A 144179-nucleotide genomic window follows, 5' to 3' on the forward strand; every position below is an offset into this window, starting at 1 on the left:
TGAATGAAACCGCCTGCATCCCAGTCCCTTGGGGAACTTGTTAAAATGCAGATTCCTGGGTCCTTACCCAGATCTACTGACCTGTAAACTTTGAGAGCAGGGCCCTGGGATCTGCATCATTGAGAAGCCCCTTAGGATGCACTGTCCTTGGAGCTCTGCTGAGAGTGGGAAAACCAAGAGCTAAATTGAAGGAAGAGAGCTGGAAAGCCAGGCTGTGCTCCAGGTGGGTAGCTTGTTGAGGGTTTTTGGTCTGAGGCCAAGAGGAGCATTAGCAGGGTGCAGGTGGGGTCCAGAAGAAAGGGGTCAGCCTCAGCCTGGCTGGAGGACAACCAAATCAGTAAGAAGGGAATGGGGCCTTGAAGAAATGGTTCCAAGCTAAGAGCACGTACCAGCTCCCCGAGTGAGGGCGAGGTGAGGTCAGAGCTGCCAGCTAGATGTGCAGGACTCATGGCCCCCCACCCCCTGACTCTGTGACCACACAGCCATGTCCTGTGTGTCTGAGTGGGGCCTGAGCGTCCACAGGGGAGATCAAAGGGCCCATACAGGAAGCATTTCTAAGTGGAATCGATTGGGCGTGGAGACTGATTGGATAATTTATAATGTAAAGGAGGGAACAGCGTGTGTGTATGCGTGTGTGTGTGCGCGCGTGTGCCCCTGGTAGGCTTTTGGACAGCCTGTCAAAACCTGCCTCTCACCCCAGCCCAGTCAGTTATGTGCTTGTGACCTTGGGCATGTCACTTGACTTCTCTGAGCCTCAGTTTCCTTGTCTGTAAACTCAGGATGCTAATACCCACTTCTCAGGGTTTGATGTGAGAATGAAATGAGATAATACATACAAATACCTGGCATGTAGCAGTTCTCAAAATGGAGGAAGAGTTCAGGATGATTCTGTGGTTTGAACCTCGGACTGTGGGGTCATTCACAGAGAAAAGCAGGGGTGGTCTGAAGGGGGAAGGAGATGAAGGTGGTCTGAGAGGAAGTTGATGGGAGTGGTGCCAGCGCTTCTGAACAGAAATGTGGGTGGTGGGAAGTGAGCTGGAGATGGGGGAGAGGAGGTTTCGAGAGTGACTGCTGCTGGATTTATCTGAAATAAAGAGATGGAAGGTTTGCTGGGAGGGAGAAGTGTGAGGGAGAAGGTCAGAGACCCGAGGTGTGAACCTTGGCAAAACCCCAGCACAGCTGCTGCAGGCCCGGCCCTGTGCTGGGCGCAGGGTTCCTGAGAGACTGTGCTACACTGTCTCCAACCTCAAGGACCTCACAGCCCAGTGAAAGTGACGGTAATTCAGGAAGCAGCCGCGGCTCTGATGCGGGAAAGGCAGGATGCTGAGGAGGGGCCCTACACCCACACCTGTGGGGAAGGGCGCAGGCTGCCAGGTAGGTGGCCAGGACGAGGGGGAGGGCCCAGGACGGAGTGTTCCCGACAGCGGGATCAGCTGGTTGAAATCAAGGAGAGAGAGAGAGAGTGAGTGTGTGTGGAGCATGGGGACAGGCGGCTCAGATTTCACATTGTTCTGAAACACCGCGAAGAGGGAACTGGGAAGAGGGCCTCTGGAGGGGGAACAGGATGGAAGGAGGTGATACTGATGCGCACAAGTGCAGTTTTCAGGGGAGGTGGGCACTGAGGAGGGAGGCGAGGGGGAGACCTGAGGGGCCCTGCTGGGTAAATGAAGCCCCTTAGATGGAGACAGTCGGGGCGCAGCTTGCAGGGGTGCCAGGGTCAGAGAAAGGTGATTTAAGAATGGGGGAGTCCATGCAGAGACTGGGAACTATGAAGGGGATGGTCTGAGTTCCAAAGAGGAAACCCTAGCTTCCGTAGCCTGAGGTCTCGCAGCCAAGGTCTCAGTTTCCCTTGGAGGAAACATCCCGTTCCTGGAAGCACAGAGAGGAAAAATATCTTATGCCTTTTATATGCACGATGCCTTTTGTTTGCTGGAGGGTGGGGAGAGTAGAAACAAACCGAAATGAAAATGTCCAGAGTTGCGTCTGGGAATGCCAAGATCTCATTTAACCACGCAGGTTTGTAAAGGCGCACACCTTCGCCTCGCTGAGTGCTGCTTGAGACACCTCTTGACGGTGTCTGGCCAAGGTCTGGATGCCTTTGACCTCCACTGGACTCTGAGGAAAGGTTGAAGGACCTGAGTTCATTGGATTTTCCATGAAGATTTATTTCTGGGGTTAATAACTTTCTCCTCTCTCTCTAACCCACTCCCACCCCCTGCCATGAGATAACTTTCATTCAGGAAGAGGACCTGCTGCATACATGGCACTATGTCATGTTCTCAGGGGGCTCAGAGTCTAGATGGGGGAAAAGCTCATTGGCATAAAAAAAGATAAATTAATTCATTAAATAACACAAGTGCCACAGAGCAGTATATGATGCAGTGTCCTAGAAACAGAGTAGACAACAGGGGCTCTGAGTTAATTTGGGAGAATTCAGGTAGATGAGGATGGGTAGGGAGGCTCCTTGGAGAAGGTAGGGCCTGCGTAGCGGAGGGACAGGAGGGCCAGGAAGCAGAGGTGGGCATGGGGATGGGGTGAGGGATAATATTGCCGGCCCAAATGTATTGGGTTGGGCAAAAGGTTCATTTGTGAGCCGCTTACGGGAAAACCCGAATGAACGTTTTGGCCAACCCAACAGAATCAGCAGAACCAATTTTTTTAACTCTGTTTCAAAGCTGACACATTCTCTTGCTTTTAGTATTTATCCGATCGCAGAAGGACACACAATCTTTGAGTTATGTAAAGCCATCACATTGATAATAGGCTTTATAACGGATAGGGTCAAGAATTCAGGAAGTACGTACTGTAATGTAGCTGATCCATCCGCTCTTACCGAGTTCCTGCTGTGTGTGCAGAAAGAACCCAGTGGGGGGAGTCGGAGATAAAGTGGAAGTGTCCAAGCCCTCTAGGAATTTTAATCCCTTGAGCAATGGCGTATTTAGGGAGGAGTGACCAGGGAGCCTGCAGCGGAGGGGTGAGGTGGGATAAGGAGAAAAGATCGGGGTGGGGAGCAGCCCAGCAGTTACTGAGTGGCCCTTCAAGGCCCTTCGGGCAGGAAGCCACCCCAGATTAAAGTAACTTGTCTCTGTTCTGTCCTGACCATTCAGGGACTGTGGGTAACATTTTTGGAAACACACAGGGAGTGGCTGGCTGGGCTGCTCTTCCTGGGAAAGGCTGCTGGAGCTGGCTGCCTTAGAAGATGGGCAGGACCAGCTGTGCAATTCATGGGCCTCAGTGCAAAATGGAAATGCAAGGCTCCCTGTTCAAAAATTATTAAAGATTTCAAGACGGCAACAGCAGAGCCTTAAACCAAGCCCGAGGCCCTTCTCAAGGTACCCAGCTCGCATACCCAAGAGGCTGATCCGGAAGATGGGATAGCCTGGATCTTTCTGTGACTCCGTGTGCGGTAAGATGATGGGGTTGGATTGCTGTCTGCGGCTGGGGTACAGGGCTTCTCTGTACTAGTGCTGAGTTCTTCCCTGAGAGGTAGTTGGGATGGGTGATGGGGAAGGGATGGAGAGGCTTCCATGGCTGGGGGGGTGGGGAGCAACCGTTTACCGTGATGCTGCCATTTCTGTGCCATGGGGAGGCTGTGTCTGAGTTTTGGAATCAATTAGACTGAGGTTCACATGTTTTATGAACCCTGCTAACTGGGGCAAGTTGCTTACCTTCACTAAGCTTTGATTTCCCTGTATGTAAGAATGCACAATATCATCTTTGTAGGATGTTGGAATCAATTAAGTGAAATAATAAATGTGAAAGTTTGAGCCTAGCCTCGCTCTTAGTAAATGTTAGTATCCTTCTTTCTAAAAATGCGCTGAATATCTGTCTTGTAAAATATGGAGCATGGAATAGATTGGGTGTACATTATTGTCAGCGGTTTGTTTTGTTCCACCTCAGGCTTATTGGGGAAGTGGCTAAAATATAACAACAAAATTTCACATGGCAGAGGGAGTGTACACCCCATTATAATATACACCAAAGGAAACACAGTTGCATCTGCTGGACACACACAGAGGAATGTGCACACGTGCATGTGTACATACACGCTCCGGAACTGAATTGAAACTGGGTTGGAATGAGATGGTGTATTACAGGAGAGAGCCCTAGTGTGGGTGTCATCTCCTGGTTTTGAGCCTCAGTGCCCTTATCAGTCAAAAATATTGACCTTGCTGGGTTGTCTTGGGATTAAATGAGATGATGAATGTGAACACCTGGTCTTTGGTCCATGGCAGGTACAAGAATCTTTTGGTGGATCTCTGCTCCCAGACCATAGTGTGGTTCAAGGGAAACTGAAGACAAGACATTGCCTTCCCCACAGTAACACTTCCTGAATATTATGCTTGGGCAGCTCCTTATAAACTAAATATGGGCTGATTATCAGTGATATTACTGTTTCCTCTGCTCATATACTTCAGGAAGCTAGCTGGGTCTTCTCTCTTCAGAGACTTGAAAGTCAGTAGAACCTTGTGTGTTTGTTTCCTGGGGATGAATACACATGTACGCACACCATCCATACACACACCACCTACACGTCCATACTATACCACATACACACATAAACACACACACTACACATATCCCGCTATAAACATACACCTACACACCACCCCATACATATACCTCTGCACCATAGCATCAAACCCTCTCACATGCCAACATGCATTAATATCTTCCCTCCCTCCCTTTCTTCTTTGGTCATTTCTGAATATCTCCTATACTTGCTTGTCCAGTGTGCATGGGTTGGGTATCCCCGCACCCCAAACCCACATCCCTCCTGACGTCTTGCCCTAGAAACTCCAAGTCATGGCCACCTTTCTCACTCCCCTTTGCCATCTCATCTGCCTCTCACAAATTCCCAGGCTGAAAGTACCTTATTTTTAACCCACCCAGAAGCCTGGGGCTGCTGTCAATTCAGGTCTACCCCGCAGAGACCTCCAGGTAAAACCGGGCTTGTGCTTCACTAGGCTCCCGGGGGCCCCTCAGCTTCTCTCATGCTTCCGGGGGCAGAGCCCTGAACCTTAGCCACCACTGGGGAGGAGGCTGGGGCCGGGACAGGGGAAGGGAACCCGGTTGGAGGGCCTGTGATGTGCCCAGTGCTGTGCCGGCTTCTTGATATGTGATCTTTGTTTGATGCTCACAGTAGCCCTACAGCCCTACAGGGCTACTGGGAGGAGGGCTTTGTCATCCATGTGCCCATGAAGGCAGTGAAGCTCACAGGCCCTAAGTAACTTAGCCACAGGCTTAATATGAAAGCATACACTCCTCACAGTAAACCGCCCGTCTCCTGGAAGACCAGACCAGACCACATCAGCTGAGGCCCGGGCCTGGAGGGAGCTCCTTGTTCCCCTTCCCCCAACCTCTCGGCTGTGAGGTCTTTCCTAGAACCTGTAGAGCAGCTTATGATACTAGCAATATTCTAGAGGGTTGCCAGCTGCAGTGGCCAGAGCCCTTGGCAGTTGGAGATGGTGAGGCTAGGAACAGACCTGTTTTGTTTGTTTTTAACAACTCTATTGAGGTATAATTGGCATACCATAAACTTGACATAATTAAAGTACATAATTTGATACATTTTAGCATATGTATGTACCTTTGAATCCATCACTACCATCAAGATCATGTTTGATCATCATCCCCCAAAGTTCCCTTGTGCCTTTTTATAATCCACCCCCTCCCTGCCCGCCCTCCACCCTCTCCATAGGCAATAACCCACCCGGTTTTATTCACTATAGATTAGTTTGCATTTTGTCAAATTTTAGACAAGTGGACTCATATAGTATGTACCCTTTTATGCTCTGGTTCCTTGTACTTAGTGTAATTATTATTATTTTATTATTATTATTATTTTTTTTACGGTATGCAGACCTCTCACTGTTGTGGCCTCTCCCATTGCGGCGCACAGGCTCCGGACGCGCAGGCTCAGCGGCCGTGGCTCACGGGCCTAGCCGCTCCGCGGCATGTGGGACCCTCCCAGACCGGGGCATGAACCCGTGTCCCCTGCATCGGCAGGCGGACTCTCAACCACCGTGCCACCAGGGAAGCCCAGTGTAATTATTTTGAGCTCCATCCACGTGTGGCGTATATCAATAGTTCATTCCTTTTTATTGTTGAGTAATATTCTATTTTATGGATACACTATACAATATTTTTTTATTGATTCGCCTGTTGATGGACATTTGGGTTGTTTCCAGTTTGGAGCTATTACAAATAAAGCTGCTCTGAACATTCATGAATAAGACATGGTATGTGCATATGCTTCCTTTGTTTTGGGAAAACACCTTGGCATGAGATGACTGGATCATATGGAGGTGTAAGTTTAACTTTTGAAGAAACAGCCCAACCGTTTTCCATAATGGCTGTGCCATTCTGCACTCTCACCAGCAGTAAGCGCTCCAGTCCTCCCTGACACATGGATAGAAATCTGATTTCAAAGCTGGTTTAGTATGAAATTTGTGAGCCCCACCAAATGGCTAATCCTAAAAATGGAAGCGGTTGGCTTTCAGTTTGGATTGGGAACCCTGAGGGATGCTGAACCTAGGAATGTAGAATCAGGTGCTCCTAGAAATGTTATTCAAAGGGCTGTTTGCAGAATGCTGGGAGAGGGAAAAAATGAGAGTTTGGCCCTGGTGCCAGCCTGAGATCCTGTGGGGCTGGACCAGGTCTGGAGCTTGGTGTTTGAGAATGAAACAGATGCACCTGAGGCATTTTGGAAAAAAGGTAAAAAATGCATTAAAAGGATGGGGTGTTAGGGCGGGAAGAAAAAGAACACTGGAAGGGGACTTGGAGCTTGGGAGACTATAGTTTTGTGAGGGCAGGAGCTATATCTGCGTAGTTTGCCCTTAAATCCCCAGCACCAGGAGCAGTGCTGGGCATAGAGTAACTGCTGAAAACAGTGGAGGTGGAATGAATGAACAATTGAATGAAGGATGAACTAATGGAGCTCAGGGGATAGGATTCCATTCAACCAGCGTCATTTAGCACCTCGTGTGTTCTGTGGCACAGAGCCTAGCGTCTGGTGTGGAAGGAACTCTGGAAAGCGTGTGGGTTGACCTCCTCATTCACAGACAAGCCTCAGAGAAATGAGGCTCTTAGCCAAGGTCATTCCTGTCTTGCGCAGGTAACCTGCTGGGGCAGAGTTGGGACTCGAACCTGAGTCTCTTCATTTTTAGCCTAGTGTTTATCTTCTTCTTTTAAAAATAATATTAGCTTTTCTGATGAAAAGAATAAATGCTCATTGTAGGGAATTTGAAAAAATCCAGAAAAGGATAAGAAAAATAACCCTAAACTCCAGCAACCCAAAGATAATTACTTCAAGCTGTCATACGTGTGTGTGTGTGTGTCTGTCTGTCTGCCTATCTGTCATCTATCTAACCAATCCTTATGTTTTAACATTTTGGCTGTTTTCAGTCATTTATAGCATTAATAAGCCTGGGATGCATGTCTGGTCCTGAACCCTTGCTGGTTTCTCTGATGATCTCCCGGTGCCCTTTCCACTACACGATGCCCCCTCTAAACCCTTTGTATGAACAGGGAGCTCAGAGTAGAATGGAGCCCCCGACGGGGAGAGAGCTCTGCAGACATTCCCAGACCCACACACCTGTACTACCCCTATCATAACCATATCCACACTTTATGATGTTCATTTGATCGTCACCCTTCCCCGCCACATTGAACTCATTCACCCTTGTATTTTTCCAGCTCTTATTAGCAAGGTACTTAGGTGCTCAACAAATATTTGTCAGAGTGAATGAATGGATGGATGAAATCGTATGAACAAGAGTGAGGGGCAGGTGAGGGGTCCCCCTGGGTCTGCCTTTTCAGTCACTTGCACCCAGGAGTTAGCTCAGCTCCCCACCCCTGCCCTCCCCTACTCTTCCCACCCTGGAGAGGTGGAAAGTGCCTGCGGTCCAGGATTTATGTCCAGCCAGGCTCCGACACACACGCAGGGCCTTTTCTGGTGTGAGTGCAGGACGCAGAGTGGGACTAACAGGACTGTAACGATGGCACTGCACCTGGGGAAGACACAGCCCAGGGTCCAGAGTGTGACCAGGTGCACAGGCTCAGCGGGGGTCCCAGGGCCGGCTTGCCTTGACGGGACCTCGAGGTCCCACCTTCATGAGTGACAGAATGCCTTTGTCTGGGACCCCAGGAGGAGTGGGCAGTAGGGAGCTTCTCCCAGGCCCCGGGTTGCCTAGAATGGTGTGAGTTCTCGGCACGCTGGGCTCTCTGGTGGGAGACCTGGCAGGATGGCCCAGGAGGAAGCTGCGGGTAGTTTTCCCTGCAGCCCTTCAATAAAGCAGCCCCATTGGTGTGGCCCAGGGGAGGGGCTTGGCTTCCCGGAAGCAGAAGGGGGTGAGGATGGGTTGTCACGTGTTGCGTGGTTTCCCTTTGGCAGGGAGCCCCGGGCCTCTGGCTCTAATGGGTAGCAGAGACTTGGGTGTTGAAATTCCTTCTTCCCTTTTACTTCACAGCTGTTTCCCAAAGAGCTCCCCACAGCTCCCTCCCCTTCTCAGCCCAAGTCCTTGCTTTCTGTGCCCAGTCTGTGTGTTGCCAAAGCCCCCTCATGCAGTCACACACGTGCGGGCACGCACGCCCCTCCGTGACATCCCCGGCATCTGTTCCCTCCTCTCCTCTTTGGCAGCTCGGGGCCTCATTAACTCTGAGTCAAACAGAACTGCTTCCAGACTCTTCCCCCTCTCCCGTCTCTCCTGTAATCCATGCTGATACGGTGCCACCAGAATTGTTAGTCCAAATCCCAGCTCGGATCACGCCTCACGGGCTCTCCTTTACTATAAGCCAATCAACTAATCAGCCAATAAACCAGCCGTCCTTGAGCTGCTTCCTCCTCCCCCTCCTCCTCTGGCCCGCCATTCAAAGCCTGCCTTTATCTGGTCCCCATCTTGTGTTCCACTGCACCTCTTTGAGCCCTGCGTCCCAGCCTGGTAAAGCGACTTCCTTTGGCCCCTCACTCACCTGGATGCCAGGTCCTCACACTGGCACGCCTTTGTCGTGAATGGGTTTCTTGGACCCTCCCACTGGCACGTGTTGACCTCTTTCCTCTGAGACCTAGCTTCAATGCCACTTCCTCTGGTGAATGTTCCGGACCACCCCAGCCAGAAGCCACTCTCCCCTCTTTGCAGTCCCAGAGCCTGGAACTCCCTCCCTCCTTCTCTCCCTTTTCATCCTGGTGGTTTATACACGTGCCTTCCCAATAACACTGTAAACCCGGTTGAGGATGGGATTTGATGTTTGGCTCATCTAAAGCACCCAGAAAATTGCTTTGTGAATGGCAGTCACTCAGGGAATGAATGGATGGATGAATGAGTGAGTGAATGAATGAATGAACGAATGCATGCTTGACCATGGCCTTGGAGAGCTACTCTCTGCTTGTTTTCTGTCCTGGTGAGACAAAGAAACCTATGTTCTCTTTATCGTTTCTCAAAATGAGAAAACCAATTGGAAAATCCACAACTTCCACACTCACCCCCAAGTCAGAGAAATGTCACTTTGGGGACTTTTGCAGTTTCACTTTCCCAGCAAGACGCCCCTCTCTCTCCTTCTTCTCCCACCCTGCAGCGGGGACCCTGGGGCTACAAGAGTTTACTTTTACTTTCTTGCCTTTCCCAGAGCAGAGGGGAAACCATAATTTAGGCGGCTGCTAAAAATAGCTCCCCAGTCCTGGAAAGAGAGCTTGCTTAGTTTTGAAAGTGCTCCCTGCCCCCTCCCCAGCCCTGCCTGAGGCTCACAATACAAGTCAGATTGTTCTGAGTTCTGTCCTGAGGCCGACGGGGAAGTCACGACTGGGCCCTGTCCACCACGTGGCCGAGCGCTGTCTAGGAGTGCTCACAATCTCCATTTTTTGTCCTAGTAAGAGGTGGATCTCATCCCCAGCAGCCTCTTAGACAGCGCCCAGTGGGGACAATAGGGTAGACGTGGGGTCTGGAGACCTGGTTTGAGTCCTAAGCTCACACTTTGCATCTTTCTGAGATAAACCTTGAACATGGTAGATGTTCAAAAACTGATCGTTATAACTTTAGTATGATCAGAGTCACTGGATTTAAAGCGGGCACTCCTGTTTTAATGGGTAAGACAGGATTCGTGGTGAGCTCGTATGCTATACTAAGTTGAACCATACGAAATTGTTGGTTTTGTAGATTGAAAAGAATTGAACACTGTCAAATACATCTGATTCAACCTAATAACATAGGGATCAGTAAACTTTCTGTAAAGGGCCAGGGGGGAAATATTTTTGGCTTTGTGGGTCCTAGGGTCTCTGTTGCATGAAGCAGTCATAGACGATGAATAGGTGGTGTAGCTGTGTTTTAATCAGACTGTATTTACAAACACAGGCTGTGGGCTGGATTTGACCCCTGTGATATTTGCCAACCCCTGTAATAATGTGTAAGACTCATTCACATAGAGAACCTTTCTGTAATACATACAGCCAACATTTTCAGGTTTCTTCATAATTATAACAGTAGCTTATCTATATAGCTATTAATAGTATTTACTATTACTAGGCACTGTTCTAGGTACTTTACAAATATTAACTAATTTAATGCTTATGACAACCCTATGAAGTATGTGCTATTATTATTTCCCCATTTTACAGATGAGGAAACCGAGGTTCAGAGAGGCTAACTAACTTATCTGAAGTCACATAGAGCTCATGGCAGTTGGACAGAACCCCACCAAGTCTGTGGGGTAGAGTTGGATGTTGGCAATTCAGGCAGCTTCAGGGTGGAAGCAGGGGTAAGCTTGTGAGGGGTCCCAAGCCTGTTTGCTATCCACAGAGCATGAGGGGGAGGGTCTTCAGAGGCTTGAAGTGGGAGCAGGCGTGGTGTCGCTGGGTGGTGGAGGGATGGGTGGGCAGAAGTTTCCGGAAGTATGGCGTGGGATGGAAAAAATAGACGCTTGGGAAACCGGGTCCCAGATAAGGTGGGCCTGGGGCCATTTCCCAGGTGACGCCCAGTGGCACATGAAGGGTCAGTATGTAGGGAGGAATCTCCTGCCTGGGGAACTGGACGTGGTTTACATTTCTTATGTTTCGTGCAGCATCTCTGGGGAGCTCTGGGCCCCATTCCCAGACCTGGACCCTGGGGACCTGGTCAGGAGAAGAGGGCAAAGGAGCAGGCTTCCCAGGGTGCCTGAGCTCTGCCGTCAAGTCAGGGTACTTGGATACCCTGTTGATTCCCTTTGCATACTAGTGTAGCCACAGATGCTGGCCTCATGCACTCTGTGCTGTTTCTCTCTCCGTGCCTTTGCTTATGCTGTTGCCTTGCCTGGAATGCCTTTTCCCACCTCTTGCACCCTTCCTTAATTCTCTTATCTCTTTTCAAGACTAGGGGGCATGGGTTCGGTCCCTGGTCAGGGAACTAAGTTCCCACAAGCTGTGGCCAAAAGAAGAAAAAAAAAAAAAAAAAAGAATTCCCTGGCAGTCCAGTGGTTAGGACTCCGTGCTCTCACTGCCAAGGGCCTGGGTTCAATTCCTGGTCAGGGAACTGAGATCCCACGAGCCGTGTGGCGCAGCCAAAAAAACCAAAAACGAAAACAAAAAAATCCCCTTTTCAATATCACCTTCTCCTGGAAGCTTTCCCTGACTTCTTCTTCACCCCCCAGGCTGGTCCAGGTCCCCTTTCTCAGTCTCTCTCACCCCATCCTTCTGGATTGTCACTGCCTTGACTCCCTCGGCTCCCCTGCTAGAAGGGGACCTGCTCGAGGAAAGGGACCAGGCCTTGTTTACTCCTGTGTCCTCACCGCCCAGGTCAGTGTCCAGCACACAGTCTAGAAACTGGTTAAAAGCCTGTGTGTTCAAGGGTGACACTGCTGCCCTCAGAACCCAGCCCCTCACCCACAGGATGTGGTTGTTAGGCAAGCTGCCTGATCTTTGGGAGGCTTAAGGATCAGTAAGAAGGGATAGTCATGCTGTTGGAGGGTTGGGGGCAATAAATGAGATAAAGCACAAAATTGTCAGCTCAGGGCCTGGCTCCTTAGTTGGCACTTGAGAAGTGGCCAAGGAGAGATGCAGCAGCAGATCCTTGCCCTGTTACCCCCACATATGTAGCTCAGGAGAGGGGATAGGAAAAGGCAACTTGAACATCCCAAAGTCACAGCATCAATCCCAAGAGCTAAAGGAAGGGTTTATGAGTCAGCTTTGGTTCTGTGCCAAAAGCACTGAACTTGGAGTCAGACTGTTTCGTTGCAGTTCCAGCTGTGTCCCTTAGCTGCTGGGTGTCATTGATAAGCCATGTAACAGCTGCTGAAGCCTCAATCTCAACATCTGTAAGGGGGGATAATAGTAATAACCACCTCACAGGGTCACTGTGAAGCTGAAATGAGATTGTGGAACCATGAAAACACCTGGCCCAGCCCATAGGAAATGCTCAATCATGAATTATTGAGTCTGGATCTAAAGAACACTTGAGAAAGCTCTGAGCAGGTCTCAGATCAGGTATTCCTTGGACACATGCCCTATGGCTTAGGGTTTTGTAGCTCTAGAGTCAAACAGTCATGTGTTTGAATCCTAGCTATGCCATCACTAGCTGTGTGTCTTTAGGCAAGTTACTTAACTTCTCTGAACCACAGGTTTTTGTTTTTGTTTTCTTCTTTAAATAACTTCTTTAAAACGGTGCCATCCATCTCACAGAATGAGAGGTAGCTATAGCCCAGTGTCTGGCAAATACCAAAGCCTCAAGTACTAATATTGTTCTGCTTTAACTTAAGACTTAGGAGTAAGCACTAATGATATGGGGATTTTGAAGCTTTAATTAATGTAAATAAAAACTGATCTGTCGAGGAGCTGGGGCCAGGGTTTGGGGTTAAGGGTTAAGATTCTCATCTTTGCAAACCAAATGGGAGTTCTGGACTCAAGTAATAGGAAGTGCTTCCTGGCTTGGGGTGGAATGTGGGAGGAGGAGTGCCCAGTGTAGGCTGAGGACAGCCCCTGAGGGGATCTTTGGGAAGGAGATGAGCCAGGCAATGTGGACGGTTAGACCTGAAGGGACCCTTGAAGGTCTTCAGTTGAACCCTGACATAGCATAGAGAGGTAACGGAGACCCAGAGAGGATGACACTGTGGCCCCCGACCCACAGCTGCCTCGTGACTAGCCCTGTCCCCTGAGTTAAGGAGCTATGTTTTCTCCACAGTGTGGAAGGATGAGACCATGATGAGGTGAAGTCTGGCTGGACCCAGAGGACTGGAGACCCCGAGAGAGTTACAGGAGGGCTTATTGGTTGTGACCGGATGGTTTGGCGTCATGGGTCACTTGGTCTGGGTTTAGGGACTGATAGTCCTGGGAAGACCTTGTCCCCATGCGGAGAAGGGGAGGGGGCAGGCAGACAGGAAATGGAGGGCTTGGAGCTGATGGTGTTGGGGAAGTTTCCATGGAGAGGAAGGTGGGTGGTGGTGGGGTGGTGGGATCAATTTCTCAGGCCCAAGTTCAAGCCCACTGGCTTTTGTTTTGTTGTTGCTTCCTGTTTTTCCATGTTGTTCCTCAATTCTCCTTTGATGGGGAGACCCTCCATGGCTCCTCTTTGTAAAAGGATTTTGCAGAAATGAATCGCTCTGGCCACCTCCACAGTTCCACTCCCTGCCCAGGGTCAGTGACAAGGGTTTACTTTTCCAACTAGAGGTAGCTCAGAGCCTGAGGAAAAGCCTTGATCCTCTGGTTCAGACGTCCCAGTTACCAAAGACAAAGATGGGTGGCTTCTTAAATCTGGCAGAGCAAGTTCTTACAATGCCAGGCCTTGGTGGCCCCGTCTGTGCCCGGAGAAGGGCTCACGGTTCAGGCTCTGGGCAGGGCAAGTCTCACTTTGCCGGTGATCGTGATAATGAAGCCACAGCAGCAGTGTTGGCTTTCTTTATTGAATGCCTGTGGTGCTCCTGGCATTTTACTTACATTATATCGTTTATTCTTCACCAAAACCCAATGAGGAAAATGCCATTGTTACCTTGGTGTCACAGATGAGGAACCTGGGGTTCTCAGAGGTTAAGACCTCCTGCTCAGGGTTACCCAGATGGGAAGGCAAAGCCAGGAGTCAGATCCTGGTCCGTCTGACTTCAAAGCTTCTGCTGGAGTGAAGTAGGGTTAGAGCAGGGGTGGGAGAGAAATCAGGGTGGTGGGAGATGGAGATAGTTCCTCCCAGTGGAGAAGCAGGCGGCCTTTGGGATCTCCATACCCTCTCCTGGTCTACAGGGAACCTTGTTTATTGGAGCTATTTCTTTTTTTTTTTTTTAAATACTATTTTGTTTTTTATTTTTTGGCCGTACCACATGGCTTGTGGGATCTTAGTTCCCCAACCAGGGATCGAACCTGGGGCCTGGCAGTGAAAGTGCTGAGTCCTAACCACTGGACCACCAAGGAATTTCCTGGAGCTGTTTCTAAACTGAGCTGTAGAGTCTGGTCTTCTCTGGTGGGGGAAGGCTGCAGGGGGGCTGGGGCAAGATGGGGACAAGGGGCATTAACATGGGAGGAGGAGCTCTGGTGAAGGTAGTGACCAGACCACAGCCTGAACGCTGGAGTCCTGGGTTTCAACCCCAGCTCTGACCCCCATAGCTGTGTGACCTCAGATAGACGTTTCCTCCTTGGACCTCAATTTTCAGATCTCTCCTGTGAAGCTAGATGCTTTCCAGCTGAGGGCCTGGGGTTTTAGCCTTGGATCTTCAGAAGGGCCCCCAAGAAAGGGAGGAAGGGACAGGCTTAAGAGGGGTTCCTGGGGAGGAGGGCATCCTCAGGAACATAAACACACCGAGGAGCTGTGAGCAGGCCGCCCTTAAAAGGGCAAGTATGCGGCGCTCCCGGGTGGGGTGCAGTTAGGGCCCTTCTCTGTGGGGATGGCACTTCCTGTTTGGAGGGTCTGTGTCTACTTCTTCCTTCTTCCCTCCTCCTCAGGCCACTCCACCTCATTTCTTGTACTCAGGGGAGCCTTAAAAATATTTAAAGACAGTTATGGCCTGGCACCAACCAATCAGAGCAGTCATCAGAGCTGTGAACAGCTAGTGTAAGACTAACGGAGTAGGCCAGCTGTATGCCAGCCCCCGGCCCCCGCCCTGACTGCCCTTGGTAAAGCCTGGCTCAGGGGCTGAAGGCAAAGAAGGGCAAGGAGGGAGAGTGAGGGAGCGAGAAGTCGAGGAAGTGAAGGCAGAAGAGAGTTCGCAGGTCCTCCCAGACGTCAGCCCATCCCCCCACAGAGCCCCGTCATGCCGTCCACCCAGCCTCACCACGCCTCTAGGACCTGCCCTCCCATGCTTGTGCCCTCGACAAAGCAGTCTTGCCCACCAGCTGCAGCTGCATTTTGGAGGCTGATGAAACCAAGGGGACCTGGTCTGGACTCTGCATCATCATTCTAAACGGACGATGGGCAGAGGACCCAGGGGAGTCCACCCCTACCTACCTACAGAATTAGTGCTTTACTGAGCCTGACAGTGGGATGCCAGGGTTTCGTCCCACCCACTTTTTTTTTTTTTTTTTTTTTTTTTTTTTGCCCATTGGCTATCAAGTCCCCTGGAGAGCTTTGTTGGGGGTAGGAGTTTATTTATTTATTTATTTATTTATTTATTTATTTATTTTTGCTGTGTTGGGTCTTCATTTCTGTGCGAGGGCTTTCTCTAGTTGTGGCAAGCGGGGGCCACTCTTCATCGCAGTGCGTGGGCCTCTCACTGTTGTGGCCTCTCTTGTTGCGGAGCACAGGCTCCAGACGCGCAGGCTCAGTGGCCATGGCTCACGGGCCTAGTTGCTCCGCGGCATGTGGGATCCTCCCAGACCAGGGCTCGAACCCGTGTCCTCTGCATTGGCAGATTCTCAACCACTGAGCCACTAGGGAAGCCCCCCTGGAGAGCTGTAACATCTCCCTTCCTCCCTGATTCCTCAGCAGCCAGCCTATTGCAGGCCTTTGTCAACACAAACCAGGATTCTGCACTTGTCTGCCGGCTGCTTCCTCTAAGACTGTCCCCTTGTTCCATTCAAGGGTTCCTGATAGCTTAACTACTAGGAATCAGAGATTTCAATCAATATTTCTTGACTGATTGATAAAGACCCCCCTTCTCCTTTTCCATGAGCACAGGTTGTTTGCCAATTGACCAAAAAATATTTACTGAGCACCCACTAAGCACAAGGCATTTTATTAGCCATAAAGCGGGGGAGATGTCAAAGAAGCAGGAGGCATGGCCCCTGCCCTCAAGGAGCCTTCACTGTAGCTGTGGAGAGGCAATACGTAAACCCAGAAAAGATGACCAATAATACAAGGCAACCTTGGATAGTGTGTTATGTTAGGTATTCCTGGGTCTATTAAAAAAGTCTTTTTTTTATTGAAGTACAGTTGATTTACAATGTGCTGTTAGTTTCAGGTGTACAGCAAAGGGATTCAGTTACACATACATATATAGCTATTTTTTTTCAGATTCTTTTCCCTTATAGGTTATTACAAAATGTTGTGTATAGTTCCCTGTGCTCTACAGTCTGTCCTTGTTGGTTATCTATTTTATATATAGTAGTGTGTATACGTTAATCCCAAACTCCTAATTTAATAGATAGATAGATAGGTAAAGGGAAGGAAGGATCAAATCCCTTTGCATGAATAACCTGAGGTTTGTATATATTGTAGAAAAGATGCATAATTCTTGGATTGTATAGGGCAATATTTCTTAAAATATCTTTGGTAGAAAATAATTCTGTAGAAAATGGTTTGAAAGTTCTGTGTTCAGATACATTTAATAAATGCTAGCAAACATTTTTTTTAAAGTGTCACAAAGTTCATAAAGAAAGAAAAAGTGGAGCCAGTAAAAAACTCTTGAGTGATGATTAAAATGCATCATGTCTTATATGAGAGGCCAGCTCAGATGGCTGATTTATTAGCTAGATCGTTAGGGCTTAGGAAATAAAGAAGTGTTCTCCTTGGGTAACCTTGGCTTCACTAGGAACAAGTTACGCCACATTTATCTTTTTTTTGTTAAGGTTCTAGAACTTGATTCAAGGGAATGCCTTGGATTGGGCGTATTTGGGGGTCCACAAGGACTTAGGAAACAATCTCTTGGGGTGTCTTTAAGAAATGAGGGCTAGGGCTTCCCTGGTGGTGCAGTGGTTGAGAGTCCGCCTGCCGATGCAGGGGACACGGGTTCGTGCCCCAGTCCGGGAAGATCCCACATGCCGCGGAGCAGCTGGGCCCGTGAGCCATGGCCGCTGAGCCTGCGCGTCCAGAGCCTGTGCTCCGCAACAGGAGAGGCCACAACAGTGAGAGGCCCGCGTACCGCAAAAAAAAAAAGAAAAAAAGAAATGAGGGCTAGATAAGCACATGGGTTCATGGGTTCAGAGCTGGTTGAAGGACTGTCCCCTGAGACTGTTAATGACGACTTCTTTGGCATTCCCAGACAAAGTAGGTACGTCATCTGGGCCTGTTGCTATCCTCGCTGTGGTCAACATTTTTAGCAATGGTGTAAGTACAGACCATGGAGACATTTTGATCATTCTGTTAATGACCCAGATCTAGGAGAAACAGCTAAGAATCATGACTCAAAAATACCTTGACCCCTTTGGGTGTATTACCCCAAAGCACTGAAAGCAGGGACACAAAAAGATAGTTATACACATTCATAGCAGCAGCATTCACAATAGCCAAAAGGAGATAGCAACCCAAGTGCCTGTCAAGAGATGAATGGATAATCCAAGTGTGGTATATGCATACAGTGGAATATTATTCAGCCTTAAAAAGACAGGATATTCTGCTACAACAAGTATGAACCTTGAGGACATGATGCCAAGTGAAATAAGCCAGGATAAATGCTGTAGGATTCTACTCACAGGAGGTACTTAGAGTAGACAAATTCACAGGGACGGAAAGTAGAATGGTGGTTGCCAGGGGCTGGGGGGAGAGGGAAATGGGAAATTATTGTTTAGTGAGTACAGAGTTTCTGTTTTACAAGATGGAAAAAAATTCGGGAAATGGGTGGTGGTGATGGTTGCACAACAATGTGAATGTATTTAGTGCCACTGAACTATACACATAAAAATGGTAAAATGGTAAATTTTGTGTTCTATGTATTTTGCCACAATTAAAAAAAAATCTTGACCCTAAACCTGTGATGTAATATTCAATAAGGATAAAGGCAGAATCTTATTTATATTCAAAAAATTAGGATATATTAATATGAGGAGAATACGGCTGGGCAGCAGGGTGGTGGATAAGCAATGGTCTCTCTAGTGAACCCGCCCAGATCTGAAACCATGTTTAGGAACCATTGGTCCAGGATCATTTGGCCCTTTCAGGAAGCCCATGTGCAGATAATTGGGCTTAACCTACCTGGTAGCTGTGTGACATCAATGACTAGGGCCAGTGTTCAGCCTCATGCTGGCCACCATAGAACTAGGCTCTCCCAGTGGCAAAGACTTAACCCTTTCTGTTCCAACAACCACCCAGCTGTTGGGTGGCCCTCAGTTCTGATCTCTGGCCATAGTGGTGTCCTCTGTTCTTGGTCGGTATGGAAAGCAGATTTGACCAGATTCCCTTCACTCTTGGCTGAACACCATTCCAATGATCAGCCCCATTTCCTTACTGAGGGTTCACTCTAATGGCTCCCCCAGCTCACCCCTCCTTCTGGATGGGTGGGTGAACCCACGCCCTGTTGATATTTCACATTCATCCAAACATTCCTGGCTGCAACAGACTGGGCAGAAAGCTGTGCAAGCCTTCCATCCTCTGTTCCCATGGAGGCCCCCACTCCAGGAGCCATGCCATGTGATTAGCTCGGTGTCTCCCCTGCCAGCTGACTTCAGCTCTTCCCTCCCCACTGGATGACACCTTTAAAGCAGGTATCCCCAGACCCTGGAGTGAATCAAGTGAGCAAGGGATCCCTGCTGGAAACTGGTCTGCAGGGAACCAGAGGACAGGGAACAGGATTCCCATCTGTACAGTCAGAGAGAGGGTAGGCTGAGTGCCAGCTCTGACCTCCTGGAAGTCACGTTCTGTGACGACAGCCCTCCTGTCTTCTCTAGGGGCACAGAGGGAGAATCTGAAAGTGTTCATGGCTGTGGGAGAAGGAAGGGGCTTGGCTATTGGGCTGAAGGCTCCTGACAGTTGGGCAACGAAGCCATGGTGGCAGAGTGGCCACATCCCTGTCCACCTGGCTGCCGTGCCTGACCACTCTGTGCTTTCTGTTCTACCCAGGTCACCATGAGGACCTAGGGCATCTGCCTGCGGACTGTCCCCCCAGCTGGCAGTGACCATGGCCCCCCGCAAGAGGAGCCGCCATGGCCTGGGCTTCCTGTGCTGCTTTGGGGGCAGCGACCTCCCTGAGATCAACCTCCGGGACAACCACCCCCTGCAGTACATGGAGTTCTCCAGTCCTATCCCCAACCCAGAGGAGCTGAACGTCCGCTTTGCAGAGCTGGTGGTGAGTGAGGGGGTGGGAAGGGAGGGGGGTTGGCAATGGGGAGGGCCACGGCTAGAGCAGGCAGAGCCAGACAGAGGGCAGGGGCCCATGTGCTGGCATCTTCACCTGCTGAAACTCTGCTTGGGGCTGAGGTGAGCCCTGAGGACATTTCAGCTATGGGGGAGAAACAGAGTCACTCACTGGGGTGGGCACCATGAAAGGTGGACCTCCGTCATATCTCCACTGGATTTTAGACCTCACGGGGTAGCAGCAGGCTCCCATGAGAGCAGCAGGTCCACGCCTTTGTGAAATCAGGCAGTGAGGGGCCTCAGAGAACATCAGAGCACGTGGCACCTTTTTCTCTTCTGCTCACCGGAATTTCCCTGGGATCCTTTTATCTCAAGCACAGAAAGAAGAGACAGGGTGGAATTCTGTAGACGGACACTGGGTACCTCAGAACAGGGGATGATTTTCTTCTTTTCATTGAAGTATAGTTGATTTACAATGTTGTGTTAATTTCTGCTATACAGCTAAGTGATTCAGTCATACATATATATACATTTTTTATATTCTTTTCCATTATGGTTTGTCGTAGGATATTGAATATGGTTCTCTGTGCTATACAGTAGGACCTTGTTGTTTATCCATTCTATACATAATAGCTTACATCTGTTCATCTCAACCTCCCACTCCATCCCTCCCCCAGCCCCCTCCCCCTCGGCAACCACAAGTCTCAGAACAGGGGATGATTAACTAGAAACAGGAAGGTAGAGATGCCTGTATCACACCTGGAATGTGGGTAGGGTCTGGGATGATGACATCCCATGTCTAGCCTGGGGAAGACAGAAGCTCTATCGTTTATACTGGTAGCAGCTCTTCCTGACCCTCTGTGATACCCATTCAGGCCACAGCAGCACCCTGTGTGTGACATGTCATACTCTGACCACAGGAGACAGAACAGGAAAGAAGCATGATTCCTCCCTTGGGAGGTCTGATGGTGAGACAAAGCCTGCACACCAAAGAAAGTCCCGGATTGGGGAGGAGGACCCCTGCCCAGGACTCGGGCCTGAACCCTGGCAGAGAGCAATAAGCACAAGGTCACCTACCATTAGTTCTTGGTCACTCATTCTCATGGCTGGCCTGTAGAGAAACAAGGCAGTGTGATTGGGAACGGGGTTTCATACTTGGATTCGGTCATGGATGTATCTGATTAAGGCGATCCAGCTCTTCACATCACAGGACCACTATAAGATGGACCCACGCACGTGATGAGAAACAGTGATCCACCTTCCTCATCACATCAGCTTCAGGAAAACTCATTGTCGTGATTCATACCTTTCCTCAGGGTGGGGCCGGAGGTGGGAGAGAACAAAGCCTTTGCTGGCGTAGAATAGCGTTCGTAGCCTGATCCGTGTTAGTCCTGCAAGATCCGTTTTTTATGCAGAATACTACTGATGCCAAATATGTGGGTTTTCCCACACCAAGCAGTTCTCCAATTTTATACAGACATCAACTGGGCGTCCTACGATTTAACTCAATTCTGACATTTACTACCCAGGGTTAGCGCAGACCCCTCAGGTTAAGGGCTCAGATCCACGAGACAGCCCCCAACTTGAGACGCCAACCACAGGGGGTGGGTCCCAGCTTCCCGACACTTCTGTCCAATGTGGCTGCAAATCGGAGGTTCCCACCATCCCCTCGTCAGGTTTGATAATTTGCTGGAACTGCTCACTCACAGAACTCAGGGAAACACTTTATTTACTATTACCAGTTTATTATAAAGGATATTCTAAAGAATACATGTGAACAGCCAGATGAAGGTGTACATAGGGTTGGACCCAGAAGGGTAAGGCTCCTGTCCTGAGCACAGGAGTCTGCCCATGTGGAGTTTGGGCTTCCCCACCCTCGCAGCCCGTGGATGCATCCACCCAGCCGGAAGCTCTCTGAGCCTTGCCATTTACGGGCTTTTATGGCAGTTTCAACATGAAAGATTTTTTAACTTGATCTGTAGCCCTTCTCTCCCCAGAGTTTGGGAAGTGAGGCTGAATGTTCTAGGCTTCTAATCAAGGCCTGATCCTTCTGGCGACCAACCTCCACCTCGAAGCTATCTAGGGTCCACCAAGAGTCACTTCCTATCACCCAGGAAATTCCAAGGGATTTAGGAGCTCTGTGTCAGGAACAAAAGATATTCCTATCACTTCTATCATTCATGAAATTCCAAGGGATTTAAGAGCTCTAGGATAGGAGCTGGGAATGAAGATGAAAAATATATTTCTTGCATTATCCTGGGCAGGGACATCGTCTTGAGCAGAGCATGTGAGTTTTGAAAGAAGGACATGTCAAGGGGTGTTCCTTCCTTTGGCCCTTTTAGTCACCAAGTGTTTATTGAGCATTTTAAGTGGCAGGGTTTTTTGGTTTTTTTTTACAAGGTACTTTGGCAAAAAAGGATGAGTCAGACCCGTCTTGTCTGCAGGAAGACTAGCGTGAGGTATTGATCAAACAAATGAAAAATAGTTCTTGAGAGACTGCTGTGTGCTGGGCCCCGTGGGGCTGCCAGGGATTTAGTGACGAACCAACAGGAGCAGTTCCTGCCCCCAAGAACATGAAGCCGAACGGGAAGGCCAATCTTGAACAGTAGTGATAACGTGGTGGGTGTTTTGAAAGGAAATGTTTAGGGAGCTGTGGGAGTGTCTAGCAGGGAGCCTTCTTCTAGACTGGGGGTCATGGTGGCTCCCCTGAAAGCAGTGACACTTCCATTGAGATCTGAAAGCACAGCAATGGTTAGATAAGTGAATGGAGGTGCAGAATAGGGCCACAGAGTCCCCCGCAGAAGCAGCAGCAGATGTGAGAGTCTCAAGTCAGGAAAGAGCTGGGTCCTTTTGCGGGGAACACCATCACGATGAGAATAACCAAGGATTTTGGATTCGATCCTAAGGGTGATAGAAAGCCACCAAAGAGGTTAAGCAGGGGTTTGAGGTGATCCAATCTACTTTCCTCAAAAAAAAAGTAGGGTCCCTCCATCCAGGGTACCCTGTTGAAGAAGTGTTCTCTGTAGACCACTGGGAGGCTCTTGGTGCACTCCGAGCTGGGGAGGATGGTGGCTTGGACTAAAGTGTTAGCAGTGAGGATGGGGAGAAGTGGACAGATTCCAGAGCTACTGAGAAGGAAGCATAGTAGGATTTGTTGGGCTTGGTGAGTGAGCAGGAACCGGGGAACACCAGGTTTCTTATGTGAGGTTGTGGGTGGATGATGGGACCCTGTACAGGACAGGGTGTGCCAGTGGAGACCCAGACTTAGGGGACTGGGATGATGAATGCAGTTTGCATATGTTCTCTGTGCATCAGTTTCCTCACCTGTAAAATGGGCTGTTGCAAGTTTAATGAGTAAACCTTAAGCACTTAGGACAGTGCCTGGCACATCCTGACACTACATGAGTGTGGGAGGTACCTGAGGGTCACCAAAGTTGATCAGTATAGGAGGCACCTGGGTGCCAGGATTGGGAGCTCAGGACACTGGTGAGCTGGAGGTACAGGTTTGAGAGAGTTTAGGATCGTCACTGAGTCCTTGGGAATGGCTGTGAAGGCTTCACCCCGGGGAAGCATAGAGGAGGAGGGGAGGAGAGGACCCAGGACGGTGCCCTTTGGGACTTCAACGTTGGATGGTAGGAGAGAGGAGAAGTCGGGGGTCCCAGGAGGAACATAGAGTGAAGCAGGAGGGACTGCCCAAGACTGTGCTTGTCCAGGAAACCAGGGAAGAGAGACTCAGTAAGGAGTGGATGGTCCGCAGAGTCATGGGCTACCTGGGCCGAGCCAAATCGCCAAGAAAGGTCCTTTGATTTAGTGACAGAGACCACGGGTGAGAAAAGACCAGTGTGTCCATAGCCAGAATACAAGGTTGAACAGAACTGCTCTGGAGTTCAGGAAGGGAGAGGTGTTCTTACCTGGAAGGGGCTGTGGAAGGCTTACGGGAGGATGCTAACTTTGAGCTTGGGAATTAGACCAGGGTCCACAGGATGGGTGGGCCAGGAGGGCAGGCCGGGTGGAACTAACTGCATAAGCAAAAGTAGAAGAGATGCAGTTTGTTCTGGGCAGTGTCAGGTGCCCAGAACTCTATCTCTTTCTTTTATTTCTGATTCTGACCGTGGAAAGGAAATGCTTCAGAAACCCTGAGCAGGGTCTGGGGACATTCCTGGGATCTGAAGAGAGTGGTTCTAGGGAAGAACCTTCCTTTAGCATTAGATCTGCTGGAGTCTTTAGTTCGAAAGGCAGGTGACCCGATGGGCATGGTTTCAAGTTCTCTTTGAATGTGCCGTTGAGGATGGCAGCCACTGGTCACGTGGGACTGCTGACACTTGAAACGTGGCTGGTCTGAACCAGCATGAGCTGTAATGGGAAATCCACACCAGATTCTGATGACTTAGTTTGAAAAAAAGAATGTAAAATACCTCATTGATCTTTTTTTTTTTTTACATTGATTATATTTTGAAATGACCATATTTTAGATATTTTGGGTTAAATACAGTGTATTATTAAAATTAAGTTCAACTATTCCTTCTTAATTTTTTTAATGTGACCAGAACAATTTTTTAAATACATGTGTCTCACATTCTACTCCTATTGGACAGTTCTGATCTATGTGAAGGAAAGTCTAAAATGTTCTCGTTGAATAAAAGTAAAGGACAAACAGTGTAGATATTGATATTTAAGACCCTTGTACCTTCTTAGATATTACTTTCGCTATCACTTTAGAAAATGTAAAGATTAGTAATACTATGCTTTGTTTTGTCTTAATGTAAGTTTTGCTTTTATTTTATTTTTTTTTAAAAACCTTACAAGAATTGAACTGAAAAGCACATTATGTTCCCATGGCCCATTAACTATTTTTTTTGATGAGCCCCTGCATAACTCATGAATCACAGGAGAAGAATTTTCAGTAAGAGAACTTTTTTAGGGGCCATTCAGCACAGCCAAACCTATAAAATCATCCCAAACTACCGATAGAGTTACCCTAAATTTGATGATGTCAGAAACTGCTCAGTCCTGCTCCTGGGGAAGCGTGGGCCAGCTGCTGGAGCCCAGCCTGCGTGTGCACAGCCTTGTCTTGGTGGTGGTGCAGCTGGAGGGCTGTCCCTGGCAGGCACACCTCCATGGGAAGCAGACCTCCCGCGGCATGGCGTGCCCTTGTTGCCAGGAGAGTTGCTCAGCTCATCACCTTTACCAGGTCTCCTCAGTTGTGCTGGGACCCATGCTGAGGTTGGGGGAACCAGAGAATTTCTGGGGGAGACACTCGAAGGGCACAGAGACTTGAAGGGTGAGGGCAAAAACTGGATCAGTAGACTGATTTCCTTCTTTGTCAAGCCTTGATTTATGGTGTTGACAAGCTTAAGAAGGACAAGGAAGGAAGACAGGAAACTCCAGGCAAGAGGACTAGGGGCTAGCAAAGCAATGTGGGAGATGGGCAGGGAACAGGGGGCCTGGACAGGAGGAGCCAGGGACGGGGACAGGAAGTGAAAGATGCTTGGATAGAAGCTCAAGGGCTTGCTGCAAGGAGATGGGAGGATGGGGCTGAACTTCTAGAAAAAGAATTGCCCTGTCATATCTTTGATGCTCTTTGGAGGAAGACAGCAGGCTGAGGGCTTTAAGGGGATTTGAGGGAACTGTAATTTCCTGTAGGGCTGAATATTCGAAGGTCAACCATGTCTGGGTTTCAGACGTATTTCTTGTTGTCTTTGCAGGATGAATTGGATCTCACCGACAAAAACCGGGAGGCTGTGTTTGCACTGCCACCTGAGAAGAAATGGCAGATCTACTGCAGCAAGAAGAAGGTACCCTCTCTGATTCCCTTCTGCTGTCCCTCAGGGTCCACAGCACGGGCAGCCCTTGCCTCCATGCTTGCTCATTCATTTAACCAGTATTTATTGTACACCTGTCCTGTTCTAGGTGTTGGAGGAGTGACAGTGAATAAATCAGGACAAAAATAATCCCTGCTGTCACGGAGCTTACACTCAGGGACATAGGATTCTGGTTTTCAGAAATCCTGTAAGCAGGTGCCCACTGGGTTCCAGGAGTTGGTGCTGGGTAAGGGAGCTCTACGATAACAGGTCTAGGGAATTCCCTGGTGGTCCAGTGGTTAGGACTCTGTGCTTTCACTGCCGTGGGCCCGGGTTCGATCCTTGGTCAGGGAACTAAGATCCCACAAGCTGCGCGGCCAAAAAAACCTCTAGATTCCTTTCTTGTGCCTGTGCGTATGCGGGGAGGGTGTGCGCCCTGGGCCATACCTGGGGGTAGCTCTGTTGGAAGAACTCCATTTGGGGGAAGTGAGTGGTCTCTTCTGGACCTTTAGTGCCCCCCCTGCCCCGTCCCAGGCTGTGGCCCTGTCCCAGGGCAGCATGCACATCAGGGACACACACTGGTCTCCACTCTCCCCACCCTTTCCTCCCTTTCCTTCATTAAAAGATGTCAGCCCCCTGGGGTTCCCTGGTGGTGCAGTGGTTGAGAGTCCTCCTGCCGATGCCCCGGTCCGGGAAGATCCCACATGCCGTGGAGCGGCTAGGCCCGTGAGCCATGGCCGCTGAGCCTGCGCGTCCAGAGCCTGTGCTCCGCAACGGGAGAAGCCACAACAGTGAGAGGCCCGCGTATCGCAAAAAAAAAAAAAAAAAAGATGTCAGTGCCCTGATTGTGATCCTCCCTAGAAGGATGTGCCGGGCCGCAGCCAGGTCTTAATTGGGTTTTATCTCCTCCCCTCTGCTTTCCCAGTGGCTGTGCTTTCTGCTGTCTTCCTCCATCTCTATGTCTCTTTCCTTCATCTCTTTCTCTCTACGTCTCTCTTGCCTCCTTTGTATTTGAGCCTGTTTCTTTCACTCTATTTTTCTTTCCTTGGCCCACCTTCCTCCCCACCCCTCCACCCTCTCGTTTCTCAGGCTTGCAGCTTGTTCGCTTGACCTCAAGAGTGTATAGGTGTTTGGGAGCTAGGACCTGGCTCTTCCTGCACCTGAGGCTCAGAAGTCTCCCTCCTGGGAGAAGACGGGCAGGTCTGGGATGGTTTGGGGCTGTTTCTCCTTCGTGCTCCTTAAAGCCCATTCCTGGCTCTTTTATAACTCTTCTCACTCAGGATATTTGTTCCATCCCGGGCTCCATACTGGGCCAGACCGAGCTCATAAAATTGGTCACTATTCTAGAGTTGGAAGGAACCCAGGAGCAACCCAATCTAGTCTTTCATTCTACACAGGAGGCCAGGAAGGCCTAGAGAGGCCTTCACGCGAAGTCACCAGCCAGTCATGGCAAGTGCTGCAACAATGCTGGAATGCAGGCCTGCCAGAGTCTGAGGACCTGCATGCACTGCAAGCCACTGTCTAGTAAACTCCATGTGTATTAAGCACCTGCAGAATACTGTGCTCTGTGTTTAGGAATCTCATTGTGAGGAAAGCAGGTCTTTCAAAAGCTCAAGTCATGGAAGGGAGGGAGGGAGGGAGGGAGGAGAAAATTAATGTCAGGAGTAACTCATCCTATCTCATGGTTCTCCACTTTCCAAACTGATTTACTCTGGAGGTCCCTGACGTTGATCCCTTGTGCAGCTAAAGTAAAAAATGCACTAAAATGTAAGGACGTCTCTCGCCACCTTCCAAACCAAGTTGTGTGTCATCTCCCCACACACTTTCATACCCGCCTCTCTTTCCACATGGGACTTCCTCTTGTCTCTAACACCCTCCCCCTTTCTTAGCTTCAGTAATCTTGAGTAACTCAGCCCAGTCCTCTCAGACCCCCTACCCCAGCCCCTGCATGAGCCTTCTGTGTTAGATGTCCCCCACCCTGGGTTTCCATGGCCCACAAATGGACGTAGAGCACCGGTCACCCTGCCTCTGGCACAAGACAGACTACTACGTGGATGACTTTTTGTTCAGTACTTTCAGGGTTCAGTGCAATGATTGGCACGTAGTAGGTGCTCATTAAAGGCATATGAAGTGGCTAAATGGGGAGCCAGTGAAGGCAGGAAAGGATGTGTTTCATGATACGTTCGTTTATGTTCTGTGATCTCCTCTCTAAGGCGGAAGCTAGAATTTGGGGACTTCGGTCATATATATCCACGTGAAGTCACAAAGACCCGATCAAGGCAGGTTTCTCACTGATCTAAAATTTGGATTTTAAGAAACAAAATCATGAAGCCAGAGTGGATGAGGCTGAGGGATGCAGGGCAAAGTCCAGGCCGGCTGGCAGGCAGGTGATTCAACAGGAAGGTTCTGGAGGAGGTAAATGTTCATGCTAATTTGAAAGCAGGAAATTGGCAGAAAGCAGATGAGGGGGAACATCCAAATGAAACAGGGACAGGGACAGGAAGGAGGAGGGTATGTGTAATGCCCAGAAGCAGACCCACTGGCCGGAGGAGAGGACTGGATTTTCAGTCAGCATCAATTCTTGTCCAGTTCCCCTCATTCCTGCCCACACTTGGGGAGGACTTGAGGCTCTTGGGGCCTGAGGGCCAGGTCTCATCTGGGCTCTACCTCCCAGCTGCACAGACCCTTCCTCTTTCCAAACCCAGGGCCTTGGGAGTGTCTCTTTCCCTCCTTTTTTAAAGTTACAGTTTACTGAGTACCTACTATGTGCCAGGCGCTGCACCAAATGCTCTATGTCAATCAGTGCTTCCCAAACTGTCTGAGAGAAAGACCAAGTTTTTAAAGGTCCAAACTGTCACCGACAAGTACTTTTGTAAAATACAATGAGAATGATATTATCAGAAAAAAATAAAATTTGAAAAAGGAGATGTACAAAATATAAGCACACATTTTCATTAGATTCAACAGACTTAAAATTGTATTTTATTAAATAGAGTCAGAACAAATATAACAGGGAAAAAAAGAATTTATTTTTAATTGTATATATTGTTTGAAAGTGTATACACCTGCATGGTTTCTGCTCATGTCACTGGCTGGTCCTGAGGTTTGATGTCCACGATCTGCCTTTTGCCAAGGAAGAAATGGAAGCCTGGGGAGATTTTGTAACTTCCTCAAAGTCACCCCGTCTAGGCTGGGCTAGGAGATGAATCTGAATGCTGGCCTGGGACAAAGCTCAGGATCTCAGACTGTGGGCCTGTCTTGCTGGGGTGTCCATCCAGTCCTTCATCTTGTTCCAGGAGCAGGAGGATCCCAACAAGCTGGCGACCAGCTGGCCTGACTATTACATCGACCGCATCAACTCCATGGCCGCGGTGAGCCTCGCCCCTGTCCTGCCCCGGCCCTGCCTGGAAAGGCTCTGGGGAGAGTGGTCATCATCTTCCCCTGCACCCCACAGCCCACCCTCTCTGGGGATCAGCAGCTTTTCAGTTATTCTCAAGATTTTATCCTGATCCCTCCCGCCCCTGTGTGACTTTAGAGCCCCCCAAACCATTGAAACATTTATTATGTATATATCACACAGCCTTGGGAAATACTCTGAACTGATCATTCTCCCCATTTTACAGATGAGGAAAGTGAAGCCTGGGAATGGCTCTTCTCAGAGTCTGTCACTCTGTCTTAGTAAACCGTTCCCTGAGGCCTCAGCATTCCTGAGGCGAGGGCAGCCCCTGGGTCACCCTCGGGCTGGGAGTGGCAGGGAGCTGGGAGACAGGCAGCCCAGCGTGACCTCTGCCCCCTTCTCCGACCTCAGATGCAGAGTCTGTACGCGTTTGATGAGGAGGAGACGGAGATGAGGAACCAAGTCGTGGAAGACCTGAAGACGGCCCTCCGGACACAGCCCATGAGGTGATGTCGCCTTCCCTCACTTCCTTCCACGGCCCCTCACCCAGCGGTCCCCTCAGCTTCCCGAAGCTTCACGCAGACCTCGGCTCCCATCCCAGTCCCCTTGGCCAACTCCACTCTCCAGCATCCCCTAGAGCTCACTTTACCTCCTTTCACATCCTGGCTCCCACTCCCCCTCTGGCTGGGATGCTGCCAGAGATTGGGCATGTTGGGGAGGGGAGATGAACAGGGGAAGATGAGATCAACCTCAGATCCTGAAGAGAAACTGAAGGCAGGTGCTTGTTTTATTGGGAAAACAGAACAGGATGGGGGTGGGGGGTGGGCATACGGACAGGTACATAAGAAAGAGCTGTGCACGTGAGGGGCCCCCGCGCCAGAGGGGTGAGTGTGGGTGAGAAATACTCCAGCCACTAGGGGGCGATGTGGTGTCTCTGGATGACATTTCTCCATCTAGCGTGGGAGCAGGCAAGGAAGCGGGGGATGGGTGTCTCAAGGGCTGAAAAGAGCCTCTCCCCACGTCCCAGGCCACATTGTGAAAGGGCCCAAGAGAGCCACAGGCTCCTCTTGTGTCTGGCAACTCATTCTGGCTTGTGGGAGCCAGCTCTCAAAATTTTCAGCAGTTTTGCAAGCTGGTTGTTAAACATAGCTATGATGAAAATGTAAATTACATCAACTCATGATTAAATAAATGCTATCAAAAACAAAGGTAATTAAGTACTTGAAACTTATCACTCCTTAATTACCTGATGATTTGACTACATTTTACTGTTATGTATGCTCTTTACTGTTACATGTGCTCAGTGAGTTTACACCCACTGTGTGTGCCTGGTGGGAATACGTAAATGGTGCATCTCTTCCCAGCTCCATGTTCAATGACACACACTGATACTTTGAAATCAGCTATGCTGGCGGTATTTATACCATAGAAATTGGCAAACACCACAATCAGGCCTTCTTCTTTTTTGGGGGGGTTCACGGGCCTCTCACTGTTGTGGCCTCTCCCCTCGCGGAGCACAGGCTCCAGACGCGCAGGCTCAGCGGCCATGGCTCACGGGCCCAGCCGCTCTGCGGCATGTGGGATCCTCCCGGACCAGGGATAGAACCCGTGTCCCCTGCATCGGCAGGCGGACTCTCAACCACTGCGCCACCAGGGAAGCCCCAGGCCTTTTTCTTTTCTTTCTCTAGAGCTCCAGTTGTTACTAGCACAATGATCTTCGTGTGTGTGTGTGCGTGTGCACGCATGCACGTGTGTGGTCTAGGTTGACCCAGGAGCCTGGAAATAGCCTCAAGAAGAACGGGAGCCCCCTAATCCCTGCTTGTTGCTCAGGCGGGGTGGGGTGGGGGCCTGGTATGGGCAGGGGATGCAGGAAGGATGAGGAAGTCAGGAAGTAGAAGGGCTGAGGGGAGGTTGCCGGGTTCATCTCCCACTTCCATTTATTTTTTTTTTCCCATAATAAAATTCTGATTACAAAAGTCACACACAGTCATGGTGGAAATTTTGTGGAATATATAAAAGTGTAAAATAGAAAATAAATAATACCTATTTTTAACAATTTAAGAGTACATTCTATTTTTCTAGGCGTATTTCTTTAATCATGTAGAAATACAAATGCACTGGGGATCAAATGTACTAATTATATGTAGTGCTTTCCTCACCTTCATTTATGACATTTCCTCAGATCATTAATTATTGTTCTACTGAATCAAGGGTTTTAAGCCTCTGTGTGTGTGTGTGTGTATATGTATGTGTGTGTGTGTATGTATGTGTGTGTGTGTGCCATGATGACTTTGCCACCCAGATGAAACCTATTGACTGCTTATCAGAGTGATGTTGTTAAATAGTAAAATAGATAAAGTTAAAAATGAACCAATTAAATTGAAATAGTTACCAAGTTTTAAACATTTGTGAGATAGCAATAAATGTACTTCTTTATGCCTTAAATAATAAGAACTAGCAACCACCATAATTTTGAAGCCCTGATGAGTGGAAATGATATTTTGAGATACCTATAACAACTGTAATTAGAGATGAAAAAAGCTGTGATTTCTTTGTGTGACAAAGTCACAGATTCTGCTAATGCCACTATAGTTTATTGCCTACATTCATCACTGAAGGAAATGCTAAATTTCAGGTAGAGGTTACCAAAAATAAAAGTGTAATTTTCTTTTCCCATCCGAGTTCATGGACCCCTGAATGTTAGCCATAGACCCCTTAGGGGAACACAGATTCCAGGTTAAGAACCCCTGAACTAAAGGGTTTTTAATGTTTTTTGCTAACATTCAAGATAACTCAGATGTTTTCTTAGGGATCCCTTGAAGAGTGCCTTCCCCAGCCTTGATCCCTTGTTGCAGTGACTCTGATGGCTCCCATGTCTGCAAGTCCTCCTTGTTGTCTGACTGTAATTCTCTTAATTCCCATCGTGGTTGGTGATGAGTCTTCAGGTTTAACAGCCGCGATAATTATCCTAATAATTATCATGATCATCTGTTTCACATATACGCCTTCATAGCTGTGTAACCCACAGCCAACAACGTGCAAATGCATGGTATTTAAAATGCAAATAAGATCTGAGTCTTGTGAGGTGATAGGTTTTTAGCGCTTTAGATAAACTTTACAAGTGAACCAAGTGGCTACTGTCCGTGGGACACAGCGGTACCCAGGTAAGGGGGTAGCTGTTTGCAAAATGCATACAGAATAATATGCAACTGCGGGATGCCTGTTTTGCTGATGGCTCTGGTCTGGGCAGGTTTGTGACCCGCTTCATCGAGCTGGAGGGCTTGACCTGTCTGCTGAACTTCCTCCGGAGCATGGACCACGCCACCTGTGAAAGCCGCATCCACACCTCCCTCATCGGCTGCATCAAAGCTCTGATGAACAACTCCCAGGGGCGGGCACACGTGCTGGCACAGCCCGAGGCCATCAGCACCATCGCACAGAGCCTGCGCACGGAGAACAGCAAGACCAAGGTGGCCGTGCTGGAGATCCTGGGCGCCGTGTGCCTGGTGCCTGGCGGCCACAAGAAGGTGCTGCAGGCGATGCTACACTACCAGGTGTACGCAGCCGAGCGGACGCGCTTCCAGGTGCGGGGCTGGGGGAGGGCTTATATAAAAAGAGCTGAGGAGCCTTAAGAGAGGGGCGGTTTGGCTGGGAAAATTGACTCCTCACTAGACCGTGGGTTCCTTGAGACATGGAATATTGGTCTGCTTCATTTTTGTGGCTCAGTATCTCTGAGCCCAGCACCTGGCTCATAAAGGGGCTCAGTCAAGAAATATTGAATCGAATGCCATTGCTGGAATGGAGATTTTAAGCCCAATGCCTGGGCCAGTGCCTACTATAGGGACACTGGGACAAGTCCTGGGAACTCAGGCCATGCTATTCTCTTTTCTTCTCCCTGACCTGCTCCAGGTAAAGAGATAGACAGTAAGTATAGTGTCTTGGTACTAAGTCTTAATAGATGTGAACTGTTATCACAAACATTATGGTTTATCCACCACTATAGACTATATGTTTATTCTGTCATCAAACATTTTAAAGCACCTACTCTTCAGAAAGTGACCCCTGACCCTTTGCAGAAGATGCAAAGGAGGTAAAAGGTAATGCCCATGCTATCAAGGAGCTGGGCAGGGAATACAGTTACTCTCGGTATCCTCGGGGGATTGGTCCCAGGACCCTCGTGGATACCAAAATCTGTGGATACTTAAATGTCTTATATAAAATAGTGTAGTATTTGCGTATAACCTATGCACATCCTTCTGTATACTTTAAATCATCTGTGGATTACTTATAGGACCTAATATAATGTAAATGCTCTGTAAATAACTGTAAGTACCATATAAATGCTATGTAAACAGTTACTGGTGTTCAGCAAATTCAAATTTTGCTTTTTGGAACTTTCTGAAACTTAAAAAACACATTATTTTCAACCTGGCATTGGTTGAATCTGCACATATGGGACCCACAGATATGGAGGGCTGAGGAGCTGTAAACAGCTGTAAAGTGCTAAAGCATCTTTTCAGCATCACCCAGCAAAATAAAGCAAGTTCCCAAGGCTGAGTGGACAGGAGAATAAGGTAGGACTGGGGCTGAGATGTAGACAGGTAAAGGATGCTTCCTGGAAAAGGTGAGCTTTAGGGAAGGTCCAAGATGAGTTGGATACACTGGGGAGAGAGAACAGATGGGGCATTCTGGGCGATTGGAATGGCAGGAGCAAAGGTACAGAGGCTGGACTCATAGGATCCTGAGCCCTCCTCTCTTTTTCCATCCTGCCTTTCCATCCAGACACTGCTGAATGAGCTGGACCGAAGTCTGGGCCGGTACCGAGATGAAGTGAATCTGAAAACAGCCATCATGTCCTTTATCAATGCTGTCCTCAATGCCGGCGCTGGAGAGGTGAGACATCTTCTCTGTGCCCTTGCTGGGCCCTGACTTTCCGGACCCGGGGAGGAGGGCGTGAGTGCTACCTGGGGAATGGCAGAGGGTCAGTGTGGCTGACACTACCATCATTGTCCTCAGATTATCTGTATCACCTCTTGCCTCCTTCACTTGGGGCCAAGAAAGAGCAGCTTGTCATAAACCTCTCTGTCATGAGCGGTTCCTGGGGAGCTTCCTGCCTAGGTCGCCTCATGCATTATGTGTGTCATGGACAAACCCCAAGCTTGTCTGGCTGATGATTGTTTAGGATGGTGAGGGGGGGTCATTTATGGGAGGAGGGCAAGTGTTGGCCCTTCTTTCTAGAGCTTTCTAAAGACCTGCTTCTGGACTGATTTCTGGGGTGGCTGATCATGCTCTTCTAGCACCTTCTGTTAGGAGGTGTGACTTTTGATTTTCCTTCTTTTGGGGTCAGAGTGGGATTCCCAGACCTTAAAAATAGCAACAGTCGAAGAAGAACTTGAAGAGCAGGTGAACTCCCCAAATTCTAAGGCAATCAGATGCCCCAGTCAAGGTCAGCTTGTTGAAGGTCCAAAGGGGCAATTGAATGATCTCTGCTTTTCCCTCTTTTCTGCCAGCGTACTTTTTTTTGGCGTCCCGTCCTGATGACCTGAGTTAGGTGGGGTGGATTGGGGGAATTACCTGTCCCTAAGATGCTGATGTCACCTGAGTCAGTACTAGCTATTTATGCTGCCATCTGTTCTGGTTAGTTGCTAACCATACCTCATCAAGCAGTTCTTATGAATATTATTCCTGTAGGTAAGTAATATCATGCCCATTTAACTGATGAGGAAACTAAGACTTTTGCAAAAGTCACAAAACCAGTAAGTGACAGAGCAGGGATTGGAACCAAGAAATGTCTGGTTCCAAAGTGTGTGCTCTGTATCACTCTTCAACACTGCTCTTTGAGGCCACAAACTTAGAGAAAACGGGTGAAGGACTTAAAGGAAGTGAGGCAGGAGAGCTAAAGGGAGTAAATAACAAGGTCAGAGGATGTCTCCTCCCACCCTTTCTTGCAACTCTGGGACTCGAAGCAGTTCTGATGAGTTTGCTGCAGGGGATGTGGTGGGACTGGAGTGGCAGTGAGGGGGCCACTGGGGACTCCTGTGGAAATCGAGACCAGCCCGTGAGTCTGGTCCTCCCTTGGTGACCCCCAGGATAATCTGGAGTTCCGTCTACATCTACGGTACGAGTTCCTGATGCTGGGGATACAGCCTGTGATTGACAAACTCCGGCAGCACGAGAATGCCATCCTGGACAAGTAAGGCCCAAGTCACCCATCCCCATGCAAACCTACGGCGACAACGCCTCGGTGGGGGATGGTCAGGACTCCTGTAGAGGTTTCTGTTCCCCTGGAGACCACCTGCCGCACCCAGCATCGACTCAGAAGCAGCTCTGGGGGGCGGGAGGTGGACAGCTCCCCCGCCTTCTTGCCCCACATCACCTATGCCCCTGCCTGTCCTCTTTGCTGACCTCCTGTCTGATCTCTGATGTTATAGGCAGGTGGACCCAGTAGTCTTCCACTGTGGCAGTACTGCCCACTGGGGGGAATTTGGAACCATGTAGGGGTGTTCTTTGGTTTTCAAACTGGCCGGTGGGGGGCACTACTGGCATTGGTTGTAGTGAGCCAGGAATGTTAAACGTCCCGCAGCACCCCGCTGCTCAGCCAAGAAATGCTCCCCGCCAAGGTGCAAGCAAGCCATCAAGGCCTTTGCTGACCAAAGGGCACAATGAAGCTCCTGTGCATCACTAGTGAGCCTCTCTGGTTCCACCCCACTTGCACAGGCTATTTTATTACGTTAGGTCTTAAGGGTGAGAGAATGGGTCCTTTTGTGGTGGCGTGGAGGACTGGATGGGGTAGAGGATGAGAGATTGGCCTTGAGTGGGGACACGGGACAGTACTGTTTGCAGGGCAGGAATAGAGATGCCAGACATAGAGAACGGAGACATGCGGGCACAGGGGAGGAAGGGGAGGGTGAGACAAATTGGGAGATTGGGATTTGACATATATGCACTATCATGTGTAAAATAGAGAGCTAGTGGGAACCTGCTGTATAGCACAGGGAGCTCAGCTCGGTGCTCTGTGGTGACCTAGATGGGTGGGATGGGGGGCGGGGTGGGAGGGAGGTCCAGGAGGGTGGGAGGTCCAAGTGGGAGGGGGTATATATATATATAGCTGATTCACTTTGTTGTACAGCAGAAATGAACACAACATCGTAAAGCATTTATACTCCAATAAAAAAAAAAAGAACACTGGGGAAGGTAGATGTGGGGCAGTGGTCCCTGACTGCAGGTGCCCGGGGACATCTGGCAGCTCCTGGAGACATTTTGTGGTCGTCACAAAGTGGGGGATTGTGCTGGCATCTGGTGGGTAGAGGTCAGGGATGCTGGTACGCATCTTGGAACTCACACACCCACCTCCCAAAGCCAGGGATGACCCAGCCCCAAATGTCAGGAGTTCCGAACTTGTGAAAGCCCGATGGAAGGTGATAGGACCCTCGGTTGGCCTCCCCGAGGGATGGGCATGGGATTCTGTAAAGGAGGAGAGTGTTGACATACAGGCAGCTGGCTTCTTTCTGGCTTTGCCTTGGCCTCACCTGAATGAAGCCTTCAGATTGAGTCAGTGGGGGGCTTGGAAGGGCTGTAACCCTCACCCAGGGCTGGCCTGGCAGTGATGTCTACTCCCTCTATCCCCCCGTCCTGTCTAGGCATTTGGACTTCTTCGAGATGGTCCGGAACGAGGATGACCTGGAGCTAGCCAGGAGGTTTGACATGGTGAGGTGCCTGCAAGGATGGGGCGACTGCAGGGGGTCCCAGATGCCGTGCTGTGGTAGGTCCAGTGTTGGCCGGGTTCCCTGGTGGGTGCCTGCACGGCCAGGTCCTGCTTCTGGAGCCCTGGCAGTATGGTGGCTCTGCCAGGCCTCACCAGCAGACCCTAACCGGGGAGAGCATCTCCCACCGCAACCCCCAAAGGAAAGAGAGACCATTCTTACACATGGTTATTCTCAAATGCCTCCCCTGGGATGACTTTCTCCGTGTCTTCCAATAATTTCCCTAGATACCTTTCCCCATCACTAACCTGATCATGCTTAGCAAACGACATCATTCCCATTTTAGCCTTGGTAACCCTAAAAATCCACACGTCTGCTCCTTAAATATTGTGCTATAAAATCCCTATCCACATGGAGACCTCCTTTGGGGTGGTGCTTCAGTAGCCAAGCACCATCTCTTTATATTCTAAAAAAAAGCCCTGAATTTAAAGAGAAGGAAACTGATGGTAGCAAAGGGCAAGCAGCTTGCTGTTGTCACACAACGACAGAGTCGGTCTGGAATTTGCACCCGTGAACCTATGCCATGTGCTCCTTGAATCCTCCAAGCCCCTGCTTCCTTCCCTTAGTTTGAATCAGTAGTTCTCAACCAGGGGAGATTTTACTTCCCTTGGGGACACCTGCAATGTTTAGAGACATGCTTAGCTGTCACAACAGGTGTGAGGAGGATGCCCCCGACGTCTGGTAGATATAGGGCCAGGATGCTGCTGAGCAGCCCACAATGAACAGGACAGTCTCCCACAACAAAGCATCATCCAGTCCAAGATGCCAGTGGTGCCGAGGTTGGGAAACCCTGGTTGGTATTATTAGCCCAGCTCTCTCCTCCTTTTCTCTGCCCGTCTCTTTTTTAAGCCTGGACCAGAGGCAGGAAAGGAATGCTGCTGTGGGACGGGGCTCAGTGGATGACAGCAGGGTCCTCTTCCTCCCCATTCTCTTCCTCTGCTGCCTTCCCCTCCCCCCTCCCCACTCACTGTGCCCTCCAACCCTCAGGTCCACATCGACACCAAGAGTGCTTCCCAGATGTTTGAGCTGATCCACAAGAAGCTGAAGCACACAGAGGCCTACCCCTGCCTGCTGTCTGTCCTGCACCACTGCCTGCAGATGCCCTGTGAGTAGCTCCCCCAGCCGGCCTGAGCCCCTGGCCCGGGGAAGCTGGAGGCAAGGTGTCAGAAGCTCCCGGGGTTGGGAAGTCTCCCCATGTCTCCCCCTGCACCCAAGTTCCCAGGAGGCCAGGCCATAGGTCTCAGGCCCATGCTCTTCCCTTCCTCCCGGGGGTCAGGACTTGCACTGTCCCCCAGCAGAGGAGCGGGGGACTCAGCCCTGAGCAATGCCAACATCCTGGTCCAGCACGCGGGAGCCTGATCCCTGAAGGATCCAACAGCTCTGACTGCCAGCTCGTGGCAGGGTTGTGATCATTCTTCTCAGGACGTTCCAAAAAGGAGTTCTGTGCTTGCCGGGAGCAGCACAGCTGTGGGAGGAGCATGGCTTTTCTTTTTTTTTTTTTTTAAAGATTTTATCAACTCCTCTATCTAGCCCTTGCTGGCTCCCTTCCTACCACCCTTGTTCCGGACTCACTTTACAAATACCAAATGTCAGTATCTATAGAAGCAGATGCTAAGCTCTTACGATCCAGGTGTGCCCAGTGACTGAATAAATTATACATAATGACTAATAGCCATGCCAGCATGCAATTTGAAATGAGCTATAACTGCACCATTTGGTATTTAAACTCTTCATAAAATAGAATATTTGGAAACTGGCATGGCCCACCATAATGGTCGGCCTAGACAGACTCTCTTTAGTGGTGATATTGGTGTTGGTAATTGAGGTGGTGGTGACAACTACGATTTATTGTCGCCAACTCTGGGCTGGGTGTGATGGGAGGTCTATTAAGATAGTGTCTCTATACCTCAGAATGGCTTAAGGGAGTGTGTGTTATTATCTCCAATTTACAGTGAATGAACCTGAGGCTCAGTGAGTCTGTACCTATGAAGGCATTTTGTTTCTTTGGGGTCAGGGCTTTAGATGAAACACATTCTACTTCTGTGAACACGGGCTTTACCCTGTGTTCCTGGTTGAAAGGTAAATGGAAAACGAAGACCACTTTGCAGTGCATGTGTCAGTGGAGTGATGGAAAGAGGAGAGACACAGTGACCTGGACCAGGAAGCTGCCAGCTCTCCAAAACTCAGTCTAGAAAGTCTTCATGGAAGACGTGGGGAATCGGACTTCTGCTCGCATGACTTCCTGTGTTTAGTGCTCCAGGGGCATTGTGAATGGGTCCCTCTGTTCTGCCTCAAAATGGGGCTGTGCAGATGTGACCTTCCACTTTGTGGGCATTATGGTTTGCCTTGAGGCCAGGATCGTGCTGCTTGACCTCCCCTTGGTGGTCAGTAGAAACAGAGTACTTGGATCAAGAACCAAGGAAGAGGAGCTTGTGGCCATCCCATGAAAAGAAAGTCCATGTCCAGCCAGACTACGATTAGAGGGGATGCCCGTGGGGCCCTGTGCAGGCGCAACACACGATGCCTTTGCCTTCACAGTTCAGGGTCACCTTCACCACGAAATCTGCCAGGATTCCACAGCCACTTCTTCAGCCCATTCTGACCCCCTCTCAGTGTGCACCTGTAATGAGTTTCCATTCATCTTCCTCTGTAGGACAATAGCATTGATAATCCTAAAACCTTTTCTTTCAAAAACATTTTCCCTGGAGACTTCATTATTCAGCGTGTAATGTTTGGAGCAGATTTACTTTCTTAAATGTGCCTTTTTAAGATAATTGTAAAAAAGCAATTTGCATTCCCCAGGCATAGGATACTCAGGGTACCAGCAGGGAAGAAGACGGCCAGAAAGCATTTCAGGGAATAGAGAAATATATCTAGAGGGTTGACACATTCATAAAAGGTCAGTTGCAGATCAGCAAGAAATGATAGGATTTATGAGTCTTCATTATCAGCAGTTGTGTTGCCTCCCCAGTCAGATGGGTAGCTTGTCAAGGGAGGGGAGGGACTCACCTCCCCAGCCTGGCCCCAGGGAGTGACTCTAGGGCAGGGCCCTAGGGGGTCCCAGGGCTCGGTAAAGATCGTACAATGCCTGTCATCCCTCAGACAAGCGGAACTTCCAGCAGTGGCAGCTCCTGGACCGCATCCTCCAGCAGATTGTCCTCCAGGATGAGAGGGGTATGGATCCTGACCTGGCTCCTTTGGAGAACTTCAACGTCAAGAACATCGTCAACATGTGAGCAGTGGCCATCCCTCACCTGTCTTCCTCTTCCTTCCCCATCCCTCTCCTACTTGGGGCCTCACCAGCGAAACCTCGGCTCCCTCTCTCCAGCCCAGACACCTCCAATGGGCCTTGAGCAAGATCATCCAACAGAACTCCCCGAGATAATGGAAATGTTCCATACGTGCACTGCCAAATGTGGCTGCTGAGCCCTTGAGGTGTGGCTAGTGTGACTGAGGAACTGAGTTTTACACTTTATTTAATTTTCATTAAATTCAAGTAGTGTCATGGCTGGCGACCACCGTATTGGATAGCACAGGTTTAAAGGGGGTGTACGCAACTCGCTATGATCCACTGCATTCAGTGGATTGAGGGGGGGATTACACGTATTAACACGGAGGAAGAGTCAGCAAACTATGGCTACAGGCTAACCCCCGCCCTCCAGCTTGTTTGGTATGGTCCACGAGCCAAGAATAGTTTTACATTTTAAAAGAGTTGTTAAAAACAAACACAAGAATATATGACAGAGACTGTACATAGTATATAAAACCTAAAATAGTTACTCTGGCTCTTTAGAGAAGGTCTGCCAACCACTGAAAATAGAGCATGACAATTTAATTATGAGGCTGTTGGAAAACGATGTCAGAGCCTAAGGTCTCTGACTTACCATCTTTGACTGACCCTGGGTGTAGAGAAACACCAAGAAATGAGTTTAAAGTCATGTCAGCTAATGATCAGGCCTCATGTTAGCACACTGATTTTTAATTTTAAACTTTTACTTTCAGTATAAGCCTAAATCAGTTGCCCTTAAGGAGGTGAACTGGCTCTCAAGGATTCATTGTGCTGCATTGCAAAGCCAAGGAGAAAATGATTTCTGAACTATTCATGCTACTGTTTTCATTTGCACAAATAGCTGGGTGTTGGTGTAGTCAAAATCCTAACTGGTATGTTGGACAAGTACAACTAGGAAAGTAATCAAAAGCCTTATTTATTTTTTGAAGTTTTTTAAATTTAATTTTTATTTTATATTGGAGTATAGTTGATTTACAATGGTGTGTTAGTTTCAGGTGTACAGCAAAGTGATTCAGTTATACATATACATATATCCATTCTTTTTCAGATTCATATTTCCCATATAGATTATTACAGAATATTGAGTTCCTTGTGCTACATAGTAGGTCCTTGCTGATTATTTTATATATAGTAGTGTGTACGTTCATCCCAAACTCCTAACTTATCTCGCCCCCGCCTTTCCCTTTTGGTAACCGTAAGTTTGTTTTTGAAGTCTTCGAGTCTGTTTCTGTTTTGTAAGTAAGTTCATTTGTATCATTTTTTTAGATTCCACATATAAGTGAAATCATATGATATTCGTCTCTGTCTGACTTCACTTAGTATGATAATCTCTAGGTCCATGCATGTTGCTGCAAATGCCATTATTTCACTCTTTTCTATGGCAGAGTAATAGTCCATTGTATATGTGCCACATCTTCTTTATCCATTCCTCTGTCGATGGACATTTAGGTTGCTTTCATGTCTTGGCTATTGTAAATAGTGAAGGCAGCTTTATTTTTATCTTTTACTAATTCTTTACATTACTTAGTGGGGAAGCTTTTCCTCTGCCAGAGCATGACAACTCCTCAGGTGCAATGAAGTTTTTGCTGCTTCTTGGACAATGGGAGTCCTCAGCTCACTTTCAGCTGCCAACATAGCCTCAAATCTGCAAGTAGAAGGGCTAGTCTCAGACGTGAATCAGTATTCTAGATTGGATTTAGCCTTGAATCTCTCTCCTCCCTGGACTGGGGCTGGAAGCTGTAGTGGGAAGAGAGTGTAAGAGTGAGTGAGTGAGTGAGTGAGTGAGTGAGTGAGTGAGTGAGTGTGTGTGTGTGTGTGTGTGTGTGATGGTTGGCTTCTTTTTCTGTGTTCTGTTTCTCTTCTAGCCCCTTCTACCCCACCCCCCTTTCCTCTAGCTAACCATTTTCTGACCCCCACCAGAGGCAACATGGGGGCAGGAAGGAGAAAGGGAAAAGGCCCTACTTGATCAGGTAACTTAATAAATAGACTTCCTGCTCTCTGGGCTTGGCACATGGATAAAGATATGACATGTATTCAGAAGTTCCTTGCTGGGTGCCTTTCGCTACAAAACCCTGGTCACTGGAGACACATGTTTTTCTTTTTTTCCTCCAGGCCTGCTTGGCACCATCCCTTCCATCAGGTCCTGATTCACTGGCAATACAATACACGTAGATGTACACTGTTGAAGTGTCCAGATGGACTTTTTGGATGAGACTTAAAATAGCTTCAGCCTAATTCCTCCACGATGCTCTCTGGCTCATGAGAAACCCTCATGCAATCTCTCATACTAACAAATTCTTGGAGTGTCACGGGTCTCCGCCTACCCTCTGGACCTGCCTAGCCCCAGTCCACCATGCCTCCCTCCCAGTGTCAGGGAACATGGGTCAGACCCTCTGGGTGGGCACAAAGAAGTCACTTCACTAGATGGTGCTGAAGGAGGACCCCCCCACCACCGCCCCCCGCCAGAGAGGATGACAATGGCTCTCTCCAAAGAAATCTATTCACGGGCTTCCCTGGTGGCGCAGTGGTTGAGAGTCCGCCTGCCGATGCAGGGGACACAGGTTCGTGCCCCGGTCCGGGAAGATCCCACATGCCGCGGAGCGGCTGGGCCCGTGAGCCATGGCTGCTGAGCCTGCGTGTCCGGAGCCTGTGCTCTGCAACGGGAGAGGCCACAACAGTGAGAGGCCTGCGTACCGCAAAAAAAAAAAAAAAAAAAAAAAAAACTATTTGCAAATTATTTCCCCCATCATACTTCACTCCCTCTTTATATCCTTGACCTGGTTGAGGAGGCCAAGAGTCATGGATCTAACTTCTCTGTGTTTTCAGATTTACAAAAGAAATGATTATTGAGATCTCACCTTGGAATTTCACCTCTCTTATACCTTGATGTCTGGGTAAAAGCTTCATTTTCACCGCTTGTAATGAGAGTTTGACAAGAATGAAGGGGCTCCTATGATTTAGACACATCCCCTCTTTACCCTCTACCCACTTAACTCTGTGTTACTGGGGTGGGTGATTTCTCTTGCCCTCACATATTGGTCATTGGAAGTCTGGACCATGGTAAGGCCAATGTTTTGATCTCTCTCAGATGCGAGAACCTATTTTTACAAAGGGGTACAAATCATTGTACAACTAAGGGAAGCCTGGGATTTAGTCCTGGCTTTACCACAAGTTAGTGGTCATCTCCTTTTCTGGTCTTAGGAGCTTCAACTCTGTCCCAGAGGGGTTGGACTCTAAGGGTCCTTTCAGCTTTCTCAGACCATGGAGAGACAGGTCATGAGAACTTGTCAGGGATGGGACCTGGAGAGACATCTGGGGAGTCAAAATCCTAGCCTCCTTGATGTGGCTGGACAGATTGGAGATCAGGGTACCAATGTGGGGAACTGGAAGATGCCATGTCTTCTGGGAAGCTGTGAGCAAACAGTCAAGAGGGCCTTCACTCCCCACCAGGCTCATCAACGAGAATGAAGTGAAACAGTGGCGAGACCAAGCGGAGAAGTTCCGGAAAGGTGAGGGGCTCTGCCCAAACCCGCTCCCTGCTCCCCACCCCTCCCCTGCCGGGGACCCCATTTCCTCCTTTGGAGAAGGACACACATGCATTCACATCCTCTCTTCCCATTTCCCCTCCTGTCCTTCCTCCATCCCTCCTCCAGAACACGCGGAGCTGGTGAGCAGGCTGGAGAGGAAGGAGCGGGAATGCGAGACCAAGACGTTGGAGAGGGAAGAGATGATGCGGACACTGAACAAGATGAAGGACAAGCTGGCCCGAGAGTCCCAGGAGCTGCGCCAGGCTCGGGGACAAGTGGCAGAGCTGGTGGCCCAACTCAGTGAAATCTCAGTACGTGGCCCCTCCTCTGCTTTGACATAGTTGAGCTGAGGGGAAGAGTGGGGGGAAGATCAGGCGTGGGGAGGAGGTGAGGACCCCAGCATGGAGGAGACCTCAGACCAGGATAGAGGGGACCCTTGAGGCTGCAAGGTTGACACCTGTGTTAGACAAAAACAGCGTTCCTTCCTCCGGGTGACACTGTCCCAGGAAGCACACCGTGGAAAGCAGAGTGCGGGTGGGGTTTGGGCTCCCCTCCCCCTCTCAGCTGGGTGCCCTTGTGCAGGCCTGGCTGTATCAGTCCCACTGTTGCACGTGATGACTGTGACTTTGTCCACTATGTCTGTGTTTGCCTTGTGTGTGTATCTGTGTGTTGGATGTTCAGGATGCAGAGGGAGAAAACAGGGCTTAATGGTGTGTGGGAGGTGAGAGCAGGCTTCGGGGTCTAGTCTAGGTGGAGAATAAGAGTAAAGGAAGGCACAGTGATGGGGGACTCGAAAGGCACCCTTGTTGATGCTTTGTCTTTTTGATGTCTCTGTCTCCCCACAGACAGGACCTGTATCTTCTCCCCCTCACCCTGGGGGCCCACTTACCTTGTCTTCCTCGCTGACAACCAGTGACCTGCCTCCACCCCCGCCCCCTCTACCGTTCGCCTGCTGTCCCCCACCGCCACCACCCCCCCTGCCCCCCGGTGGGCCTCCCACTCCCCCTGGTGCCCCACCTTGCTTCAGCATGGGCCTGCCCCTCCCCCCAGACCCCTTCCCCAGCAGTGATGTCCCGCTCAGGAAGAAGTGTGTCCCCCAGCCTTCACACCCACTGAAGTCCTTCAACTGGGTCAAGCTGAATGAGGTGAGTCGCAAGGAAGAGGTCAGTGGATCCATTCTCCTACAGCCTGGGACAGTTAGCCCTATGGATTGATAGCCCGCTATTTGCAGATCTCCACCTTGGGTGCTTTCTTTGATGGGGGTAAAGGTAGGCACAGTGGATGCAGAAGATGGGGTTGCTGATGCCCGGCTGTCTATTGGGAAGAGCACAGGGGGGAGGTGGCTTGGCATGCGGTGATGCTCACATCGGCAGAGCCACCTACAAATGGAATATGAGTGCGCTGAGGGTTACTGGAGTAATATAGGGCCAAGCGGGGGTGCTTTCTAGATGAGACAGGGCTTGGCTAGAATGTTAAGGATTGGGTTGATTTGAGGAAAAGGGTGCAACATATAGGTGAAGATCTTGGGCCCGGGTCTAGAGATGGTAAAGAGCAGGGCAGTGTGTACAGAGGACTGAAATGATGAGGCCATGACAGGGTAGCAGGGCAGGGGCAATGAAGAGTTTGATATCAAGGTGTAGCCATTTTGGCATCCTCCCAGGGGAAGATGCAAACACTGGCTACTTTTCTAGACTGCTCAGCAGTGAGAGGCCCGCCCTCCTGAATATTATCCACTAAGAACCACCCATCCCAGGCCCACGTGTGGGAGTTGATTCCTCTATTGGATTCTCATGAGTGTAGAGTAGAGATGCCCTGGATCACGTTGGACCCCTGGTAATTGAAGGCCAGTTCCAGCCTGGGCCAAGCACTGCTCTGGTTCTGTACTGTGTCCTCTTAAGAGGACCAGTGGCTTCATCCTTGAGGTAAATAGATACAAGAGAACTGGCCTCAGTTAGCCTGACTCACGTTCACCCTCCAAAAACAGTTTGGAGCTGGGACTGATGGATGCCCTCTGACCTTGTTGTATGGGGCCAGGGGACTAATTCTTGGAGAATTCATTACCATACCACTCTGTGAGCTTAAATTAGCTCCAGTGGAGACTTAGAGTGGGAGGAGACACAGATTGCTTAGTAGATGGTCAGCTAGTTTGCTAGGTGCCTTCTCCTGGTGGTAGACCAGTTAGCCCGTCAGTCTGAGGCCTGCTTTCTGAAAAGCTTTCTGCTGGGGGCTGTGATGGATAATAATAAAAGGTGATGAGACATAACGTTGCCCTGAAAGAGCTTTGGATCTGGCAAATTAGGAAGTGTGTCCAAGGAAACATCCTGAGGTCCTGGGGATGGGTTGCAGGAGAGGTTCTAACCTCTAACCAAATCAGGTTTGGCTCTAACTAACGGTGTGATCTGCAGAAATCATTTGTTTCATACCTGTTTCCTTGTCTGCGAGATGATCTCTGATTCCTTCTACCTCTGGTTTTGTTATCTAAGTGGAAAGACGAAGCATGAATATAGCCCATTCATTGCCTCCTGGGCTTCTGATAACATCTCCAGTCTGAGTTATTCAAATTGTAGAGCCACCTGTTAGCAGCATTTTGAAGGGACATTGTTAAAGTTCGTAACAACTGCATCACACAGTTCTGCCCTGTGGATACTTCTCCGTGGTCACAAGGCCAGCCAGAAAGGCCAGCTGCATACGGGCAGGCAAGCAGCTCCGCAGAACCAAAGGTCGTAGGCGGTGTGGAAACATTCATTTTTCATGATCAGAAATAATATTTTTTTAATTGTGGTTTAAAAAAAAAAGAAAGAAATTTGTTTTTGCTTCCTGTGCTTACAACTTATAATTTAAGGTTTTAAACATGTAATGAAGGGTTGATTAGGCATCTCAACAATTAAGGAAGGCAAACAAGGCACCTAATGTTTTTGTAAGATTTTCATCTTAAAGAGCTTTGTGCTTAGGATTTTCTCTGGGGTCCAGTAATAATAAAGCCTATATCAATTCCTCAGGGGCCCAGAGCAGGCCAGAGTCTCATTCCTAGACTGGAAAGTCCAGGTTTGATGGAGCACATGATGAGGAGCCCTTGTGGGAGATGTAGCAGCAGGGGTGGGGGTGGGGCTTCGAGTCATATTAGTGAACTTATCATCCCATTCCCAGTCTTTTAGTTGCATGACTAAATTCAGGTTATTTCATCATTTGGGCTGTAGTTTCCCAATCTGTAAAATGGGGGTAATTACGATAACCAGATCAAAGTGTTCTTGTGAGAATTGACTTAATACATACAAATTACTTGGAGCAGTGACTGACACATAGAAAACCTTTAAAATAAGGATATTAGATGAGTTATTATTAGTGGGACTACCATGTGTGCTTTAAGTGTGTTCTCTCACTTAATCCTCACTCCAATGCAGTCAGGTAAACGTGATTGAGACTCAGTTTCCTTTCATGGGACATGGGAAGAGAAGAGAACCCCTCCGTTTGCCAACAGCTTCACTTAGGGGCTGTCTGACCCCAAACGCTCGAGGAGGGAAATGTAATGAGATGTGTTTTTGAGAAAGAGTTCCCTGGCTTGGAAAGGATGTCTCTAGAGGGGCAGAAGTCCCAGGAATCTAGCCTGGGGGTGGTGAGGTCTTGGCCAGAGGGGTATAAAAATTCAAGAATAATTGTATGAGGTGGGCGCATCTTTAGGATGTAGAGGATGTTAGGAGAGGATGTACATCTCTCTGGCCTCAGACCTCAGCTGCACCTTCAAGAAGGGTCGCAGGTCCTTCTGGTGACCGTGGGGAAGGGAGGGTGTTTGGGAGACAGTGGGGTGGGGGGATCCTGGGTTGTCTGTTGTCTCAGGGGAAACTCTTCCGGATGTTGAACATCCAGCTCTGTCATTCCAGCCCTTTCCTTCTCATCCTGGCCTCACTGAGAATAAGAGCAGTGGGAAGCTTTACCTCTACAGGCCTTCCCTCTCCACCCACCTCCACCCTGGGTCTAGATTTAGATGGAGAACGAGTTAGAAGTTCCCCCTCCCCGCCTTCCCTGATCCAATTCCCCTTCCCATCTTCTCTCTGTCCAGGAGTCTGGCTCCTCATCCCAGCCCCCTTCCCCTGACCCACGCATGCTCATGTACACACACACACATACACACACGTACACACACACGCGCGCGCGCGCGCGCGTTGTTTCTGCCATGAGAAGAATGCGTCTGTGTTGGGTTTGGCCGGTTGCCTGCATCCCTTGCTGCTCCGAGCTTCCCAGCCCAGCATTCCACGAGAGGGTCCCTGGCCTTAGGAAGGCCACAGGAATGTCCCCACCCGCCCTGCTCTGGCCTTGCCTCCCCTTTCCAGAGTTTAAGAAAATAAAAGTGAGTGAAGGATACGTTTCTCTCTCGGAGCCTTGCTGAGGGTGATGGAGGGAGGAGGCATCAGCATTAGGAAGGTCCCCGGCTGCCCCCAGGCAGAGCGGGGTGGGGAGGTTCTAATTTAAAGGACAGCGAAGCTCTGGACGAGGTGAGGGGTCCTGGGAGGGGGACTCTCATCTTGGCCCTCGAAGCCATTACTGGGATGTTACAAGACCACTAGGGCATTCCTGGCGTGGCCAACAGCTCTTCCCCAGATCCCCGGAGTGGGGTTCAGTGCAAGGGTCCTACACAGAAGTGGGCAGTGCCTGAGCTGAGAGACCTTGGAATGTAACCCCTGGGTCCATTCCAGTTATGAGGGATGGGACACCCTCTGACCAATGGGAACTTGTGGCAGAGCCTTGCTGGCCTGAGCAGTCACTAAAAAGGGGCCAGGATGTCCCAGCCTTTGGCATTCGTCCACTTTCTGGGAATCTGGGAAAGTGGGAGGAAGGCCACTGGGAGAGAAAATGACCACCTCAGATACAGGAAATACAGTCAGCCCTGAAGATTTGAGGATCCCAAGTATGTGTGGGCACTCTTCCTGCCATGATTCCAGCCAACCCTGACTTTGGGGGAGGGTGCTCTGAGAACACTGGTTTGGTTTGGTTTTTCTGGAAGGAGTTTCATACCCTCCTCTTATGCTTGCCCACCCATCACTCCAGCGCTCCCTTGATTTCTGGAACGTGCTTACATGTAGCCCCAGGTGAAAAGGAGGAGAAGGTTGTCTGTGGCCTCTCCCCTGGAGCGGAGTAGTGAAGAGGAGGGGAGGGGGAGGAATCGACCCCCTTCTGAGGTCTGAGAGCCTGGCTATGGAACTGTGTGCACCTGGAGGACAGGTGGGGTTAGGGGGGCATCGTGCATCTCCATCATGAAGGAGCTGAGTCAGCCACGGGGTCTCCTCCCTTCCCTGAATCTTAGGAACGTGTCCCTGGCACCATATGGAATGAGATTGATGACATGCAGGTGTTTCGGATTCTGGACCTCGCGGACTTTGAAAAAATGTTTTCAGCTTATCAGAGGCATCAGGTAACGCCCTGCCCCCTCTAGCGTCTTGAGTCTTGACTTCTGGTCTTGACTTCACACACACCCTTTGAACTCAACCCTCAGCCCCTCCCTTCCTATCTTCCTCCCTCCCTCTCCCTTCCACATACACTGAATTGATTTTATTCTTTATCAGGTACCATGTTCTTTCTGGGGACATAGATATGAGTTAGGGGGGTGCAGTGCATAGGGGGAAAACATCCCATTGTATTAGTTTGTATTTGCACATCAAGTGGGGAAATAATACGTTGTCGATTTCTCTCTTTGGTCTTGGAGCACTGGAGGTGGAGTAGTGGGGCCAGGCCACTGCTGACCTTGCTCTTTTTCTGGCCCTGGGACCTAGGAACTATACCTACAAGGCATTATAACTTTTCCACCACATTTTCCGCTATACTTTCATCTCCCGACACTCCCAGGAGTGGAGCAGAGGATGCTAATGTTTCAAGGAAGGTAGAGCTGCTTCAGGTCACACTGCGGGGCTGAGGCTGGGGCTGGCCAAGAGAGGCCCTGGCTTTGCTCTGCAGACACTGTGTACAGAGGCTGACCAGCAAGCCTGCTCTTCCCGAGGCAGGACAGGGAGTGGGCTTGGTGTCAGGCCGCGGGCGCTCCTGAGGCAGTACCTAATGGGTTGGCCAAAAATGCCAATTCTCCGACCTCACCCTCCCATGAATGTGAGGGCCCAGGAATCTGCATTGCAGAGCTGGGGGCCATCCTCCGAGGTCCAACCTGGGCATTATCAGCCTAGAGGCCTCGGAGCATTTGCTTTGTCTCTGGCCCGCCTCCCAGGAGTTGTTTTCTCTCCAGGCTGTGCTGTCTTCTTCCATGTTTTCTCCACTGACTTCAGGTTCCAGCCCTGAGGACTTCCCCAGGTGCCTGTGAGTGGGGTCCGGGCCCTCTTGGCTCCTGGGCAGAGGCAGCATGTCGTGGCCTGTCTCCCCACTGCTTTCTGCCAAGGCCAGAGCTGTGGATGACCCTTCCTGAGGGCGGGCAGGACCGAGAGCACGTGTGACTGCTCCTGGGGGACTAGCCAAAAGGGAGCGGGGGCGGGGCAGGGCTCTGGCCCTGCCTTAGGGGTCTAGGAAAACCGGATGGTTGTTTGTTTAACTTAAATGTAGGTGCTCTAGGCATCTGATTCTTTACCCCTAATTCCAGGAAGCACTTTTAGCCCTGTGCCCATGTCCAGCTGGCATGGTACAGGCAGCAGCTGTGGCCCGGCTGGGGCAGGAAGAAGTTCTTTGGAGCATTTGTTGCTCCTGTGATCAGTGCTTCCGAGCCAGGGATGGAGGGAGTGTGTGCCGGGGGCATATCAGTCCTGGGCGAGCACACGCCTCCCCCTATTTTGAGAGCCTTCCTCCGGGCCAGGGTTCCAGCCTGGCCCACCCAGTCTCCAGGGCCCTGAGGTAGGGCTACGGTGGGGGCTGGGGGGAAAGAGGGACTCCGGGGTTTAGGACAGGCTGGGCCTGGGGCCTCCCAGTTTGGGGAGTGGAGGGGAGTGAAGACGGACAGCGCCCTCCTCTGTCTCCCCTCGTCTCTCTGAGCCTGCTCAGTCCAGCACCCTGTTTCAGGGCTGTGCTCACCTGGACTACTGTCACTCTGCAGGTCGCCTGGGCTCTGGGGTGTTGAATTCAGAGCAGCAAGGCTGGAGACCCAGAGGCTGTGCTGCCCTGGTCGCCTCCTCTTTCTGTCTTGGGGTCCGGGGTGCGTGGGACAGGGACGGTCCTATGAGCGTGGTCTTCCCTCTGTGCCCTCTGCGTGTCCTGAGTCAGTGAATTCAACCTCCCCCCGGGTCAGGAAGGGAGGACCAGGGGTGGGCTCTGCCCTCTCTGCTCCCTTGGAGATCAAAAGACAGACAAGGGGGAAAGGGTAAGGAGCAAAGTTCAGGGACGCCTGCTTTTCTCTGTCTCAGTGAATGCAACTTTCACGTGCTTTCAGCTCAAGTTCGGTTGTGGTTTGTCTCCTCCCCTATTTTGAAAGATGCAGGGGTGCAGGAATGCCCTCTGCCCTCTGGGCAGATTCCCAGCAGAGGAGCAGGAAGAGCTGCAGCCAAGGCCTGGGGTGGGGCAGCTCGGGGGCCTGGTCCGACTGGGGAGTGGTGGTCCCCCTGGGCGCAGGGCACTCAGGAGAGGCTGCCTGTCCTCTGCTTGGTCTGGCTTCTCTGTGAGTGCATGTCTGCAGCTCCTGTTCAGCGCTACTTGCAGGTCTCCATCTCCAACCATGGGGGTCTCACTGGGATGGGGGGCAGGCAGTAGATGCTGAGGGGTCCCCATGTCTTTCCTACTGTTCTTGGGTCCCCAAACCTCTTGGCTAACGTTGTGCATGTTTAATTCTCTATTGGCTGTGGCTGCTACCTGCCTAGGAGCTGATAACTAATCCTTGCCAACAGGTGAGTCACTCCTGGGGCTCTGGACACTCCAACTTTTAACCACTGTGCTGGGCTGCTACCCTGTACTGGGCCCAAAAGAGAGGGCTTGTCAGTTCTGCCTTCTGCCTTTTTACCCATCTTAACAGGGTGGCGTCAGGGAGCGTCCCCAAAGAAAAAGCAGAAATGTAGGGAAGGGAGCTAATGCAAGCAGACCCCTACCAGCAGTGGAGGTGAATGTCTACTGGGGTGAAGAGAAAGCTTCTAGGTCTCTTGTCTTACCCACTAGGCCCAAGGCAAGGCTGTCCTGTAAGACTGCACAGGCTGGGCACTGCACAATTCTGGGGGCGCAATTCACAAAGACAGTGATGTGAGTGGCAGCCCCTGGAGTCGTCCAACCTGGAGCATGTGCTTGGAAGGACCTCCCAAAGGAAGAAACAGTCTCCTGTCTATCTCACCAGGGGCCAAGAGAAGGCCAGGGGATCTTCGATTTCTTGGGAATTGCCCGCTGGAACCCCAGAGGAGAGAACTTTGCAGGGAGTTGTGCCTCAGTTTCCCCACCTCTGAACTTGTGGACGCCCTCCACCCTGGGCACACTGAGCTGTGCCTGAAGTCCCCAGGGAGGGGTCCAGGAACTGTGACCTTACGGGGACTTGGAACCAGCTTCTCGTCATAAGATTGGGGAGGCTCTCTGGGTGGGCTGGTGGGTGGGTAGGGGTTGATTGTCTGGGACGCAGTGTAGATCACACTACACAGCCCCAGGAGTCAGTCACTCCCCGCCTAGTTTGCCCACAGAGGGCAGTCTCTGATAAAGGGGCTTCTCATTGCCCCTGACACATTCTAGCCCAGGGTAGAGCCCCAGAGCCTCCTACGGGAGTCAGATATTAACCACCCTCCTCTCTCTCTCCTGTCTTTTTTTTTCCCCTCTCTTTCTTCCGCTCACACCAGGAGCGTTCGCTGCTTGGCACGGGGGTGGCTCCTGGGTGGGGGGTAGGCAGGAAGAGGACTGGGGAAAACACACACTTGACCCTTTCTACTTGGCTTGTTGGTTGCAGAAGGAGTTGGGCTCCACGGAGGACATCTACCTGGCCTCGCGCAAGGTCAAAGAGCTGTCGGTCATCGACGGCCGGAGGGCGCAGAACTGCATCATCCTTCTCTCCAAGTAGGTGCTCGCCCTGCCTCTACGGCCCCTGCTCCACAGTAGGTTGCAGGTGGGAGGAACTGGGTCCCCAGGAAGCAGAGGCCTGAGCTGGGCCTAGAGAGAAATATGATGGAGCTGAGTGCCTGGGGGAGAGAGGCGCCTGGCAGAGGAATGGGGTGATAGTAGCCTCTGGCCTCCCCCCATCTCCTGGCTGTCCCCTGGGGTGGCAGGGGGCCCCTGATCTCGAGCCCTCTCCCGGAGCCCCTGTTGAGCAGCAGTGAGGGGCTCTGCAGACAGGAAACTGCCCCATCACGAGGCCCCTGACCAGCCTGGTCAGCGTCTGGCAGCGGAGTTGCTCTAAGCCCACGGAGGGCCCCGCTCGGCTCAGGCCACAGAGCAGCATGATCTCAGCCCCCAAGCATTTCCCGCGGCTGCAGAACAAACAGGGCAGTATCTGCACTAACAGCATAGCTTCTGTGCGGGGCCTCCCGCCAGAGCCGGGGTCAGAGGTCACCGCCTCCCATACTATTCTTAGCACTGCCCCAGCTGCCCTGGGCCGTCCATCCCCGCTTTCCTCCTCATAAGGTCCTAAGCCTCAGTTTCTCCCCCTTAATGCTTCCCCAGGGCCTCCCAATGGGTGTGCATCTGGAGGGGCTGTGTGTGTGTGTGTGTGTGTGTGTGTGTGTATGCACGTGTGTGTAGGGGGTTGCTTCTCCCTCTCCCAGACAGCAAGACGTGTTGGAACAGCTGTGCGGGACCCGAGGCGCTGTCGGAAGACTGAGACCTGTTCTGTCTTGAAGGAAACAGGAAACTTCCCCCTTAGTGACCTGCCCATATTCCCATCCTCCTGTGGAGATGCCGTGGGTATTTTTGGCATGAGGAGAAGGATCAGAAACTCTTCGCCCTGTCTCAGTCTACACTGAAGATGGCCCTTTTCCTCCCAAATGTCCCCATCCATTAGGATGGAGACTCAAGCAAGAAACCAGAGACTCAACGTCTCTAGAGACTAAAATATCTCAGGATTGAGTTATAGAGTGAACCATGTGAGTTTAGTCTGAGAAGGCTTTGCAGAGGAGAAAGTGCTATCAAATGTAAGCGAGAGAGAGAAGGCCCGGGCTCTGGCTTCTGAAGGAGAAGGTCTGGGGTCTGTCCTGAGCAGAAGGGCCAGGCCAGGCTGCTCAAGGTGGGGTTTTGGCCTTAGGTTGAAGCTGTCTAATGAGGAGATCCGGCAGGCCATCTTGAAGATGGACGAGCAGGAGGACCTCGCTAAGGACATGCTGGAGCAGGTGAGGCCCCTGAAACTAGGGGGCAGCCGGACCCCTTCCTGACAGCCCCCAGGGAGGCCGAGTCTCTTAGGTCAAGGAATAATCGGGCTGGGGGCTGGAGGAGTGAGGGAGAGGTTTATAGAAACTTCCCTGGGCCAACCTTTCTGAGGAGAGACCAGAAGGCTGCATCTTTTCAGGGGATTGAAGCCCCCAGAAAGGAGATATGAGGAGTGAACCCCCCCCCGCCATGGGCCTCAGGGCAAAGACAGTGACCCATAACCATATCTCCCCCAAATCTCTTCCACATCAGTCTGTTGTGTCCTTCAAGAGAAACCCAGAAAACACCAAGCAAAACCACCATCAATTGGACATTAAAATTAAGAACTCTGTTGATCAAAAGGCACTATTACTAGAGTGAAAAGGCAAGCCAAGCTTTAGGAGACCTTTGCTTTATGTATAGATCACAAAGATCTCATATTCAGAACAAAGAACTTTATAAATCAGTGAGAAAATGGCAAACAACTTAAAAATGAGCAAAAGACTTGAATAGGTACTTCATGAAAGAGAATTTCCAAATGGTTCAATACTGTTAGTCATCAGAGAAATATGGTAAATCACAGTGAGGTAGTGCCATCCACCCACCTAAATGACTAAAATTGAAAAGGCCAACAATGCTAGGTGTTGGCAAGGATGTGAAGCAACTGGAACTCTCATTGGGTGGAACCATTTTGGAAAACGATTTGGCAGTACACATACCTACCTTAGTGCCCAACAATCCCACTGGGTACAAACACTAACTATAGGAATATTTATAACAATTTTATTTATAAACCACCCCCAAACTGTGAACAACTCAGCTGTCCATCAGTAGGAAAGTGAATAGACTGTGGTATATTCCTACAATAGTGCTCAGCAGTGAATAAAAAATGGATTACCAATACCTACATGGAGGAGCCTCAGATGTTATGTTGAGTGAAAGAAGCCAGACCCCAGAGAGAACACACTGCATGAGTCCATTTGTATGAAGTTCAAGAATAGCCAAATTTTATCTAAGGTGATAGAGTTCAGTTGAGAGGCTACACTGGGGGATGGGGGCGGCTTGGCTTACTGAAGTAGCACAAGGGAACTTTCTATGGGGGTGGAAATCTTCTTATTTTAATCTGGATGGTGGTTCAGTGGGTCGATAGTTTTGTCAAAATTCATTGAATTGCACATTTAAAATGGATGCATTTTATTTTATGTAAATTATACCTTAATAAAGTTGGTTTAAAAAGAAAAAAATCAGGCTTCCCTGGTGGCGCAGTGGTTGAGAGTCCGCCTGCCGATGCAAGGGATACGGGTTCATGCCCCGGTCCGGGAAGATCCCACATGCCGGAGAGCGGCTGGGCCCGTGAGCCATGGCCGCTGAGCCTGCGCTCCGCAACGGGAGAGGCCACAACAGTGAGAGGCCCGCGTACCACAAAAAAATAAAAAAGAAAAAAAGAAAAAAAAAATCATTGAGCTGTACACTTAAGAACAGTACACTTTACTGTAGGTAAGTTATATCTCAATTTTAAAAAGTAAAAAAAATAAAAGGAAGGAAGTCTAGAGCTGGGTGTCCTGTGTCCCCTTGGGGCAGGTGAAACAAACCACCCCCATGAGGACGCACCTCTCTTTTATGGGGGGCCCTCCCCATCTTGAGCCTGGTCAGTGTGTGGGCTTCCATGGGCTGCCCACCCCCCATGTCAGCTTCTCACCTGTTTCCTGTCTGACCTTCACCTGCTCTTTGCAGCTCCTCAAGTTCATCCCAGAGAAGAGTGACATTGACCTCCTGGAGGAGCACAAGCATGAGATAGAGCGGATGGCCCGTGCGGACCGCTTCCTCTATGAGATGAGCAGGTCCGGGGGCAGCAGGCGCGGCCAGGAGGGGGCGGCGGTGGGCGGGCCAAGGAGGGGGCTGGAGCTGCTCTGGGGCTGGGGCTGGTGGGGGGGGGGGCGGGGGTGCTGCCTCACGATGCAGCCCACCCTGTCTACAGGATCGACCACTACCAGCAGCGGCTGCAGGCCCTCTTCTTCAAAAAGAAGTTCCAGGAGCGGCTGGCCGAGGCCAAGCCCAAAGTGGAAGGTATGGCTGAGGGCTGGGGAGGAGACCTGGGGGTGGGAGGCAATGGACAGGCACAGAGGAAACCTCCTTCCTTATTCTTGATTTCCCCCAGAAAATCAAAGTCAAGGACAAGATGTAAATCTATGAGTTTTGTAGATGTATGCACTTGTGTATATGCACACACGTGCCGGCCATGCACCCCATTCCCTGTGCGTCAGCACGCAGGCTCTCCAAGGCGGGGAATCTGTTGACATCTGCCCCAGCCTGGAACAGAAATGCTGAAAAAATGATGATGGCAGTAAGCACCTAGAACACTTCTTGGCACAGATCGTTCTGCTTGAGAGGTCCTAGGTGCAGAGAATACCTCTGGACACGTTATTTTAAGTGTGAGCTACTAAGAAAGTAGGAAATTGGGCAACGGGATCCCCAGAGGTATCCGACTTGCTGGGGGTGGGGAACCCCTCCCCCCCTTTTCAGGTGAGAACTTTGTAATTAAACGAGAACCACATGCCAAGTACTGTGTGAAACACTTCACGTGGATGGTCTCATGTGGTCCTCGCAACGCTATGGGAGCCATTCTCTCATCTCTAAGATGAGGCTATGTTAGTGGCCCAAGGCTGTGTTACTGGTAGGTGGTGGAGCCAGGATAGGAACGCAGATGTCGTTCTTCAAAATCCATCCCTTCCCTCTTGTCCCGTAGTACTTCCCAGAGGGCATGTTCCTGGAACTGCCTGGGGATGGCAGAGGACGGAGGCACAGGGAGCTGGGGGGAAAGGCAGGTGGTCAGGAGGGTGGGCAGCCGTGAGGACCCCAGAGGGAAGAAGCAGGAGAGGCTGTGAGGCTCATCTGTGGTAAGAAGAGGATCAGCAGATTGGAATGAGAGAGCCAGTGTCCAGGATGCTGCGGGGCAGGCTGGGGGCAGAGCAGAGCATGGGCCCCCTCTGCTGGACACCAAGCTGCCTGCACTCCCTGGGAGGCCCAGGCCAGAGAATGGTCCTTCCTGGAGTTTTGATGAGCTGCTTCAGGAGGATTCCTGGGGTAAGGTGGAGCGTGGCAGGGTTAGAGGCAGACGTTTTCTGTAATCTGGACGGACACACACACACGTGCATGCACGCAACAAGGGGTCCGCAGGCTGTGTGATCATAGATAACGTGTCTGAGGGGGAAGGAAAGGGTTCAACAGTGACTCTGCAGGTCTGAAGGCACCTCCTTCTCGGGTGATGGGTAAGTCCTTACTTTCACACAGCTTTCTTTGTCCTGCTGCTGACTGCCTTTGGGGCATGGGGCATGGGGCACAGATAAAGGGGTTCAGCCCAAGGCATGTGTTCAACTATTTGTGTATCTTGGGTCAGTGGAGCAAATGTGAGCAATCGCCTGTCATTTGGATCTGTGGAACTAGAGCAGTTTAGCCACCAGGTAGCTTTATTCTCAGATAATTTCCTGCTCCTAGGAGCTCACTCCTAAATTCTCCCTAAGGGGTCATCAGTGTACGCTCAGGAAAGAGCTTCCCTTTAATATCGAGCTAAGCAGAGTGAGACGTGTTTGGGGTGGCAAAGCCTGCTGAGGAAAGTAACAGTCGCTCTGCTATGGCCATGGCTACTGTTCTAGAATGGTCTGGAGGTCTCTTCTGTCCCAGACTTGGGAGCAGGTGGCTGAAGTGGTATTTGACAGAATCAGGTCAGTGGGCTTGACTGGGGGCAGAGAGGTGAGGATCATGCAGGGGTTGGGGTCCATGCTTCTCCCTCCAGTTCTCCTAGGAAATATTCCTGGAAGAGCTAAGATTTGGCCTATCCCAGCTGGTTGATGAGCTGTTGGCCCCTGTCCCCAGCATCCCTCCCTCCCCAGGCAGGGCCTCTGGGTCAATTTGCCAAAAGCCAATTCATCAAATCTGACAAATTTACCAATTCTTCTATGAATATATTCATGAGCATATTCTTGAATATATTCTTCTTATGAATATGTTCATTGCTGAATATACCAAACTTACCCATGCTCATTATGAACAAATGCACTGAGTATAGTCAAGATGAATATGGCTTCACATGTAAACATTCTTATGAATATATTCATGAATATATTATTATGACTATATCTAAAATGTCTGCATTGCATATGGGAATTTTCCCATTTACACTGATTCCCTTTGAACTCTTGTCAGTTTCTGTTTTGCCAACATTTTAGCATTTTTAGGATTGCTCTGCAGATTTTTCAAATAGCAGCATATCAACCTTAGAAAAACTATCCCAACCAATATGCGTTGCCGGAAACTCTGAAGTAGTTTACTTAAAAACAAAACAAAACAAAACCTTGTTATTGAAATATGCACATAGAAAAGTACACAAATCCTAAGAGTCCTAATTGATGAATCATCCAAAAGTGAATGCACCTGTGTGATCAACATGCAGGTCAAGAAATGGCACGTTTCCAGTCCCCCAGAGCCCTTCTTCATGTCCCCCTCTCAAACATTACTTCCTCCAAATCCTCTGAAGGTTTGTCTATCTTGAACTTTCTATAAATGGAATAACATAGTATAAATAATTTTATGCTGGTCTTCTGTTCAGCATTATGTTGTAAGTTATCCCTATTATTATTACAGGGAGCGGTGGGTTATTTATTTTCAGTGCTGCGTTTTATTCCATTGTATGAATATACCATAATTTACTTAACCAATCTCGATGGAATTTTTTAAAATCACAAACTAGAAACCATTCAATTATTCATCAAGAGTATTGCCACGGTTAGGTCACAGAATAGGCAGATGTTTGAGTTTAGCAGCCACTGACCAACCTTACCTCTTACTCATTTTTTTACAGCTTTTTTTTTTTTTTTTTTTACAGTTACTTACTTTAACTGCTTTTGAAGAGTTTTGCAAACTTTTAGTCAAATGGTTTGCATTTAATCTTCATAGCAGCATCTTAAGGAATGTTCAATTTGGCAGAAGCCAAAGATCATAATACAATGGTTTGATCTTCTCACCACATTTAATAATCCAAAATCATATTCTATAACTGGCAGCCAAATTTTCAGTGTAGGATTTGTATCCTAATTCTGCACATCCACCATTAAATACAGAATAACTGAGGAAGGGCCAGGGTACCCACATCAGAATGAAACACTGAAGTTTTGGTTACTGTTAGCCTTAGTTTGTATTTCCAAGAAAGGTATCATTTAAGGAATTGGAGGGAAATTTTTAAGTGCCTAAAGGTTGGAAAATTCTTTTAAATGATATTCAATAGGCTGTCTAGTAACCTATTTAATCAAATCTAAGACACCATCAACTGCAAAGCACACCATTATCTTATAAAACAAAAATATGAAAATACTGCAATTGATGATGTTATAATTTAATTGACAGGGATTTTTTTCTTTCCAAAATAATCAACAAAATTCAGCACTTCAAAAAAGGCAGAAACAGTCCCATAGTATGTAAAATGCTGAAATTAAAAATTTTAATCACTAGGTTTAGAAAAGTAAAAGTATTCTTTTTTTTTTAATTTATTTATTTATTTTTGGCTGCGTGGGTCTTCGTTGCTGTGTGCGGGCTTTCTCTAGTTGCAGCGAGCGAGGGCTTCTCACTGCAGTGGCTTCTCTTGTTGCGGAACATGGGCTCTAGGCTCCAGTAGTTGTGGCACACAGGCTCAGTAGGTGTGGCTCGCGGGCTCTAGAGTGCAGGCTCAGTCGTTGCGGTGCATGGGCTTAGTTGCTCTACAGCATGTGGGATCTTCCCAAACCAGGGCTCGAACCCGTATCCCCTGTATTGGCAGGTGGATTCTCAACCGCTGCGCCACCAGGGAAGCCCAAAGTATTATATTCTTGCATATATCCACAGAAAGAATATGTTAAGAGTCTTTAAATATATGCAAGGGAAGATGATACATTCTCTAATATAGTCTTAGGAAGAGTTGGCACATTTTGAGAGAGGGTTATTTGGTGAATTGGCTTTTGGCAAGTTTGCTTCCCCTGGAGGCGGGTAGATGTGGAGAAGATCGTCTGCTGGGCTGTGGGCATAGCCTCTGCCCCTCTGAAGCTGACACTTAACGGCGCCTTTTCTGGACTTTGTGGTGGCATCATCCTAGGGTTCAAGGGCCTGGTGTATGTGGGGCTCTCACCTGTCCCTCCTCCCCCAGCCATCCTGCTGGCCTCCCGGGAGCTGATCCGCAGCAAGCGTCTAGCTCAGATGCTAGAGGTCGTCCTGGCCATCGGCAACTTCATGAACAAAGGGCAGCGTGGGAGCGCCTACGGGTTCCGGGTGGCCAGCCTCAACAAGATTGCCGACACCAAGTCCAGCATCGACAGGTGGGACCTGCCGGCTTCTGGAGCCTCCGTCTCGCCCCACCCTGGCCTCTCCCCTCCTCCCTGTTACCCTCCCAAAATATGCCACAACTTCCCCCTAACACCTCACCCTAGTTTCCGCCGGACCCTCGTTCCCAATTCCCTTGGCCCCGTACCCCTGACCCGACTTTCACCCACAGAAACATCTCTCTGCTCCATTATCTGATCATGATCCTGGAGAAGCATTTCCCTGACATCCTGAACATGCCCTCTGAGCTGCAGCACCTTCCAGAAGCCGCCAAAGTCAAGTAAGGGGTCCTCTTGAGGCTTCCTTCTCCCCGTGATCCCGCCCTCTCTCATCTAAACTTTCTCCTTCGGGGCTACTCTGAGCTGGCCCAGAATGAACAGCATCTCAGGGTTTGCTCTGGGAGAACCCAACGAAAGACACTCGCGGGCCTCTCACTGCTGTGGCCCCTCCCGTTGCGGAGCACAGGCTCCGGACGCGCAGGCTCAGCGGCCATGGCTCACGGGCCCAGCCGCTCCGCGGCATGTGGCATCTTCCCGGACCGGGGCATGAACCCGTGTCCCCTGCATTGGCAGGCAGACTCTCAACCACTGCGCCACCAGGGAAACCCGACACTCTTGGCTCTCAAATCCTCATTTCAGAGATTCTCTCAGGAAACAAAGTGGGGAGTGGGGAATTGCGACAGGGATGGGGAGAATGCCGGCAATGGGGTTGTTGTTAAGCCACTTACCACTGCAGGCAATCAGAGCTTAATCCTACCTGCAGAGTGTGGGAGACAGTGTAGGACACTCGCTCCATTATCCCCACAAGGGGTAAGATGGGCATCATCTACCATCTCCTGTCACTCACTGGTTGGAGGCGGGCAGTAGTGTTCTGGCCCTGCAGAAAAAGTGCTCAGTGGTTGGAAGTCAGGGCTGTCCACTACAACGGATGGTCCAAGGAGATGGCAGGGGTGGGGTGGCAGGCCCCAGGGGCATCTGCTACAGGCGAGAAGTCAGACCTGAACATATATAGGCTGATAGAAGCATCTCCAATAGAAGCAGAAACGCAGAGGTAAATACCTAATACACATCAAAGGCATACTGCATGCAAGATACCATGTTAAGAGCTTATGAGCATTACCTGATGGTAATAAAAATAAATCCAAGCCAGAGGCCATGTGTTGGAAACCTCCCAATATGCAGCATGACATTTCCGATCTGGAAGGGTCTATAGGACATAAGTTTCACCCGTTATTTTATAGAAGCATAGACAGAGCACAGAGGGGAGGTGATTTCCCAGGGCAACATGTTAATAGCCAAAGCAGGGCTGGAACCTGGGTGCACTGACTCCCAAAGCCATTGGGGTTTGCTCTGGCCTGTACTAACCCCAGCTCCTCTCCCTCGCTCTGTGTCCCCCCACCCCCCATAGCCTGGCAGAGCTGGAGAAGGAGGTGGGCAACCTCAGGAGGGGCCTCAGAGCAGTCGAGGTGGTGAGTACATCATCTATGCCTGCCTGGGTTTGAGGGGATGCTGCCCATGCTGTGTTTGCTGCCTGTCACTGGGCGGACTCCCCCGCCCCCCCAGACGCAGACGCTGTCTGATGCATCTCTGTGACCCAAAGCTTCTGGCTGGGGTGACAGAAGAGCTGGCACAGCAGGTACAACCTGTAGCATAGAGTGAGTGCTCAGGAAAGGATAACTGAATTACCCAAGGCTTAAATTTAGACTCCTGAAGAGGGGACATCCATCTGAGCCTGTAGCCTATCACTGCACAGTGGAGTGGAGTGAATGGGAAATCTGCCACATGTTTAAGATTGATTCAAATCGATGCGAGAGGATCTGCATGCCTTGGAAGCTGACTTAGGGCAGGTAACACCTAGTGTGACACTGGGAACCACTGTCCCCAGAAGTTCTTTCCTCAGTCTCTTCACCTCCTCCCTGGGCCAGTAGAGGACCCAGGGGCTATACTTTTTTTTTTTTTGCTGGAGACCCAGATCTCTACTATTCCTGATCTAAGGGCTTCTCAGATGATACTGTCTCTAGCCCAGTGTGGACGTGGCCCGCTCCTTTGTTTCCCTCTAGGAACTAGAGAGCCTTCTCATCTTCACTGGGCGTATGTGGGGAGGCGGCTAAGGGGATAATGGGCTTAGAGAAAGAAGTATGAGAAGGAACCTTTTGTTGCCATTATGGTGGTGTGGGGACGGGGCAGGGGGCTGCTTTCTAATTTATAGCCCTTTGACGTGCTACCCAAAATGTGGTCTGTGGTCCATGGACCAGCAGCATCGCATCAACTGGGAGATTTGGAAATGCATCTCACACTTTAATCGGCACACAGATCACCCAAGGGTCTTGTTAAAATGCAGATTCTAATTCTGAGTGGGGCCTGAGAGCCTGTTTCTTAAAATTTCACGCTGCTGTTCCCAGACCACGCTCTGGGTAGCAGGATCTAGAGAAAGGAATACGGCAGTGGGGGCCAGGGAAGGATAGAGGCAGGGGGGACTGGTTGATAACTCACAATCTTTGCCACCCTTAGAATTTGAGACTCAGGGTGTTCCCTCTTCCAAAGGCAGGCCCAGTGTCCTGCGATTGGCAAGGATGGTGGAGGATGGGGTGAGTCCCAGCATTCCTGACTCTTGTCCTGGCACTGGTCTGACCAGCACTTGGCTTTCCCTCCTCAGGAGCTGGAATATCAGAAACGCCAGGCGTGGGATCCGAATGACAGGTTTGTCCCAGTCATGAGCGACTTCATCACAGTCTCCAGCTTCAGCTTCTCAGAGCTGGAGGACCAGCTCAATGAAGCCAGGGCCAAGGTAAGGGCGCCCCAAGCCCCCAGGCTGACCCCACCCCCACCCCCACCCCTCTCTGTCTTCACCGGTCCTACCACAGGTGGCCCAGAAGGGACACACCCAGAGGCACAGAGCTTTGAGGAGAAAGGGTTTCCTCACTCCTACGAGAAAAGCGACAGCAACGCTGTTGCAAAGTGCATAGCCCATTGACCAGATGTCAGGCGCCCCATTAAGTGTTTTCCATCCTCTGTCTCACCATCTACCTTCTGGGTTTGTTGAAAGGCTATTATCCCATTCCACAGATACGGGCACTGAGATCCACAGACGTTAAGTAACTTGCCCAGGGTTGCCCAGCTGTGACAGACAGAGCTGGGTTAGGAGCCTGACTCCGGACCCTATAGCTTTGCTCTCGGTTGCTGTGCCTCTTCCTGCTTTGCGCTCTGACACGCCTCTGGACCCCAACTGTGGGAGTCTTATTGAGATGTGGGTCCTCATTCAGGAGGTCGGCGGTGGAGCCTGAGATTCAGCCTTTCTAACCAGCTCCCGGGAAACACCCATGCCGCTGGTCCAGGGAGCACACTTGGAGTAGTGAGGGCTTTCTTAGAGTGTTTCCAGTAGGTTGAATTAGAGATGGTGGCTCTCAGTAATAGTGCCAGGCATGTAGCTAGCACTCTGCATCACTAACTCATTTAACACCCCCCAACACGATAAAGTAGGTCCTATTATTATCCCCATTTTACAGATGAAGAAACCGAGGCACAGAGGGGTTAAATAACTACCTGATAACTAGATGATCTGACATCCTTTTGGTCCTGACCTTAGGAAGTGCTTCCCAAGGTCTGCAGCTCCTGGTCCTGTACCTACACCCTAACAGACCCAGAGGTCACTCTGGGCAGCCTCTGTCAGCCAGCCTGGGTCTCCCACCTCCCCAGGTGTCAGCCTCAAGCCTTTCCTTCCTTCAGCCTTGTCCTTACCCTGATGACAGTGCGGGGAGGGGCCTCCCCTCTCTAGCCCTGCCTCCCAAGCCCCCCGCACCTGGATGAGCTCTGCTCTGGCTGGAACTCAACTGCCCACCAGGCTCGGGGGGGGACTCTCCACCAACCCTTGTCTTCAACAGTTCTCCAAGGCCCTGATGCACTTCGGGGAGCAGGACAGCAAGATGCAGCCGGATGAATTCTTCGGCATCTTCGACACCTTCCTGCAGGCCTTCTCGGAGGCCCGGCAGGACCTGGAGGCCATGCGGAGAAGGAAGGAGGAGGAGGAACGACGGGCGCGCATGGAGGCCATGGTGAGGGTGCTGCCGGGTCCTGGGCCTGAGCGAGGCTGAGGGAGTGGAGAGCGCCGTGGGCGGCGGGAGGCTCAGGGTGCCCTAGCAAGGAGGAAAGTGGGGCCCGTTGGTAGACCCAGCCCAGCCCAGGCGTCAACCCGCGAAGGAGGGCAGGTGTCTGTGACCTGGACCGCGGTGGATGTGCTGGGCCGCGGCCTCTCACCCGCCCTCCTCGCCCCTCCAGCTGAAGGAGCAGCGGGAGCGGGAGCGGTGGCAGCGCCAGCGGAAGGTGCACGCGGGCAGCACGCTGGATGAGGGCGGCGAGTTTGATGACCTGGTGTCCGCCCTGCGCTCGGGCGAAGTTTTCGACAAGGACTTGTGCAAACTCAAACGCAGCCGCAAGCGGTCAGGGAGCCAGGCCCTGGAAGCCACCCGGGAGCGGGCCATAAACAGGCTAAATTATTGACCTGGGGACTGGCCGCAGGGGGAGGCTGGGAGACAGGGATGGGCCCAGGGCGGCGGAGTGGAGGAGGCCGTGCTAGTGATACTTACACAATTCGGTGCTGGATTTAGAGCCCTGGGCTGGGTCCTGGGGGCGGGGCTGCGTGGCAGGACCCGGTGTCTCCCCACCTGAAGGGGCTCCCCTCATCTCCTCTTCCCATTGTTCTTCCTGCACCCTGGCCCCAGGGGTCTCTCTCTGAGGCGGACTTGGCCATCCCTGGCCGGCCCTGCTCCCTAACCCCCAGCATGGACACCCGAATGTTGGCACAGAGCTGTTCCGTATCTAGCCTGGAGAGAGGTCCACGGACCTTGTCCAGATTTCATGTGCCGTGGGGAGTAATGGGCGGGGGCATCCAGGCTCCCATCTCTCAAGAGTAGGCTTAATGGAATGTTGATCTGGGGCGAAGTTTCCTATTGAAAGGAAGAGGCATGACATATGCTAGCTAGATGTGTTCCAGGAAAAAAAAAAAAAAAAGATGCTGGGAGGCTGATGCAGGGACCAAGTCATCAGGACAGGGTGACGGTGCCTGTTTCCTACATCACGAGCCTCTGGCCCCTCTCCTGCATGCCTTAAGTCTCTCTCCCTTCCCTCCTGCCATCTCTATCCTATACTAATCCAGAATCCCAGAAAACTCACGTTTGGATTCTCACGACTAGGGCTCACTATCAGGTACTTGATGGATCTGGTAAGGGAAGGGCTTCAAGAAAGAAGACCCCATTCATCACCACACCTCGTATGTTGGGTACAGGGACCCTGGAATGAAACTCTCCTTCCCCACCCCCACCCTGTACAACCTGACCATTGTCTTGAAGCGAGACAGTGACCTCAAACGTTGGCTAGGGGTTCCAGAGGGCAGCACCTGAACGGCCAGCTCCACCCAGAGCGCCTAGGTTACCACTGAACATTACTCGGACCCCGTACTCCTCTGACATCTGCTGCTGAGCAGAAGGCACAGTGACCTCCTGCTCTGTCCAGCCTGCAGGAGACACTTCCAACTGCGTTTGTCTGGCTGAGGTTGGCCCTGGGGCATCGGTTCCAAGGGCTCCAAGGGCTCCAAGGGCAAGAGCTGCCCTCTGCAGTTACATACCACCTCTAAGGGAGTAAGGGGACCTCCTCAGGGGCATTCAGATGGGGGGGTGCCCAGAGCAGGCAGGGGTGGAAAGCTGAGGGGGTCCCACCCGCCCCAGCTCCGGGACCCGACTTGGTTCAGCCAACTTTCATTCTGGTTCTCCTGTCCATTCTCACCTTCATTCTGTCCACCAGGAGCTGTCCTTGTGGGACAGGATGATGGCTGGTATCTACACAAATTTTTCTAAAAGGACAGAGGTGAGCTGAACTCCATCAAGGCTCATTTTGAATACATTTCCAACCCTCCAGAGTTAACCCCTCATCCTCTGTGTCTGTGAGGCCTGCCTGACCCTCCCTGCAACCCCACATCCACAGGCTCCCTGCCCTTCCCTTTTATGTTTCTCACCTTCTGACCTCCTCCTCCAGCTCAGGGTTATTGCCAGTGGACAGACTGGTGGGCTGGGCCCACTCTTCAGCTGCCTATCTTTTCTGGGGGTGGGACCATAGTAGCTGCAGGGGAAGAAACACAGGGTTGCTGAGCCCAACATGTGTGTTGGTTCAAGGGCGGGGGGGGGACTGAGCAAGTGTAAGCCTGGTCGGGACCGGTGTGAAGCAGCCATCCTGAAGTCCAGGTGAGGGGAAGGTGAAGGCTTACCAGGAAGAGTGGCTGCAGAGCTGTGTGATACCCACAAGCCCCCGCTGGAAGAAGCCGGTGTTGGGACAATGGGAAGGCTATGGTGGGACCTCGCAGGGTCCTCCCCCAGACTGGCCGGGCCGAGGTCCACCTCACCCACTGGGACCGGGAATAGGGAGGGCTCCACGTCTAGCCAACAGGCCTGCCCAAACCCCGGCATTCCCACCCACCGTGGAAGGCTGGATACGCACCAGGGAAGAAGGAATATGGAAGACGTTCGAGACATGTTGGATCCACAGAAAAGCACAGTTTGGTTTAACTGTTTACAGAGGACACGTATATGGATTGTTCCAGGGCTCAGGCTTCTCACCTCTAAAGATTTTGCTTTCTCTATTTATTATTTTTCTACATCTGGCCAGTGGCTCTGACACCAGACGCCACTGTAGCCAGATCGCCAACAGTGCCTTGGACCACAGACCATCACGGCTGACTCAGCAAGAAGTGCTGGTGCCTTGGAGACGGCCGAGGTGGTCTCTGATGTGCTCAATGTTGACGCCTGTTGTATTTGTTCCTTTGGTCGTTGCCAGGTGCCCTTCCTGCCACCTTTGGGTTCACTTCTCCAGCTAATTTTGTGTACAATGTAAAAATTCAGTTAATCTGATGCAACCTGTCCCCTTCTCAGCAGCGACATCTGCTCCCCCTCCCCTGTGAGGGAAGGGAGGCGTGTTTAGGGCGGCGGGAGGAGAAAATTCTCCGGGTGGATGGGGAAGGATCTGGTCCAGGCTCTTCCCCAACCCCATCCCCTTTCCACCCTCTGGGGGAGCCGTGACCACCCCACCACCACCACCTCTACCACCTCCACGCCAAGGCTGTTCTCACCAGCTGTTTCAGACGACAAATGAGGCTAATGTACAAAGTCTGCAGCGTCCTTTTCGCCTGCACCTTTTTTTATAAGAATATATTGTAATACTAAAAAATATTAAATCCGTGCCACCCCTACCTAACCTGCCTTGAAACTTGTGCCTTCTTCCCACACGGGGACGTGAGGCGTGCTGGGGAGCGGCACAGCCCATGGTGTGTTGGAAGCAGACCCAACCAGCTCTACGAGCCCTGTTACATCCTCAGGAACTCCACAAGCCAGCTCACGTCGTACGGTAGCTTGAAATCGGCCAAGGTGGGAGGACTTAGACCATGGAAATTGGCCTTTTTTTCTTTTTTCTTTTCCAAGAGCTAAACATTTGCCAGCACACCTGGGTGCAGGGCCAGAGGAAAGGCAGGTGGGGGGCCCGCAGAGTGGGGGGACTGAGGCTAGAACTAGAGACACCTACCCACATTGAGAGAACCCAGCAAGTGCGTCCAGCGTTTGGGGTTGTGAAAACCAGGAGCCTCCAACTGCACCCCCTGACCTCTACCAGCCGGCGACGGGATGAGCTTCGGACACCCCTACCTGACAGTGCTACTGGAGGTGCTGCATCTCCGGGCCTCCGACTCCACTCCTACCTTCTCCCCCAGGGCCGGCGGGGGTGCGCGGAGAACGCTCCCCTTTGCTTTTCCAGCGTCTCTCCTGCTCCTCTTCCCCCAGGGGGTGTCGGGTTGAGGGGTGGGCCTGCCATCACAGCGGCTCGGTGCCCTTGGCACAGACACAGTCCTCATTCTTGCATCCCCAAAATGGGCATCGTGGCTTTATTTTGTGCACCGTGCGGGTGAAGGCAAGCTCCATCACTCCTCCTCCCCTGGTGTCCCAGGACGAAGGGGTGCAGGTGGAAAGGCCGTGCGCGGGGCAGGTGTGGGAGGTGTGCTTGGTCAGGAGGCCTCAGGGCTGCGGCCCACGAGGCTCCTGCTTAGGAGCCCTTGGTTCCCTCCCGGGGAAGGAAGGAGAAGAGAAAACCCAAGAGAGAAGGGGAGGTTATGGGCTCGACCGTTGGAGAGAATCCACAAGTCACTCAGTGTGACTTTGGGGTTATCTAGCCTTGCTCACTGCGGCCAGCCCCCTCCCACGACCTTAGTTAGGGTCCGGGAAGGCTGATGGGCCTGCTGGTTTCCTCTCGGAAGAAAGGAAACCTCGCAGGTCAGTGTAGGTCATCGAGCAGTAGAGGGGTGGGCTGACCTGGGGTTCCTACCGGTTGAAAGTAACTGGTGACGGGGTGAAAGGAACTTGACATCTTTCCCTCGGCTGAAATCACATCCCATCTCTTGACCTCGCTGGGCCAGGGGTGAGAGAGGGCAGGAGCTCTACGTCCGATGGAAGTCCCCCCGCTGACCCCCGGTCTTGCTGACGAGCTTGATCTCCGCCAACACGATGTCCCTGCTGACGGCCTTGCACATGTCATACAGGGTGAGGGCGGCCACGGCAGCAGAGGTCAGGGCCTCCATCTCCACCCCAGTGGGGCCCCGAGCCCGGCAAGACGCCCGGACCACCACGGCGTGGCGCGTGCTGTCCAATTCCAGCTGCACCTGGATGTGGCTCAGGGCCACGTGGTGGCACAGGGGGATCAGCTGGCTGGTCAGCTTGGCCGCCTGGATGCCTGCCAGCTGGGCCACCACCAGGGCGTCTCCCTTCTTTAGCTGGTTCTCCTGGACGAGCTTGTAGGCCACGGGCCCCAGGAGGACCACGGCTGAGGCCACGGCCACCCGCTCTGTGTCTGGTTTCCCACCCACGTCTACCATAGCCGCCTGTCCTTCCCTGTCCACGTGGGTCAGTTGGTCTGAGGTGGGCAGAGGTCCTGACGGGGTGGCAGGAGCCCGGGGCTCTGGGCTAAGGCACTTTGGGTTGGCATCTGAGTCGAGGTGGGAACCGTAATGTCTCTGAGGGAGGCCAGACCCCAGGCACCGCTGGGCGAGGAGAGGGATCTGGGCGAGCCAGCCCCCTTTCCACAAAGTCACCGTCTGGCTGGAGAAACTCACTCTGTGTCTCAGACCCTGAACATGGAGGGAGTCCCTGAAGGAGATGCTGGGAGTGGCTGGTGGGGAATCTTGGCACATCAAAAATAACTCTGGAAGGAAGAAGGAAAGAGAAGAAAGACTCAGTCCAAAAGGTAGGTCTTTTCCCCACCTCCCTCCCCAAGCCTCTCCCCACCAAACCTCGAGTTCTCCCTTTCACGCTGGGGAAAGCGGAATGAGGGGCGAAGAGCACAGCAAGGAGAGAGAGAGACGATACACAGAGAGGGGCCCCCGGAATAAAAGCGTGCAGCCCCCCTCACCAGGAGGTACACAGGACAAGGGTCCCGCAGGCTCTGCCTGCCCTGCAGGGGGGTCTGTGGGTGCTCCCACCTGGGCTCCCCTCCTCACAACGTTCCTGTTGCCCAAGTTCTCCTAAGAAACACCTAAGGTCTGAAGACCGAAGCCTCGATCAGATGACTGCTCCGTCCCTTCATTTTCTTAAAACGATAGCGAGGCCTCAGCCTGAATTACCAATTAGTTACTCTCATCTTCACATTCTCCGGGAAGGGCTAATAGAAATCATACAGTTTATAGACAACATACTAAGGTAAATATTTAATCTATCTAAACAGCGTCTCAAGCAGATCAGAAGCATGCACAAAGCAACAGGCTGATTCGAATGGTCCCAGGGGCCTCGGGGACCTTGTAGGCTCTTGTTACTCAAAGGGAGGTCCAGGGACCGGCAGCACCAGCACCACCTGGGGACTGTTAAGAGATGCAGCCCGGACCTCCCGAATCCGAATCTGAAATAACAAGATCCCTAAGGGATTCACAGGCACGTGCAAGTCTAAGAGGCCCCGTTCTAGGCAACTCTTGGTTTTACAGAGATCAGCCCACTTTAGTTACTCTATATCCTTGAGAGTATTATTCCTTCTGAAGCAATTAGGCCTCCCAACTTCCAGCTTTCCGTCATGCTCTGGCCCCCCTACCTTGTCAGTGTCAGAGGTACAATTATCAAGGCATCCCCCACTCCTTGCCATCAAGGCGTGTCAGCATGGGTCAAGGCCCAACACAAGAGGATGAGGATGGTGGAGGTGACAGCAGAAGAGAGGTGATACAGTTTTCTTCCCGATGGCATTTTGTGGTGAGCCAACCTTCCTTCTCTGGGTGGCTGGTGTGGTCCCTGGGCTGTCTCTGGCCCACTCCAGCCCACATGCCTCAGGGCTCACTCTGCTCCAAGTGCTGGAGAAAAGAATCCCTTCCCCTGGTTGTTCTCACTGCTTTCTCTTGCTTAGGGCACAATTCAGGGGCCCAGACCTGGCTGTGGCCAAGGGGGCGAGGCCTCCCCTGCTCTAGCCTGGGCATGTGCCAGAGGGATAACAGCATCCCCAAAGCTCTGTGTGGACCAGCTAGTTCCCCAGGGTTAGAGACCACATATGGCTCAATAAAAAGGTGTTTCTGTTTGAAGCATCCTATGCACATAAGAGACGCCCTGGGCACATAAGTTCCCGGGAGTTAAGGAATTAGGCAGTTGAGATCCTGGCTGTGTCCTCCCTAGAAAGCTGAGTAGCACTCCTAGCTTGCTGCCTAAGCGCTGCCCACACAGAAGCGTAACAACACAAGGACCAACGGGCACTAATGGTCCGGACACGTGCGTGAATTGACCCACAGGACAGAAGGGAAGGGACGCCTGTGACTGTATCCAAGCTGGGAGATTCTAAAGCCGAGGACAAGATCTCTGTCTTACCCAGAAGCTCCATTTTCAGGGGACAACTAACATAGCGATCATAAACCTGGAGGACCCCCCAACCTGATTTCTGGTGAGACAGACCGATGGTTTCTGTGGCTTGTGCAGTAAGAGGGAGACAGGGAAGGGAAGAAAAGCCACAGTAAAGGCTTGGAGGGGTAGGAAAAGGTGAAGGATGAGAACCTCAGGATGAAGTGCAGGATCAGGGTGGGGGGCGCCTACAGCAGGGGCCCCGCCCCACGGGATCCCCCCGTGACAAGGGTGAGTGGTTACGTACTGATGGGTCACCCACCGATGAGGATCATGGGCCGGTTCTTCATCTGGGCAATACTGAACATGCCTGGGGCGAGGGAAGGATGGGGAGGGAGAGGATGGAGAGGGAAGCGGGGAGAGAAAGAGGGCGGGGAGAGAAAGAGGGCAGGGAAAAGAGTTCACTGAAACGGATGATGGACACAGCGGTATGACAGCCCCGTGGACACGCACTCACCTACCGCACCCCGACAAAAAACCCCCGCCGTACACTGCAAGGTCTCCCATGATGGAGCCCATGACAGTTTTTGGATGCCAGGACCCTGCCCTCCCTGTCAGGGATGAGAGAGGGGCAGTGACACCCCTCTTTCTCCACCATCCAATGAAACAGCCCGAGAGAATGTGGGGTCCCCCGTCCTGTGCAGGCTCTGCTCTGCCAACTTCCCCTGGGAAGGAGAAGCATCACCGCACCCCAAGTCTAGAGGTCCAGCAGAAGTGATGGAGAGCACGGACCACACTGAGTGCCACTGGCTCACTACAGACCTCCCTCCTGCTGACAACGGCCCCCTCACCACGCAGCCTGGCCTCCCCGCCCGCTTACCTGCATGCTGCCGCTTCTTCCTGCCCACGGCAGCCCCAATGATGCTCAGCAGCTCCTCCTCAGAGGCCCCCGCCCGCAGGTGATCCCGTAGAGATACCTCTGAGTTCCCAAAGAGGCAGACCTGGAGAGGTCACACTGCGGGTGAGGCCAACAGGCCCCCCTCATCCTGAGCCTTGGCCCCCATCCTTGGAGCCCCCCTGGGCTGGGCATGAAGGCCTCCCGTGGCTGGTCATACTCAAAGCAGGTCTTCCTGCAATGAGGGGCCGAAGGTGCTAGATGGAGGAGTCGGAGGGGTTGGAAGGGCAGGAGGCAAAAGCAGACACCCCAAGGCCTGCACCTGACTTCCGGTCATGTTTCCTTCAGCGCGTGGCACGTACTTGAAAAAAACCAAATAACTGCCAACAGGTATAGCACATCAAAATCTAGATCCACAAGTTCTCGTGAGACATTCCATGGAAAGGCCTCTTCATTGCCATGAGAACGGACCCCAGTCAGCGGGAGCTGAGTCCTGGCAGCCCCCTCCAGACCTGGCAGGTGCACCCATTTCCCCTCCAGCCTCTTCCAGTCCCTTTGCTCCTGGACCCTGCCCGCCTGCCTCTGCTCTGGTTTGTGGTCCCTGACTGGGGGCTGAACAGCAGAGGGCTGGTGGAGATGGCATCCTGAGGTCATTCCAACTTGACTCAATGCTCCCCTGATTCTGGGAGAGGCTGGGAGCTCTGGGGGGCTCGGGGTGGATGGGGCAGTCCCAGAAAGTGGCACACCTACTTCCTCCCATGAAGCCCCACAAAGCACCTACCAAGTGTCAGCCCTGTACAGGGTGCTGTGGGCATAGAAGCACGTTTGACAAGCAGAGACCATCAGAGAAGATATGAACGAGATCTAAGTGGAAGACACACCCACTTCCCCGTGCTGGTCAGTCCCCCTTCCTCGCTCCCCACCAGCCCCCAGGTTCCACTCTCTGCCCTTCTCTGCAACAAGAGCCCCCCTCCTGCTGGCTTCCTCCTGGGTGTGGCTGATGGGAGGTCAGAGGGTGAGAGCAGAGAAAGGCCGGGCACCTCTCGGCAGTGGTGCTTCCGTCCACAATCACAGCCCCAGCCGGGCGACCGCTCCAGCTCTCCTGGGAGCCCAGTGACAACAACTCCTTCCCTGCCCCTTCCACCCAGGAGTGGGACAGCAGTTTGCTGCTGCTCATCCAGTGCCCTTACAGGCCCCCTTAACCCTGCGCTATAAACAGCCTCTTCCTCACATTCTCCTTAGAATCCTCCCTCCACTTCCCGCAGGGGGGTGGAGGGGACTGACTGACACAGTTATCACCGACCGTCTACTCAGTCCTGTGCCTCCAGCCCAGGAAACCCCCTCGCTTTATAACAACCTGCTGCACAGTTCCTATCGGGTGTCCAGCCTGACGGTCCAAACCCACCCACCAGCACCCTCACCCCCGATCCCAAGCAGGTCCCAGAGCTGGCCAGACAGCCGGGGGCCTCTCTCTCCACCCACACCTGCAGCTCCGAGTGCTTTCACTCCTCCTTCCCACCTTCACCTTAACTCTTACATATCTGGAACATCACGAAGTGGCCATCTAACTGTCTTTCTATTTCCAAATTCAACCTGGGAGTTATTCTTCCTACAACATGAATCAGGGATCCTGCCTCCCCACCTTGTATAAAAACTCTGCCCAGGGCTTCCCTGGTGGCGCAGTGGTTGAGAGTCCGCCTGCTGATGCAGGGGACACAGGTTCGTGCCCCGGTCCGGGAAGATCCCACATGCCGCGGAGCGGCTGGGCCCGTGAGCCATGGCCGCTGAGCCTGTGCATCCGGAGCTTGTGCTCCGCAATGGGAGAGGCCACAGCGGTGAGAGGCCTGCGTACCGCCAAAAAAAAAAAAACAAAAAAAAATCTCTGCCCAGTGTCCTCCTGTCAACAGGACACACTCCGCACCTTGCATGGGGTCACTCAAGCCCTCCACGAGGTGGCCTCCCCATAGCTGACTTTAATCTGCCCTGGCCAAAGCAGGACGAACGCATCCACCACCACCCCACTCCTCCCGCCTCCCCCCGCCCAGTCTCCACGGCTCACTGAGGTCCCTGTGCGTTCTCTCCAGCATCACCACCAGAGGCCTGTCCGGCCCCTCATTTGATGAAGAATCCCGTGCTGCCACCCATTAGCTCTTGGTTTGGTCTCACAGGGAGTCTGTGGCCTCACAGAAGATGGGCGTGTCCGTGCCTCCCTTCCACCCGCCGCTGTCCCCAGGGCTGAACGCACAGCATGTGCTGATGAGATATTAGATATGAGTAACGGATGCCGGTCTCAGGAATGAACCCCTGGCCTGGTGGGAGGGGCCAACCAGGGTGGGGGCTGGGGGCAAAGGGCACATCGATCCCCGCCCAGCCCTCCCACAGCACTGAGTCCTGGAGAGTGGCTCCTGATCAACCAGGGACCCAAGGAAGGAAGGAACCAGGGTGACAGTTCCATGGGAGCCACGAGTTCACCTTGATCTGCTGCTCCCACGATCCCCCCATATCTGACACTATCTCACCATCACCCCATGTACCCTGCTAGCCTCACCTCCAATCAGGGAGCACGGGCAGGAAGACATAAACAGAGCACAGAGGGGACAGGGGTGCCCGTGGGGAAGGGGACACTAACCTTGAGGTTCCCGTCAGCTGTGATTCGCAAGCGGTTGCAGGTCCCACAGAAATGCTCAGACATGGACGTGATGAAGCTGACTCGGCCTCGGAAGCCAGGGATTTTAAAGGTCTGTGGGTGAGCAGTGGAGGGGAGGGGGATGGGAAGCTGAGTGCCAGCTCTCTCCCTGAGATCAGAGCCCTTACCTCTCGGCCCTCTCCCCAGGAGCCCTGAAGAAAGCAGCCCCCAAGGCCCTCGGACAACAGAAGACTCCAGTATGAAGCCCATGAGCTCTCCACCTGCACCTGGCCTGCCCAAAACAAAGGCTACTAAAGATGCAGGAACCTGAAGGCAGCACGGCCAGGGACAGCCACGTGGAAGAGCCAGACAAGCACCCGCTCCACCACTCAGTCCAGTGCATCCTACAACAAGTTCCTTAATCCCTGCCCCATGTCGGGCCTGCTTCTGCATCAGTGAAGCAGGAAGGCTGCTATGATGACCCTGTAACACTTCCTGCTTAAAAGGCACTGTCCTGCATCACTGACTCCACCCCCAAAGCAGCCCCTGCCAGCTCTCCCGTCTTAGGGTGGAAGCACCACCTTTCTCCCGGCCCCATCCCTGCCCTCCCGCCAACCTTGGCTGTGCTGGATTCCTCCTCCGGCAGCTTCTCCAGCTCCGGCCACTGCTGCCTGAGGGTGTCCAGCATCTCCTTGTAGCTGACCATCTTCTTGAAGTTCCACTTGTTGCCTGTATTGGGGGTGGGAGCTACTGAGTCACATGCTGCGGGGACCCAGGGGCTTCAAGTTCGCCCTCCCACAGCCCAGGAACCAGTTCACCACCGGGCCAGGAAGGCCCAAGGTGCCTGAAATGGGTGGGTGGAATCACAACCACGCCCACTCTGAGAAGCCTTCGACCCCCATCGCAGCCCTGGTGCCTGCCCAGGCCCCTCCCCATCATCCCCGGAGAAATTCCTACACACACAGAGGTATCGGGGCCAGCAGCACCCACAGGGGCAGCCGGACCTTGTCTGCCCTCCTCAGCCTTTCCTAGGGTTCTTGAGAGCCCCCCGCCGTGCTCTCAGCAGGGCTCTGGTCCAGCTCTGCCGACAGGCCCGGCCTCCTCTTCCCCCACCCACCCCGCCCTGCGGCACTGACCGTCAAAGGGCATGTACTCTATGAAGCGCACGTCCAGGGGAAGGCCCTCGGTCAAGGCCACGAAGTCCAGGAGTTCGTCCTCGTTCAGGCCTCGCATCACCACACAGTTCACCTGGTCCAGGGATAAGGGGACCACAAGGGCTATCCCCACTGCGTTCTTTTCCAGGGATGACCCTTGTCGGGGATCTGACACCTGCCTAGGCTCTCCACCCAGGGTCCCGTTCCTTGTGTCCCTCCCCCAGTTCTCCATGGGTTGGAAGATTCCATGGGTCACTGGTTTTCTCCCCTCCCTTGTGGGGAGTGGGGGGCAGGGCTGGATGGAGCGGGCCAGGAAGTGGTGAGGGGTACACCGCAGGTGCACTGGCCAGGGCTGGGGCCTGTCTTGGGGCCAGGAAGTCCTCACCTTCACAGGACTGTAGCCCAGCTCAATGGCCTTGTGGATGCCCTCCATGACCTTGCGGAAGCCTGTGGGGAGGGAGAGGAACAGGGTCCAGGCACTGCCTTCCTCTCCCCCACGTCCTCACACCCATAGAAAGCACCAGAGCCACAAAGAACCTCAGAGACCGCCGAGTCTGGGGACCAGATAGTAAATATTTCAGGCTCTGGAGGCCAAGAGGCAAAATTGAGGATATTATGTAGATATACATCATAAAGATTTTATTGACTAAATTCAGAATATGGTAATAATTGAGTATAATATTTGTAACACCACTCTAGAATAGAATGAAAGAGTGGAATTCTTTTTGCAGGGAAAATATGTGGCTTAATTGGTATTCATGGTTAATGTTCCCTATCATTAAATTCATTGCAAATGTTATCTGCAAAATCCATTCTTGGCTCGAAGGCTGTTAAGAAAAACAAACCAGGCAGGGGGCTGGAGTTGGCTGGTGGGCTGTAGTGCGTGGACCCTGATCTAGGTGAACCCTCTCATAGTCCAGACGAGGAAACCGAGGTCCAGAGACAGGCAGTGCTCAGCTGGGGGTCTCGCACAGAAGGCGGGATCCCCAACTCCCTACCGGCGCCTGCTCTTCACCAGTCCCTCTGTTCACCCACTCTTCATATTCTCACCGAGCACCTACCAAGTGTAGGTGCTGGGCCAGGGCTGGTGAGCGATTCCCGTGCACGTGGCTCTCTCCTATCTCTGTGGTTAGTGCAGTAAATGTGATCCCAGGCTGGCTTCTCCTCCCCACCCCAGCTCACTCATGTATCCAAACATGTGAGCGCCTCCGGCATACCAGCCCCTCCCCCACCCCCACCCCCAGCCAGCCTCCACGGTTTCCTTGAAGCATTTTCAGGGTAAGACAGCAGAAAGAGACGGCAAAAAGGAAAGACTGTACAGCTTTTATACAGATGCCGTTAGGATAATCTAGAAGTTCTCTCTTCTGTCAAGCCCTCTCCCTCCAAAAGGAGGCAGGGGACACAGGGATATGAATGGGAAGGCAGATCTGGCATCAGAATCTACTGTCTCCAATCTTCATTCCAGGAAGGAGTCAAGGAGGCAGGGGGCATGGGGAAGTGGGGCGGGGGCTTCTGTGGGTAAAGCTCACGGTTATACCTTCCACTTTCCCACCTCAGAGCCCCTGCGGTTCTCGACTGACATTCCTCCTCAGAGTAAGCTCCCTTGATCTGAACACCCCGTTCCTCAAGGGCCAGCATGAATGCCTCCTCCTTGAAGCCCTCCCAGTCTCCCCCTGCTGGGAGAGAGAGCCCTAGAGAGAGTCCTCTCTTCTGCTCTGAAGTGCTTGAACTGACAGCACAAGACAAGCAAAGGTGGTTCCGTGGCATCACACCTTTCGGCCCTTCGTAGCCTGTAAGGCAGGACAGTGTCCTGTGCGTCTGTCCCCTCCACAGCGCCCGGAGCAGCCTTTAGAGGGCAAAGACACTCCCCCGCCAAGCATTTCCTCAGCACACTGCCAGATATAAACAGGAAGTCACACGCTGGGGGAGGGGGGAAAGAGGAGGTGGGGTTGAGAGCTGGACGCTGTTTCCAGAGAAGCAGAGGGAGAGCTGGGTCTCCCTGGCATCTCTATGATCCTCCAGAGAGGTCTCAGTAGTGCACCATCCTCCCCAAATCAAAGGGCATCTGAGCCTGTGCAGAACCTCCCATCCCAACCTGGGGCCCACGGATGGTGGGCGCTGGCCTAGTGAGACCCGGGGCTCGGGCCCCTCCACTCCCCACTGCCACCCTCTCTGATGGAGCCTGGCAGGAGGAGGCTGTGGGTGTGCTTGCTGCAGTGGGTGAAGGAAGAGGCTTACAACAGGATGGGCTCAGGGAGCATCCTTAGGTGCTGGGGGACCCTCAGCTGGCAGTGCTGGCCCTGTCCCTGGAACCCCAGGGCAGCTGCTTTCACCCCAGGCTGCCCCACATTTCCTCAGAACTCACTATAGGGTAACCAACTTGTCTTCGTTTGTCAGGGACTGTCTTGGTTTTAAAACGGAATGTCCTGTGTTCTTGAAACCCTCTCAGTCCTGGGCAAACTGGGGGCAGGGTAGGGGGAGGCTGGTCACCACAGCTCATTAGCATCCGATCCCAAAATGTCCCCAAGAGTGTGGCTACAGAGACGAGGGACCTTTATCAAGACTGAGGGGTGAGGTGTAAATGCCTAGGCTTAGCTATAGCCCAGACACCGAGAGGGAGACCAGGCCCCTTGCACCAGCCACAGCTCCCCAGCTACGAGGGCCTGGGAGGGTCACCGTCCACCATGAACCCCATCTGATCACCTTTCCTGCGGACGATGAACTCAAACTTGGCTGGTACCAGCGTGTCCAGGCTGATGTTGATGGTACTGAGACCAGCTTTCTGAAGCTGAGGCAGCAGCCGGGCTAGGTTGATGCCGTTGGTGGTGATGCCAATGGTCGTCAGCCCTTCCAGCTGGTGGAGCTGTGCTGGAGAGAGAACAGGAAGGGGTATTAGCCTTCTTGCTCTTGGTGGGGCCAGGAGAAGGGCTGGAAGGGGAAACTCTGGGCCAAATAAGATGGATGGAAAAGGGGCTCTCTGTGGACCTCTATTAACCAGGCTTAGCTTAATAAGAAATATAAGAATAAGAAATAGGGCTTCCCTGGTGGCGCAGTGGTTGAGAGTCCGCCTGCCGATGCGGGGGACACGGGTTCATGCCCCGGTCCGGGAAGATCCCACATGCCGCGGAGTGGCTGGGCCCGTGAGCCATGGCCGCTGAGCCTGTGCGTCCGGAGCCTGTGCTCCGCAACAGGAGAGGCCACAACAGTGAGAGGCCCGCGTACCGGAAAAAAAAAAAAAAGAATAAGAAATAACCAAAAGATCAAACACCGAGTGCTCACTTTGCTAGAGTGCAGATGGGATCACATGGATCAAGGAGACCAGAGCCCAAAGTGCACACAGGAGACGGTTCTATACAAAGTGGGAGGGTAACTGGCTGTACCCAGCTTAGCAGTCACCTAGGCGAGGAGCAGGAGGGGCCCTGGGCCTGTCAAGGAGGTTGCCTGTCTGGGGAACTATATATGGATGAGTTGGGTACGGCTGGTCGCGCCCTCCCATGCCTGTGAGCAGGAGGAAGGCAGCAGCTTTTACCCCAAGGCTACGGTACTTAAGCGAGCTGAAGGGGGTGGGGGCAGCCCTGAGTAGCTGCAGATACTCAGGAGACGGGATCCCTGGAGTCCAGAAGAACTTCACTTCCCTTCTCCACAAACTCAGGGGCAACCAGCATAAACAGATATAGCCCTGACAGCCAGACCAACAGAAGCCTGGGACACTGAAATGAGTACACAGCTAAGAATCAGTAAATAAGGCTTCCCTGGTGGTGCAGTGGTTAAGAATCTGCCTGCCAATGCAGGGGACATGGATTTGAGCCCTGGTCCGGGAAGATCCCACATGCCGTGGAGCAACTAAGCCCGTGTGCCACAACTACTGAGCCTGCACTTTAGAGCGCACGAGTCACAACTACTGAAGCCTGCACGCCTAGAGCCAATGTTCCACAACAACAGAAGCCACCGCAATAAGAAGCCCACGTACCACGACGATGAGTAGCCCCCACTCGCCACAACTGGAGAAAGCCCACATGCAGCAATGAAGACCCAATGCAGCCAAAAATAAAAATAAAAATATATATAAAAAAAGAATCAGCAAACATTTTAAAAGAATTCTGTGATACGGGGAGGGGGAAGGGTAAGCTGGGACGAAGTGAGAGAGTGGCATGGACTTATATATACTACCAAATGTAAAATAGATAGCTAGTGGGAAGCAGCCACATAGCACAGGGAGATCAGCTCGTGCTTTGTGACCACCTAGAGGGGTGGGATAGGGAGGGTGGGAGGGAGACGCAAGAGGGAGGAGATTCAGGTTTTTGTGAGATGTTACAGAAAAACCCAAATGAACTTTTTGGCCAACCCAACAGAAGAGTGAAAGAGGAAGAAGAAAGGACAGAGATAACAGAAGATGACTCTTTCAAAAATCAGAGTTAGATAAACATAGATGCAAAAACCTCAACAAAATATTATTAGGAAACCAAATTCAACAACACATTAAAAGGATCATACACCATGATCAAATAGGATCTATTTCAGGGATGCAAGGATGGCTCAACATCCACAAATCAATCAATGTAATACACCACATTAACAAACTGAAGAATAAAAATCATATGATCATCTCCACAGATCCAGAGAAAGCATTTTATAAAATTCAACGTCAGTTCATGATTAAAAACTCTCAACAAAGTGGGTATAAGAAGGAATGATCCTCAGCATAATAGAGGCCATATATGACAAGCCCACAGCTAACATCTTACACAACAGTGAAAAGCTACATGCTTCTCCTCTAAGATCAGGAACAAGAGAAGGATGGTCACTTGTGCCACTTTTATTCAACATAGTATTGGAAGTCCAAGCCACAGCAAATGGAAAAGAAAAATAAAAGGCATCCAAATCAGAAAGGAGGAGGTAAAACTGTCACTATTTGCAGATGATATTATACACAGAAAACTCCAAAGACTCCACCAAAAAACCATTAGAACTAATCAACAAATTCAGTACAGTTGTAGGATACAAAATTAATATGCAAAAATTCATTGCATTTTCATACACTAATAACAAATTATCAGAAACAGAAATTAAGAAAACAATTGCATCAAAAAGAATAAAATACCTAGGAATCAATTTAACCAAGGAGGTGAAAGACTTGTAAACTGAAAACCGTAACACGCTGATGAAAGAAACTGAAGACAACACAAATATTGATAAATGGAAAGATATTCTCTGCTCATAGATTAGAATAATTGATATTGTTAAAATGTCCCATACTACCCAAAGCAATCTCCAGATTCAATGCAATCCCTATCAAAATTCCAATGGCATTTTTCACAGATATAGAACAAACAATCTTAAAATATGTATGGAACCATAGAAGACTCTCAATAGTCAAAGCAATCTTGAGAAAGGAGAACAAAGATGGAAGCATCACGCTTGCTGATTTCAAACCATATTACAAAGCTATACCAATCAAAACAGTATGGTATTGGCATAAAAAAAGACACATGGATCAATGGAACAGAATAGAGAGCCCAGAAATAAAGCCATGCACATACGGTCAATTAATTTACAACAAAGGAGACAAGAATGGAAAGGACAGTCTCTTCACTAAATGGTGCCGGGAAAACTGCATAGCCAAGTACAAATGAATGAAACTGGACCACTATATTATACCATACACAAAAATTAACTCAAAATGGATGAAATCTTGATCTGAAACCATAAAAATCCTAAGAGGAAATAGGCAGTAAGCCCCTTTGACATTGGTCTTGGTGATGTTTTGGATTGGACACCAAAACCAAAGGCAACAAAAGCAAAAATAAGTGGGGCTACATCAAATGAAAATGCTTCCACACAGCAAACGAAATGAAAAGTCCACCTACTGAATGGCAGAAGATATTTGCAAATGACACATCTGATAAAGGGTTAATATCCAAAATATAAGAAGAACACATACAACTCAACATTAAAAAGAAAACTATTAAAAAATTGGCAGAGGATCTGAATAGAGATTTTTCCAAAGAAGATACACAGATGGCCAATAGGTATATGAAAAGGTGCTCAACATTACTAATCATCAAGGAAATACAAATCAAAATCACAATGAGATATCACTTCGCATTTGTTAGAATGGCTATGATCACAAAGACAGGAAAAAACAAGTGTTGGAAAGAATATGGAGAAAAGGGAACCCCTGTGCACTGCTGGTGGGAATGTAAATTGCTGCAGCCACTATAGAAAAGAGCACAGAAATTCCTTAAAAACTTAAAAACAGAACAACCATATGATCAGCAATTCCACTTCTGGGTATTTATCCAAAGAGAGTGAAAACATTAACTCGAAAAGATATATGCATCCCTATGTTCACTGTAGCATTATTTATAATAACCAAGATTTGTCCATCAATGGATGAATGGATAAGGAAAACATGGTGTGTGTGTGTGTGTGTGTGTGTGTGTGTGTGTGTGTATAATGGAATATCATTCAGCCATAAAAAAGAAGGAAATCTTGCCATTTGTGACAACATGGATAGCCCTTAAGGGCATTATGCTAAATGAAATAAGTCAGACAGAGAAGACAAATACTGTATAATCTCACTTATATGTGGAATCTAAATAAAACCAAAAAAAAAAAAAAAAACCACACACACACCAAAAAACCAAACCAAACAATAATCATGGATGTGAACAACAGTTATCTACAAAGATGTTAATCGGTGAGCAATACATAATAAAGGGATGTAGGAAAACATCCAGATGGCCAACAACAGAAAACTGGCTAAATTATGCTTTGTCTAAATGATGATGGAATATTATGCAACTAAAAATGACTCTGTAAAAGAATAAGTTAGGATGTCGGGAAATACACATGTCACATTAAATCCAGAGGGCAGGTTAAAAACAGTAGTTGAAAACTAGGTGCAAAGAAAAAAGACAGGAAGTTCACCAAACCAAAATGTTGACAGTGGTTACAGTTGGGCAGTAGTGATACTATTTTTGCTTACCTGAAATAAACATGTATTGCTTTTGTAGTAAGAAAATGAAAGTTTAAAAATAAAAGTTGTTGATTTAAAAACAAAGAAAAGAACCTTCCTCTGGGACTTAGACAATATGGAAAATTAGTAGTAGTTTTTGGCTCCCTCCACCAAATCAACCCTGAAGAAACACAGAATCCAGGAACTTAAAAAAAAAAAGACAATCTCGAGAAACTCACAGGAAGATGGACAGTCCTTTTGAGCTGGTATGGGGGAGGGGATGTGTAGCCTGGGGTTGAAGTAGACTGGCAGAGAATGGAAGTAGTTAAAGGAAAGCAAGGCAGTTCAAGCTCTCTCCTTACCCTCATCCACTGATGCCTCAGAACAATCAATGCTGTCCCCTTCCTGAAGAATTTGGTGGTAAGAGCTCCAGAGAACTAGCTTAGGAGGTCAGCTCAGGGAAGCTGCCAAAGCACTGCTGGGATTCATCCCTCCACCCTCCCCCTCCAAAGCCCCAGGACTGGTGGATTAAAATGGAGAGTAACTGCCTCCTTCCAAATCTGCTTCTCTCTGAGGGTTTGAAGGTGAAGGTCTGTCATATTACATCACTCCAGGAGGTGCCATTCTCATCATATTCTAAGTCAACAGAATCTCCCAGAGTTATGCAAGTACACAACCTGTGCTGTCCTACGTGGCCAGGTTGGTCACTGGTGGGGAGATTACAAACATGAGTGAATAACTGATTTTCTGGGATCTTGAGCTCACTGGGCCTATTGAAGACTAAGATCTGGCCTTAAACCTCTTCCCATTAAGCAGTGCCATATAGAATAGCTAATATCATCAGGGGAACAAACTTACTGGCTAAACTAAAGAGACCCTTGAGAAGTACAACCAGTGCTTCCCCCACCAAAAACAAAACAAAAAAACCCAAAACACCCCCAACCCTCTCTATATATCAATAGAAAAGAAATGATCAAACAGACCAAGAATGTAAGATAAACATAAATACAATAAAAGAAATAACAAAAGATATTGACAATATGAAACAAAAATTTTCATTATAAAAGGGAACAAGGGAAAGTAGTAATTAAAAACAGTATTGTGAAATAAAGAACACAAGAAATAAGTTAAATGGTAATATCAACACAGGAGAAATCGATGAGTTGGGAGGTAAGATTAAAGGGCTCTCCCAGGAAAAAAGAGGAAGAGAATAAGATACCAAAATATATTTTAAGAACTGTGGAGGCCCTAAGTAGAAGGAGCAACACCCAGATAATAGAAGTCCCAGAAAAAAATTAAACTGGAGAGAAGGAAGTAATATCTGAAAACATAACAGAGTAATGAAGAAAAATTTCCCCAAATGTAACGCAAATGTAATAGAATGAAAGGACGATTTCACTGAATGCCAACAGGACAGATGAGGAAAAGCTTATCCTAGACACATTATAGTAAAATTTAAGAAAATCAAATAACAAAGGCAACACTCTAATAACTTCCAGAGAAGAAGAGTATATTACCAAGAGCAAAACCCAGACTGACATCAGACTTTTCCCAACAGCCAGACTGACTGTAAGGAGACAATGCAGTGACATTCTTAACATAATGAAGGAATGAACCTTGAACATAAGATTTTAAAAGCATTCAAAATATTATAAAACTACTACTTTAAAACATTTAAAAAACTACCTTGTATGTCAGATTATGTCAGATTATTAGATTCACCATCAAAATTAGAGTCACCATTAGACTCACATCAAAAAACTTTTAGAAGAAATATTCAAATAAGAAGAGAAACAAATTCAGAAGATGATGTAAGAATTATGGAAATTATGAGTGATCAAATACCTTGGTAAAGTTTGTTGTTATCTTAAAAGGCAGAGCGTGTGCTTACAAGAGATACAGAGGGGCAGACTATTTGTAATGACCTGAAAGAAAAATTATAGAAAATATCAACAATACAGGTGGGGGAGGGTTGAAAAAAATCAAGGGCCTAAGAGTGTGCTAAACTTTTTGCCTTGTTAGGAAGAAAAAAGGGGGAGGGTCATTTATTTAAAAGTCAAAAAGGAGGAAAAAGAAGCCCAAAAAAAGTATGACAGATAAAAAAAAGTGTAGAAATGAGTCCAACTATTTCAATAATTACAACAAAGGCAACTAGAATAAACTTGCCAGTTAAAAGTCAAAGATTGTCAAATTTGATCAAAGTAACAGCTATGTGCTATTATAAGAGACATATCTAAAGTATAAGAATACAGAAAGGTTTAAAATGAGTAGATGAAAAAAGATAAAACAGCATACTAAAGCTAAAAGCAAGCTGATATAGCTTTAGTAAAATAAAATACATAGACCTTAAGACTAAAAGTATCATTATGGAGAGAGACCTACTACACAGTGATAAAAGATCCAATTTATGAAGAAGACATAACAATTCCAACCACATATGAACCTAATAAAATCACCTCAACTATAGATAAAATAAAAGCAACAGAACCTCTGGGAGAAACTAACAAAACCACCTAATTATTTATTATTGGCAGGCCAAGCAGATAAAAAGCCAGCCAAGATTGACATAACCAAAGGTTTGGGAAATAAAATTAACCAGCTGGATCCAATGAACAAATATAGACTTCTTCATGTAATAATTAAAGGACAAGCTCCTCAAGTATATAAAAAAATTTATAAAAACTGCCAATATACTACGTCATAAAGCAACCCTCAATAAATTTAAAAGGGTTTCATAGAGATAAGGTTCTCTGACCACAATATAATTATACTTTAATAAAAATATGAATTAAAATCCTCATATTTTGAAATTAAAAACACTTCTAAATATCTCATAGATCAAAGAAAAAACCAGAATAAAAATTAAAAATACTTAGAACTAAATGTTATGAAAACAATAGGCTACATTAGGACAGAAACAGAAATAATGAAATAGAATACGAATATACAATAAGAGGTTCAACAAGTTCAAAAGTTGGTTGGTTGAAGAATAGCACAATGGACAAACCTCTTGCAAGACTTAACAACAAAAAGAGATAAAGACACAAATAAACCACATTAAGAATAAAAAAGACAAAACTGCAAGTAAAACTAAGATAAAAAGATAATAAGAAAATATTACCGACAATTTTATACAACAAATTTGACATAATAATGACAAATTAAAAAGAAAAAAACTACCAAAACTGACTCCAAAAGTAGAGAACTTGAATAATACAGTAACTATTAAAGAAATTGAAGCCGCAATTAAAAATCTCCCTGCAAATAAAATACCAGGCACAGACAATTTACACGTGAGCTCTACCAAACTTTTAAAGAAGTGATTACCACCAATGTGATGGTGTTAGAAGGTGGAGCTTTTAGGAGGTGATTAGTTCATAAGGATGGAGGGATTAGTGCTCTTATAAAAAAGATCCTACAGATCTCCCCAGCATCTTCTGCCTTGTGAAGATATAATACAATGAAAAGTCTGTGACCCAGAAGAGAGCCCACACCTGACCGTGTTGGCACCCTTATCTTGAATTCCAGCCTCCAGAACTGTGAGAAATCATTTGCTGTTCATAAGCTACCCAATTTGTGGTATTCTGTTTTAGCAGCCTGATATACTACCTAACTCATTCTTTGAAATTTAATACCACAAATCAGTTAAGGCAGGCATGAAAAAGAAAAATCATACACCCATTTCACTCACGGATATAAATGCAAAAACTTACACAAAATATTAACAAACTGAACCTAACTGTAGACAAAAGCATAGCAGACCATGCCTAGGTTGAGTGTATTCCAGGTACAATATCAGAAAAGCTATCAATGTCATTCAGAGTAACAGAGTAAAAATGAAAAATCATAGCTCATCCTAACACACATTAAGAAAGTGTATAATTAAAAAAACAAACTTAGTACTAGTAAGGGAACTTCATTACCTAAATGTTATTGTGAAAAAAAAGTAATTTGTGAAAAAAACTTCTAAGAAACATCATTCTAAAACTAACACAACATTGTAAAGCAACTATACCCCAATAAAAATTAAAAAAAGAAAGAACATCATTCTAAATGGGGAAACATTAGGAGTATTATTCTATTACCACTACTATTCAACATTGTACTTGAGATCCTAGATATTGCAATAGGACAAGAAAAGGAAATTAAAGGCCTAAAGATAGGAGAAAAAATTGTCTTTAGTTGCAGATGATGTGGTTGCTAGTGGAGAAAACTCCAAAGACTCTAAACAGACATATTATAGCATTAATAAGAGAGTGATAAGAATATCAACCACAACAATAATAGAAAATATAATTTTAAACATGACACTGTAACTCTCAGGATCCTAGCATAAAGCAGAATTCATCCCAGATGGTTAAAATAAAGAATTTAATGAAAGGACTACTCACAAAGGTGTGAGCAGACTTAATGGTCTCAACAATGAATAGTACAGCACTCAGACTAGCAACACTAGGGATCCATAACCATGCCTAGGTCCAAAAGGACCTGGGGAGGAAATTAAGTTAGGAGTCCAGTTAAGTCACCATGGAAGATTGGCTGCCCTGTAGGAGTTTTAGCTCTGAAGGGAACTTAGCTACAGTCAAAAACCCAGTGTAGAAATAGAGCAGGGAGCAGAAAAAAAAAAAAAAAACAAACCTGATCTCATTGGCCAAACCCATCAGGAACCCAACAGGCAAGGGACCCTGGGTGATGTAGTCCCTAGGGGCCAACTACCTAGAGCAAAGAATGGGGCAAAGGAGGGAAATGGCTGTGGGAAGGTGGGGATGTGAACAAAAAAGATGTCAATTCCCCCAACTTGATACAATGCAATTAAAATCCCAACAGATACACAAACAATGAACAATCTGTAAAGGGAATTACAAAAACTATTCCATTTACAACAGCATCAGAAAGAATAAACTACTTAGGATTTAACTTAACCAAAGAGGTGAAAGACTTGTACAATGAAAACTACAAAACACTGCTGAAATAAATTTAAAAAGACATAAATGGGAACACATCCCATGTTCATGATTTAGAAGACTTAATATTGTTAAAATGTCAATACTACCCAAAGCAATCTACAGATTCAATGCAATCCTTAACAAAATCCCAATGATATCTTTTATATAAATAGAAAAACCCATCCTAAAATTCATATGGAATCTCAAGGGACCCCAAATCATCTTGAAAAAGAACAAAAAACATTTCAATTTCAAACCTTCCTACAAAGCTACAGTAATCAAATGTGTGGTATTGGCATAAAGACAGACATAAAGACCAATGGAATAAAACAGGGCCCAGAAGTAAATCCTCACATATACGGTCAAATGATTTTTGACAAGGGTGCCAAGAACATTCAATGGGGAAAGGACAGTCTTTTCAACAAATGGTGTTGGGAAAACTGGATATTCGCATACAAAAGAATGCAGTTGGACCTAAATGTAAAACAATAAAACTCTGAGAAGAAATCATAGGAATAAAGCTTCATAACATATCCAAGAAATCACTGTCAAATCCAATGACCCAAAGGAACTGGCAACAAAAGAAAATACAAACTGGACTTCATGAAAAACTTTTAAAATTGTACATAAAAGACACTATCCATAGAGCAAAAAGGCAACCTACAGAATGGGGGAGATATTTGAAAATCATATACCTGTTAAGGGATTAATATTTAGAATAACAGAGAACTCCTAAAATTCAACAACAACAAAAACAACCCAATTCAAAAATGGGCAAAGGACTCAAAGAGACATTTTTCCAAAGAAGATATATTAATGGCCAATAAACACATGACAAGATGCTCAACATCACTAACCACTACGGAAATACAAATCAAAACTACAATGCAATACTACCTCACGCTTACTAGCATGGCTACTATAAAAAAAAAAAAAAAAAAAAAACCCAGAAAACAACAAGTGTTGGTGAGGATGTGGAGAAACTGGAACCCTTCTGCACTGTTGATAAGAATGCAAAATGGTATAGCCACTGTGGAAAACAGTATTGAAGTTCCTCAAAAAACCCAGAACTACCACATGATCCAGCAATTCCATTTCTGGGTATAAACCCAAAAGAATTGAAAGCAGGGTCTCAAAGAAATATTTGTATATCCATGATCATAGCAGCATTATTCACAATAGCTAAAACACGGAAGCAACCCAAGTTGACCAATGAATGAATTACCAAAATATAGTGTACTCATACAGTGGAATATAATTCAGCCTTAAAAAGAAATTCCTCAATATGCTACAACATGAGTGAACCTCGAGGACATTATGCTAAGTGAAATAAGCCAATCACAAAAAGACAAATACTGCGTGATTCCACTTATACGAGGTTCTTACAGTAGCCAAAATCATAAAGCTAGAAACTATAATGGTGGTTGCCAGGGGCTGGTGAAGAGGAGAATGGGGAGTCATTATTTGATAGATATAGAGTTTCAGGTTTACAGGAGACTGGAAATAGATGGTGGTGATGGCTGCATAAATGTGAATGTGAATACTTAATACCAATGAGCTGTACATTTAAATAAGTTGGTAAATTTTATGTTATGTGTATTTTAACACAATAAAAAAAGGAAAAAAACTCCCAACAGAATTTTCCAAGGAACTTGGTAGGCAGATTCTAAAATTTCCATGGATGGGCAAAGCTTAGAATAGCTAAAGCACCGCTGAACAATAAAAAGGACTTGCCTTATCAGATAATGGACTTATTATGAAGCTATGGAGATTAAAACTGTATGATACTGGCACAGAGATAGACAAACTGAATAGAACAGAACCCAAAACAGACCAATGCACACATGGTAGATTTATGGAGGAAGTGGGAACTATTCAATAAAAGGAACTAGAAAAAATGACCATTCACATGGAAAAAATGAAACTGGATTCCCTGAAATTATCCACAGATTAACTAAAGACTTAAAAGCAAAAAACAAAACTTTAAATATTCTAGTAGAAACATAGGTAGTTGTTCTGACCTTGGGTGAGGTGTTTCATTAATAAGTACAAAAAGCACTAACCATAAAAGACAGAACTGACAAATTCAAGAACTACTATTGTCAAAAGAATTGTTACACAAAGTATGGCTTCTTTTTCAGATTGGAAGAAGACATTTGCAACATACATCCAATATAACAAACCAATATGAAAGGATAAATAACCAAATAGAAAAACAGGCACATGATACGATTTGGTATTAAAGAGAAAAATAAATATACATGGCTAATAGGTGACAAGATGACTGACCTCATTCTAAACAAAGAAGTACAAATCAAGACCACAATAAAATAGCATTTTATACCCAGTCCACTGGCAAAAGTCCAGAATGATAATACTGAATGTTGGGGAGGATCCAGGGGATCCTTATGTACTGCTGGGGAGAGTGTAAAGTAGCACAACCACTGTAAGACAATGCCAAATTGTTTGCCAAGATTAAACATTCACATATTCAGTAACCCAGCAAATTCCACTCCTAGAGAAACTGTATACCAAGACACATGAATGAGAATACAAGTATTTAAAGCAGCACTGTTTATAATATCAATAAACTGGAAACAACCCAAATGTTCACTAACAGGAAGTGTGGTATATTCATTTAATGGAACAGGAGATCGCAGAGAAAATGAACTGCAACTCTGGATGACGTATGTTAATTTCAGTGGCGTCAAAAGAGTAATTCCTGAAAGACTGCACACAGCGCGATTCTTTTAAAGTTCAAAAACACCATTTCAGGGCTTCCCTGGTGGCGCAGTGGTTCAGAGTCCGCCTGCCAATGCAGGGGACGTGGGTTCGTTCCCTGGTCCGGGAGGATCCCACATGCCGCGGAGTGACTGGGCCCGTGAGCCATGGCCGCTGGGCCTGTGCATCCGGAGCCTGTGCTCCGCAGTGGGAGAGGCCACAGCAGTGAGAGGCCCGCGTACCGCAAAAAAAAAACAAACAAACAAAAAAAAAAAAACCACCATCTCAGTTTTAAAAAGCAAGGGAATGATAAACACCATGTTTAGGAGTTCTTCCTTGGGAAGGAGGAGGTACAGGGTAGGAAAGTGCACTGAGGTGGTTAAAGATTCTTGCCAGGGTTCTGCTTCTTCCAAAAAAATTGATGAGGTAGTGGGTTTCCTCAGGAATTCATAACATTATTAAAACATGTAAATAAATTTGTATCAATAAAGTAAAAAAGGCCATGCACGGATCAATAATGAGATTATTTCACAAACCCAGGATTATGATTTAATCTAATTCTAGGTAACTAGAGTCCATCAAAAATAAAATGAAACAAAAAACTTCACGCCATTTCAAAAACCTTTAATGGCTCTCCATTGCATGAGGCCTCTTATGGGCTCTAAGCTGTGAGAACTGGATGCTCCATAATTCACTTCTTCAACATAACGGGAGGAAGGAAGGATGAAACAGGGAAAGCCTGCAGGACTGAGCGATCCTCCAACTAAGCTGTCATCTGACAGCGAAAGTCAGTCTTGAAATTCGAATCCAAAATAGTTCCTCTGCAAACACTGCCAACACTACCACAGTATTGATACTTGTATGTTTACAGGCATACCTTGGGGATACTGTGGGTTTGGTTCCAGACCACTGTAATAAAGCAAGTATCACAATAAAGCAAATCACATGGATTTTTCTGGTTTCCCAGTGCAAGTAAGAGTTATGTCTACACTATACTTTAGTCTATTAAGTGTGCAATAGCATTAGTCTAAAAAAATGTACATACTTCTATTAAAAAATACTTTATTGCTAAAAATTACTACTATTAAGCCTTCAGGGAGTTGCAGTAGTAACAAAGATAACTGATCCCAGATCACCATAACAAAAATAATGAAAGTGCTGGAAATATTGTGAGAATTACCAAAATGTGACACAGAGATACAAAGTGAGCAAATGCTGTTGGAAAAACTGGCACCGATAGACTTGCTCGATGCAGGGTTGCCACAAACCTTCAATTTGTAAAAAAAAATGCAGTATCTGTGAAGAGCAGTAAAGCAAAGCACCATAAAGTAAGGTGTGCCTATAGTTCCCCTCTTTTAATTTCTTTTGGAAAATCTCAAAGCTTCACCATCCAATGTGGCAGCTGCTAACTACACGTGGGCATTTACATCAATGAAAATAAAGTTCCAAATTCAGTTCCTCAGTCACAACAGCCACTTGTGAAGCCCAAGCCTGGCTACCTTATCAGACAACACAGATAGAGAACATTTCCATCACCCCAGAAAGTTGTATTGGACAGCACTGCCTTACACCCAAGAAAAGGAGGGAGGAGAGGAACTTGTTCATACACAAGCCGGGATGGAGGAGTGCTGGAGCGTCTTGGGGTTGGTGGAGGGGATCACAGACGGCTGACGGAGAGCTGAGCGGTCTTCTCAGGCGGAGATCGACACCACCAGTCCTGGGGCTGACAGCCTCAGGCAGGGACCCCAAGTGACCAGGACAGCTTGGTGAAACTGGCAGCCCCTTCACTCTGCGCCCCCGGGGTGGGGTCCCTCGAAACTCTCAGCTGGGAGGGCGGGACAAGTGCTTAGGAACATGCCCCTCCGCTTACCCCAGCCCTCCTTCCCTAATAGTCCCACCTGCCCTGGCCTTCAGGGTGGTTTTGCTCTGAAGAAGTACCCCTGCGGAGGATCAAAGGGGCTAGGCTGGGAGATGTCAAAGTGTTAGCAAGCACAGCAGCTGCCATTTGTCTTGAAGCACTGGGGGAGGGCTTGGGGAGGGGTAGAGTTCCCACCCCCCCACCCCTGCCCCATCAGTGCACACCCTTAAAGCAAGAGATAAATCCTCCCAAGTCAGTCACTGCAGCTGGGCCCTGTCCTAACCAGCATCTGTGTGGTGATAAACCCTTGCCAGCCTCACGCTATCAGCCAGGACCAACAACCCAGGGCCATCAGAGCAGGAAAGCCTGGGAGGTGACCAGCACATAGATTAGGACACTGAGGCCCAGGGTGGAGCAGGAACCTGCACAAGTTCACACGGCCAGGGGGTGGAAGAGCCCAGAGCGGGAACAGGGCTGCCGCCTCTCCTGGCTCCCTGGCCTCCTACTAAGCAAGGTGGTGGCTTCCGTGGAGACTCTGCATCCTCCCGTCTGCGCTCAGTCACCCCTCTCTGACCAGCAGTGATCACAGGCTTGTGCACAGGCCCTGGACAGAGGGCAGATGAAGTGCCCTGACTGAGGGGGCTGGGGCCTGGCAGCCAGCCAGGGTTGGCCCTTTCCTGGAACCCAGGCTGCTTTTCAGGCTCTGAGCAGCTGCCTGAACAGGGGGTCAGGTCAACTCCCCTGGGCCAGCATGTGTAGCCTAGGAATGATGGCAGGTGATCGATGGGGGTGGGAGGGAGCTGGCCACAGGGAAGGAGGGAGGAAAGAGCTTGCAGGGGTCCCTGGGCCCCTCCTCGGGGCTCCCACAGCACCTGGGCTCCTCACCAGATGGCGGCAGGCTCCAGGGGCTGCTTCCGCCAATGGGCTGGGGGTCCCTGAAGGCAGGGCCTGCGGCTCACTCCCCTCTGACGCCAGCACAGTGCCGGGCATGTAAGAAGGCATTCCAGAGAACATTTACTGAACCAGCAAGTGAGGCAGAGAGCTGGGGGCTGGGAGATCCCACCCTGAGCAGCTGGAGCCGGGGCCTCAGCAGTCAAGAACATGGAAACTTATTTTCCTCGGATTCCATCTTACAATTAAATGCTCATGGTTTCTGCCTGACCTCGGGGCTTAGAACCAGCATATGGCAAGAGGCTCTGCTGGGCCACACGCAGCACTCGCCACTACCTGGGCCTTTTCTTCTCATTTCCTCCCAAGGTCCACCCTATAAGGTAGGTTACCCTCTCTGTCTGAAGGCTTAGGATGGACTTTGGAAGTTACTCAAGATATACTACTAGTATGAGGTGCAGCTGAGATTCACACGTGGACACGTCATCCTTCAGAGATCGAATTTTGAACCACCTTCACTCATCCAGCAAACACCAGTGAGCCCCAGCTGTGTGCCAGGTGCTTCCCTAGGTGCTCGAAACACAGCTATGAACAGAACCTGCCCAGCTCCGTGAGAGCTTTCATGCTAGTTAATGAGGAGACAGACAAAAACCAACCAAATAACACCACGTGGTAGAGTAGGATCGCCACACTTTTTCTGTTAAAAGGCCAGACAGTAAACACTTTTGGCTTTGCTGGCCATATGGTCTTTGTGGCAACTTAGCTCTGCAACGGGGGAGATATGTAAATGAGTGGGTGTGGCTATGTGCCAATAAAACTTTATTAATGGACAGTGAATTTAAAATTTCATATAATTTTCAAGCGCCACAAATGTTATTCTTTTGATTTTCTTTTTCAATCATTTAGAAATATAGAAACTATTCTTAGCTTGCAGGCCGCACAAACACAGGTGGTGGCCCAGTTTTGGTCCATGGGCTGTACTGTGCCAACTCCTGGCAGACAGAGCAGCAGGGGTATGTGAGGGGGAATTTAGATAGAGAAGCCAAGGAGGTCTCCCCAAGGAGATGACACTGGAGCAGACCCCTGAATGAGGCAGGCAGGGAGCCCTGTGTTCCTGGCAAAGGGAACAGCATGTGCAAAGACCCGGCAGCGTGAATGCAGGGGAGGATGGAGGCCAAGCGGCAGGAGAGAGGTCTCTGCATTTGACGGGAACCGGATCACATAGGCCTCCAAGCCCTGGTGAGGACTTTAGTCTAAATTTGACATCAAACCACTGGGCTCTGGCACTTACTAGCTTTGCGACCTTGGGCAAGTTATTAAGCTTCTTTGTGCCTCAATTCTTTACAAAATGGGAATAATAATGGTATACTTGTCTCAGAAGGCATAGGACTCTGTGAGCATAATGCCCGAAAGGAGTGTTAGCTTCTGATATTAATATTGGAGTCCAGCTGGAGGAGGCATGAGCGGGGAGAGGTGGTGACGACTTTTGTCAACTCACCCACGATGTCCACCACGTCCGGCCGAATGAGCGGCTCCCCGCCCGTGAGTCGGATCTTGTCTACGCCTTCTTTCACAAAGAGGCGGGCCAGGGTTAGGATCTCCTCTGTGGTCAGCAGGTCTGCCTTGGGGGTCAGAGGGACACCCTCCTCGGGCATGCAGTATTGACCTGAGGGGAGGGAGGGGACGTGGAGGAAGGAAGTGACTGCAGCGGTCAGGCTGCGATGTCACCAGTCCCCAATTCCCCACCAGGCCACAAGTGTCTCCTGAACCCCACTCCAGCCATGAGGAAAGACCCGGCCAAGTCTGAGGTGGAACAAACCCTAGGCCAGATTCTCTTTGGGGCTCACCACTCTCACCTACAAAATTTAACACCCCTTCCCCAACTGGCCTTGCTGTCTCTCAGGGCTTCAAGATGATAAATGAGGCTGACAGCTCGGCCTGGCTGGAGGCAGGGCAGCTCGAGACACTGGCCCCTCAGCGAGGGGCCGCTGGGTGGGGTCTGCCTGGAAGGCCAGGGCCCTGGGCCCATTCCCTCTGCCATCTTTTATCTCCTTCATTTCATCTGGTTTTGACAAACAGGGACCCTTCTCTGTGTGTCCTAAGGTGAAGGAGGCTGGGAGGTGCTCCCTGGCCTGGGCAAAGCTGCTCTCCTCTGTGGCTACACATGTTCTCACACCCAGTTTGTCTCCTACAGGTGATCATCAGTCCCATTTCACAGGTTGGAAAACTGAGGTACCACCTGTTCAGGGCGAGGTAGCAGAAGGGGATAAATGAGGCGAGCCCTGGTCGGTGAGGGGGGCACCACCTCCTCCCATCAGTTCCCATGGTACAGGTTTAATCAGTACCAGTGGTCAGGATCCGCTAGGGGGTCATTTAGTCAAATCAGTGAAGGGTCCAGAATTGGTCTTTTAAGATGGAACAGATTAGGTAACAACATCAGAACATCAGTACTGCACGTAATGAATACTGTTTGGTTAAACATTTACTACACATGCACGTATTTACTGGGCCATGAAGTAAATATATTTCTTATTGTAAGCTACAGTGAGAGAAAGGAAGGAAGAAGAGAAGGAGGGAGGGAAGGAAGGCAGGACAGATGGACAAACACACTTCGGAAGTCCCTCCAGCGGTGGATCTGACCCAGAGCACTCCGCGTGGGGTTATGAAACAAGGAGTCCGTGTACTAGCCTGGCCCCAGACAACTCGTCTCATGGGACTGGGGTTGGGGTGTCTTTATGGCTGGCACTGCTGCCTATCTCACTTGTTTACACCGTCCAGCAGTCCCCATGCCACATCCTGAACCGTGGGGACGGCAAGGAAACAGGAGGGAGGGGAAAGAGCCCCGAAGAGTGGGAGATCCCAGGCCAACCTCAATCCTGAACCCAACAGCAATTCTGTTCTCCAATCTAATCCCAAGTAGAACCCAGCTTCCAGGATCATAAAACTCACCCTTGACCCCTACCTTGCCCCTGAACCCCACCTGGCAAGCAAGGAAGAAGGGCGGGTGGAGTTTTCTAGAAAGAGGAATGGGGAGGATTGAGAAGGATTCCTAGACGGGGGGTGATTTCAGGGGCTACTGCAGCAGAGGGACAGGAGCCCAGGAGGGCGACTCACATCTGAGGTTGCACTTCTCGGTAAGGGAGATCCGCAGGTAGCTGTGGCGCCGGCCGAAGCTGTCGGTGAGGAAGGCAGAGAAGGGGGCTGCATGCTCCCTCAGGAACCGCCTCCGTCCCGACGGCACCTGCGACAACAGGGGCTGGGGGAGAGGTGCGAGGAGAGCCCCCCTGGGGAGGGCAAGCCCTCTCCCCGCGCCCATCCCCTCCCTCCTCTCTGACACCCGCGCACACCGCTAGCCTTTCCATCCACGTGGGCTCCGCAGTGCTGGGGGTCTGGTATTCTCTTATTCACAGGTTGGGAAACAGGCCTGGATGGAAGGACCTGCCCCTCCAAGGTCCCACACTCAGCCCCAGGGTGGAGGACCCCTGCAGGGGTGCAGCTGCCTACCGGCTGGGCAGCAAGGCACAGGGAAGGGCACTAAGCCCCAGCCGGGCCCCACCTCCTCCCTGTTACCCCTCCCTCAAAGGAAGCCTATCCGGGAACAGCCATCTCTAGCATCTCTTGGATGGGTCACTGGGAGGGCAGGTGCCATTTGGCACCTGGCAACTACGCCACCAGACAAGCACGTCCAGAAAGGAGGAGGGAGACAGCAGGTAGCTGAGAGGGAAGGTGGCCTGGGACACGGAAGCCACCTGTCCAACCCAGGCCTCCCATTCCTTACCTTGAGCTCGAAACAAAGTCACTCACTGTGAGGGAGGGGGTGTCACACAAGCTGCCTCCCCCTTGCGGACGGGGGGCTCTCTGGGGCCTCCTCACCACCCAGGAGGACCCAACAGGCCACACCCCCAGGAGCAGCCGGGGGCCACGCCCAGCTGGGGAGGGTAAACCCATGGGGAAGGCTCCCCTCCCACAGAAGGCCTTGCGGGGAGGACAGCACACTAGGGGGACCTGCCGAGGGAACGAGGCCACCAGCCTCCAGGAAGGGAGAATGGAGGTGCCAGGATGGCCACCACACTAACCCCGTGCCCAGACTGCTTTAGTCCTTATCCTTCACCCACCCGTGGCCAGGAGAAAGGATTAAGGACCCATGGTTTGGGGTATAAGGGGAGGAGATTGCCCGAGGCTCCCCGAAAGGCCCAAACTCATCCTGGGGAGAGAAAGGAGGCAGCCGATCTCACCCTTTCCGAAATCTGAACTAGTTTGCTCTCTCTCCCCTCCCCCACCCCCCATTTAGAACACAGCCCTGGGTCATGACATGCTGATGAGATAACTGCTCCACAGAGGTTAACTTTGCAAGGCATCTTAAGGTTTCCAAAGAATGTTCTCTGTTCCATCCACATACCTAAAGGGATTATTTTAACCAACTCTTGAATGGGGTCCAAGAACACCCCTGGCAGAACCAGGATTCAAATCCAGGTCTTCTGATTCCAAGTTCTAAATTCCTTCCCCTAGTTGCATAGGGTGTGTCCAAGAAGGTACACGGGATGGTACATAGGGCAGGGAGAAGTCATTTCTCTAGAATCTTTAGAACAAAGAAATCATGACTGTGGTGGTCATCCCTGAGGTCTATGGATAAGGCTCTAGACTGGGGACACACTGGGAAGGTTCTCTAACTCCTCCAGGCCTGCTCTCCCAGCTGTTAAAAAAGAACACAGTTGTGGGCTAAGGTTGTCTTGCTGTAAAGGAGGGGGCTAGTCAGGACACTGGTAGGGAAACACCCAGGATTCTCATGATCTTGTAACCTAAGAAAGCAGGCCTCCAGCCCTCCTGAGGTCCAAGAAGAAGAAACATTTACTTCAGAGACCTCCTCAGCCCTGGCTACGTGTTAGAACCATCTGGGGAGTTGAAGAAACAAATTCTACTGGAGACCAGCTGAATTCAGATCTCCAGATGCTGTGTTTTTCACCTCTCCAGGTGATTCTAATGTATAGTCAAGGGCCACTGACTGACTCAGGAGGTAGAAGGGATACGAGAGAGAGCAGGGGGTGCTTCATGACTTTCCTGGGTCCATAAAACTGAGCTCGGTCTGCTCGCCCCAAGACCAGTTTCCCACATCCTCTAAGAAACCCTGCTCACAGCCCCGTGACGAGAAAGCAGCCGTCATTTCTCTGAACTGCAGTCTGAAATAATAAGTGTTCCTCCTTCCCTACTCACCTCACTGCCTTTCCACCAGTACCCTTGGGGGTGGGGCAGGGACGCTTCAGAATCACGTGTCCCATCCCGGGACTTCCCTGGTGGCGCAGTGGTTAAGAATCGGCCTGCCAATGCAGGGGTCACCGGTTCGAGCCCTGGTCCGGGAAGATCCCACATGCTGCAGAGCTACTAAGCCCGTGTGCCACAACTACTGAATCTGTGCTCTACAGCCCGTGAGCCACAAGTACTGAGCCCACACGCCACAACTACTGAAGCCCATGCGCCTAGAGCCCGTGCTCCACAACAAGAGAAGCCACGGCAATGAGAAGCCCACGCACTGCAATGAAGAGTAGCCCCCGCTTGCCGCAACTAGAGAAAGCCTGCGTGCAGCAACGAAGACCCAGTGCAGCCAAAAAAATAAATAAAATAAATTTATTTTAAAAAAAAGAAGAGTCCCATCCCCATCGGCCACCACAGTCCAGGAGCTCAGACACCTGGGAATCAGCAGCTATTCACAAGTCAGTGATTTGTTAGTCCCCCCAGACCTCACCTCCTCACTTGCCAAGATGCCCTCCTCACCCTAATCTTCACAGCCTGGGAGAGGTGGCTGGGTGAGGGAGGAGCGAAAATAAAGCCCGGAATAGGGAGCAAGTGAGAGGACCAAGGAGCATGACTCAGCAGAAAGCAGAGAGGGAGCCGAGGAATGGGGCAACCCGGAATGGAATTAGGCCCTCTGTTCTGGCCACGGGCGGGGCAGGCCAGATTTCACTTTTGAGACCTGCAGTGACCTTATCTAGATTCGTTCAGACTCTGTACAGCCAGCAGCTGACGCAGCCTCCTAAACTCTCCCTCTCTCTCTCTGTCTGTCTCTGTCTCTCTCTCTGTCTCTGTCTCTGTCTGTCTGTCTCCGTCTCTCTCTGTCTCTCTCTCTATGTCTGTCTCTGTCTGTCTCTCTCTCTCTTTCTCTCTCTGTCTCTATGTCTGTCTCCGTCTCTCTCTCTCTCTCTCTGTGTGTCTCTCTCTCTGTCTCTCTTTCTCTGTCTCTCCCTGTCTCTCGCCCTCTCTCCCTGCCAGGATTGCAAACTCCTCACTTGGGTATTAACACACCTCATCCCTGCCTCCTCTCTCCTCCAACACTGCATGCCCTACTTTCCTTCTTCCGTTTTTTTCCTTCCCTTTAAACTCCCTGGAGGAAAAAATATCAGCAGCAGTCAAAGGAGCCCAGAATCCTGGGAGAATTACTGGGCAGATGAGACGGCAATGCCTCTTGCCCGGGAGGGGCTAGGACATGTCAGAAGTAGAACACCCTTAGGTGCTCACATTCCCCAGCCCCGGCCTGGACCAGGCTGTTTCCCCTGGGTGGGAAGCCTTCCTGCCTGACTCTGTTTCCCGGTGTCATAGCAGGTGTCGAACCACTGTGTCAATGAACAGACAGGCAGGTCCCTAATCCAGAGGGAAAGGTGGTGCGTGGAAAACCCAGTTACACTGGGGTTGCCATTTATTTCTAGGCTGGTCTCTACTGTCAAAATGGTTTAGCCTCGTACAGTGGTTCTCAGCTTTTGTTACACATCAAAATCACCTGAAGACCTTCTAAGACGTGCTGATGCCAGAGCCCCAGCCCAAAGATTCGGACTCAACTGCTCTCTGGGATGGGACCCTAGTGGTTTGTCTGAAACGGCCCTGTTCAGCTCTGCAGCCCAGGCTGAGAACCACTGGCCCTGCCACACCAGGACCCAGTGCCATTTTAATCCGGGGTGATTTCGGTTCTGAGCATAGGTTTTGGGAGCAGGTAAACTTGAATTGGAAGCCTGGCTCTGTTACCAACTAGCTGTAGAGCTAGTTGCCTACCATTCTCTAAGCCTTAGCTTCCTCGTCCATAAAGTGTGGACAATGATCCTACCTAACTCAACCGGAGGAGTCCCTGTCACACAGTAGGTGTTCAGGAAGTGACTGCTCCCATTCTCTCTCTCTTTTTTTTTTTTTTTTGCGGTACGCGGGCCTCTCACTGCTGTGGCCCCTCCTGTTGCGGAGCACAGGCTCCGGACGCGCAGGCTCAGCGGCCATGGCTCACGGGCCCAGCCGCTCCGCGGCATGTGGGATCCTCCCGGACCGGGGCACAAACCCATGTCCCCTGCATCGGCAGGCGGACTCTCAACCACTGCGCCACCAGGGAAGCCCCCATTCTCTTAATCTAACTCCTACTTACAAATATCCATTCATCATGTATCCATGGAGGGACACTCTGTGTGTGTGCTGTGACTAGTTTTCCCACTCCTGTCAGCTTCCCTCGTCTTGCAAAGCCCTACTTAATGGCAGAGGGCCCAAGGCTGGGGTTTCAGACCTGCTGTCACACCACTCAAAGCAGGACAAGTGGGGTCTGAGCTTCCCAAGAACCACAGATACTAGTGCTACAACCAGGAACTAGGCAGCCTACCACATGCTACTGGTTATATCTTGTCTACCAGCCCAGTGCAGACTGGGATGGAGTGGGGAAGAGTGATAGGAAGGAGGTAGTTAAGGGAGGGACCCTGCCCTCAAAGTGCCTTCTCTAATATTCACTAAACTTGGGCCTTTGATCTGAATGATAAAGGCCAACCCCCAAACAGCTCTGGAGTATAGACACTAGAAGAGCAGGAGAAAAAGAGCACAGGCCAAACCCAAATATCAGTGGCCCTGATTTACCTGCTCTTTGGGAGGATGTATACCCAGGGTGGCTCAAAATTACTCTCTATTAAATGAGGGGACCTGGCAAAGTGCCCAGCCCCAGGCTTTGACCTCCGCTCCCCCTCCAGCCCTACCCTAAGTGTGAGGTCTTCACACCTGTGGCTCCCAGCAAGGATAAGTCACAGTTCACTGAAACAAAGCTGTTGAGGAGCTGGGCAGGTTGGAAGTCCAGGTAGCCCCCTGAAAGGTCTCCTTTCCTTCCGTGTGTGACTGCCCCGCCCCCGCCCTCCTCATGTACCAGTCCCTTCCTGCACAACCCTCTCCCACGTGTGTTCTCTCCAGCCCCCTGAACAGCTGGGTGCCTTTGCCTGGCACAGAGTCATCCTTTCCCCTGCCCCAAGGAAGCAGGCCCAGGACCTGAGGCCAGCCCCTTGTCATCCCAACAAAGCCTGCATGGAGCCTGAGAGGGAGAAAGAAGGGTGTAGTGCTTGCAACTGGGGGAAGCCCTCTCTTGCTGCCCCAACCAGGCCGGAGGGAGCTGTCTCCCCTACCCGCCTCCCCTTTCCACCTGCAGAAGCTCCTCGATCTGCCCCGGGACCAAGCCCAATGCGCCCATCCACTGTCCTCACAGCCAGCTCCCTCCCCTCACTGCACGTCTCTCCCACACCTACACCCCGACACACAGACAACACCCAGGGGCTTTCCCCGTCTCTCCAAGCGCTTCCCATCCCAAACCAGACCTCAGGGCCCCGTGTAGGGTATGAAGAAAGGCACCCTACAGGAAGGGAAGGGAGGACGGGGCTTCCAGATGCCCCCACCCCTGCTCCTGCCAAATGGCAAGCTGGGTGGATTGGTTGAACATACCTCTGAGATTCTCCTAAGGATATTCTGTGCCCTCCCCCACTGCGTACAGATGGGCTAGTCCATCCCACTGGTTTTAAAGACAGGAAGAGAGGGGAAGAGACAGGCCCAGGAGCCAGGTCAAACTGGGGGCAAAGTGAGCATGAAAGCTTGGGGCTCCCTGTCTAGTGCTCTGTCACGTGCACCCTCACCAGATCTGTTTCAAACAGCCAAAAACTACCTGCTAACTCTACTGCCTGCAGAGCACCGGCTAATCACTGCACCGAGAAAGGCAGGGGAGCACCCAGCACCCAAGGAGCAACCTGTCTGCTGAGGATAACCCTTGTGGGGAATGTCCAGGGTGGGAGGTCTGTGATCAGATAGTTGACAGAATGACTATCCTGAGTGTCCAGGTGGGAGGGGACTTAGGGGACACAGTATGTGGCAATGGCGGCAAGCATAATAATTACAACAAACATGTGCAATACACGTGCACAGCATGTACATGTGCCAGGTTTTGTTCGAAGTATATATATATATAAATTATGTTAACTCCTTTAAGCCCTATAACCACCTTATGAAGTAGACACTGTTATTCCCATTTTACAGAGGAGAACACTGAGGCACTGAGAAGACTTGCTCAAGTTCACACACCTAATAAGTGGTAGGGCTGGGATTCAAACTGAGGCATTCTGAGTCCACCTTCTTACCTGCTAACTCTACCTGTCCTCATGGTGTAAAGGAAAGGGTAAGAGCAGCCTCTCTTCTACTCTCCCCACAGAAAAGAAGCAGGAGCACAAGTGCTAGAGTTTGAGCTCCGGTTCCCTTACTTTACAGCTCAGGGACTCCAGGGAAGTTAACTGCCATGAGCACCCTCACCTGAAAATACAAACTCTACTCACATCACATGGTTTATTGTGAGGACTGAGAGAGACCACGAATGAAGCCCATTAGCACAGGATGAAAGGTACAAAGTAAATTAGGGGCAAGGGGGAGAAGAAACTTCCCTTTTCCTGAATTCTTTAAAGATCCCTCATCTTTGCTTTCCCAGTTTTCCCTCCACGAAGTTCAGAGTTGAAGGATACTGACAAACTTCTCCACCTCCCAGAAACGGGATCTGCTTATCTGAGGATCCCGGGGGTGGGGGGAAGGGAGGATCAGATCTGAAGAAAACAAGTCAGGCTGAGGCCCTCCCCTTGATTGAGCAACAGCAGGTGCATGATCTGATGAATCCCAGAACCCGAAGCCCTGAGCCAGGAGATGGGAAAAGAATGACCAGATCAGCCTAGAAAAGGTGTAACCAAAAAAGAGATGCTTCTCCCCAAACGATTCCCTGACAACATGGGCAAAACAAATTTAAAACTTCTTATGCCGGAAACCCCTCTGAGATGCTGTTAAGGACTGAGGGGGGCTATCCCAACCCTAAAGAGATAGCAGAGTCCCTAACCTGCAAGAGCCCAGGTCCTGACTCCATTACGCTCTAGAAAGAGACTGAACCCTCCTAAGGGAAATGAAGATGAAACAAAAAGAGTCAGTGAAGGACGGGTCACACAACCCTGTGACTACAAAGTGACAATTGACTACTGGCAGCACCAAGGTGACATTTTTAGTCAGTGCCACACTATGAAGTGGGGTGTCACAAAAACACCTGATCACACACAACCTCCACTGGGGGGCAGGGAGGAAAATGTTTAAAGAAGAGGTTGGGTGTGAAGCAGGGCTGAAAGGGGTACTAATAATATCTCATTGGTCCCAGAGTCCTGCCGCCTGCTCCCCCATCTCTAGGAGTCACTCAGACCTGGAAGGGGGTTGCACGGATGGGTGGGCAGGGAGATTTTTAAGCCAGACCCCAAGGAGCGCCCCACCCCGCCACCCCTCGTTGGGATACCGGGTGAGACTGGGCAGTCTATCTAGAAAACATCATTCCACTCCTCTCCCCACCCCTAAATAAGCGCTGAGGAGTTCCTCGCTGAGGCGGACACCCCTCCCAGAAGCAGCTACCGCGGACGGGCCGGGGTGCTTCTGGGCATAAGGTGCAGCTGCCAGGCCACCCCCTCCCCAAGAAAGTGTGGATGCGGGAGGCTCACCTCCACGGCAGGGTGGGAGGGCTCCCCGGGGTGCGGCTGCGTCACCGGAGCGCCCGAGCTGCAGCTCCGGACGCTGGACCTCAGGACCCGCCGCAGCAACCGGGACACTGGCTGGGCCGCCATGAAGCCTGTCGGGCAAGGCGAGACTACACTGGGTAGCCGGCTTCGGGAGCACGCTAGCCCGGGACTCGCTGCCCCGGGTCCTCCCGGCAGGGGCGTGGTGGGGGCGGGGCCCGACCAGCCAATCGGTGAGGGCGCCGTGCCGCGCGGCCTTCTGGGAGTTGTAGTCCACACCCTCTGCTCCTATGCCAGGAGGCTAAGTGTTCCAGGCCTTGCAAAGCACAAGTTCAAACTCACCCAGAGATCTTGAGTCTTTTCCTACAGGCAGCTCTGGACTTTGTGCCAGTCACACCACGACCTAAGTGCTTTAGGGCCAGGTGAATGCAATTTAAGGAAGTACCAAAAAAGTGGGTTATCAAGATAAATATTTTTTTTTTTTTTTTTTTTTTTTGCGGTACGCGGGCCTCTCACTGTTGTGGCCTCTCCCGTTGCGGAGCACAGGCTCCGGAGGCCCAGGCTCAGCGGCCATGGCTCACGGGCCCAGCCGCTCCGCGGCATGTGGGATCTTCCCGGACCAGGGCACGAACCCGCGTCCCCTGCATCGGCAGGCGGACCCTCAACCACTGTGCCACCAGGGAAGCCCAAGATAAATAATATTTTAATGCAATATTTTAAAAAGTCAGGGACTTCCCTGGTGGCGCAGTGGTTAAGAATCTGCCTGCCAGGCTCCCTGACTTCAGACTATACTACAAAGCTACAGTAATCAAGACAGTATGGTACTGGCACAAAAACAGAAAGATAGATCAATGGAACAGGATAGAAAGCCCAGAGATAAACCCACGGACATATGGTCACCTTATCTTTGATAAAGGAGGCAGGAATGTACAGTGGAGAAAGGACAGTCTCTTCAATAAGTGGTGCTGGGAAAACTGGACAAGGACATGTAGAAGTATGAGATTAGATCACTCCCTAACACCATACACAAAAATAAGCTCAAAATGGATTAAAGACCTAAATGTAAGGCCAGACACTATCAAACTCTTAGAGGAAAACATAGGCAGAACACTCTATGACATAAATCACAGCAAGATCCTTTTTGACCCACCTCCTAGAGAAATGGAAATAAAGACAAAAATAAACACATGGGACCTAATGAAACTTAAAAGCTTTTGCACAGCAAAGGAAACCATAAACAAGACCAAAAGACAACCCTCAGAATGGGAGAAAATATTTGCAAATGAAGCAACTGACAAAGGATTAATCTCCAAAATTTATAAGCAGCTCATGCAGCTCAATAACAAAAAAACAAACAACCCAATCCAAAAATGGGCAGAAGACCTAAATAGACATTTCTCCACATAAGATATACAGACTGCCAACAAACACATGAAAGGATGCTCAACATCTTTACTCATTAGAGAAATGCAAATCAAAACTACAATGAGATATCATCTCACACCAGTCAGAATGGCCATCATCAAAAAATCTAGAAACAATAAATGCTGGAGAGGGTGTGGAAAAAAGGGAACCCTCTTGCACTGCTGGTGGGAATGTGAATTGGTACAGCCACTATGGAGAACGGTATGGAGGTTCCTTAAAAAACTACAAATAGAACTACCATATGACCCAGCAATCCCACTACTGGGCATATACCCTGAGAAAACCATAATTCAAAAAGAGACATGTACCAAAATGTTCATAGCAGCCCTATTTACAATAGCCCAGAGATGGAAACAACCTAAGTGTCCATCATCGGATGAATGGGTAAAGAAGATGTGGCACATATATACAATGGAATATTACTCAGCCATAAAAAGAAATGAAATTGAGCTATTTGTAATGAGGTGGATGGACCTAGAGTCTGTCATACAGAGTGAAGTAAGTCAGAAACAGAAAGACAAATACTGTATGCTGACACATATATATGGAATTTAAGAAAAAAAATGTCATGAAGAACATAGGGGTAAGACAGAAATAAAGACACAGACCTACTTGAGAACGGACTTGAGGATATGGGGAGGGGGAAGGGTAAGCTGTGACAAAGCGAAAGAGAGGCATGGGCATATATACACTACCAAACGTAAGGTAGCTGGATAGTGGGAAGCAGCCACAGAGCACAGGGAGATCAGCTGGGTGCTTTGTGACTGCCTGGAGGGGTGGAATGGGGAGGGTGGGAGGGAGGGAGATGCATGAGGGAAGGGATATGGGAACAGATGTATATGTATGACTGATTCACTTTGTTATAAAGCAGAAACTAATAAAAAAAATATTGCTTGGAAAAAAAAAAAAAAAAGAATCTGCCTGCCAATGTAGGGCATACGGTTCGATCCCTGGTCCGGGAAGATGCCACATGCCACAGAGCAACAAAACTACTGAGCCTGCGCTCTAGAGCCCAACTCCTGAGCCACAACTCCTGAGCCCGCATGCCACCGCTACTGAAGCCCGGGCACCTAGAGCCTGTGCTCTGCAGCAAGAGAAGCCGCTGCAATGAGAAGCCCACACACCAACGAAGAGCAGCCCCAGCTCACCGCAATTAGAGAAAGCCCCTGTGCAGCAACAAATATGCAACACAGCCAAAAAATAAATAAATAAAAATTAAAAAATAAATAAAAAAATAAAGTCAGAATCAATGCAAAAATTCTATAATGAACAAAATATCAATATTTTATATAAAAACAATAACATCCTGCATGTTTACGACTTACCTAACTCCCTTCACTGTTGTCTAGGCCCTGATTGTAGGATGGTCAGCTACCTCCTTCAAGATACACTTCTCCAGGGACTTCCTTGGCAGTCCAGTGGTTAACACTCTGCACTTCCACCGCAGGGGCTATGGGTTCCACTTCTGGTAGGGGAACTGAGATCCCTCATGCTTTTTTTTTTTAACCAAAAAAGTTAAAAAAAAAAGATGCACGTCTCCAACTGTGCCCCCAAAGGAAGCTAACAATCTTGGCCTCTCTGTTTAAAAAAGTATGTAGCAAGAAGTCATAAAATGAGTGGATATCATCTTTGGAATGCTTCCTACACACCAAACACCATGCTAATGACATGGAGGAACCTTAAATGCATATCACTTAATACTTACAATAATCCTACAGTTACTAGAATGTCAATTTCGCAACTTAGGAAACAGAAGCTTAGAGAGGTTGGGTAATTTTCCCAAAGTCACCTGGCTGATAGGTGGCGAAACTGGGGTTTAAACCCAGGACAATATGATTCCTAAAGTCAAGATTCAGTATGTATCAGGAATTGGGAGGGGTGCGGGGTGTCCCTTTCTCTCTCTCAAAAACAAAGAGCTATAGTCTTTAAGGTTTTTCATGGAATGCACACTCAGTAATGAGTCTGCGTACTAAGAATCTTAGGCTCAAATAGGCCTATCTGTTGTATCCAAAACTATCACCATGGAATTGCAAGAACCAAACACTGAATAACATCATGGGAAACTCACCTTTAGTCTGATGCTAAAATCCTAGCTTTTCTGAAAGTCTCATTGCGTTTGTACAAGTCAGTTGTAGTCAGTTATCTTTTCCTTTCCACTAGTCTATCAATTCTTCAAGACCAGGATCTACATCCTTATTTCTTATTATACACTTGGCAGCTAGTATCTTTCAGTCAAAGTTCAGACAATACATGCAGGGGGTGAGAGTGTGTCTGAGTACATTTGAGACAGTAAGACAGGCCTCACAGAAGTCTATTTGCAAAGGGCCCAAGGACCATGGAGGACTGTTCAAGCTCTGTCCATGGCTAAGTTGGATGCCTGTCTTCCCTCCCCCACCCCCCATCCCAAAGGATCCAGGACAAAACTTGGAAACAACCAAGATGTCCTTCAGTAGGTAAATGGGTTAATAAACTGTGGTATATCTAGACAATGCAATATTATTTCAGTGCTAAAAAGAAATGAGACATCAAGCCATGAAAAGACATGGAGGAACCTTAAATGCATATCACTAAGTGAAAGACACCAATCTGAAAAGGCTCCCTACTGTATGATTCCAATTACATGACATTCTGGAAAAGGCAACACCACGGAGACAGGAAAAAAATCAGTGGTTGCCAGGGCTTAGTGGGAAGGGATGAATAGGTGGAGCACAGAGGATTTTTAGGACAGTGAAGCTACTCTTCGTAATATCACAGTGATTGTACAGATCATTATTCATTTGTCCAAACACACAGAAGGCACAACACCAAGAATGAACCCAATTGTAAACTATGAGCTTCAGGTAGTTGTGTTGTGTCAATGTAGGTTCATCAGTTGTAACAAATGTACCACCCTGGTGCGGGATGTTGATAGCCAAGAAGGCTGTACATGTGTGGAGGCAGGGAGTGTGTGGGAAATCTCTGTAGCTTTTTCTTAATTTTTCTGGAACCTAAAACTTCTTTAAAAAATAAAGCCTTTATTTAAAACAATCCAGGATTGGTTTTCTGGGCATATGCCTGTCACTGCCTCTCTCTCATAATAGAAGCCTCAAGTATCCAGCCCTCTATACTCATTCAGATCTCTCCTCATTCTATCAGTAGCTGTGGACTCTCTTTGCAAATTTAGGCATTTTAATTAAGCAATGAAATTTTTTAAAGTTTTGGAAAATATTGTTTCAACAATTCCTATAATTTCTCCTCTTTTGGACCTTGTTCACGATGTTCTCCATTTGCCTCTCCAGACCCACTCCCTGACCTTCCCCACCCTGCTCTGGGGACTAGGACATTGACGTCTACCAACTGCTTGGATGGCATCATCCAGGCACCCTTGCCTCTGGTTTCCAGATGGATCTGGCTAGTAGGAGGCACAGGCAGGAGATCAGGGAACAGAAAGAGAAGTCAGAGTGTTTATTTCTCCTGCCTGTTTTGCTGTTGTTTGGCACTGACTATGGTTTTCTACAACTATACCTGGCATTGCATGGCCCTTCTACCACGAGTCCAGCTCTCATCAGGTCCAACAACACCATTTCTAGCCATTACCCTTCAGGTTTGGCGGGGGGTGGGGGTTGGCTTTCCTCTGTGGATGGTCACAGATGCCTCAACATCCGTGGGCACTCTAACTCTGCCCACACCTCAAAAAAATGGTCCCTTTAGAAACCCCAGCTAAGCGTGCTGTCTGTTTCTTGCTGGTTCCATGACTGATAAAGGATTCAAGGACTTCTCCCTCCCGTAGTACCCTAGATTCACCCTTGTTGACAGTGGTAATTACAACAGAGTAACGCCACTGAGCCACCAGGGAAGTTCCTGTGCCTCATCTTATATTTAATAATCCAGCAAAATCCTATTTGATTTTTCCCAACCACAATCCTGTACAGTACATAAGACAGGCCAGTTTACTTTTGAAAATCGAAGAAGTTATTTGCCCAAGGTTAGGCAGTGAACTTGCCAGTGAGGATAGGCAGCCAGATCTTCCTGCTGCCAAGCCAGGCCTCTTCCCAGTCTAGCACCTGTCTTATTCACAGATGCTTGCCCCTCCTTGACTGCTCTAGGAAGGGAACATGTCACATGCAGTGTTCTCAGCCCAGCCAATTTTGGCTGTGTCCCAAACGAGCAAGAAACACCTTCTGAGGGGTTTCTAGAAATATCAGCCTTTGATACTCTTTGTTTCATTTCTCCACCCCAATAATTATCCCAACCTAATTTAATAAGCAGCAATCATATAATCCAGACAGTGGGACTTGATTTTGCTTGCAGAAGAAGCAGGTTTGAGTAAGTGGATCTGATTGTCTTTGGGGAATTAGAGGCTGTTTTCTAATTCAAAGGAAGAATGAAGAGGGAGTTGCTTTCTTTTAAATACATGGACCTTAACATAGTGAACTCCAACTCTGCAGATTTGAGTAGAATAAAGTCACGTGTAATATCATCCCTTGCCTCCGAGGCTGGTGGGAGGGAAATCAGAGTGAGAGGGGTAGATGTCCAGACCTCTCTTTCATCCTGCCCTCTGCTCCCCTGCCAGTGTTTTCCATGGATAGAAACCAAACAGAAGCCCGAGGGCAAGGGAGTCCATGGAATCAACCACTTACAGCAAAGAGCAGGGCAAAAAGAGGTGGAAAATGATCCCAGGTAAGGGTGGAGCAAATGGAGAACAAACAACCCAGAATTCTACTAATACAGATATCAAAGGGCATTCCTTTCCTGTAATGGGGCTAGGCAATATCTTTAAAGAAATAGTAACTCACCGGAGAAATTCATACTTATTAATTAGCCTTTGCTGTGTCACAAGCTACCCCAAGTGCAGTGTCTTGAAACAAACATTTTCTCACACAGTTTCTGAGGATCAGGACTCTGGCAGTGGCCAGCAGTGTGGTTCTGGCTTGGGTATCCCATGAGATTGCAGTCAAGATACCCACAAGAGCAGCAGTCAAGCTTCAACTGGGGGTGGAGGGTCCGAGTCCAAGATGGCTCACTCACACGGCTGTTGGCTGGAGGCCTCAGTTCCTCACTGGCTGTTAGCAAGAGGTTTCTGTTCCTGGTCTTGTGGGCCTCTTCAAAGAACTACTCACAACATGGTAACTGGATTCTCCCAGAGTGAGTGATTCAAGAGAGAACAAGGGGGAAGCCACTTGCCTTTCACAAACTGCCCCCAAAAGCCTAATACCATCACATTTGCCACATTCCATTTGCTAATGTTCCTAAATTCAGCCCACATTGAAGGGGAAGGGAACTAGGTTCCACCTTTTGAAGTGAGGAATATTTAAGAATTTATGGACTGATTTTGAACCACCATACACTCAGAAGGAGATTTGGAGGAGAAAGAGTTCAGAGTGATCTCACAATAGTGATGAAGGGCCATATTTATATATATGCCTTCTGAAATATAAGCCCTCTGAGGGTTGGTGCCAAATCTAAGTCATCTGTAATCACAGCACCTAGCACAGTGTTTAATGAACAATAACCTCCCAATAAATGTGCATTAAATAGTACATTCTATATCTTTGACTTGCCTTTCCAGCAAGGTGTCTATGTCAGTCAGATTGGCCTAGATTGTGCTGTTATAACAAACAACTCCAACATTACAATGGCTGAAAACCACAAATGTTTCTCATGTGTGTGACATGTCCAGCAAGGGTTAGCTTGGAATTGTTTCCCATCAGTGTTGTCCTCACTCTGAGCCCCAAGCTAATGGGGCAGCTAATATCCACAGAGAACATTAGTTCATTGCAGCACTATTTACAATAGCCAGCACATGGAAGTAACCTAAGTGTCCATCAACAGATGAATAGATAAAGAAGATGTGGCACATATATACAATGGAATATTACTCAGCCATAAAAAGAAACAAAACTGAGTTATTTGTAGTGAGGTGGATGGACCTAGAGACTGTAATACAGAGTGAAGTAAGTCAGAAAGAGAAAAACAAATACCGTATGCTAACACATATATATGGAATCCAAAAAAAAAAAAGGTTCTGAAGAACCTAGGGGTAGGACAGGAATAAAGACACAGATGTAGAGAATGGATTTGAGGACATGCCAAGGGGGAAGGGTAAGCTGGGACGAAGTGAGAGAGTGGCATGGACTCATATACACTACCAAATGTAAAATAGATAGCTAGTGGGAAGCAGCCGCATAACACAGAGAGATCAGCTCAGTGCTTTGTGACCACCTAGAGGGGTCGGATAGGGAGGGTGGGAGGGAGACGCAAGAGGGAGGAGATATGGGGATATATGTATATGTATAGCTGATTCACTGTGTCATTCAGCAGAGACTAACACACCATTGTAAAGCAATTATACTCCAATAAAGATGTTAAAAATAAATAAATAAAGAGGGAAGGAGTGTGCAAAAGAGCAAACCGGTGCTTAGAGCTTCTTCCTGGAAATGTCACACATCACTCTGCTCAAGCAAGTCACGTGGCCACATCTAATTTCAAAGGGAAGAGAAGCTTAGCCCTCTGGCAGAGAGGGGAAGCAGATATTGGTGAACAATAAAAATCTTACCAAGGGAACAAACTTCTCCTTGTGCTTTAATGTATCATCCAGGTTCTTCTAGTCCCCTGGACAACTCTTCCCTTTATTCATCCCTGTGGGTTGCACTGCATACTGAAACCAGCCACGGCGGTTTTATGTGTCTACACATGTCACCATAGTCCCAGAGCCATGAAGTGCTGACTCCAGCATTCAGTTGTCTGTCATTAGCAAAATTAGGAGGAAGAGAGTTTGTAATAAGTCTTTAATTCAGTGGTTCTCAAAGTGTGGATTTCCGAGGTCAACTGTTTTCTTACTAACACTAAAATATATAATACTTAGATACTCCCTGCCTGTTCTACTCTCATGCTCCTATGACTGTACAGAGGAATTTTACAGAGGCTACCCAATTGTGATTTCAAAACGGATTGAATGCAAAAGCAGGTATGAGAATCCAGCCGCCTTCTGTGAAGCTTGACATCAAAGAGATTTGCAAAAATGCAGCACAATGCCACCTTTCTCCCTAATTTTTGGAAAATATAATTATTTTATTTAACGTGTTTATAATAGATATTGACTTTGTTCATTTTAAATGAGTTAAATATTTTAAAATTTCTCAGTCTTAATTTCTAATATGATAAGTATAAATTAAACAAATTGACATAGTAAATATATATTAAATAGACATAACACACATAAACAAAAATTCTATGAGGTCTTTGGTACTTTTAAAGAGTAGAAAGGGTTCTTGAAAAAAAGTTTGAGAACCGCTGCCTTAATAACATAGACCCCCTCATCTTTTACAGACCCAGAGCCATCTTAATAGTGCTTTTTTTTTTTTTTTTTTTTTTTTTTTGCAGTACGTGGGCCTCTCAGTGTTGTGGCTTTTCCCATTGCGGAGCACAGGCTCCGGATGCGCAGGCTCAGCGGCCATGGCTCACGGGCCCAGCCGCTCCGCGGCATGTGGGATCTTCCTAGACCGGGGCACGAACCCGTGTCCCCTGTATCGGCAGGCGGACTCTCAACCACTGCACCACCAGGGAAGCCCCTAATAGTGCTTTATAATTGCTCTCTGATCACATTATCTTCCCTAAACCATAAAAAACAAACAAAAAACATAAATTCATGCCAATTCCCTTATTTCCCCGGGCTCCTGGTGGGCTACCTGTTTTGCGAAGGGGCTGGTGGAGGGATGATCATTTCAGGGGGTTCCTCCCTAGCAGACCAAGTTCAATGCAGGAGCCCCAGACTGGGAACCAAACCCACACTTCAGGTGTAACCTCTGCGATTTAGTCATTTTCTATCGGTTTGGTTCAAGTTCCTCATCAGTTAGAAATCATAAACGGGTCTTCAGTTTTACTGGGATTAAATCATATAATGCATAAGCAAGTGCTCTATTGTTTTTATGATACTGTTTGGGAGCAAGGAGTGCCTTACTAGGTCACCAAAACCATCCTTGCCCCACATGAAAGAGCTTAGAGAGATTGATTGCATCGGGTTCATTAAGCCTCCAGGGGAGCTTGTATTAGAATTAGGTAACCCCCATGAGGGATTTGTGGGTCCATTATAAACGATGAATACCTCAAAGCAAATTAGCTTAGCTGCTTTCCAAGAATAGGTTGCTGAGAGCAATAATGGGAAATGAGGTAGGTACAATGATGACGTGGGAAGATTGAGAAGGGACTGCCAAAAAGAATGGGTCCCAACAGCACCCTGACTACAAGGGAGCCCTGGGACCATCGGCATGTGGGAGAAGAGGAGGGCATGGGAGGGCACTGAGAACTTTCTTCTGAGACCTTCCCAGACCTTTTGTAGACTGGCTCCTCATCACTAATTGAGATCACTCTGAACTCTTTCTCCTCCGAATCTTCTTCTGAGGGTATGGTGGTTCAAAATCAGTCCATAAATTCTTAAATATTCCTCACTTCAAAAGGTGGAACCTAGTTCCCTTCCCCTTCAATGTGGGCTGAATTTAGGAACATTAGCAAATGGAATGTGGCAAATGTGATGGTATCAGGCTTCTGGGGGTAGTTTGTGAAAGGCAAGTGGCTTCCCCCTTGTTCTCTCTTGAATCACTCACTCTGGGAGAATCCAGTTACCATGTTGTGAGTAGTTCTTTGAAGAGGCCCACAAGACCAGGAACAGAAACCTCTTGCTAACAGCCAGTGAGGAACTGAGGCCTCCAGCCAACAGCCATGTGAGTGAGCCATCTTGGACTCGGACCCTCCACCCCCAGTTGAAGCTTGACTGCTGCTCTTGTGGGTATCTTGACTGCAATCTCATGGGATACCCAAGCCAGAACCACACTGCTGGCCACTGCCAGAGTCCTGATCCTCAGAAACTGTGTGAGAAAATGTTTGTTTCAAGACACTGCACTTGGGGTAGCTTGTGACACAGCAAAGGCTAATTAATAAGTATGAATTTCTCCGGTGAGTTACTATTTCTTTAAAGATATTGCCTAGCCCCATTACAGGAAAGGAATGCCCTTTGATATCTGTATTAGTAGAATTCTGGGTTGTTTGTTCTCCATTTGCTCCACCCTTACCTGGGATCATTTTCCACCTCTTTTTGCCCTGCTCTTTGCTGTAAGTGGTTGATTCCATGGACTCCCTTGCCCTCGGGCTTCTGTTTGGTTTCTATCCATGGAAAACACTGGCAGGGGAGCAGAGGGCAGGATGAAAGAGAGGTCTGGACATCTACCCCTCTCACTCTGATTTCCCTCCCACCAGCCTCGGAGGCAAGGGATGATATTACACGTGACTTTATTCTACTCAAATCTGCAGAGTTGGAGTTCACTATGTTAAGGTCCATGTATTTAAAAGAAAGCAACTCCCTCTTCATTCTTCCTTTGAATTAGAAAACAGCCTCTAATTCCCCAAAGACAATCAGATCCACTTACTCAAACCTGCTTCTTCTGCAAGCAAAATCAAGTCCCACTGTCTGGATTATATGATTGCTGCTTATTAAATTAAGTTGGGATAATTATCGGGGTGGAGAAATGAAACAAAGAGTATCAAAGGCTGATATTTCTAGAAACCCCTCAGAAGGTGTTTCTTGCTCGTTTGGGACACAGCCAAAATTGGCTGGGCTGAGAACACTGCATGTGACATGTTCCCTTCCTAGAGCCTTCAAGGAGGGGCAAGTGTCTGTGAATATGACAGGTGCTAGACTGGGAAGAGGCCTGGCTTGGCAGCAGGAAGATCTGGCTGCCTATCCTCACTGGCAAGTTCACTGCCTAACCTTGGGCAAACAACTTCTTGGGTTTCCAGAAGTAAACTGGCCTGTCTTATCTACTGTACAGGATGGTGGTTGTGAAAAATCAATTAAATAGGATTTTGCTGGATTATTAAATATAAGGTGAAGCACAGGGACTTCCCTGGTGGCACAGTGGTTAAGAATCCACCTGCCAATGCAGGGGACATGGGTTCGAGCCCTGGCCCGGGAAGATCCCACATACCACAGAGCAACTAATCCCCATGCACCACAACTATTGAGCCTGCACTCTAGAGCCCAAGAACCACAACTACTGAAGTCCATGCACCCTAGAACCCGTGCTCCGCAACAAGAGAAGCCACCGCAGTTCGAAGCCCACACATGGCAATGAAGAGTAGCCCCTGCTCGCCACAACTAGAGAAAGCCCACGCACAGCAACAAAGACCCAATGCAGCCATAAATTAATTAATTAAGTAAGTAAGTAAGTAAGTAAGTAATTAAAAAACTGTTAGGAAAAAAAGAATGAGGCACAAAAAGTTTAAGCAACTAGTCCAAGAACACATGGACAGTAAGTGGTGAACCTGGGATTTGAACCCAGAAGTCTGGCTCTAGAATCCATGCTCTTAAGCACTTTGCCCTGTTGGTGGCCTTGACCCTGACCACACCCCTCAAATAGTCCCTTCAGTTAATTCCCTGAGTAACTCTTTAGAGCTCTCACCTCTTTCCTGCTGTAATTCTGTACTATAGTCTATTGTCTTTCACAATCTTACAGAAGATTCAGAAGGGACTGGGACATACTTAAAAAATTAATTTTGAGTTAGAAGAACTTTATATTTTATATCAAAACCAGATTCTAGGTAAAGAAAATCTGTTAATTATAAACGGAAAAAAATTCCATTCCCTAGCTCTTCTCTAAAGAATATTATGAAGCTAACATGAATGATAACACAAGTCCAAAATCTCTTATCTGAAGGCCTTGGGGCCAGATAGATTTTGGAATTTAAAATGTTTTGGAGTTTTGAAAAGTCTTATTTAATATATTAAAGACACTGTATGTGTATGCAAAAGTGTTTGAATATATTACATAACACAGGTTTTAGGAAAGCCTTCAGGAATCAAACAAATTTTCTGCAAGAAAACAGACATTCACACTAAGTGGGATAGATAATGGTTATAAGTAGTTCATGTCAGTAGGTCACGTTTTGTTGACAAATGAAGGATGGAAAAACTTTATTTTTCAGAAGTAGTTTGGTTTTTGGAATTAGAGATAAAGGCTTGCGGACATGAGGTAATGCAGAATCAGGTCAAGGATAGTAAACCTAATACATTGTCATCAGAGACAGGAGTACAGACTTCCCCCTTCTAGTTCTAGTTACTTCCTCAGGGAGGAGGATGGATATTCCAGCTCTGTTGCCTCCTCAGGTCAAGATGAAAGAGATTTTTTTTTTCCCCTGGAGATTTGGTGTACTGGGGCTGTCCTTATGCTATGAAACACTGACCCTAAGAAAGAAATCAGAGTTTTTGCTTTTGGGGGTGGAGATAGCTTGCTTCTGTTTGCACCTCCAGACTCCCTTCTCCATCTTTTCCACCTTGCTCCGGGCCTCAGAAGGCTGACCTGTAGAGGCGACCTGTGCCCTCTGGTTTCTGACTTGGTTTGTCCAGTGGGGAGTCCTGGTAGGAGATCAGAGCAAGGGAAGGGCAGTGGCCGGGCGCTATTCCCTCAGCTCCTGAGTGGCTGCCCTGGGATGGCCGTGTCCTTCAATTGCAGTCACAGCCTCTGTCAAGGTGTCCTCCCCATGTGGCTCTCTCCTTCCTGGGGTCGGTTATCCGTTCCCCGCTCCTTGTTCCTTCAGGCCTAGGAGTGGTTACCACCCTTCAAACACACAAACACACACACACACACACACACACACACAGAGTCACCAGCTCCAGGATACTGCACTTTCCCTTGGGATTTCCCTACACCTTTATGTTTATGATTTCCCTTTCCCATTTCTCAGCATTCGAAACTCCATGAATATGCATGCTTCTTCCCTGTGTGCTGTTACCCAGGGGTCCATTTTTTGAGACACGAGAAAGGCCCCCAGAAATGTGTGAGGGGCCGGGTGATCAGGCAAAGATATCAAGGGCGTGGTCATCCAGAGCAGACCCAAGATGGCAGGCATCCCATCATTCAGTTCACTTCCTATGGCCTCTGCAAGAATCATTTTTCCTAAGAGATGACTCCTTGGTCATCTGGCTTTTCGTTCTTTGGCTGTCTTTCCCTCCCCCAGAGTGACTGTATTCAGAAGGCATGGATGTGCCCTCAGAGTTCTGCCTCTACAGTGCACTAGAAGGGAGACCTAACTCTGGGCAACTGGAGATTGTTCACGGGACTCACACCCCTACCAGCTTCCGGCATTGCCAGCTTCTTCCAGCCCTCCCTGTTCTACTCTTTCCCCAATCACACCTTGTTTTTCGTCTACCCTTGACCTTTGGGGAAAGGCATAAGAGTAGAGAGAAAAAGAGGAGTAGCTGATACCTGCTGATTCATCTGACTTCCATGCTTGCTTCAAGGCTGCACCGTCACAGTCCCGCAGCCAGCCATTTCTTGGTTCATTGCTTAACTTTAGGACAATGTTTTTCCCCAGCTCCTAGCACATGGTGCAGCACAGGCAACAAAAGAAAGGTCAAGTCATCAAGTTCTCTATTTTAACACAGAGTAGATAGAACTCAGTCATAGGGAGGAAAAATGCAGGAAGATGTCCTAACAAGCATGGAGATGACCGTGTCCCTCCTTGTGCTTCTGCAGCAGAGGGTCAAAGGGCAAAGCACTGCCATAGCATCTGTACCTCTCCCTCCTCCTGCCCCCATTCAAAGAAGAGAACTTGAGGCTGAGAAAAGCTTTTATCTGTCAATACATCCCAGACCAGACATCTCCCACCTCTGCAAGGACTAATCTCCTGCTGGCACACTGCGTTTCTCCTCTTCTTGATTATGCTAAAATCTCCATCTCATGCCTGCCTTTAATTATACTTCAAAAGGCCCCCTTCTATTGATTTAGCCATGTGACTTGGTGAAAGGGTCATGGGTGGGTTGGTGTGGCAGACACGAGGCTGGTACCCTAGCCCACACTCCCTGGACCCTCCAGTGTACACAGTAGCTGTGGTTTTCATCTGCAGCACGGCAGTTCTTCCCACCTGGAGACTGAGGGTTTTCTCAGATGCCCGAAGAGCTTATTGGCAAGGGTGAGGGAGTGAGCGTTGGTGAGGGGACGCCTCCAGAGGCACCCCTCACCCTAGCGGGGCATGGGAGGCAATAGATCCATGACCAGGGGAACCACCCTGAGGCCTGGTTCACACAGGTCCCCAGGGGGCCCCAGAAGGCCTGCACCCTGGTTGTGCATGGCTGTGTTGCCCATTAGTGCCCCCTGTCCTGCCTTTTCTCCCTTCCCTCCCTCCCTTACCCTACTTTGCTGTGCTTCTGGGGTTCACCTCCCAAACAGACTACCTGTACCCAAGGGCCTATCCAGGGTCTGTTTTCGGAGAAATCTAAACTAAGACAGTTGGAAAGGAAAAAAAAAAACAAGTCATTTACAGTTGCTCTCTGCTCCTCTCACTTCTCATTCACTCTTCCACCCCACGGAGGGTTGGCTCTGTCCCTGACACTTTGAAACTCCAGATCTTGCCCAATCCAGGGATTCTGTACTATCACACTGGACCTCTTGGGAGCAGTTAACTGACCATTTCCTCCTTGCAGCATGCTCCTCTCCTGGTTTCTGGGACAGCATTCTCTCCTATTTTCCTCTTACCACTGAGCTTTCTGACATGGTCTCAAAGATGCCCTTTTCTTCCACTTCCCACTTAAGCATCCACATTCCTCAAAGCCCCTCCTTAGCCCTCCTCTATTCTCACTCCTCACACTCACTGGGGGCCACCAACTTCACTGGCTTCCATTCCAACAAATGCCAGCGAGACCCCCATCCATGCATCCCACCCAGGCCTCTGGGTTGAGCCCCCTCCTAGGCAAACCTGCCTATTGGATAGAACCTCTTCTATGTTCCATGGATCCTCAGATAGGCAGGCTTCCAACTGACGTCTCTGTGGTGGTACATTTTTTCTCTAAGAAATCTGTCAGAGAAGGATAGGAAAAAGGCAGGAATGTGAGGAAGTGGGGCTGGACAAGGTTATGATCGTCTCTACCTTGGGAAGCAATCTAAGCAAAATGAGAGGTGAATGGGAAAAAACTAGTGAAAAGAAAGGTGGCAAAGATACAGGAGAAGCTTTCTGAGAAGGCAGAGGGAGAAGACTAGAAGGAAGGAGGAAGAAAGGTTCAGATTCAGAAATACTTGCAGGTGCCAGGGAAATACACTGATGGCATCCTTGCTAGTTGGCCTTGGTGGAGTGAAATGGAGGATTTGAGAGTGGAGGTAAAATTTTGGAATGGGGCATGAGTTAGGGTGAAACAAGGGAAAGCACAACACAAACTGGCTTCAAGAAAACAAGGAGGAGATTAAGTGACTGATACAACTTGACAGTCTAAAGGCAGACTTGGATGCAGGCATCGTTTGGCCCAGAGGTTGAGGATTCCATCTGACTCCTGCCATTCTCTTATCCCCCCGCCCCTCATGTTTTAGAAGTGATAGACACCGGACCCTCTCTGCAACACCCAGAGCGAGGTGGTCTCCTCTGGGGCTCCTGCAGAAGACAGGGGAAGCTTATTTCCCAGAAGCCTCTACAATTGTCTCCTGGTGTCTCATTAGCCCAAATTGGGTGGTGGGCTCATCCATGATGAACCAATCACTGTGGCCAGAGAAATGGGAGAACTGATTGGCTGAAGCCCATCAGGGTCCACCCCTGGAAATGCAAATGAAGTCAAATCCACCCAAACAACATGGTTGAGAATGGGGGAGGGGCACTGCCTCAAAGGAAAATTTGGGTGCTTTGGGGAGGAAATGCTTGAGGCGGGGGAGCCGGGGGAACAGATGCTGGGAAGTCAACCAACAAAGGTCCACCATAGTTTGTTTTTGAGGAAAATGTGAGAAGCAATTGTTGAAACATTTGTCAAGGGGATAGGGATAGGGGATTAAGGACAGAAAGGGAATTTTAAGAGAATTCTGGAGACTGTTGTAAACTAATGACCACTCAGGAAAAGAATCCAGTAACCTAGCAACCATCTACACTACCTTGAAGGAAGACCAGGTGCGCCCAAGTGCCAGACACACTCAGGCCACAAACCCTGATAGTTAAAACACAAGACAGTAGATATGGGGTCTGAGTCTTGTTACATGAAGTCAGAGAGTTAATTGTCCTTGAAGAGTAGCATTTCTACATGTAGCCAAGACGGAAATATAGGTGAAAGGGGACATTATGCTGAAACCTGAGATGAACTACCGTATTTTAGTATATGTTACCACCCTTTTGCTAATATACATATGATTTAGATAGCACCATGATGGTCCTGGTTAAACCATATAGGGCCAAAGGAGGAATTAATGATGTAAGCCTTGACGTCTGCCCAAGAATGAGGAAGAAGGTGGCCTTCTCCCCCAAACCCTGCCGCTTTTTCTTTGATTATAAAAGTGTTGCCTTCTTTGTTCTCGGGGCTGCCCTCCCTTGACTGCCTGCTTGTATCTCTCACAAGTAACCTATGCTAATAAACTCACTCTTTGCCTGCTGCCTTACCTCATGCTGAATTCTTCCTGTGCTGAGACAAAAGAACCTGAGCTTCAGTAAGTCCTGACACCAGGTGAGCGGGAGGGAGACGCAAGAGGGAAGAGATATGGGGACATATGTATATGTATAACTGATTCACTTTGTTATAAAGCAGAAATGAACACACCATTGTAAAGCAATTATACTCCAATAAAGATGTTAAAAAAAAAAAAAGATAGTGGGTTCGAATCTCGTCCTAGTCAGGGATCGTGGGTTCAGGTCTCAATCTGAGCTGTGGGGGGGTGTTCAAGTCCCAGCCCACAGGTTTACGTTCCAATCTGAGTTCTGGCTGGGTTTGAGTTCCACCTGAGAGGGAGTGTGGTTTCAAAGGCGTGCTGTGCTCAGGCGGGGTTTTGATGTGTGTGGAGCAGAGAAATCTGTAGTGGCTTCATGCCTCTTGGCTTTATGATTGTCTGTGGCAGCCTGGTGGTAGGAGGGGAGAAAGTGAACAACAGGATTGATCCAAAGTTAGAGGCCTGCCAGGTACCTGTGAGGACAACTGGGCAAGATGTGAGCCGAGGGTACTAGAGGGCTTGAAGTGATGGTGGGGGAAGCAGGGAATTTGGAAAGGAGCTGAGAGATAAAGCTTAAATGGAGCGGTTCGGGGACTGAACTTGCAGGTGAACTCAGAGAAGGTTGGGTTGGGAGGAACAGGAAGTGTCCCCGGGAGACAGCAAGAGAGACGCAGTGAGCTAGAGAGAAAGCTAGCGAGAAAGGATGAGGGTGACATATTGGCATTTAAACCTCAGAGGGAGACAGTGATGGGAAGGGGTTTCCCGGGTTCTATTTTCTCAATGAAGACATCATGACACATGTATGACAAGTCAGAGTGGGCTCGATAGCAACACAGTAAACATCTAAAAACCCACACCAAAAAGAAAAAACGAAAACAAAAATCCCACACCAGCCTCAGGAATCTGAGACATATCACCAAGGTTTCATCTGCCCCCCAAATGTCAGTCCAGCTGGGCTCTTTGGGCAGAAGGGCCACTGGGGGCTACTGGCCATCTCCCTGTCTCCAAAACTGTCTATATAACTCTGAGACCACCTCGCAGTTTTCCTTCAGCCACGGGCTCTGGAAGAGTTTGTTTTGTTTTGTTGTTATTGTTATTTTGCCTTTTTCTTCCAGGATGGTTCAGAGCACCTTGGTTCTTGAGACAGAAAAGAATGGAAAGGAAGGATGCCAGGAATAGAACACACTGTATGTTCTAACATTTTTATTTTTTAATCAAACACATACTCTGGGCTAAGGAGATGTGCATAGAATTTCGACAGGATGAGCAGGCAAAAGGAGACTTAGGTGGGATCTAAAGTTCTAGTTGACTGGCTTGACCACTGACATGCTTGTGAATTAAATCCAATTATTTAAATATACAGACCCTCGGTTATTACATATACACAATGAGCTTAATTATGGCTTTATACCAGAGGTCAAAAAACTTTCTCTGAAAAGGACCAGAGAGTAAATATTTTAGCTTTGGTGGGTCATACAGTGTCTGTTACACCTACTCTGCTGCTGTAGCAGGAAAGCAGCCGCAGACAATATGTCAACCAGTAACTGTGGCTGTGTCCCAATATGACTTCATTTACGAAAACAGGCAGTCACAGACTAATTATAAAATGCAAAACTATAAAACTCTTGAAGACAATGTAGGAGAAAACCTAGATAACGCAGGAGGAAACTAGATAGCCTTGGGTATGGCAATGACTTCTTAGATACAACACCAAAGACACGATCCTTGAAAAAAAACAGACTTCATTAAAATTAAAAATTTCTGCCCTGTGAAAAACAATATTAAGAGAATGAGGAGATCAGCCACAGACTGGGAGAAAATATTTGCAAAAGACACATCTGATAAAGGACTGTTATCCCAAATATACAAAGAACTCTTAAAACTCAACAGTAAGAACACACACAACCCAACTTAAAAAATGGGCCAAAGAGGGCTTTCCTGGTGGCACAGTGGTTGAGAGTCCACCTGCCGATGCAGGGGATACGGGTTCCTGCCCCGGTCCGGGAAGATCCCACATGCTGCGGAGCGGCTAGGCCCGTGAGCCATGGATGCTGAGCCTGCGCGTCCGGAGCCTCTTGCTCCGCAACGGGAGAGGCCACAACAGCGAGAGGCCCGCATACCGCAAAAAAAAAAAAAAAAAAAAAAAAAAAAGGGCCAAAGAGCTTAATGGACACCTCATCAAAGAAGATATATGGATGGCAATAAGCATACAAGAAGATGTTCTACATCATATGTCATTGGGGAAATGAAAATTAGAACAATAATGAGATTTTTCTACACCCCTATTAGAATGGCCTAAGTTCAAAACACTGACAACATCGAATGCTGATGAGGATGTGGAGCAACAAGAATTCTCATTCATTGACAGCAGGAATGCAAAATGATACAGCCACTGCAAGATAGTTTGGTGGTTCCTTACAAAACTAAACACATTCTTATACGATCCAGCAATTGTGCTCTTTGGTATTTACCAAAGGAGTCGAAAACTTATGTCCACACAAAAGCCTGCACACTGATGTTTCTAGAAGCTTTACTCATAATTGTCAAAACTTGGAAGCAACCAAGATATACTTCAGTAGGTGAATGAATACATAAACTGTGGTATATCCATACAATGGAATATTATTCACTGCTAAAAAGAAATGAGCTATCAAGCCATGAAAGATATGAAAGAACCCTAAATACATGTTACAAAGTGAAAGAAGTCAACCTGAAAAGGCTACATACTGCATGATTCTAAATATATGACATTCTAGAAAAAGCAAAATCATAGAGATGGTAAAATACATCAGCAACTGTCAGAGGTTGGGGAAGGATGAATAGGCAGGGCAGGGGTTGGCTAAGGATGAACAGGCAGAGCACAGAACATCTTTAGGGCAGTGAAAAGACTCTGATACCATAATGGTAAATACATGTCATTATACATTTGTCCAAACCCGTAGAACGTACAACACCAAGCGTGAACCCTAATATAAACTATGGACTCTGGGTAACTATGATGGATCAGTGCAGTACTCTGGTGGGAGACGGTGATAATGGGGAGGCTGTGCATGAGTGGGCACAGGTTAGACATAGGAAATCTCTGTACCTTCACCCAGCTTTTGCTATGAACCTAAAACTGCTCTAAAAAATTAAAGTCTTAATAAAATAAAACAGGCAGCAGGCAGGATTTGACTCCTTGAAATATAAAAAGGGCTATGTGGGAGCACATAACCTGTTTCTTGGGTCCCTTTGACCTAGCTTTGGCCACTAATGGGGACTCATCACCACTGTGGCCTAAACCAACCTCTCTCACCTAGATGTTTCTGGGAGGCCGAGTGGCTGTCTCAAAGATGCTAATAAATACAACAGACTATTTTTTACCTGCTCACCTCCCCCCCCCACACACACACACCTTTACTTTGTTAGTAACTAAGGCCTGCTCTGCCAGGTGAAAGACCCTCAGCCCTTTAGATGCCAAGCCCCTCACCCCCCTGCCCTCACCTGTGCCCAGTACAACCCTGCACTACCAGATGGTAGCATCATATGCTGTCAAAAACTACACAAATTACAGTATGTTCATAGCAAATAGGGTTGAAAGCTTCTCATGTTATTAACATCTAATAGAGGGCTATTAAAAAGAAAACAGGTAAACTGGTGTCGATTTAGGCCTGATGTAATGGGGAGAGAGATTTAATGTGGGGATGGCATGAGGGTAAGGCTGATGTATTAGAATACCTATTGCTAGCTACTAGAATTAACTTCTATTGTCAAGCCACTAAAAAGTCATTGGTTTATTTTTCATCTACACCACAGTTTGATGCATACTGGGGCAAACTCCACAAAGTCATTCAAGGACCCAATCTTCTTACATCATAGGATGCCACCACCTTTTAGGAATTTGCCTTTCTCTGCGTTCAACCAGAGCTAGAAAAAGATGGGAGAAGGAGGGAGTAGGGAATTTTGTAGGGAGATTTTTATGAGTCATGCCTAAAGATGGTAACATCACTTCCATTTATGTTTCCTTGGCCAACCAATTCATATGGCCAAACCTAGCTGCAAAGAAGGTTGGGAAATGTAGTCAAACTGTGGATCCAGACAAAGAAGAAACAGGTTTGTTGAACATATAGGAAGACTATGACAGATGGGGATGAACTGAGTGACAGACATTACTCTCTACTCAGAATTACTTTCCAGGTTGACAACTGAGTCTGTTCCTGTTGGGACACAATTCACTATGGGTCTCACCTTCTGAGCAGAGAAACTGACAGCACCCTGGGCTGTCTTTTCATGGAGGTCCTACAGATCCTTGGAAGGTGGAAACAGTATCTCCCTCCAGAGCAGAGGGCACATTTGTTTGATGTCCAGGATTAAAAAGATAGTGCATCCCTCTGGGGCAAAGGTTAGACATATTTGCTTGCAGCCCCCTTAAGGACTGAGGTTTCCTAAGTTTGGGGCTTCTTAGGTGTGATGCAAATCTATTATGTGCTCAGCATCCACCTGGGCTCAGCCCTGCATTGCCCCATGGCACTTGGTGGGCAAGGAGAACCAGTGCTAACATGAAGCTCATGCTGCCTGCTGCGCTATGAGTAATAAAGTCCCTTGTTTCCAGCCAGGCATTCTGTGTCTTCTGGAAGCAACCCTCAAACTGCCAGGCTAACTTGTCAGCTTGCAAGTAAGGTTAAATCTCAGACCCTTTGGTTTTTGAGAGTTACCTGATCAAATGCATCGTGGTCAACATCTAGTAGATGCCTCTGGCTCATTAACCTTCTCTAGACTTATGGGACCCCAAGTAGCAGTCCTGATTCACACTTAAGTTGAACACCCTGTGCTCAGTTAAATGAAATGACATTAGTGGTAACAGTGAAGCCCCTATAGGCACGCGTAACCTAATATCAGGGTCTCCGCAACGTGGAGCTCCAGGGCACCATTCACATCACAGTCTAGAAATATGCAATGTGGCTGCTCTAACTATTGCAATACTTCATTGTTTCTAACACCATCTATGGGAAAATACACCATTATTTTAGGTGCCACTGCAGAAAAAAAAAAAGCTGCCAATTAAACCATGACAAAAATGCTCTCTATTATTTTGATTTTTTACTGTATATTTATTGAAAGATCTGATACTTATTTAGACAGATTTATCACATCTCAACCTTGTGTACACATAGGAAGAAAAATAACTGTTCCTATTCAACATTACTGGAGGGTCTAGCCAGTACAATAAGGCAAGAAAAAGAAAAGGCATAAAAATTGGAAAGGAAGAAATAAAACTGTCTCTGTTTGCAGACAACATGGTTGTTTATGCAGAAAATCCCAAAGAGTCTAAAATAAGTTCCTAGTGTGTTTATCCTGGTTGGAGGATACTAGGTGAATACAGAAAAGTCAATTTTATTTTCTTATACTACCAATGAACAATTATAAATTAAAAATTAATGCCATTTGCAATAGCATCCAGAAAAGCCCATGAAATACTTACAGATAAATCAAATATATGAAAGGCTTATGCTTAAAACTATAAACATTGCTGAAAGAAGTAAAAAACCTAAATAAATGGAAATACTGTGTTCATGGATTGGAAGACTCAATATTGTCAAGATATCAGTTCTCTTCAAACTGATCTATAAGTTTAACACAATCCTCAAATTCCAAAATTCTAGGTTTCTTTTTTTCTTTGTAGAAAAGGAAAAGATGATTCTAAAATTTATAAGGAAGAGCAAAGGGACAAGAATAGCCAAAATAGTTTTGAAAAACAAGAATGAGTTTAGAGGACTTACACTATTTTGAGATTTACTGTAAAGCTAAAGCCATCAAGATAGTATGGATTTGGCCAAAGGATAGACAAATAGATCCGTGGAATAGAACAGAAAATAGACTCACTTATATGTTCAACTGATTTTCAATAAAGATGAAAGGGCAGTTAAATGGAGAAAAAGTTTTTCAGCAAATGGTAATGAAACAATTGGACATTAACCTATACCTTGTACCATATACAAAAGTTAACGTGAAATGGAGTATAGACCTAATCGTAAAAACCTAAAACTCATAAAACTTCTACAGAAAAACAGGAGAAAATCTTTGTTTCATCTATTTTGGCAAAGATTTCTTAGATAGGACACAAAAAGCCATGAGTCATAAAAGAAAAAAAAAAACAAAAAGCTTGACAAATTGGACTTCATGAAAATTACATATTCTGCTCTTGGAAAGACACTGTCAAGAAAATGAAAAACAGGCCACAAACTAAGATAGTATTCATGAAACATCTGATAAAGGATACCCAGAATATAAAGAACTCTCATAACTCAGTAAGAATATAATCCAACTAAAAATGATTTGAACAGACACTTCTTCAAAGGAGATACATAGATAGCAAATAAGGCCACGAAAAGATGCCCAACATCATTAGGAAAATGTAAGTTAAAACCACAGTGAGATACCACTACAAACTAGGAGAATGACTATACTTTTAAAATGCTGATGATACCAAGCCCTGGAGAGTTTGCAGAGTAATGAGAACTTTCATTCATTGCTGGTGGGAATGTAAAATGGTGTAGACACTTTGGAAAACCGTTCAGCCATTTGTTATTAAGTTAAACACAGACTCATCACACAACCCAGCAATCCAACTCCTAAGTATTTACCCATGAGTAATAAAACTGTATATCCATACAAAAACCTATACCTAAACATTTATAGCTTTGTTCATAACTGCCAAAAATGAGAAACAATCCAAATATTCTTCTATTGTGAATGGATAAAGCCTGGTATAATCACACAATTGAATACTACTCAACAATAAAAAGAAATAAACTGCTGATAAATACAAAAACATGATGCTAAGTGAAAGAAGCCAGGCACAAAATGCTACATGACGTTATAGAAAAGAGAAAACGATAGAGATAGAAAACAGTGTTTGCCAAGGGCTGGGAGTGTGGGGTGAGGATTGGATACAAAGGGGCACGAGGAAATGTTAAAAATATTCTATCTCCTGATTTCAGTGGTGGATACATGACATTACACATTTTTATCAATTCATAGAACTGTATACCTAAAAAGGGTGCATTTTACGATATGTAAATTATACCTCAGTAAATCTGACTTAAATTTTTTAAAATTGGTTAAGGAATCCCTATTTTTTTTTTTTTTTTTTTTTTTTTTGCGGGACGCGGGCCTCTCACTGCTGTGGTCTCTTCCATTGTGGAGCACAGGCTCCGGACGTGCAGGCTCAGCGGCCATGGCTCACGGGCCTAGCCGCTCCGCAGCATGTGGGATCTTCCTAGACCGGGGCACGAACCCGTGTCCCTTGCATCAGCAGGCGGACTTTCAACCACTGCGCCACTAGGGAAGCCCAGGAATCCCTATTTTTTTCCCCATAGAATCCAAGTCCTCTGAATTCTTTTCTTTCTTTTTTAATAGATCTTTATTGGAGTATAATTGCTTCACAATACTGTGTTAGTTTCTGTTGCACAACAAAGCGAATTATTTTCAATGAGAGTTGATGTCAGAGTTTTTCCACACTCTGTCATTCTCTGGGGAATCAGCAGCTTTGGTAATATTCTTAAGAGGGCTCTACTATTGTCTCTGGGATTTTCTTTCAAGCTGCTGATGCTCATCTGACAAGCTTTGATGCTGGGTCTTTATTGATCTTACTAACAGTTGTCAAATAGAAGGTTTGCAGACAACAATCAGGATTCATATTTCCGGTGGCATACTGGTCAATTGCAAATCCTGTACATTTTAGTCAACAGACTGTTTCAAGACAATTTGAATGTGGGTTAACATCAAATGTTTGTGCACAGGCAGACAACAACAACTACATTGTGGCTGCCACATGGATAACAGCAATTGCAAGAATGTCAACTTCAGGGGTATTAAAATGTGAGAAATGCTCATCTTCAAGTTGATAAGATATTATTACTGGGAGAAGTGGAGAAGCTGGACTCCAAAGGCCCTTTCGAAAATCCTGTCAAAGACAGTGACATGGCAGACTATTTTTAATTAGTCTTTTAATTTTTTTCAGAGAACTATGTTTTCAATTATTTTAGGTAATGTGTATACCCAATACAAAATCCAAACTGTGAAACAGAGAATACAGTGAAAACTAAGTCTCCCTCCAATCCCTGACCCTCAGACACCAAGTTCCCTCCCTGAGAGAGAACCACTGTCAGGGGTCCCCTATGTCTGAACTGCTTGAGAAGGATCACTCTGGCAACAAGGCAGAGACTGAAGAAGCGGGAGGAACAAAAGGCCATTTGTCAACTAAGAAGAAATGACAAAAGTCTGGTGGTAGGGGTGCAGGAAATGAAGACATAAATTCAGATAGTGGGGATGTATATAATTGAGAATTGCGCTTAGTTACAAATACAAGCAATCTGAATAATAGTGACTTAAGACAAAGATTTATATTTTTCTCACATAAAAGATGTCTGGGTGAGCATTTAAGGGCTGATGTAGCTGTTCAGTTATGTCATTAATACTCAAGCCTCTTCTATATTTGTGCTCTACCATCTTTAGAAGGTTGCCTCAAGGTAGCAAAATGGCCAGTGCTGCTCCAGCCATCATATCCATATACCAAAGACAGAAGGAGGGGCAACAGTGCATGTGCTTGCTCTCTCCCATTTATCCTAATTCAGAGCAACTCTCTGCCCTTCTGCTTTTCTATCTGCTCTCTGTTTCAGCAAGCTGGCCTGTGTGGGCTACATCAGTGGCTTTCTTGCCCTTGGCGTTGTGATGGGTTCAGCCAATACAATCCATGGAAGGAGATGAGAATGTGAGAAGAGAATGAGCTGGGGATTTCTTTCCCCCTGGCTCCCTTTCTACAAAGTCACATCTGGCTGGCTGCCTCTTTTTACCTGAAGGCCACTGTTCTCAAGGCAGTCTGCTCTACACGACCCTCTCCTTACCAGTTCAGAAATAAAGATAACAGCTTGGCTAACCCTAATCTTGTACTCGTATTCTATCCTTCATGATTTCTATACATAGTGTGCCAGCTGTTCCCTTGCTGGGATTCTGAATGATACAAGTCACAAGCTAGTTGAGTCAGCCTCTTTTAAGAAAATTTCCTAAAAGTTTCACCCAACAATTTTTACTTGTAGTTAGAAGTTAGATGGCCATCCTTACAAAGGAAGGGAGGGATATACAGGTGGCTTATTGTTGTTGGTGGTTTTTTCGGGACTGGTCATTTGTAATGAAGGAGGAAAGTTGGATACTGAGTAGGCAGCTAGATGGTTCTATCATAGGAGGGACTAGAGGGAAAAATAAAGATGCCCTGTGAGAAACAATATTAATTTGCAATCAACCAGACTGAGAACAGAGGGACAATGCATCAATCATTGAATTTCCAGTAACAGTCACATTTTAAAGGTCACTGTCAGATTCATAGGTGACTGCCCTTGAAAGTCCCAAACTTTGAAAGTCTTTTTCTCCCCCATCTTAAAGAGCCTCTTGCAGAATCTGATTAAAAATAGACTTTTTTAACTCTGAAAAAACACATGTAAACCATATGCACAATTGTTTAACAATATTCTTTCTACAAAAAGATCCAATGCAATAAAATCTTTTTTTTTTTTTTTGAAGTTGTTTGCATAGTTGTCAAGAAGTTGTATCCTGGAGCTAAACTACCTAAGTTTGAAATCTGGTCCCACATGTACCAGTGGTGTGTCCTTGAGCAAGTTACCTAGACTCTGTGTTTGTTTCCTCATCCATAAAGTGGGTGGGGTGGCCACGAGGATGCACTTGGCAGACCTTCTAGTTCAGGGAGCGTATTGGCTGAGGGCCCCTGCTGCTGCACTTTGGAATCCACTGTGACATTTGTGACAGAGCCACTTCTCCCACGGGCATCTCCCCACCAATGATGTAATACGGCAGGAAGACCAAGGCAGACCCATTTCTGGAAGACACTAGACTCCATCAGCTAACTTTGGCTTGAAGACAACTCCCTCCCTGAGCTCTGATGAACTTCACTAAGGCTGCTCTGCAGTCTAAGACACTTCTACCAACCTTCCTTCTCTTTCTTCTTCACTCAGTGTTAGACTTGGGCTGTGGTCTAGTGACTCTCTCTGCCATTACCAGCTCCCCTTCATTTCCTTTTTCACAGGCATTTTCCTTAATAAAATTCTGATCTTGGCATCTGCTTCTTGGAGGACCTGGACTAACACAGTGGGGATAATACTAGTTCCTACCACTCACTGAGTTCTTGAGAGGATAAATGAGTTAATTCATTTACTGTGCTTACAGTAGTGCTTGACAGATAGTAATACTTCAATCCATTTCAGTTATTAAAGAGAGACCAGATCTTACACTTCTAGTATTATAGCAGATTAGATAACCCCCAAAAACCTTCCATTATGAAATACCATAAAAGTATGATGAAATATAGAAAATAGTCTTCTACCTGCATAGGTGAGTTTATAAAAAATATAAATCCTAGGGGCAAAATGAAGAGAGACCTAAAAAACAGAGCAGTAGTTTTGATTTCACACTGCAGCTGTCCCCAGGGAATTTGATGGAGCCTTTGAACATAAAGCTGAGAATTGTCAAAGAGCTTTAGAAAAAAGCTGGGGACTAAAAGCCAAACCATCAGCAAAGAGAGATATAAAGGAAGCTTGTCCATCTTCACTTGTATCTGGATAAAGGGAAAAGATCCCTCAAGACTGAAGGCAGAGTTTGGCATTTATACTACTCTTGTGGCTGAGAACTCCCAAGCTGATAATATCTGTGACAAAGTGAATACAAGTCCTCTCTGGAGGGACAAACCCTCAGCTAAAGATTCTCAGGATTCTCTTCAATATAGCCCTGCTGAAGATGAACTCACAATCCAAAATTGCAGAACAAACAAGGAAATACTCCACCATGAGTGAGCATTAGCAATATGAGAAGCAGGATTAGATTTCCAACAACTTAAGATAGTTATTTTAAATATTTTAAGATTTCTGGCTGATATAGCTATCACATTAAAGAACAAAATTTAAAAAAATGACTGCGTCTTTATTCCTATCCCACCCCTAGGTTCTTCAGAAACTTTTTTTTTTTAGATTCCATATATATGTGTTAGCATACATTATTTATTTTTCTCTTTCTGACTTACTTCACTCTGTATGACAGTCTCTAGGTCCATCCACCTCACTACAAACAACTCAATTTCATTTCTTTTTATGGCTGAGTAATATTCCATTGTATATATGTGCCACATCTTCTTTATCCATTCATCTGTCAATGGACACTTAGGTTGCTTCCATGTCCTGGCTATTGTAAATAGAGCTGCAATGAACATTGTGGTACATGACTCTTTTTGAATTACGGACTTGAGGATATGGGGAGGGGGAAGGGTAAGCTGGGACGAAGTGAGAGAGTGGCATGGACTTATATATACTACAAAAGGTAAAATAGATAGCTAGTGGGAAGCAGCCACATAGCACAGGGAGATCAGCTCAGTGCTTTGTGACCACCTAGAGGGGTGGGATAGGGAGGGTGGGAGGGAGACACAAGAGGGAGGAGATATGGGGATATATGTATATGTATAGCTGATTCACTTTGTTATAAAGTAGAAACTAACACACCATTGTAAAGCAATTATACTCCAATAAAGATGCTTAAAAAATAAAATAAAATAAAAAAATAAAAAACATAATGAAAGATTGAGATTCTCAAAAAGAACCAAACAAAAGTTTCAAAGACTCCCTTATCTGAGGTTCTCTAGAAAGCAGAGCCTGAGGCAAGGATTAGGATGCTGATCTTTTATTCAGGAGATGAAGCCTGTTGAGATGAAGGCAAAGAAGAAAAGGGGAGGTTGGGCAAGGAAAGATGTGAAGCAAGGTGATATGATGTGTTACAGTGCTGGGTCTCTGTTTGATAAGCCATGAAGAGACAGCTGGCCACTGTCTGTTTGCCTAGCACCCAGGACTTCTCTGGAAGGTTTTCAAAAAGAAACGGCACTTCTGATTGGAAGGAGAATTTATCTGCCCAGCTCCCTCCTGTTTCCCATTTCCTATTGCTCAAGTCCACTCCAGGGAGAGCTAACCCATAGGTGTTGCACTGTTCATCCTTTGATGTCACTCAGGATACCAGATCCTCTGTTCAGAAGTAGAGGAGCAACGTGGTGCAGACACCCTGGCATGTGGAAGGTGAAGCAATGCAATCCCAGGCCTCCAGCCAGCCTGGGGAGCTCAGCAGAGTACCCGTACACTGTGTGAGCTACTGGCAGTTGGAAGAACTTTAAGAATAGGGAGGCAGTTTGACTCTGAGAAGGAACAAGGTTAGTTTCTGATGTTAAATTAGATATTCAGTCATTGAAATTGAGAAATACTCTCCAGTGGATAAATAGTATATTGGATCCAAATGAAGACAAAATTGTGGATATAAAGAGATAAATTAAATTATACCTATGTGTTGTACTCTGGATAAAGAAAAAAAGCAAAAAAAAAAAAAAAAAAAAGAGGCATGAAAGAGTAAAAAGTCCAATTTATACCCAATAGGAATTTCAGAAGGTGAGATTAGAGAATAAGAGGTTACACTGATAAAGAGCATGAATCCTTAGATTCAGTTTCTATGTGATATTTTTGATGCCCAAGGGCAGCTTTTGTACACAGAGAAGTTTATTTTCATTTATTTGGGTTTGATTTTTAAAACTTTACTTACTGAAATTATAAATTTAGAAGTCTAGATTTTCTTAAACTCCTAAATTTGTCTTGTAAGTTTTTTTTTTTTTTTTTTTTTTTTTTTGCGGTATGTGGGCCTCTCACCGTTGTGGTCTCTCCTGTTGCGGAGCACAGGCTCCGACGTGCAGGCTCAGCGGCCATGGCTCACGGGCCCAGCCGCTCCGTGGCATGTGGGATCCTCCTGGACTGGGGCACGAACCCATGTCCCCTGCATCGGCAGGCGGACTCTCAACCACTGCGCCACCAGGGAAGCCCCCATCTTATAAGTTTTATTACACGATTTTAAATCCAGTAAATTTTATATAAAATAGAAATAATTTTCAGGGAAACTTTAACATAAATTGGACTGATTACTTAAGGGAATTAGATTTTAATTAATGTTAAGTAAACTTGAATAGGACAGACTAATTACCTTTACTTCAAATAATATGCATACATTAATGTATTCAATTTTCTTTAAGACATTGGAATATCTAAACTCAATGAACTTATGACCCAATAAGCTAATCCTTCCCACATTATCAAACAACTCTCTAATGCAAGTTCTTTTAACCACTCTACCACTGTTTATAAACTAAATCACTTACACCGTTCAACTTCAAATCAAGCGTTTAATTTGGAATTGCAGGCCAATTTGTCATACATTTTAATATGCCAAATTCAATTATATTTTACAAGTATTTTAAATGCCAAACACAGTGATTATCTCGATTGTAACCCAAAATGATTAATGCCATGGGTTTTAAATATTTCATAATTTCATGTTTCTGGGGTTAAGAGACACAACCCAGTAAGGTTTACTGTGACTTTACATTCCTGAGCCAATAACTCATGATGACAGTATGCTTGTCACCTGAGGCAAGTTGGAGGTGCATATTGAACAGACACATTTGGTACAGGGGTGCCAGACCTGCAGCTGCCTATGTCCAGTGTGGTCTTTCCTGCATCACAGATTGACATACTGAGTCCAGTTTCAGTAATCTTGAAATTATAGGAGACCCCAAATCTATACCCTTCAGGTGGGGTTGATACCTCCTGTTCCAATTACACAACCACACAATACTTTTTGTAACCTCTTTCCATTCTGATGACGAGATTTTATCATTTGAATTCTTCAACCTCCAACCAGATTGCAACTGATTTTGTTCATTCATCTCATTACTGTCTGGCTGACCTCTATTTTCTTTTTTTTTCCTCTGTCTTTGGACCACAAGGTTTTGGCAGAATCTAGTCAGACTTTCCTTATCTATAGTCTTTGACAGGCTTTATGATTACAGCAATCACGAGTGGCATAAATAAAAATAGATGCACACTGAGACACACTGAAGTGCAGAAGAACAACAAAAACAGAGATAACATCTTGAAACAACCACAGCTTTTTGTGCCAATAGTGCTCCTACAAACATGGTGAACATGCCTAAAACCGGTGGGACTTTCTGTAGGAAGTGTGGCAAGCTCCAACCCCACAAAGTGGCACAGTACAAGAAGGGCAAGGATTATCCATATGCCCAGGGAAAGTGGCATTATGACAGGAAGCAGAGTGGCTATAGTGGGCAGACTAAGCCAATTTTCTGGGAAAAAGCTAAAACTACAAAGATTATCCTGAGGCTGCAGATCAAAGAATTCTGGCTATTTTAAGGGATACAATCACTTTGAACTGGGAGGATTTAAGAAGAGAAAGGGCCAAGTAATTCAGTTCTAAGCTTCATCTTTTGGTGTTATGAAGATAATAAAATCTTGAGGTTAAGTTAAAAAAAAATAGAAAAATGACATATCACCAAAGTGAAGTGATAAATAGATAGCAGACTTCTAACCAACAACCCTTGAATAATATCTTTGAAGCAAGAGAAACAATGAATCTACAATTTTATACCCAGTCAAGCTATCATTCAGGAATGGGGAAACAAGTCATTTTCAGAAAGGCAAAAACTAAATTCATTAACAAACACTGAAAAAACTGCTGAACTACATAGATCCTTCTGTATGAAAACTCTTGCTATTTGCTGTCTGAAACTCAGGAATGAAATAGATGGTGTACTTTTCAATCTCAGCATTCAAACTCATTATCCAAATCAAGGAACCAAAAAATTCAGATGATGAAAAAAACTTGTACTAAAGGAAGAAAGAAATTAATTCACAAAGAAAGAAATGAGGCTCATGAAGGAATGATGAGCAAGGAAACTGATAAGCATATAGGTAAATTTAAGTGATTAAAATAATAAAAAGAAACAACTATTTTTAGAGGAATACAAAAACTATGTAAATAAAGTATACTGATGAACATGTAAAGTAGGATAGGTGATAGGAATGAGCAAGTTCAATGTTTGGCAAAGAGCAGGAGGAGTTTAGGAAAGTTCATTGTAGTGGACATTGTTGACAACTGACCCATATTCTCTGTCCACCTAAGTTCACTTATCAATGGGCTAGACAGTGTAACAGGCTGCCAGGTGTTGCTCAAGCACATGTGTCTCTCTTCTATGCCTGATGTCTTTCTCCTGCATCATAGAAATTTCTCTGACTTAAGCAGGTGTAATCTGGAAGTGCAGGGGCATTAACACTTCCAGGGATAAATTTCAACCAATGGGGGAGTCAGTAGATAAATGCCTCTACCTCCTTATCTCCTCGTAGGACAACTCTGAAACAAGTTCCACGTGGTTGTTCAGAGGATTTGAGCCCCCGTTACCCACAATAACGTGCTCATGATTTCCCAGACCTGCTTTTCTCTTTTCCCTGCCTCACTTCCCCTTTCCCTTGTTTGTGCTTCCTGATGTCACTTCGCAAATGCCTGTACTCAAGGTCTGGTCCTAAGGGCAGCTTTTGGGAGAATCCAACCTGAGATACTGATTAGTTTTAGAATTTAATTCATGTATGCTTGTTACAATTCTAAGAGTAATCACTAGAATGGTGCAGACAGAATGTGTAACTTCCAAACAAATATATGTGAAAAGGAGAAATTAAAAAAAAAACGTTAAGTCAATAAAGATAGAAAAGGGATGGAGGGAGAGAGAAACTTAAGAGGATAGATGTCATATTTCATAGAATGTAAGATGACATTACTTGTAAAATACTCCTAAATTTTGCATGCTACTAAGGAAGAAAAAAGCTGCTAATGATGACTTCAATTATAGAGGTATTCTAATTTCAAAGATGTTTAAATGTGGGGGAAAATATGTGTCTTATAGTTGATGAAATTTGGCAGTGCAAAGTAAGATTTTAGAAATAAATGTTAACATTCAATAATCACAATATGAAGGGACTAAAATCATTTAGAAGATCAGATTGTCTAATTAGTTTCTATTTTTAAAAAAATTAGCTGAAACTCTACATAAGAGACATACTTCAAACATAAAATATAAGACCACATGTAAAAGAACTGAAAAAGATAACACCAGGTAAATACTGACCAAAGAAAGCTGGTACAGCTAACTCAAAATGAGACAGACTTTATCTCTAGAAATGCTTTTTGCTTTAAGGAGGGTCACTCCATAATGATAAATTTTCAATTCATGAGATATATTTCTAAATATTATACACCTAAAACATAGCCTCAAAATATATAACACAAAAAAATTGAGAGACCAACAAGGAAAAATGTCAAATCAATAGAAGGGAATTTTTCACATATATTAGTTTTGATGGAGCAAGCAAATGAAAAATTAATAAATATTTAGAAGCTATTAATGACATAACAATTGTGATATAATGAGCATATATGCAACCCTTATACTTCAAATTGAGAAATATAAATTTTACTCAAACATAAATTGAACATTTATGAAAATTAGCTACATATTAGTCCACATATCAAATCTCTACAAATACTAAAAGAATATCATACAGATTACATTATCTGACTATAGTACAATTAAGCTAGAAAGCAATTACAAAGATCATATAAAAATATATTTGGAAATTTAAAAACCACACTGTTAAGTAGTTTTGGGGTGAAAGACCATATTGCAAGGGACATTTAAAAAATATTTCACCTGAACAATAAGGAAAATCTACATATCAAAACTCATGGGGTATGGCTAAAGCAGTACCTTTAGAGAAATTTACATCCTCATATGCTCAAAGAAGTCTGAACATTTATGAGTTAATCATCCAACTCAATAAATTAGAAAGAACAGAGTTCAAAGTAATTAGAGGATAATAAAGATAGGATCTGCAATTAATTGTTGTAGATTGGATTACTGGTCTCAGTTATTCATTCACCTGTAATAGGATTATACACCCACACCCTTTACCCACAATGGGAGGATACTGCAAAGTTATCAGGCAGAATATGCTTCCTTGCCTCATTGAAAAGGGGCCTTGGGCTTCCCTGGTGGCTCAGTGGTTGAGAGTCCGCCTGCCGATGCAGGGGACACGGGTTTGTGCCCCGGTCCGGGAGGATGCCACATGCCACATGCCGCAGAGCGGCTGGGCCCGTGAGCCATACTTGCTTTACCTAATGGAATGTTAGTAAATTTGATAGGAACAGGGGACTTAAATAGGTTTGTGCAATTTAGTATGGTTTTTTGCATGCCTGCCATTCCCAATGAGAAGAGCAAGCCTCTGACAGCTGCTGGTCTAAGAAGGATGAGACATGAACATAACGCACAACTTGGAGTCTAAAGCCTGGATTGCAGCCTAGCCCAGCTGATGTAGATGACTCACATATCCTTTAGCAAGAAATAAATGCTTGTTATTTAAATGCTGAGTTGTGGTTTGATATGCAGTATTGCAGCAATAGCTAATTCATTCATGAAACAGAAAATATATAGTAGAGCATTGCCAGACATAAAATCCGATCTTCTGAAAAGACATCTATCACAAAACTTTGCCACACATAACGGAAGACTGGGGGCCAGAGTGGTGGGGGAAGGAGTGGGAGGGAGGGAGGGACAGAAAGGAGGAGGAGAAGGAGGGGAGAGAGAGAGAAACAAATGACCAAATGATGAATAAAAATGGAGACATAGCTATAAATATATCAGTGAGCTCTAAAATGAAAGAATGCTGTGAATAATTTTATGCCAATAAATTTGGAAACAAAGTAGACAATGTCCTGGAAAAACAATTTATTGAAATCAACTGAAAGAAAAAACAGAAAATCTGAATAAGTGTATAACTATTTTTTAAATTAACTAGTAATTCAGACTTCTGATGGAGTAGATGATAGAATAAATATACTTTTCCCTATTCTATATTCAAAGTATAACTAAGAACCCTGAACATCAAACATAAAACAAACATAAGATGACTCTGAAAGGTTGAAAGAAGGCAGATCAGCTAGGGACCACAAAGCAGTGAGTTTCCTGGGGTTTCTTTTTGCCTCATAAATACCAGATTTGAAGCTGAGTATTCCAGAAACCAAACTGCTAACAGGTGCAGACAAAAAGAAGTTCCAACAACACCATACTTAGCAATAGTAATCAGAGCACTTACCATCTCTATCTCGCTCAGTCTAAAATGTCTGCACTCAGGTTAAGGTTGATAAGGTTGACTTCAATTTTTTTTTTCTAAGAATGATAGATGGGTTGAGGTTCGAGTAATTAAAGGTTCTATTTTTACACTTTTTCTTTCTTTTTTTTTAAAATTTGGCCGCACTGTGAGGCATGTCGGATCTTAGTTCCCTGACCAGGGCTCGAACTCAGGCCCTGGCACTGAAAGCCCAAGTCCTAACCACTGGACCGCCAGGGAATTCCCTATGCTTTTTCTAAAATAACATATATATGTATATTTCTTTATTCCTACAAGGCCTTTTATATAGTTAACATCTTAAAATGACAAAAATTAATCCATGTACCTAGTCCAAGTAATGTAGAGTACAGACAGTCTCTGACTTACAATGGTTTGACTTACAATTTACAATTGTGAGAAAGTGATATGCATTCTATAGAAACCAAAGTTTAAATTTTGAATTTTGATCTTTTCTTGGGCTCCACTTATGTGGTATGATACTCTCTCATGATGCCGCTGCTTCCAGTCAGCCATGATATCAACAACCATTCCGTAACAAACAACCATTGCTTTTCACTTTCAGTACATTATTCAATAAGTTGCATGAGATACTCAATACTTTATTATAAAATGGGCTTTGTGTTAGATGATTTTGCCCAACTGTGGGCTACTGTAAGTGTTCTGAACACATTTAAGGTAAGTTAGGCTAAGCTCTGATGTTCTGTAGGTTAGGTGCATTACATGTGTTTTCAATTTGAGATATTTTCAATTTATAGTAGTGGGTTTATCAGGACTTAAGCCCATCGTAAGTTGAGGAAGATCTGTAGACAAAACAAATTAGAATCTCCTTCCTCAGCCTTATTTCCTGAGAACCACCACTTAAATTTCTGACTTTACTTCTTGTATTTATCTATATGTCATTAAAAAATATTTTTTTTAATTTTTGGCCTCGTCGGGTCTCAGTTGCGGCACGCGGGATCTTTCGTTGCAGTGCGTGGGCCTCTCTCTAGTTGTGGCGCACGGGCTCCAGAGCACATGGGCTCTGTAGTTGCAGCACATAGGCTCTCCAGTTGCAGCATGTGGGCTCAGTAGCTGCAGCACTCAGTCTCAGTTGCCCTGCAGCATGTGGGATCTTAGTTCTCCGACCACGGATCGAACCTGTGTTCCCTGCATTGGAAGGCGGATTCTTAACCACTGGACCACCAGGGAAGTCCCTATATGTCATTTTAAGTAGTAAAATATTCTTGACTGCTCACATTTAGACAGACTTGTGTTATAAAGGTGAGAAAATTAGCGAGCTTATACTTCTTTCCATGTCCCTTCTCACCTTCCCCCGTTTGTCTTTATTATCCTTTTCACTTTGTCAAGATTTACATTTTTGTTCTTTTAAAATTACTTGTTTTCTTTCTACAGATTCTGAAAACTCACACTAAATCAACTTCTTTATAAAATTATGATTATTTAGCTTTTATTTGTAGCAGAATCCCAAGGAGTATGATTGAATCCTTCACAGAAGGAAGTGCAGCACTTAATCAGTGCCCCTTGAAGGGGACGGGACCAGGCACTGATGTTACAGACGCTTTCTTTTCATAATTATTTAGCTTCCTTTGCTGGTTCTGGGTTGTACTCAGCTCCTACCATGTCTCATATTTCACTCCATCTTTTTGGATTCCTTTCCATAAAGTACAATATATCTTTCATTTTTAACACACAGGGTTAGTGGGTGGCAAACTTTCTGGATCCTTGTACATCACCAGTGGCTGCCATGAGTGCATGCCCCTTGGATCTCTGGCTGCAGAGAGCATAGAGGATCGTGGTCTCCAATGCTGCCTCCAGAGATCCATCAGGGAGTTCAGGCTGAGGCTTCCCATAGGCTGCCTCCAGCTAATGATGAGTAGGGCAATCCGGGACCCCACTCGGGCTTAAGGACTTCCTGGAAGTCTTTTTTATTTTTTTTGGCCGCGCCATGCGGCTTGCGGGATCTTAGTTCCCTGAGCGGGGATCAAACCCAGGCCCCTGCAGAGGAAGTGCGGAGGAGTCCTAACCACTGGACCACCAGGGAATTCCCCTGGAAGTCTTTTTGAACTCTTCTAAAATTGCACTGCAGTCTAAGACACTCGCACCCACCCTTTCTTCCTTCCCTCTCCCCTCTCCCTGGAGTCGGAGGATCAGCATTGAGGTCTGAGAGCTCGCCCACCCTCTTGGGCTCCTTTGTCTCTTTAGGTGTTTGCCGTCATACACTTCTTACATACGTAATTCTGTCTTGGCATGTTTCTTACAGGACCAGAACTTGCATAACATCTTTATCTCTCCTCACATTTGATTTGTATTTTGGCACCTAGAATTCTATACCCAGCCATCTTCTGATTTTTGAGGGCATTGCTCCATTGTCCTTTCGTATCCAGAACTGCTGATGAGTTTAACTGCTGTCTTTATTCTTGTTTCTTTGCAAAAAAATATTTTGAAATTTTCTCATTCCTGAGATACAGAAATTTCACTAGTATATACCTACATGTGTGTATTTTAGACTTTTTTTTCTGCTTAATAATTGATGGGCTCTTTCAATTTAAAGACATATTCTTAGCTGTTACTTTCTTTTTTTTTTTTTTTTAGCTGTTACTTTCTTAATAATTTCCTTTCCTCTGTCCCACCCTCATTTTCTCTGTTCTGTTTTTCTGAGACTTCTCTTAGAACTTCTTGGTTTTACACTCCTGAGAACTACGGGTTTTGGCAAAAGAGCTGGGTCTTGTTTGTTTTCTGTGGTAGTTGGTTCTGGAATATGAGAAGCCCAGGGCAGGTTGTAGAACCAGAACAGGATTTGCCGGGAGAGAAGCCCTGAGAACCACAGGAAAGCAGATACCAGGCCAGGTGTGTGTGTGTGGCTTTGGATTCTCACCTGGTATAGTTGTGAGCTTGGAAACACGTCCTCTGTGGTTATGGGAGAATTTGTTTCAGTACAAATTATATTGTCTCTCTCTTTCTAAAAAATTAATTAATTAATTAATTAAATTTATTTTTTGGCTGCATTGGGTCTTCATTGCTGTGCACAGGCTTCCTCTAGTTGCAGTGAGCGGGGGCTACTCTTCATTGCGGTGCGCAGGCTTCTCATCGCGGTGATTTCTCTTGTTGTAGAACATGGACTTTGGCACGTGGGCTTCAGCAGTTGTGGTGCACAGGCTCAGTAGTTGTGGCTCACGGGCTCTAGAGTGCAGGCTCAGTAGTTGTGGTGCACGGGCTTAGTAGCTCTGTGGCATGTGGGATCTTCCCGGACCAGGGCTCAAACCCATTTCACCTGCGTTGGCAGGTGGATTCTTAACCACTGCGCCACCAGGGAAGTCCCTATATTTTCTAAATTTATGGAGAATATATAACTGAGTGATGGGGGAAATTCACTGTATTTGAAAGCCTTCATGTTCCCCTCTTTTCAGGACCCAGTGAGCTTGAGCTCTTTGCAGGAGGGGATGGTCTGGAAAACAAAGGTGATGATGTCTGAGCTGGCATTTGAAGGCTCCATTGTAGAACCCAGGCATAGGGATTAACTTGGCCTGTGGTCAAGAAAGTACATGGTAGTTTTGGAGAGGGTTATGTTCCCCTATGTAAGTGGGGGATTCATGTACAGCAGGAGACAAGGCTGGGATGGAGAACAGGGGAGTCAGATTGCAGAGGGGCCTTACCTGAATGCCCTGCAATCAATGTGGACTTTCTCCTGAAGGAACCCTCTGAAGGTTTTTGAAATGGGAAGCGCCATGACTGCTATATTTGGGTTTTATTAAGATGCTGCTGGTGGAAGGTAAATTTAGAGAAGGGAGACAGGAGACTGCCCACATGAGGGCAAACCAGTATTTCTGTTTTCAAGGCTGGGACTTGGGCAGCCAGTTGAGGGCAGGGTGAGCAGTTAGTGATCTGTCCAGGATTTTGGTAGCTGGGAAGCTGGGAAATTGAGAATCAAGGAGGCAAAGGCAGGAAAGCCCAGAGAAGAAAACTAGGAGAGTACTGTTCTGCTCCTCCAACAGAGAGAGAGAAGGAAGAGGCCATTTGTGAGATGTGAAGGCGCGGAAGATGGAGAAAGTGGAAGAAATGCTGTAGGACCTGGCCAAGAAAACTACCTGGGAAGGACTAAGATGAGAACCCAGGTGGGGCAGGAAAAGATGAATGTGTGGGAGAAGCAAGTTTCCTAGCTCTGTGGGTTGCAGATGATCTTAGTGGCTGCCAAGCAGGTGTGCAGAAAATCAAAGGTTCCTTTCTGACATCTTCTCCTTTCCTTCCAGGACATTGTGTTCATCTGGTTTTCCTTCTACCCCTCTGGCTACTTGGCCTCAGTCTCTTTATTTGGTTAGGTTGTTCCACTCTTCTAGACCTCTAAATGTCGGGGTATCCCCGAGGCCCAGGCCCTGGACCCCCTCTCTGTTTACTTCCACTCCTTGGATGATTTCCTCCAGCATCTTGGCTTTAAATGTCATTGGTAACCTGAGGACCTCCTATTTACATTATCTATCAAACTGCCTACTTAATATCTCTACTTGGATATCTAATAGGCAACTCAAACTAGTAAAAGAACAATTTTTGATCCCCCTTCATCCTCCACCAACCTACCCCTCCTCTCCCATAATTCCCCATCTCATAAAACAACAATTCTCTTCATCTTGGAGTCATTCCCGGTCTACCTGGTCATTTTTCCCTTCTGAGTCATATTCAATTCATCAGTAGATGCTGTCAGTTCTACCTATGAATTTCTGTCCTGCCCCTGAGCACATCTTACCACTCCCAATGACGGCCACCTCCTAGAATAAGCCAATACAACGCTTCTCCCCAGGATTCCTGCAGTAGGAATCTGTTCTCCAGTGATTATGTCACTCTCCTATTCCAATACTCCCTCTGGGGATGGCTTCCCACCACATTTAGAGTAGGAACTCAATATGGTCCCCAAGGCCCCATTTGAGCTGCCCCAGCTTCCATTCCCTACCTTTTTTCCTCTCCATTAGCTCATCCAGCCACCCCCATTTTGCTGTTCCTTAAACATGCCAACCACATTTCTCACCTCAGGGTCTCTTCCTGGAATGTTCTTATCCAAGATATTCTCCTGACTCACTCTTTTACTTCATTGAGGTCCAAGAGTCTTTCCCTTACCACTCTTGTTACCCGGTTTTATTACTTTTTTGTAGTCCTAATCACTATACAACATTATGTTACATGTTTACTTTTTACTATATATTTATTTCTTCAGTGAAAATTTTCTACCACCACAAGAACATAAGCCCCAGGAGGAAGTTTGCTTCTCACTGATGTAGCCACAGCACCTAGAAAAGTATCTGGCCTGTGATAGGTATGTAAGGAGTACTTATTCGAAGAACAGACAGAAGTATGATTGGGCCCAAACTGGAAACAGGCAGGGTAGAGATCAAAGGTCAAGGGCATTGTGGAGTTGAGGGAGTTGGTGAGAATACAGCTGGCACAGTTGGCCATGGATTCCAAGGCAGATATGAAGGGGAGAGGTCAGGAGCCTGGGTAAACTTGGTGATGGGTGGCGGGGGTGATCGGGCATCAGTAAGTGTGTACAGAGGGAGGAACAGAAGAAAGGAGCTCTAGTCAAAATGCAAATGCTGGAGTCAGATAATCTGGAGAAAAGAAAATGTGAATACATTGAGTAATTATGAATTTTTTCAGAACAGGAGCTACTTTTTTTTTTAACCTCTGTGAAGAATTTAGCACATACCACACACTCAACCCACTGGTGAACGACGAGACCCAATTTCCAGGCTCTGCAGGTGTACATTTTTATCCTGGTTCCTTGAGTTTTCCAAATGATACAACAAGAACACCACATTCTCATGCCGTGTTCATG

At 47.8% G+C, this 144179-nt stretch overlaps 2 protein-coding genes across 6 annotated transcripts; one reads left to right on the plus strand and one right to left on the minus strand.

Moving 5' to 3' along the window:
* Nucleotides 1-19215: 19215 nt before the first annotated feature.
* DAAM2 (dishevelled associated activator of morphogenesis 2) lies at nucleotides 19216-65131 on the plus strand (the record flags this gene model as incomplete). 4 transcript variants are annotated; one of them, XM_079712114.1, is made up of 25 exons in its annotated part: nucleotides 19216-19383; nucleotides 25097-25186; nucleotides 28489-28563; nucleotides 29001-29095; nucleotides 31840-32173; nucleotides 33372-33482; nucleotides 34679-34782; nucleotides 36230-36296; nucleotides 37340-37457; nucleotides 39455-39584; nucleotides 43092-43150; nucleotides 43295-43479; nucleotides 44014-44313; nucleotides 48468-48575; nucleotides 50947-50973; nucleotides 52005-52111; nucleotides 53292-53376; nucleotides 55127-55233; nucleotides 55371-55459; nucleotides 59565-59733; nucleotides 59910-60017; nucleotides 61145-61205; nucleotides 62393-62524; nucleotides 63618-63788; nucleotides 64012-65131. In XM_079712114.1, the coding sequence occupies 25 exons, from the start codon at nucleotides 19216-19218 to the stop codon at nucleotides 64231-64233; spliced, it is 3222 nt and encodes a 1073-aa protein (XP_079568240.1). In that variant the 3' UTR covers nucleotides 64234-65131. The 4 variants fall into 4 exon arrangements, with proteins under 4 accessions (XP_079568240.1, XP_079568239.1, XP_079568241.1 ...); XM_079712113.1 differs by lacking the exon at nucleotides 50947-50973 and adding an exon at nucleotides 51099-51182; XM_079712115.1 differs by lacking the exon at nucleotides 50947-50973.
* Nucleotides 65132-67659: 2528 nt separating this feature from the next.
* Nucleotides 67660-103518, minus strand: MOCS1 (molybdenum cofactor synthesis 1; the record flags this gene model as incomplete). Of its 2 annotated transcripts, XM_079713963.1 has the most annotated exons (11): nucleotides 67660-68964; nucleotides 70891-70938; nucleotides 71449-71569; nucleotides 74093-74203; nucleotides 74706-74818; nucleotides 75226-75337; nucleotides 75629-75690; nucleotides 77947-78111; nucleotides 94113-94280; nucleotides 95729-95855; nucleotides 103396-103518. In XM_079713963.1, 11 exons carry the CDS (start codon nucleotides 103516-103518, stop codon nucleotides 68204-68206), a joined length of 1911 nt encoding a protein of 636 aa, XP_079570089.1. In that variant the 3' UTR covers nucleotides 67660-68203. The 2 variants fall into 2 exon arrangements, with proteins under 2 accessions (XP_079570089.1, XP_079570090.1); XM_079713964.1 differs by lacking the exon at nucleotides 70891-70938.
* Nucleotides 103519-144179: the final 40661 nt, after the last annotated feature.

This window comes from Hyperoodon ampullatus (genome assembly GCF_949752795.1).
Source record: "Hyperoodon ampullatus genome assembly, chromosome: 10".
Lineage (NCBI taxonomy): Eukaryota > Metazoa > Chordata > Mammalia > Artiodactyla > Ziphiidae > Hyperoodon > Hyperoodon ampullatus.